Here is a 130831-nt window from a genome sequence, read left to right on the forward strand (position 1 = left end):
ATCCTTGGAGAGGCCTGCAGGATCCTGGGGACTCAGGACAGGAAAGGACTCTGAAACTCTTGCCCAAAATAGGAAATAGGTAACTTAATCCTCCTTTTATTCCACACGAACCTGAGGATGAATGGGTGTGCCCAGCAACTCTGACAGCATTAGAAAGTCCCATGGAGGAGGATGCTGAAAGGGAAGAATGGGCAGAGAGGCCAGGACTTTGCTTTATACATCTCCTTGGCATGCAGAAGGACAGGCAAAGGCAAGGAATGGCACTGAGACCCTCTTGCATTGGCCAGACGGTATGGTTGGACAGTGAGATAAGTCAGTCCCACCACCATCATTTCCCCAAGCAGATGAGGACCTGGGGAGGAAGTCTCACTGCCAGTATGTCCCAGTGCTCCTCCTGGCCTGGGGCAGCTGAGTGCAGAGGCCTCCTGAGACCTTGGAGCAGGCAGAAGGGCCCGGCTAGTAAAGCAAAGTGGCAAATGTGTATGGGCATTTCTCATAAACTTAGCAAGGTTTTCAAAGTCTATGTCATGAGATTTTATGCCTTGCATAGATTTTCTTGGTGAGTCAAACACCTTGTACAGGCAAATTATTAGCTGCTGCAGTGAACGAAACTTGTCTTTAATTAAAACTTCCTCCAAACACCTGAGACATCTGAATCTGTGACCCTTATATTTATTAAACCAAACTTTCCATACATCTGTTGGATTGAAGTGTTATTGGAGCTTATGTTTTCAGGCACTGACACCAGACAAATAGGAGCTTAATAAATGTCTGAAGACGGTGATGAAATTGTGGTAGAGAAGAATTTGGCCCATTCTCTTCAGAATCAGGAAATATATAGCCAGGTATAATAACCCTACTTCATATTTGCACGGATAGATGCACATGAGTTTCTCATAAATTCAATTACTTCATTCTTGTTGATCATATGTGACAGCTTTTACCTATACTTGTCCACTTAATAGCTTCCCAATACATTTGACAAAGAATAAAATGTAAAGTTGCTGATAAGCTGAATTGCATGTTTCCACTTAAATCTGCATTCCTTGTTGGGTTCTTTTGTTGGTTTTCTTTAGAAATGTCCCAGCAATTTGCCTACTGTATTTGCAGTATACCTGTACTTAATGCTCTTTCATTTCCTTTGTCTAGCACAAGATGCTGTTATTCCACAAAGTCCCAGGGAGAGTAAAAATAAAGGAAAAAAAAAGTTAATTTAGGAAGTAAATCTGCTCAGTGTTTTATCCCAGCATCCTGTCCTCCTGCTGCTTTTTATATGACCTTTTGCACTGCACAGAATTCATTACTATTGTAAAAACCATGGTTTCATTCCTTACAAAATTTCAAGAAACCCATGCCCTGTTTTAAAGTAGACAGGATTCACAAATGGCAAAAACATGCCTTCATCCAAATCCTATTCATTCAGTAGTGATTCCCCAAGTTTGCTAATTAGACCCACTAAGCAAAAACACCCCAGGAATCACACCATGCAGAAGGAAAGGAGAAAACATCGTTATTGCTATTTTATTTACCATTTCACTGCAGGACAGTGCAGGAACCCTAACCAGGTCAAGACTGCATTGTGTCAGGTACTGTACAAGTAAATAGCAGTTCCTGCTTCAGGAAACATGAAATTTGTGCATATATTTATAGCCAGGTTTGTGGCCCCATGGTAACTCATGTCATGATTACCTCTACAAATGCTAGTGTAGGCACCCAGAAATGTTTGTTGCAGGACACAAACACCTGTGGTTTTCCCTGGGCTGAAGCCCAGTATAGTTTCACCTCCATAGAAGGGTAATAGCGCCTTAGTGTAAATGGGGTGGAATAAGGCCCAAAACACTTCACGTTCTTTAAATGAAAGACACTTTATACACATATATGTTTACTGAAAGGCCTTTCAAAGAGGCATAATTACACAGGCATCTCTGTGTAATTTGCCTGGGTCAATGCTAATATTAGTAAGTACTTATTCTGCGGGTCAGATGTATTGCTGCAGTGTGCAGTCCCTGGCCTGCGTGTCCGTAATAAATCACTCTTCAGAAGAACTAGACTAACATCTATCTGTCTCAGCTTTTTTAATTGCAGACCACAAACACTGATAGAACCTAAAATGTTTGCTCAGTCTAGACTGAGTGGAGAAATGGAGGCGCACATTGAATTTGCTCTTTGGGGAGTACCTTCTGCTCCTTTTAAGGAGGCAAAGTCTACACATGACACCAGAAATGTCAGACTGTATACCAAAGCAACAAATGCGAATAGTCCCAGGCAGTTCCTTAAAAATTGTTTACATTAATAGAAAACAATCAGGTTTGCATGTGGACTTTTAGAGTTTGGGAGTGCATTTATTGTCTCTGGAAAAATGCTGTGTCTATTGTCCAGCCACAAATAGCAGCAGCAGGTGGGACACTGCCACTTTCCCGGTCCTGTCCTACAGAGGACTGGTCCTTTGCTGGCTGAAATGAGCAGGGGAGCTGCAAAGGCTGGCATCAGAGTCATGCCAAGCTGTGCCTGGCAGCATCCTGGCCCTGATATCCCTTCCTGCACCCCTGGCTCCTGCAAGGACAGGCATGCAGGAAAAGCCACCCCGGCTGGCTGGCCAGCCGACAGGGATGAGCCTGTGACCTGAAACAGCAGCTGATGATCACACCGTATCTGAGAGGTCTCTTCCTGCAGACAGGCAGCTATGGGGAGGGACGCGAGCCCACTCCTCCAGAAGACGGGCGAACAGGTGAGGCCCTGCAGGCTGTGGTGTGAGCAGAGCTCCTGCAGCTGCTGCCTCCCCTCTGCTGGGAAGCTGGGCGCCCCGTTTTACTGGAGCTACCTTAAAAATGGCAGCCAAGGCCAAATGCTGGAGTATTTGCCAATTGAAAGCCCCATGGCACCCAAGAGCGCTTGGCTTTGAGTGGCGGGAAGGGGCACGGTGGGCTGTGAGTCAGCTTCGCACTCCTCAGCAAGCCCATAGCTGCCATTTGGGTGGTCCCTGGGCCATGGTCGGTGTGCGGATCATGCTTCTGGTTTTACTGCCTGCCTGCCCCTGGTGTGTTTGTCACAGTGCCTCAGCACTTCTTGGTGGAAATCATGCCTTCCATTGAAAATAAAAAGTCACTTTCTAGGTCTGATGGGAGCAGAGGAAAGTCCAGTGCAACTAAAAGGCTCAGGAGCCAGAAGGCAAATAAAAACAACTCCAAATGCCATTGTTTTTTTTGTCTTTTCTTAAGAAATCTCCAGCCCAAATAAGCCTGATTCATAATTTCTCCAAAGGTGGGGTGGGCCATGGAGGCGCTCCTCTGGCTGACTGTCCCTTTTCCTGTGATTTCCACCCAGAGGTCCCTGAAGGCTTTGCTAAGGGTCCCCAAAGCCGTTTTTAAAGGGCAGTGCCAGTAACTGTGGGGAAGTGCCTTAATGGGAGAGATCCACCCAGACTGGGACCCCTGAAACTGTGTCCTCACAGCCCTTATGCTCCTGTCCGTGCCAGCCACCAGCATGGGCCACGATGCCACCAGCTGCCATGGGGGCCCCTCACAACGCAGCAGAGCTGGAAACCAAAGGCAGGAATTCCTGACTCGGCTGACCTGAATCCAAATATCTGAGATTAAGCATGAAAAAAAGAAATAAATAAAAAAGCAGTTAACTCTTTTCAACTGAGTTAATAATTGATGCATTTTCCAGGCTTGCCTCTTGTCTGTCTGGGAGCAGGAAGCAATGCCCCTGAACACCCTCTGAGACACCATTTTCATGTGTTGCCTTGGCACATGAAGGTCACAGAAACATCCTACCGTCTAGGATGCTCAAGGTGGCTCAGCATGTAAAAACAAGCATCCAACGCCCCTGCATCCCTCCTTGGAGCCCTGGATCGATAGGCATCAATCTGGAGAAGGTTTTAAAGGGTTAGCGGTCTGTGATAGGGAAGGGTGGGGAGCGGAAGGCAAGGGGGAACCGCGGTTCTCTTACAATCGTCAGATCAAGTCACAGGGTGGAGGAGGATTTTCCAGATCCTCTGACCTTAAGGTTGGGGAGTGAAAGGAAGAGGAAGCACATTTGCACAGATGCTCTGTCAGAGCTTCCTCAGGGAGGGGCTCAGTCCTTCTGGCCCTTTGCTACATGCAGGGCCATGCACACACATATGCACAGCTAAATAAACACAGGAATGAAGTTCAAAGTAGACCCACAGGAGAAAATCTAATCTATGGGAACCTGTTATTAACACTTGTGTTCACCAGCCCCTCATATCTTAAACATTAAGTGTTTAACCAGCCATAAAAGAAAACATTTGCTGGGTACCAGGAATACCTTGCAGTCCTGGAGCACTTTCTGAGATTTTTCAATCACCTTATGAGGCATTCAGCCTGATCATACCTTTGGGTAGACACTCTAGAAGACTCAGAAAAGTAAGGAGAATGAGGCATAAAACATAAATTAGTTGGTAGGGTTATTTGAGAACCCTGTGGTAGAGCTGGGCAGGGAGCAGAGACCCCATAGTTCCCCATCACTCACTTCGTGCCTGATCCAATTGCCATTGAAAAAAACAGGAGTATTTTATTGACTTTAATAGGCTTTGGCTTAACCTCTTCTCCCACAAAGACATCATCTTTGTATTTTATAGAACATCTGTACTGCAGAACAGCTGTCTGAATCCTCAGCATAGGTTTCTAAGACAGTAAGATGTATTAGAAATAAGCATGAGAGAATCTCTCGCATTTCCCCTTTTTACTTTTTTCTCAAGAAGTGATCATCAAAAATGGCAATTCAAAGGTTCGTTAACAATACAACCAGGTATCTCCCATGTTTTTCTCCTTCTCCCTTGTTTGTCTTCTTGGCCTGTATTTTTTTTCCCTCCTCATTTTGTTTTCAAGCTACAGGAAATGTTAGCACAGGCCATTTTAGATTAGGCACAGCATTTGGTGGGTGACACTCTCCCTACAGTGGATTTCAAAGAAGAGTTAGCACATTAGAACTGTGAAGAGGCACTCAGACCTGCAAAAGTTCTCAGCAGTTTATGTTTCCTAATCCTAAATAATTCACCTCCTGCAGAACATTAAAATAATAACCTAGCATGCAAGAAATTAATCTCCTTACAGTAGCAGAACAACTGCCTCAGCCCACATGTCAAATTCAGTAAGTGCTCTTTTCAACAAGCATTTTTTTCTGTTCCACGCGTTATAATTGTGTATGTGAGTGCCTGCGGCAGTGTAGCCTCCTGGCAGGTGAGCCAGCTGAAGGTAACTGGAACTTTTTCTTGAGTCACTAAGCTAATTTGGTGAGGGTAGAAGCCATGTTAGCATATCCATCAGCCCTGTGGCTGGATCCTCATCTCAAGTGGGAAACCAGTTCAGTCTCCTCAACTGTTGGTCTGATAATTTCTTAGCATTTGCCCATTGTTGGTTTTTCAGTCAGTTTTTAACAAATCCAAGTCATTCTGCTGCATTTTCTTGTCTACCCACCTGTACTCCTACCTCATATTTTTTATTCCTTTTATTGCTCCTATGATGCTGATACACAGAAATTATATAGCTCTTCAAGTGACTGCGTATTTAATCTTTTGACATGAGGTGATGTTTACACAAAGTTCTGTTCATCACAGCATGGAAGAAACAGCCCCTTTAAACAATGATTTACAGACCCTTCAATCTGACATTTTCACATATCAGAGAACCACGGGTACTCACAAAAGGGCCAATGCAGCTGAACATTGGTATGCTCTGTCTTTTCAATATTTCTCTGCCCCCAGTCATCAGCTTTGGTTTAGCCCATGTATTTCTTCCTCTTACTTTTGAGTACTTTATTCCTGTGAAAGAGATAATGATATTTATTGGCTATTACCTTCTGGAGGTCTACATTTTATTCCAACAGGATAACAAATACAGCAATAGGCCATTTCTGATTATATTTTATCTCTACCCATTGGAAAAAACAGCCCAATTTGCACAGATAAGACCTAGACAGAATGAGAGCATTAAATGCCCTCTCCTTCAGAGACAACTGAAATCTGTGGCCTTTCTGGTTTACAACTGCCTGTGAAAGGTCTTTGCCATCAGGAGGTCTGCCAGTAGCGAAAGCCAGCCTCCAGCACATCCTGCTCACTGATGGATTTCTACCAGCCAGATCATGGTGCAGAGGCAGGACTTGTTGTGTCAGTGAGTGACCTCTTCCAGGTCACCTCCATCCTGCAGAAAGTCTCCAGGGTGTTTGGTATAGCCCTTCTTCAAGATGCTCCAGGGTGAGGGGAAATGGCAGGAACCGGCCATCCTCTTAGACTGAACTTGATGCATGAGCGCTGGCAATCACTCAACCTCTCTGGAATAAGCAGCACAAAAAATCAGCCTCATCTCCCAATTCTTGATAATGTCTGCCTGCACCAATGGCATCTTAATAGATACGGTGCATATAACCCAGGTATTTACTGACTTTTGACCTGTTTCTTGAGTTTTGACCTATTAGGCTCCTGAAATCTTCTGAATAACCCTAATATTCAAGACTGCTAAAAGTTCATCTTCACTTTGTAGCTGCTGAGAAAATTGCAACCCTGAAAATAGCCTGCAGGCTGGACTTCTGGACACAGTGTCAGGGCACCTCTAGCATCAGCAATTCATCCAGTAGCTGCAATTTGTTGTAGGTGCACCTGTACTTGGATGCTGGGAAGAAGTTCCCTTCAATACAAATTTCACTTGCTCAGTTCTCTGTTTGCTGAGCAAGGCAGCACAGCCGCATTACACTGACACTTTTCTTAGCACAGATCACCAACAAATGCAAAGTCCAGCTCCAGGTCTCCAGATAGGAAAGTCCTTCCTGAGACAGGCAGCTCCTTTCCACGACAGTACCTTCCTTTAACGTTTGCATTCTCTTGGAGCAGCGATGTTTTTACCGTTAGGAGGAAATCCACAGGAATGGATTAAACCATACCCCTTACTCACACAGGAGACAGGAATGGCTGCAGGTTTTGTGAATGGAAACCAAAGGCAAATCTCATTTCTTCAACTCAGCATTTCTTAAGCAGCTCTTCGCACATGTACAGGGAGTCTTAAGCAGTAATATCTCATTGCCCATTCCAAAGTTTAGTGATGTGGGTGTGGAGAGGAGAAAAACAGTCAGGCTTTCTTTGGAGGCTGCTATTCCTCTTGCCCAATTCTGGGGAGGCTCTCCTGGACCTGGTGTCAAAGGCTCTTCCATCACCAGCCTCTGCAGTGATGCTGGTGACTGCTTCCTCTCCCCTCTTGGGGTTCCCGCAGGAGGACTTTGTGATGTGAACAACCTTACCTGTGAAAACTGAAAACCAGCACAAAGTTAAAAGGAGCTTGGTGCTTCCTCCTCGAGGTCAGGAAGAACTGCTTCCAACTTTTCAGTCGCATGTTTTCGCTCTACCTTGTATGGACAGAGTAGTCGTATTTGTCTTGTTTCAAGGCTCCCAAGAGACGCCAAAAATAAGTTACAACAGGTTTTTTACATTTCAACAATTACATATTGTGGTCTTTCAAGCAAAAGAAAAAATGTCCTTGCTGTTCACAACTCGAGCTACCGCTGGAGCAACACGGCAATGTCCTTTTCATAAACCAGCCTGTTGTTACTTGCTAACTGTCCAGTGCTCTCCCATGAAATCAGACAGCTTGTGCATTGTGCCCTGTGAAGCTTGCACACCTACCCCATCTTGCCACCTGCAGCAAGCACTCCACCAGCTTTGGTTATGGTTCCTCTGTGTGGGGTCCTCTATTTTCTGACATTTTATGAGACTTTTAATGTTATGCAGGCAGAAACTTGAGGCAAAATCCCAGATCAGGTTTTAGAAACTCCAGGACCTGCCACCTACAGCTACCTGAGTGTTTTGAGTTACAAAAAGTAGTGGACATTGTTTACAGGGCTTATGTCCTTTAACAATTCACAAAAATTATTATAACGTTGAATTAATTTTTGCAGTGTTTTCTGTTTTCCTCCTGATTCACTTGTGGCTACTCTTACAAGGGTTAAGAGGTAACATTTGGGAAGCTCATGCAGCAGTGTGCAGTACAGAGCTGTGCAGTGAATTACCCTGTTCTCTAAATCCCCTAATGTGACTTCTCCCAGGTAGTGACATTGATGGGATGGAGCCCGAAAGAACCACATGCTGCAAAGCAGCAAGTCTCATCCCCATCAGCAGATGGTGGGACTGCTCCTTGCTACAGTATGGTCAAATCTTCTAATAGTGGGGGCCAAGTCCCAGTTCTGACACAGTGCTGTACAATCAGTTATAGCTATCAAATATCTGGAAATCTGAGATAAGCACGAAAAACCCTCAAAATTTGTTTGGACATAATTCTGAGTAAAAGAGTGTTGTAGTTTAGCCCCAGTCAGCAACCAAGCACCACACAGCCACTCGCTCACTCCCCCCTGGTGGGACGGGGGAGAGAATCGGAAGAGTAAAAGTGAGGCAACTCATGGGTTGAGATAAAGACAGTTTAATAGGTAAAGGAAAAGCTGCGTGCAGAAGCAAAGCAAAACAAGGGATTCATTCACTGCTTCCCATCGGCAGGCAGGTGTTCAGCCATCCCCAGGAAAGCAGGGCTCCATCACGCGTAACGGTTACTTGGGAATTCAAACACCATTACTCCAAGTGTGTCCCCCCTTCCTTCTTCTTCCCCAGCTTTATATACCGAGCATGATGTTGTATGGTATGGAATATCCCGTTGGTCAGTTGGGGTCAGCTGTCCCGGCTGTGTCCCCTCCCAGCTTCTTGTGTGCCCGGCAGAGCACGGGGAGCTGAAAAAGTCCTTGACCAGTGTAAGCGCTACTTAGCAACAACTAAAACACCTCCGCATTATCACCTCTGTTTCCAGCAAAAATCCAAAACATAGCCCCATACTAGCTACTACGAAGAAGTTTAACTCTATCCTAGCTGAAACCAGGACAAAAAGGAAAGTGGAGAAATCCAGCTGTATGAATCCTCACTCCTTCTAACTTTTCTGGTCTTTTAATAAAAAAATATTGTCAACCGGGCTTTGCTAAAATTTTAATTTTCAAATTTCAAGTCCTGGAGTAGAGCACCTAGTTAGGTGCTGACTTCTCAGGAGCAGGTTGGAGGAGTTTAAAGCTGCCCCCTGGCACCCATGAGCATGGGTAGAAGCGGCTCGAGGTGTGCCAGCAGGAGCATAGAGGTGGGATGCAGGCCGGCACCGCGGCTCGGGCACACTGCCGAGTGGGGTTGCACCTAGGCAAGAGAAGGCGGCAACAGCCCTGCACTGGGAGCGTGCTGGCAGGCTGCCTTCCTCCCTAGCTGCTGGGAAGGTGGATGTGATTAAGCCAACTGACCTGGCCATTAAAACCACTGGAACAGTAATTGCAGAACGAAGGTGAGCCTGAGCTCTGAGTGCAGGGATGCTCGGATACAATGGATTTGTTTAGGTTGTCACAGAAAAGGAGACTAATGTGAAAATATGAAGTGTACTCGTCTCTGCAAGTGTTATGGTTTTTCACTTGTGATTTCCTTCAAAAAGCCTCTCTCTCACCCTCTTATTATTTTTTTTCAACCAGATAAGGACACTTGGATACTGGCACTGGAAAGGAGAGCAAATTATTCTGCAGCAGGAGCCAATAATGAATGAATCAATCAATTTTCCGTTCAGAGAGGAGGGTACAGAGGGTAGGGAGACAGGGGAGGAAGTGCTAAATGTTCAATTAACCAAGTGAACTGACAGGCTAAACTTTGGGGAATGCTTCATATGATATATTACCATGCAATTAAATGGCAGTATGGTATTATGGTGTTACATTAAATTCCATTTAATTTCCTGTAAGCTCTCATGATGAAAATGAAGGCGAAAGCTGATTCTATTGATCTGTCTTGCTCTAACCTACTGAACAGCTCTTTAGCAGACAAGTGACTATTTTCCTCAGGTTAGTTACATGAGCTTCATCTGGACTTATACACCGTGAGGTAATGATTTGCTCCTGTAAATGGCTTCACTGAGGCAACTTCACGTTTGCCTGCCTCCCTCCTGGGGCCTATTTGGGATGTCATCTTAGCAGATGTAGAGTGTGGATAGCTTCCTATGTGACGCTAAATTTTTGTTGTTCTTTTCTTTCAGTATTGCCAAAATCCATGATGATGACTAATGTTTTTCCCAGTGCAGAAGTGAGTCACTTTCTAAAGTGGTTAAAAAACAAAGATTGGTGTGATTTATGTGTGTGTGAAATTAGTACTGCAGGTTTAAATAGCATCATTTTCTCACCTTGTGTCAGTCTTCAATCGCTAACGCTCTCTTCAGCTAAGGACCAAATCTTACAATCACAATCAAGAGCAACTATTCACTTAAAGCATAAACAAAAGCAACCAATAGGTTTGTGCAAAGGAGAGAGGTTAAACTAAGAGAGGGATGCATTGCAAAGTAGGGATGTAGCTAAGTACATTCTTAAATGCTCAGGGCTTTAAGGAAAATCTTGGTTGTTGGTCAGTCACTACAGCACTGAAATATTATTATTTCATATTCCTCTCCTTATGGGGAACTTGACTGGCTTTCATGTTAGTCTTAAATTACATAAAGTTTGTTGTTCTCCTTCGATTCTCTTAGCATCTGTAGTTCCTGTGATGCACCGCCAGCGTCAGTCTTGAGAGGAGTGTAACCTGGAGAAGGGAAGAAGGGCAACAGGTCAGGACTGAGCTGAACAAAAGAGCTATGGTAAAGATTACCCGCGATGCACTGGGACCATGTCAGCTCCTACTTACTGATGTTAATTTGTAATTTTCATGAGCGCCATGATCAAATAAACTTACAAAAACATAATCCAGATTGCTGAGGCAGAGAAACACTGCACACAGGGCTGCTCTAACATCCTGTGTATTATTGGCACAGAGCCACTGCCAGCTGCAACATTTTTCTGTTAGAGAGATGAAAATGCTGCTCCTGAATGCACACAAATATTTAAGCAACCGACAGAATATAAAGCAATGGATATAAGGACATAAGAAATAAAACAGCCTTTTGGCAATAAATCTTGTTGAGAGAGCAATAGCCTAGTAAATCCCATCTAACATTTAGCAGAACCTTAGGCCTAACACTGACCTTTGCCAATACATTTGTGTGCAGATTCGATAGGAATCCCGACAGTTTGGGGTCTTGGTTTTCCTTTCACCCCTGTTACTAACACAGCGCATGTTGACATGACTGTTCCACTTCATCTGAGACTTGCTGAATAAATATTCTATTTTATTTACATGAGTAATAGCTACTAATAATTTGCATTTACAGCACACTGCGCCTCCTCTTGAAAACTCAAAGCATCTCATAAATATGAGGAACAGAGCTTTTTAATACTTCTGAGAGGTGGTGTATTATTTTCCCTATTCAAAACTACAGAAGCTATAGCAGAGAAAGTGTCACATTCAGTGTTATGGATGAAAGAGAAAGGCAGAGCCTTGAGGAGAGTGCGAGCCCCTTGAGTGCTTTTGCCACAAAACCACCCAGCAGTAAATGAGAAAACTGCATGCACCATAAAAAGGCTAGTCACACTGAATGAAGTCAGGAGCAGTGCCTATGAAATACTAAGCCATTTTAGAGTCAAAGAATTTTTATGAAACCTGTTCATTTGAAGTGTTTCCCGTGGGGCATTTTGAGTCAGAGTCAACCTGCTAAATAGAGGGAGAAAGTGCTGCCTTGCAGTAAGGGAAAGGTCAAAGCTACACTGATTAGCAAACGTGGGAAATAACCAGGCTGCCTGTGGTTCAACCCGAGGGATGCTGATAACTGGAGATCTCAGTCCTCCCACCCCGTGCGCCTCAGCAAACTCCTGCTGACTTGATGTTCCTCATGGTGGCAAAGATCATCTTACACAAGGGCACTTCATGACACTGAAGTGCTCCCTCTTCTGCACCGTGAGGGTGGAGGAAGCTCAGCCAATATGAAGCTGGGTCTGTACCGTCTCAGCGCCTTCTGATGGGAACTACAGCAATATGTTGCCTAGTAATGATCTTTCTAGGGACTCAAAAGACAATAAATTTTTAATGCTCCAAATTCATTTTCTGATAGCCTTAATACAGGGTTACGATTTCAGTCTGTGAAACAATAGCTGGTGCAAGTTCCCAGTTATTAAGGTCCTACTATATTTTTTTTTGTTTAATTTTTAGTAGTATCCCTGTTTTGTTTGAGATCACTTTTTAACAACAGCCATGGCAACAGCTTTATCAATCTCAGCTCACTATTCTGGGTTGGGCACAAGATGGGGTCATGCAGGTCTTGTGCAAATCCATTCTAGAGTGGGTTTACCTCCCTGAGCACCCCGTGGAGCTGCTCCCCCTTTACACCAGGGTAAGTGCAGGATCAGGGTCAGGCTACTGGCATTTGGAACTTGTCTTCCCAAGGATTCACGCAGCAGAGTCTGCCTCAGCGATATGGGTAGTGAATATATGCATTCTGCTCCACTTTCAGGCATTCATTTCCTATAACATAATTTTTAAGGAGTCTCTGGCAGTCCAGTGGAAAAAGATTACTTTTTTTCTTTTTAATCTCTCTTAAAGCCCTGTTACCACTTTTAACTACAGCTGTTTAATTTTTAAAGACGAAAAATCCAGCAGACTTGTTGAGCTGCTTAAGTCTCTCACTAATCACTCCTCATTAGCATGGCTGCTGTGTCAGCTGCAAGCCAAATGAAGGAGAGAGCAGCAGAGGCAGGGACCGTGCATCTACCCACTTGTGTCCCTTCATGGAATGTTTATACCTGTGCTTCCCTGCTTTTTTGTCTTTTTAGTCCTCCAATTGCATCATGGACACATTGGCACCGTAAAGCCTGCAGGACCAAGACAGTCCTTGCCTCTGCTAGTGGCATGCTGATGCTGAGACCCCCAGCCCCCACCATGGCCATCTGTGGTGCCCCTTGCTACTTGTGATCCTTACACCGCCACAGTCACCAGCACAGCTCAGAGCCACCCTTGCTGCCCTCCTGGGCGGTCAAGGACCCAGCGTGTCTCCTCTCCCACCTCCAAGAGGTGCTGGTGCTGCTGGGGATGCCCAGCCTGGGCACCAGGGCTGACCCAGTCCAGGCTACAGATATCCCAGCCATCTCATGTCCCCAGTGGATGGTGACATCAAGTGAGCAAAGTTAAACATGGTGCAAGAGGAGACAGAAGGGAAAAGAGGTCTTGTTTTCACATCGCCCAGCTGCAGCAAGCTGTGAAGCAGGTAAGAACATTGGGAGATCATGTGCTCAGTGCTGCATGTCTGCAATACAGCAGGTTTGCTCCTGCCTCCTACACAAATCCTATGTGATGACAGTTCACCTGCTGTCACCAACAGACAGCCTATGGTCACCATGGATATAAATAACCTCCTTTCATTCCCCAAGATAGGGCAGGATGAATACCCTGACACGGGCAGCAAAGTGCTCGTGGAGACAGTTGGTGCATGGTGTATTCTGCTCTCTGAAGGGCACTGCTTGGGGTCCTCTGTCTGCAGCTTTCCTCATGGTTTACGCTTCTTCCTCTCTCCTCTTAAGAAAACTTCATGGAGGGAAATTTCTGTTTCAGGCAATAGCTTACTTCTATCAGTGCTTCTTGAAGAGCTCATGATTCCTGGTTATTTATCAGATGTGCATAAATAAGAATTTGTCAATTGGGTTGTGTTCAAATGGAGAGAACAAAATAAGTAATGGCACAATAAGTTAGGCAGCTTTTCCCCTTGAAGACATAATGAGGCTGTTTACTGCTGGATCATTGACTTCTGCAAAATCTCTTGTAAAATCTCCTACTGCCACCATCAGGACATCAAAATCTAAAATACTTTTTTATACAGAACCCAGCATCAAAGCCAAATAAGTCAGTATATCCAATAAAAACGTGGCTAGGATACAAATCTTTTGGATGTACACAACGATGTGTAGTGAATTGGAAATTATAATAGTATGTTGCTCCAGAGAGACGTCCATAAGGATGAGTACGGGGTGGAGGGGGTGCAGTTCTGTAACTTGTGCAATAGTCATGCAGTAAATAAAAAAGCTGAATAAAATAACTTGCATCGCCCGTATTCCTGAACATGAATTAAATGGGCATCTATGAAGAGATTAAGAATATTTTTGCTTCAGTAAAAGATGTATGGCTTCAGTAAAAGATGTATGGCTTATTGAAGACTGTCTTCCTCCCACACAGATGCTGACTGTATTTCTGAATTCTCAGTCAGCTTTTGCGTGTAACCTGGAAACCTAAATTCTTAAAAAGTTCTTTCTGATACTTTACAAATGCAGTCACAATTTTCTATGAAACATTTGACTATCTAACACCAAAAATAGCCAGAAAGCACCACATCTACCTGGTATCACTCAGCTGTCATCAGTAAGTCTTGGTTGAGGTTGGACTGGACAGGGTGTCAGCAGATGGAAAAGATCTTCTTCTAACATGATTTATATTAACAGAGAATTTGTTCTTCTCTGTATAGTTTTGTGTAGTAGCTTTGTGTAGTCCAAATAAAGGATCACTGATAAACAATAAATAATAAAGACATTTCTGAGTACATTGTGATGCAATACACCAGATTGCTTTTACGACCAAGCATGCCGGGAAAGCATGTGCTCTACTGCCTCAGCTGCATTGTTATTGTTTACTTTTATTCACTAATAAATAATGTCCTATTCCAGGTGAATGTTTTTTATATTTTAGATTAAAATTATAACAGCCTTAAATCGAATTCTTTTCCTTGAAGAAGGTAAGCTACCCTCCTTTAGTATTAGTAACTCTCTACCTACTGTGCAGTTGCTCCAACCCACTGCTTTGTTGTCGCTGCCATGGCTAAGCACCCCAGGACCCCTGGTGGGTGTGTGGGCAAACCAAATAAGTACATCTTTTTAAGGCACGCTAACAGTAAGCAGACATTTACTGTCAGCAATTATGTGCATATCTGGGTCCTCATTGTCTGATGACATCATATATGATCTAAGGAAAGCACCTGTGACTTTACTGTTTGAACCCAAATTTCCGTGTAACCAAGCACTGGAAAATTTCTAGGAAGAACCATCGCTGCCCCAAATAAAGAGGGCCTGGTCTTTGACAGCAAGTTGTTTTGGGACATGTTTGTCCTTTGCTGGTTGTATGAAAAAGAACTTTCCATAATTCCCAGTAATTAATTGAAAAGGAGAGCTTCATTACAGTGGAAAGCAACGGGATTGTGTGTGCCAGGGGACAGGGTAGCCATTAGTTATGGTCATTTATGGGAACAGTTTTCAGAATAGGTGGGGGTTTCTCCACAGCTCAGTAAAGGGAAGCATTTGGCCCCACTGGGGTTACAGAAAAAAATCACAGGGAAATCTGTGGAGGAAGAGGCCGTGGGAAATGAAAAGAGGTGCGGAGTGACAGCAAGCAGCCTGCAGTTCTGCGCCGCACAGACTGCAGTCTGTTGTAGGAAGGATGGGGATTTCTTCTGGACTACATTTCTTGAAGTGCTGGGGAAATACCCGGGTTCAGCAAGGAGGCTGGAAGGGCAGGAGAGTACAGCGTACAGGAAGCCTGACAGGTCTCAGGTCTAGGTCTGAGGCTGGCAGAGGCCTTTCAGCCCTGGGAATGGGGCAGGAAGGTTCCCAGGAGGGGAACTCCCTGTAATCAAATTTCAACTTTGGAAGAGCTTTAGACCAAAGGATGAAAAAGCACAGCAGCAGCTTCCCAGCCTGCTTAGGGCAGCTGATTCAGATGGGGAATCAAGGCATGGTATCAGCTATGTAAGTATTACCGCAATTCAGTAAGGCCCAGCAGGCTGCTGGGAGGAGGGTGCTGCACAGCTGAGGTCCTTCTGCTGAAAATGTCTCATGTCCTGGGCACACATTTACAGGCTTTCAGGAAAAATGCTGCCAATTATCTAAGTTTCCATGGAGGTCCACGGAGGGAGACGTGGTCCTTCAGGACCAGCCTCTAAACCATTTACCATCCAGTTTTACATAGCGCTAACAGCTCAGATTACATCCAGATGGGAAAATGTTGTGGCTGTGTCATTCCTTCAGCCAGCTCTCCCCACTGTGGAAACAGCCTGCCCATGCTCTGCTAGCTGGAACAGACGACTGGCTTAATTGCATTGCCGTATTGCCGTTTGCACTTGCAATAGCCATGGTCGGTTAAGTAACTATAAGCAGGAGGAGTAGTTTTGTGTGAGGTGGAACTAGGAAGGCCTGGTAGTGTCTCATGTTTGAACTATCTGGCATCTAAGGAGGTGTGAACTCTAGCAGATTATTTTCCTCTTGTTGAGAAGAAATATTTCATAATGGCTCTCCTCCATGATGCTTGAAGAGGGTGAAATGTCACATCCTTCCCCTCAACACAGGCACTAGTAGGATTTTTCTTCCCTTCCCTGTTACTTATTTTCATTTTATTTTCAGGAGCATGAATGGCTCCCTCTGCTCTCTTTCCACATTTCAGCTACATTTGCATATTGTACTACAATTATCTACAAACAGGTTTCATAGGGACAGATTCCAATCCTGAACATTTAAATAGTCAGACTGGATTGCTGTATCTCACTGTATGGAGACAAGATTCTCTTAATTTCCATACAAAGGCGTGGGAGGGCGGTGGGGGGAGGCAAAGGGGCATGTGGGGAAGGTGTGGAAAGATGAGGAAAAAGCCACCTGGAAAGGGCAAAGGGAAATGGCGAGCGCTCCACGCACAAGCCTACTTTGGCTCATGAATTTAACATGTGTGTAATGTTTCTTACGAGAAGTCATGTGAGCAATTTAAACTAGCCCCTAGGCAAGTCTAATCTGAACAAGCTGCTCTGGGACAAGCTACAAATTGCAGGGTTTAATAAAAATGGTTGGCCAGAGTCAACAGAGCAGAGGATAATAACACAGGAGTGAGAAAGGGCTAGTATAATATCAGAACTTGAAATGAAGTCTCCATGAGCAGAACTTAATAACACATTACATTGAGATAGCGAAGTCTGAAAAGGAGACATTGCATTAAAATTCTGCACAGTTGGGGGGATAAGTCCTATAAGATATCCTGACAGTTACTTTGTATCCATGAAGAATTACATAGTTCTATTAGCTCATTTGCACCCCTCCTGTATCCCTGTCTTGCATTGTGTCCCTACCGTTAGGTGTCACCACTCCACAGCAGCAGATATCTGAGGAGATAAGTCTAGGAAGTTTGGTCTAATGTTGCAAATGCAGTCTTTCTTTCCTAAGGGTTCCCAGGCTACTCCTGCAAAAGGATTTTCCTGGGTAACAAGCTAAGCTACTGCACCAGACAGCAACAGTGCCACTGGATGAGACTGAGCAGATCCCAAAATCCCTTGGCATTATTGGAACAGTTTGGTTTCAGGCTCTTAATATTGAAGTTCAACTTGTGGGTATGTTCAGCCTCAACACTGCAAAGCAAGGCTTCAGCCTGGCCTTCAGAGTGCCTCACTTGCCTTGCTCCTTGGCTTATCCTCCACTCGTGGCTGGGTCTGAGCCTTTGCCACCGCCCCCGATGGGCGATCAGCCTGCATGTGGTGCAACTTGGCTTTGCATCATCTGCGCTTGTCCAACAGACCACTAGTCTAACTGTGGATTCATGGGGCCCAAAGTGACAGTGGGGTTAGCAGGGCTAGTTTTGTTCTGTGAGGAAGACACAGCTCGAAATGCATTCTCTCTTCTCTGTCTCATGTACCATAATGTTCTACAGCTTCCCCATGAGAAGAGACTGTACTACAGGGAGTTAAACACTGCCAGTACAAAACTACTCTTGGGAAGAACAAGTGTCACCTGCTTGGCAAAACAAATTTTGGAAATCGCAGCAATATTTATTAACTGGTCACCATTACAAGGATGGCCAGGAATCCTCGCTGCAATTTTCATGGAGTTAAATAACTCTTTGCACATAAGTTTTCATCATACACTGGAAACAATGGCCGAAACATTTAGATCAACCCTATTAGGTCTGCGCAAGCTTGGCTTCCTAACAAAACCTCAAGCAAACCCACTAAATTGTTGGCTCCTCGTGCCGCTGACTGACCCCACTCCCTGAAGCCTGGGAAAGCTCCAGCCCCCTGCGCGCAGTGGCCAGGGCAGAGGCATGAATTGCCAGACTGCAATCAGCAACGTCTTTCCAATTAACCCAATGCCTTCAAAAAACAAGAATTCTTTGGAAATTCAAGGTAAAAATTTCCTCTTGTAACCGGTATTCACTTAGCAACGTAAACAAGTGACTGAAGGACAGAACGTGAGTCACAATGTGGAATTAAAAATATTTGTAAACTTTGCTGATGGGTGAGTCTGTCACACTAACTGTTGCCAACGAGCTCATTTTGGCCTGAAACTGAGAAGACTCGTTTCTCTGATGTGGCAATATCTTCTGTACTGTTGGAAAAGAAATGACATAACCAAGTGTTAGGACCTGGTGGTAACACTCTTCTCTTCCCACCTTCCACTGTCCTCCCAACAGGGGAGGAAGCTAGAGTGATTTCTTTCCTTTCAATGTTCTCTTCCTTCTTAAATTAGTTGTATCCAAAGAGGCTGCAGAGGCCCCACAATGCAAGGTTCTGCGTATAGTTCATACACCTTCCCCACAAAGCTCTGTGGTCAAAATCACAAGACAGACAAAGGGGAAATTACTCTCATTTAGCAAAAATTTTGAAATGAGCCACACAAGGAGTTTGTGGGAGAGCCTGGACGTGCACAATATTCTCCAGAATCCCAGTCAATGTCTGACAAGGCCCACACTGAGCAGCCCTGCATCCTTCTAGCTAGACACTACACTTCTGAGTCTGAGAGAGCACTTCGTAGGATGAGTGGCCTGAAGGGACGAAACTAGTATACCTAATTAAGAACTTAATTGATTAAGAGCCTCCAGAAGCAGACCAAACCAAGGCCCCACCTCCCTCAGTATCTTTGCCCTGTTTAAGGAGAACAGCATAAGAAAGATGAAGTATGGAGTGATTTTTTTCCCCTGGTAAAATCTCCCAGGTTATAGAAATCTGCTCTTTATAGATTTCAGAAGTTGGAAGCTGCATCCACTCAGAAGTGTTTTAAAGGCACTGTTAGGTCTAGGCTTCACAACTCTTTAACTCTTTTGAACCTGTTTTATCTCCCAGTGTCCTCGACACCCTGTTGCAATGAGTTCCATAGTTTACATGGCTGCATTTAACTCATTTAACTGCATGAAAAAGTGCTTTCTTTTGCTTGCCTGCTGTCATGGTTTTAGCTGGGATAGAGTTAATTTTCCTTCACTGTAGCTGGTACAGTGCTGTGTTTTGGACTTAGTATGAAAACAATGTTGAGATAACACACTGATGTTTTAGTTGTTGCTGGGTAGTGCTTGTACTAGTCAAGGACTTTTCCAGCCTCCCATGCTCTGCCAGCTGCAAAAGAAGCCGGGAGGGGAGGGGGCACAGCCCAGAGAGCAGATCCAAACTGGCCAAAGGGATATTCCATATCATATGATGCCATGCTCAGTATATCAATTGGGGGCAGCTGGCTGGGGGAAGCAGCGATTGCAGCTCAGGGATGGGCAACATCGGTTGGTGGGTGGTGAGTGGTTGCATCACTTGTGGGTTTTTTTCCTTTTTTTCCCAAGCTTCATTTCTTTTTCTTGTTATTTTCCTTTTTATTATATTATCATTATCAATATAATAATCATTATTATTATCATTACCATTATTACTATCTCTATTTTATTTTAATTATTAAACTGTTCTTATCTCAATCCACAAGTTTTCTTGCTTTTGCTCTTCTGATTCTCTCCCCTGTCCCACAAGGGTGGGGGGAGTGAGCGAGCGGCTGCGTGGAGTTTAGTTGCTGACTGGGGCTAAACCACAACACCTGCTTGCCAAAAATTTCATTGGGTGCCACCTAGTTCTCTTTTCATGAAGAACAATAAATAACCATTCCCAGATCATCTTCTCCAGACCACTTGTGATTTTATAGACATCTATTTTAAAAAATATTTAAAAATACATTCCCTGAGCTTTTATCAATGTCTTCACATAAACATGCAACCTGTTTCATATTACTTGGGTTGAAGCCTGCCATGGCTATTGTCCAGCTACATATTTTAGCAAAAAAAAAAAAAAAGTAAATATGTCCAGCTGAGCCTCTTGCATTGTTTTATTTGTCTGGCAATATTTGTTCCTACTTTTTAGGGTTTGGTAGGAAGTATTTATTTAAAAGAAAATCTGGATGAATACTTCCCTCACTGAACTGTCTTAGACACTCAGTGTGCCCCAGAGCTTAACTGGAGGAAAATTTGGGGGGGCAGGATCCTGATGAATATTAACAGCATAAGATGGGCAAGCACTGCCTGCCCCATGAGGTGGACTGATGGCTGGAAAACCTCACCTGCTGGTGGGCACAAGTCCCAGAAAGACAATTTAACTTCCAGCACCTCTGTGTGTGCATGGGGATTTGTCTCATGATTTGAGGTTTGTTGCCAGCTGGGAGTAGGCATGGGGTGCAATTGTACATTAAATGCAAGCTGAAGTTAAAACTGGGTGTAGCTGCTTGCTTCTAAGAAATTTTGGGAGTGACCTGAACAGTGTGAAAGGTCATACACAGGATTTCCTTTTGATAAGACATATCTTTTTGCCCCAGAGGAAGCAAGTTGCCCAGCATGTCTGTGCCTGCTTGTTTGTTCATTTCTTTTAGGTGTTTGGTAGGCTTTCAGCCTCCCTCTGGCAGCCTATACATTGGTGTAAAATCTATCCTGCCAGGAGGTGCTGGTAAGCTAATGAGGGGAATCAGCCAGAAAAAAAAAAAAAAAAAAAGGAAAAGAAAATAAAAACCACTGAAAAGAGAAATCAAAGAGAAATCTATTGACTCTCAGTAGAAATATTCATTTTTATATGTAATGACATTGAGAAGGCTTTGTGCTGTGCTTTGTAAAAAGCAGGTGGGGAGGGATGCTGGGGAGGCTTTAAGGGTTATACCTGGTTTTGGTACAAGACCACCCATGGTCTGACTGCACTGCTCTTGAGACCCACCTCAGTGGGGATGGCCAATGCTCAGCAGGGCTGTGGCCTCTTTGGAGGGTGGCTGGGGTAACCCCTGCCAGCCCTGCATGGTGCTCCCTGCAGTCCAGCCCTGGCTAACAGGGGGCAGGTGGGTAAAAAGTGCTGGTCTGGGGGGCTAGGGCACACGTACCATATTCCTCACAAAAGCCCAAATCCTTCATTGCTGACTGTTTGCTTTCCTGGCTCACAGAGGGCATGGGTGAAGGAAGGTCTCGCCACTTGTCCTGACACATCCCAAGTCCCATGGCCCTCCCAAAGCTACTGAAAGGATGCAGCCCCCTCAGCCACCCTGGAGTGCCTGAAACCAGATCCCACACAGTCAGACAGGCTGCCCAGGACTTCGGCCAGAGACCTGTAAGTGCCAGTCAGGCACTTACAAAATAAATGTATTTGAGTATGTCTTCTGAAGAGGTCTCTCAAACTTATTATTTCCCCTTAGTGAGACCATATGATCCAAAATGACACCACCCTCTGCTAAAGAGAGCCATTTATGCTATTTCTTCAGTCCAGGCTGTGCGGTGTCTGCCCAGGCATCTCGGTGAGTGCCCAGGATGAGAGGATCCCACTATGCAGAGAAGGCCCACCAGTTACAAGCAGTATTTCTTAACACACCTGAGGGCCTGCCTGTACCTCAATGCTATGCTCTGGTCTCTTGGGCTTTCTTGAACCTTTTTCTCTGCTGAAGGTATTACCAGACAACTCAGCAAAGACCTTCCTTCAGGTCGTATGCTGAGTACAATATAGAAACAGCTCAGTTAACCCTCGGTCATCTGAACTCAACCAGTGTCAGGCAATAAGGATGTAGCCCCAAGGTTTTCCCTTGGCCTGGGGATGTGTCCAACTATTTCAGCAGGGGAACTGAGGGAGAGAGGAGGAAAGGCCTGCAGATTATGGCCAGAATGGCACTGCACAAACCTGAAGATGACCCCTTCCTCTGCATGCATGACCTTTCCCCAAGAAGGTCCTGCTTCACAGTTTTGGAGCTATCCCTGCACAGAAAGGGCAGGGCTACAGGCATCCTGATATAGCAACATCTCTTGGCTGAGGTTATGCATGGGGGGCAAGAGAAGATCAATCCCTCTGCTGAGAGCACCAGAGGTGTGGAGACTTGGATGGATGGGGTGATCCATAGGTTTTTTAGTGAAGAGGGTGCCACCTGAATAGCAGACTTAATGAGTTTGCATGTTATGTTGCATGTTATGCAAGAAGCAGGCGGGTGGGGGAGAGGCAGGAAGGCACTTCTGCCTTATGAAATAGCCATGATGGAAAACAACTTTGACAGAAACATGAAAGTTACTGCCTGTGTTGTGAAAAGCTGACTATGCCTGTGGTAATCACCTCCAGTTGTTCTCAGATTTGGGACAAAGGGAGTTCCCTAGTACATCCATTTAGGAAGTCTTCCCTTTATGGCAATCACACTGTGTAGGCTTTGTGGTTATTCCTGCAAAGCAGCTGAGATCTCTGGGGCAAAGGAATAGCAAAGATGACTAATGAAAAGGACTGCTGGGAGCAGCTCATCACTGCAGAGTAAATGGTCAGACTTGTTAACCAGTAGCCTAAATGATGGTAACTGAAGATACACCTGGGTTTAAGAAATAAAGAGGACAACAAAATGTGAACAAGCAGTTGCTTTTCACACCCTCACAGCCCTTCACTAAGAAGTGATGAAGACTCACATTATCATCCAGTGACTTTGCAGAAAGCATTTGTCTTTGGCTCTTTAGATAATACTTTTGCTTCCTTCCTCTTTTCTTGCTCCTTGATAACCAAATATTATTTGATTAAACTTCTTTCATTGCTTATTGTGAAAAAGCAGAGTTTGTTAAGTACTGGCATGGAATAACTCCATTTTCCCAGCTTGACCTCTACAAGTTGAAGCCAATGCTGCTGCCAGGCAAAGTCTAGCAGAAGGGTCACAGAGGAAAATTCCAATTTAAAAATATGAGATTCTTCTGTGCCAGACACAAAGCCTTTGAAATTTGGAGGAACTGGCAACACCACGTAAGCATGTGCAGTCATATAAACATTGCTCTAATGCCAAGTCTTCGGATCACACTCCAAGTCTACACATAAGAGGGGGCAGAAGTATAAAGTAAAATGGTGTGTGAAAATTTCCATTTGTTGGTGCTGCGTTAACAGCAGAATGCTACAGATGATGTGAATGCAGATGTAGCAAACCAGGCAGAAGAAATAAGCAAGCCCTCTTCAACCTCAAAAATGGTAGACAGAGATACTATCGAAGTGACTGAAAAGAGGAAAGCACGTGGCTATTTTTTTCTTCCAAAAGTGTCATAGAAGCTTTTGCTGTTTAGTAAATATTTCTTCACTGCTCCCATTCTTGAGTAAAGACATCTGTAGATGAGATGTATGAGATTTCTGGTTTTTGCTGAAGCCTTTGGGTAGTATGGCATTTTCCTGCACAATTGGTTTCTACTTTTGTTCTTGCCTTGGTTTGCATTCCTGCTCTGCACTTGGATATGAGGGACAAATATCCAGATAATTACATGCAAAAGTTCTGCACCATCTCCCTGAAGAATCAAAAAAAGGCTCAAAGAAGCAAATCTAACTAAAAAAAAAATACCAAGCCTAGCTAAGGGAAATCCAACCTACTGATCTACAGATGTAGACTCTTGGCCCAACAATGAGCTCAAAAGCAGCCTAATTACTGCATGTTACACTGACCAGAAGCCATTGCCTTGTGTGGAAGCGGAAGGAGATGGATGTATTTTCTGTGCATCTGTTGGTGAAAGACAGCACCAGATCTAGGTGCAATTCGATAGCACCCCTACCCCTAAAAAAATAACCCAAGTTTATCCAGTCTGTACCGATCTCTGGGAAAAAGGTCACTTAAAGATGAACCCTATGAAAACAAACATGAAACCTGATCTTGGAAATCTTTAGATATTAAACAACAAAGACAAAAATCCCTTTTGTGATCATAGAGCTTGTTCTGCAAGAAAATGAGCATCCGTGTCCTATTCAAGAAAAGTGCTTATGAACATGCTTTGTGTGAAACATATATACCATCCCTTTTGTTTCAATGCTGATTCTTGGATGCTTAAAATTTAGTATGAGCTTGTTTGGTACCTCATGGGACAGAAAGGACCCAATCATCCAGAAGCAGATGTTTTTAAAATCGGTAACTGAGAAGATTATGAAGGTAAAAATAGCTACAGATACATAGAAAACATAGGTGATTTCTTCATATACTGCAGTTCTGCCTGTATAATAAAGTTTTGTGTGCTAAGGTTCTCCGATGAAGAAGGATGCTGCAATCCACTGTTGGTAAATGTTAATAACATGAACAGAAAGAGGAAGTGTTGCCATCAAGGAGATTTCAAAAGCTTTAACAAAGAAAATATCTAAGAAAACCCAAAATGCTGAGCAGGCTAAGTGGTGTAACAGATGTTTAACATAAAATTAAAAGAAGCGTTAACTGTGCATCATCTGGATTTTTGTTTTTGAGTCAGGAATTGTCCTTACCTGAGCCTGTCGTGGTGACACCCTGAGGCTGCCAGATCTCTGTGTACAGTTAAATAACATCCTCTGGAGAAGAAAACACACTGCACACCTTGAAGTGGCAAAAAGGAATCGTGTCATAACTGTGCAGAAATGCAAATATGGGCAGTTCAAGTGGCAATTTTAAAGTTAGTTACTTAATAGTGTATCCCAAAGTTGTAGGTTAACATTTTCAAATGTATAATGTGATCTTTGGGTTCTTTACTTTTGAAATCATGTTAGTGACTCTGAATGTCAGGTCTCTATGGTACCTTCAACACAGCTCCTAAAAGCTGAGGCTAACCGTTCTGGTGGCGTAAGCTGCATGCATGTCTAGCAACATGGAAGTTAAAAAAAACAAAAGAAGGCTGCTCATGCAAAAGTATTTTAAAAATCAGAAGAAAGGAGGAACTGAAAAAATTACAAAACAGACACCCTCCAAATGAAAAGAAGGATTATGGAAACTGTATTTAACAGATCATCTGACATGTAGAAATACAGCTGTATGAAATGGTTGTTGGCTTCTGCAGGGCAAACAGGACTGAGAAACTGTCTTTCTCAGAAAAATGGAAATAGAATAGGTGCTCTAAAGCTGCTCAAAAATAAATGCAGAGTAAACTACTAATACTATATTGCTTTAAAATATTTTCCACCCTATCTGTCCCAGGAAACTGGATCCGTTACTGGTCATTCATGTACAAAACCAAACAGTTCCCAGTAAATCATTATGCTCAAGTATTAGGTGCTCAATATGTTAAGAGTTACTGGAAAAAAATTGGACATCTAATTTACCCTTATTATAAGCTAGTGTGGAAATATGATGGGCAAGTCTGGAGTCATAAAACCACAGCATGCATTGGGATTGAATGCCTGATGATGGCCTGGGTGTTTTTTAATTGATGGGTAGGTCAGTGTCCCATCTGGCTCAGATTAGTGTTGCTCCACTGATCCAAGTGGGACTGCAGCAACGTGCAGCACCTGAAGACCCAGACCTGTGTAAAGACATGGGAAATTTTCAATAAAAGGACTCATTTGCTGTGCCAGGGAGCCAGGGGAGCAGGCTGCTCCTCAGGGGCTGGCAGGGCCATGCTGCCATGGACAAGGGCACAGCCCCGCAGCACCCACACAAGGCGAGCAGGACAAGGACAGTGGCAGTGACAGGGTCAGTCTGGCTGTCATCCTCACATGCAGCCCTTTTCCCAGGAGCTGGTACCATCACAGGGCTGGTCAGGGGCACCAGCAGCCAGACTCCTCAGTGCAGTGAGAAGACTGCAGAGCTCGCTGGGGTCCTTGGGGCCACCAGTTAGCGGACACTAATGATGACCAGCTAAAACCTCTCGAATTAAGACTAAATTCTTCCAGGATGCTTTCTGTAATTTATATGATCAGCTGGTTCACCATGTGTGGGGATCAGAAGCCTATAGCAGCTATTGATGCAAATTGTTTCAGCACCTTCTGAGGGGCAACCATGCTCCCCTCTCCTCTAACCAGTCAAAAGGTTTAGTGCCAGGAGTCTCTGTGGGAGATCAAGGTGGAGTAGAGGGCTTGTATCCTCCTAAACGGTCAGTTCATCGTGCTTACATTGGATGTCCTGACCTGCAAGAAGGTTTGTGAACAATTTGCCATCGTCTGTTCCTGCTGTTAGACCTTGCTGAGCACTTACAGCGACGTTTTTTACTATGCTCTACCTGATCACCCTATTTATTGATTAGTTTCCTTCTAAGTGAGAACACAATTAGCATATTTGCAGTAGCTGGTTCTGTTTAAGTTTCCCCACTGGAACTGCCTAGAACAACTGCCGAGAATTTATTTTTAACTAGGCTTAAAACATTACTTTATTGCTATAGCTGTTAAGTTTAAGGGGATCCTCTCTTCTTTTCCTTGCCCTTAGAGTAACCAGCAACATAAAAGCTCCAAGATTCACAGTGCTCATAACTTTGTGTTTCATCATTACTAATGACATAAAGCAGTTTCCAACGTTTGCAAGCAATCTTTTGCCTTCCAAAAATCTTCTTGACAAAGGTTAATTAAAACATTTGGCAGAGTTCAGCATACGTAAAACACACTTAGTTAAATACACATATGGATATGACACAGAGACCAGAATACATAGTTACACAGTATGCAGGGCTTGAATGTGCTTAAACAAGGTGCTTTAACAAGATGCTGTTAACACGCTCAGGCTGAACCTCCAGCCTGGATCTCCACTAGGTGCTGCTTTGCTACCATGCTGTGTGACCAGCAAGGCTGCTAGCGGTAGTTTATTTTCCAGCCCACTCCTGTCTTGCTGGTTTGGCCACAGCCTTCTCTCCCAGCCATCAGGCTGATGCCAGCTCTCCCTGAGATTTTGATAAGGTGAGGATAATAAGACGCACACCTGGTGGCAAGCCGAGTGGGGTGACTAGAAACATCAAAAAAGATGTGGACATACAGGACAACCAGAGGTCCAGGCTGAGTCAGCATGGGTTTATGAAAGGCAGGTCCTGCTTGACTAACTTGATCTCCTTCTATGACCAGGTGACCTGCTTAGCGGATGAGGAAAAGGCTGTGGATGTTGCTTACCAGGACTTCAGTAAAGCCTTTGACACTGTTACCCACAGTATCCTCATAAAGAAACTGGCTGCTCACGGCTTGGACAGGTGTACTCTTCACTAGGTAAAAAACTGGCTGAATGGCCAGACCCATAGAGTTGTGGTGAATGGAATTAAATCCAGGTGGCAGCTGGTCATAAGTATGGTTCCTCAGGGCTCAGTACTGGAGCCAGTTCTTACTGATATCTTTATCAGTGACCTGGATGAGGGGATTGAGTGCACCCTCAGTAAGTTTGCAGACAACACCAAGTTGGGCGGGAGTGTTGATCCGCTTGAGATTAGGAAGGCTGTGCAGAGGGACCTGGACAGGCTGGATCGATGGGCCGAGGCCAACTGTAAAAGGTTTAACAAGGCTAAGTGCCGGGTCCTGCACTTTGGTCACAACAACCCCATGCAATGGTACAGGATTAGGGAAGAGTGGCTGGAAAGCTGCCTGGCAAAGAAAGACCTGGGTGTGTTGGTTGACAGCCGGCTGAACATGAGCCAGCAGCGTGCCCAGATGGCCAAGAAGGCCAATAGCATTCTGGCCTGTATCAAGAATAGCGTGACCAGCAGGAGTAGGGAAGTGATTGTGCCCCTGTACTCAGCACTGGTGAGGCCGCACCTTGAATGCTATGTTCAGTTGTGGGCCCCTCACTGCAAGAAAGACATTCAGGTTCTGGAGTGCATCCAAAGGAGAACAATGAAGCTGGTGAAGGGTCTGGAGAGCAAGTCTTATGAGGAGCAGCTGAAGGAACCGGGGTTGTGTTAGCCTGGAGAAAGGAGGCTGAGGGTAGACCTTATTGTTCCCTACACCTACCTGAAAGGAGGTTGTGGTGAGGGGGGTGTTGATCTCTTCTCCCAAGTAACAAGTAGTAGGATGAGAGGAAACATCTTCAGCTGGCACCAGGGGAGGTTTAGATAGAATATTGGGAAAATATTCTTCACCAAAAGCATTGGAACAGGCTGCCCAGGGAAGTGGTTGAGTCACCATCTCTGGAGGTATTTAAAATATGTGTAGATGTGGCACTTATGGACAGTTGTGGACTTGGCAGTGTTAGGTTAATGGTTGGATTCCGTGATCTTAAGGGTGTTTTCCAAAATGATTCTATGATTCTATGAAAGCTGTATGTGGATAATGTGACAGGCATTTGAAAAACAAATCAGGGCAAGATTTCTGCTAGCAAAAATGGCAGTATTTGCTCCTCCAGATTTCATTAGTAAGGGCCCTTATTCAAACTGTCCTTCTGCAAACACTGCAGAAGGCTTCCTGCCAGGGCTCCCTCTCCTTGTGGACTTTGCCCACAGGGAAGCCAGCCTGACTGCACCAGAATTCTTGCAGTGGTCCGAGGCGGTGCAGGCAGCCTGGGCTTGCCAGCATTGCCGCTGGCGTTCCAGCAGTGCTGGCTCCATGCTGCCAGGTGGGGTGCCACACCACTGTGGGGGTGCGTGGGAAAGATTTGGTACTGCAGGCGAGGGGAAAAGAGGCGAGAACAAAGCACCCTGCAGGGGCAGAACGGTTAGCCCTCTAAAACCCTGCTCAACACCCTGAGCTCCTTGCTCCTCTTCCTTTTACCTTTGCCCACACACAAATGAGAATGACTTCCTGGGATTCTAGAAGCTGCACGTGTATAGCAAAACTTTGCCTCTAGGGTAGTTTGCTTGTGCAATGTGAAAGCTTAATCTGAAAACAGAAACCACGACTAAGCAGGTATGGAGTTGCTTGCAAGACTTTTTTTATACCTGCAAAGCACTGTCAGCCTATTTCTGCTTTGAATTAATTGCTTTTCTAATCTCTTATTCTTTTATGACAGCTGAAATTGCCTGACTGGATGCCAACACAAATGAACTACTAAATGGTTCTTACATCTTATTTTATGGTCCATCTTCTGTTTTGAGATAAACTGGCTACTAAACAAAATCAGTTTCCATGTGTTTCTGATGACACATGTGGATTTTGAGAAAGGGAAGTGGCATGGGAGGAAATTCTGAAATTGCAAAAGGAAAAATGTTGGGGCTGTTTTTTCTTCTTTCTGTAATACACACAGCAATAGACCAACTGATATTCCCTTCCTCTCCTCTCTGGGTTTATCTGGGCTTGTCTGAATGTGGCTCTAGTCCAGCTAGCTGGCTTATACAAAGCTCCAGGGTGTCACTGTGAACAATGCTCCATGTCCCATTCCCTCTTCTTCCTGTGCTTCTCACATTCCCATCTCAGGGTCACATCCAGATGGGACATCTGGGGCAGTGAGATGCTCCCAGGAGGCCCATGGGCTTTGCCACCAGCTGGTGAGCCAATGGAAAACACCAGTACCTCAAGCCTTGCACCCCTTCTGTGCCTGCAGCTCCCCGCAGCTCCTGGTGCACTGCTCCTGTGGCTATGTGCACACAGGCTGAAGACATGTTGTTTTGGGAACTGATTTCTAAGGGTGAAAAGGTTAGGTTCTGCATTCAGCATTACATGTGCATGGCTTCCAGAAATGTTTTGTCAAGAGCAATCGCCCTTTGTTGCCAAATTTTGCTGTCAAATTGGATCTTGGCTCTTTTTTCTTGTGTATGTCTCATTTGAGTGCATGCTGCTGTGCTTGTCTGGTTGACATGTACCATGAAGTCACTCATGGTACAGAATAATTTCCTTTCAATGCTCAGGTGAGGGCATCAAATTAATCTTATCCGAACTGCCCGAGTGCACAAAGCCAGGGCCAGAGCAAGGCCCTCCAGGCCTCCCACACCAAACACCAGGCACACTCAGCCCGCACCCCTCGCAGCTGGGTGCCTTGGCCTCTTGTCTCGGGGTCCTAATACCTTACCCCTTCTACGTGTGATCGGCCATGGTGTGCTTTCCTGACTTGGAGAAAGAGAAATTTGGGTGATCGCTTTTATTGCTCGGCATCTGCTGACCTCCCACAGAAGGGAGGAGAACTCTTTCAGTATCCTTGTGCTGACATACTAATAAATAAACATATAAATAAATACAGCCTTTTGGCAGGAGGGGTAACAAAAAAGGGGTGAGCGCCTAAAAAAGTGTTTTGGACTATACTAAGTGCAGGCAGGGATGCTGGAGATTGACGGTTGTTTTGCAGTGTACTGTTAGCTAGTGCAGCAGGCGGCAGTGACCTGCTGGCTGGAAGCACAGGCTCAGGCGGGATTGGGCACAGCCTTAAGGCTTCCCACTCTCCAAAGATCTTGCTTTGAGGATTAAAACGAGGGGCTGTATTACTGCACTCCAGAACATGGCCTTCGGCTTTCCACCTTCCCTCTTCGGCCATGACCTCTCCCTCTTCCCATCCCTTCTACCTCACAGGTCTTGGTGAGGTTGGGTTTTTTTTCCCCTCTTGGTTTAAGAAAAGAAGTCAATGTTTTTGGAAGGCTTACTTAACTGCTCTGTTCAGCTGCTTGAGCCATTTAAACTTGAAAATACTTTCCGCACACATTCTTTCAGTTAAGCAGCTGAGCTGGTACCACCCTGCCACTGCCCCACGCCCCAAGCAGGTAGGTGGATGGGCCCTGCCGTGTTCTTATTCTCCGCTTTCTGTTTTAAAGCCGCGGTACTCCAGCGCCTGTCTGGCAGCAGCTTTGATTTCACAAAGAATAACTTTGTCTCTCGGAAAAAAGGGTACATCGTGGATTGAGGAGGAAAAAGTATCTGTACCTCCCCGTCGGGGAATCGAACCCCGGTCTCCCGCGTGACAGGCGGGGATACTTACCACTATACTAACGAGGAACTGTACAAATAACGGTCCCCCGACAGCCAGCAGATGCTTCCGACACGCTCGCGCCCCAACGCCGCCCCGCCCCTCGCCCCCGGCGGCCAATCAGGTTTCCCGGCGCGCCCCGCGCGGTGGGCGGGGCGCGGGCGATACCTTGGCCGCGGGCGCGCGGTGGAGGGCAGAAGCCGCGTGAGTCATGGCGGACGTGAGCTCCTTCGCCTCCCCAGCGTGCTGCCTCACGCGGCACCTCTACCTGCGCTGCCGCGCTGACTTCGGCGCGCAGGCGCTGCGGGGCACGGCGGCCCTCACCGCGCGCGCCGAGCGCGAGGCGCTGCGTTGCCTGGTAACGGCAGGGCGCGCGGGCGGGAGGGGTCGAGAGGGGTCTGTGTTTGTGTGTGCAGGCGCGATCCCCCGCGGCTGTGAGGGGCGGCCCACGCCGCCCACCCGGTTCTCCCTTCCCTTCTGCCGCCCGAGGTGCTCGAGCGCCTCGCCGCCCCTGGGCCGCCCAGCTGTCCCGCCTGCTGCGGTTTGGGCGAGGGAAGGGGAGAAACATGTCTTTTTCCCGTTAAAATGGCGAAGAGCGTGTTGCTGAAGAGATGGGAATAAACTATGGGTAGACTATTCTTGTGGCTTTTCAGCGTGTGTGTGCTTTGTTACGCCAGCTCCTTTCTCGGTTAGCTATGCGGATAAACGTATAAACCTCGTTAGCTTTGCTTTACATGCAAAGTGGGGTTTGGGGTTTGTGGGCTTTTTTTTCATTCTGGCTCCATAAAATCCTTTTGTGATTGGTGCTCATTTTTTTACAAAATCCATAGTGTTAAAAAGTAAAACTTCACTCGTGTAGCATTGCTTAACTCATCTTCTGTTATATGAAAGTCTTGATTTATAGCAGCTATTTCCACCGTGGAAACCTTGGCAGGGTCTTTTCTATCGTTCTCATTTCATAGCAGCACTGTGAAGTTTTTTAGAGTTTACTTGGTAAACTCCTGTTTCAACTTTCATGGACAGAAGATGGCTTTCTTCCTCTCGTGCTTAAAATTTGATGAGTGCTATGTCACTTATTTGTTATCTAATAAGTATGTGATATTTGCTTCATTACAGGTGTTGGATACAAAAGACCTACAGGTATTTAAAGTGACTGTAAATGGCCAGGATGCAAAATTTGCTTTTGGAGAAAAGCACAGTTTCAAGGGGACCCCCTTGGAAATCACGCTTCCCTTTGAACTGAGAAGGTACACACTCTTGCTTGTTCCTTTAGGTTGTTTCCAGAATGCACTGTATAAGCTGCTTGTCCGCCTGTAGGGTGGTTGGGTAAAGCTTGCAAAGGGACCTATACATTAGGGTGTTGCATTTATTTAGCGTTATCTTAAGATTTAAATTAATAGTTGGTCTTCATTAGGCTGCCAAAACTTTGGCAGCCTTTATACCCATCCCCAGGTCTTATATCGCGTACAAAATGACTTTCTAATGTAACTAGTGAAGTGACGGGTAATGTATCATGATTTTTTCCAGTGATTCTCATCAATAATATTCATTCTGCTTCAACTACCTGAATTTTGTCATGTTGAGAATTGCCACGGTATGGCACATATGGAGTTACAGACCCCGTTTGCCTTTTTTTTTATACAAGGGCTGATCCTGCATTTCTGTAAGAACTGCAGGTTGTCACTACAGTTAGATAAAACTTCTATTATTTGAAAGCATAGTTCTAGTGTATTGAGTACACTATGCCCAAGTTCCTAAAAACTGGCACCTGAGTTTTGGCAGCATGACGGAGAATGAACCTAACTATAATCTACCTCTTAAGTTGAATTAAATGAATTCAACTTAATGAACGAATTGAAAAGTTGCTGATAAATTACAATACTACTTTGACTGTTTGCTTTGTATGTTGTAACTCCATGGTGTCTCACGTGCCAAAGCTGAAAGTTATGATTGTATAAGGAGGCTCCCTTGTTTGAATAAAACTCTATACTATGTTGCTTCATATTGTTTTGTTTTCAAAACTAATTACTACCTTTACAAACCCAAATTTTTATTTGTTTGGTTTTTGTTTGTTCTCTGAATTAGTGAAACTTAGAAACACTTAATGTGGAAGAGAAAGGAATGTTATACAATAACTGTCCCTTCTGGGGAAACACCTATGACCTGAAATGAAATGGAACAAAGTACTTGAACATGCCACAGCAGAAACATAGGCCTGTTTGTTTTGTTTGCCTTTTAGCTCTTTTTTTATTGCAGTCTCCTATGTAAATATCAGTAAAACAGTGATAGGAAAGGATAGGAGTTAGACCTGAAAGTCTGACTGTTCAGTAAGCAATGTACTTATGGTGATACAAATTATTTTCTCTTTTCTCATCAAATATGTACTTTGGAATACTGGTTATAAACCAGATATGTATCCCCAGTCAGCTTATCTAGTGTCCAACTCCTCTGATTAGCTGAAGTTTTTTCTGATTTATGGTTGGAGTGTTAATTCCAGAGAGTTGCACGTATAACCTGGGACTTTCTGATAACAGCAGCAAGTACTTCTGTGTGTTTTTGGTGTCAGTGATGGTTATGATGTGTTTTTAAAGAATAAGAGTATAAATGTGTCAGGTTTGCATGTGTTCTCTTGTTAGCAAGCTAGTACCTGTCTTGCACAGGTTAGTTTTTACTTTACACCAGTTCTGAAACCCTGAATAGAACTTGAACATCTTTTATTTTTCTTGCTAAGCCTACTGTTAATAGGGTTTTCCAGTAATTACTGCTTTCGGGGAGGGGTAATGGGGTGGGTGTGGTAGTGGTTCTACTTAAGGATCATACTTACAGAACATAACATCAGCTGTAAAATCTACTTCTTTTATTACAAAATAACAAATCCTATGTTATTAATGTACGTATGTTCTCATCTAGGCTTTATACCCTTTTTGTTTGCTTACTGCAGTGGGGTTTTTACACTTACGTATACAATGTTAAATAGTTGTGACAAAACTGTATGTAGCTGGTCCAAATGGTTTAAAGAAGTTTGTCTTCTCCTTGAAGAGGGGAGAGGAAAAGTTTCTGGTTAGTAAAAACAGTAATAAAAGTGCCTTGGGGCATTAAAATTGAAATAAACCAGCTAACTTTTGCTATCATAATTGAAAGGGAGAAGTTGTGTTTGATATGCTACTTGTTCTTATTTTTAATGCTTTTGAGACAGTGCTGCAGACCTATTTGCTAGAAGGCTTTGTAAGGGAAGTTAAGTAGTGATTGGGAGTTGTGTCAAAACGGTCTGACTATATTCTTTATTGCACAGGGGACAAGAAGCAATTGTCGAAATTGCTTTTGAAAGTTCTCCAAAGTCTTCAGCTCTCCAGTGGTTTACTCCGGAGCAAACTTCTGGGAAGAAATACCCATTTCTCTTCAGCCAGTGTCAGGTTGAGTAGATTAGTGGTTTTGGTTTTGTTTGTTTTTTGTTTGTTTTATTTTTTTTAAAACTTGTTGTTTACATACAACATGTAATTCCCCCTGGTTTCTTAAGAGTCAGAAAGGAAGGCTAGTAGTACAGTAGCCCATAATTTCTAATTGTGTTTATCAAAGGTCCCAAATAACACTTAGCAATGTCCTGACTTACTGAGATTTTGTTGTATGTTTACAATTGAATAAATCCAGAACTGCTTTACCCTCTCCAGTGTTCTCGTTGAAGAATGTGCAGTCCTTTGCAGTCAATATATGTGGCTATTGATCTGTCTTACCTACCATTATTTCATTTAGAAAACCCTTACTATGAAAACTACTATAAGCCATAAGTGATACAAGTATTGGTTTGTAGATAACAAATTGTCTGGAGGAGCTCTATAGATTTCCAATAAAATATATTAATTTTATTTATATATAGTCCTCTGCATTAGAAAGATTGTTATGTTTTAGCTTGGTTTTTTTTCCCCTCACCCCACCCCTCTCCAGGCTACCCACTGCAGAGCCATCTTTCCATGCCAAGACACGCCTGCTGTGAAACTAACCTACTATGCGGAGGTACATAAATATAAGTCATGAGTGTCCAACTAAAGACAACTACTACAATGGGGACTTTTTTTTTGTAGCTGCCAGCATATGGTCTAAAATAAAAACAGAGATAAGAGCCAAAAACTACTTATGTTCCCTGTGGCACTTCTCTAGCTTTACCTTTTATATATATCTCTCATCCCTTTTCATTCATGTATCTTTAATTCCAGAAGAAAAAAAAGTGCTGTAGTAGGAAAGAAATATGTTCTTAAATCAGGAAAAGCTGACAGTAAGACAATGAAGAGTGCTGTAAAGTAAAAATACTTGAAATGACTCTCATATATGCCCTAAGTAATATATTCTGGTACATAGGGGATCTTTGCAGTCCTAACATAAATAGTCCGGTTGTTTTAGGGAAGCAAAAAGCAAGACGTACAATGTGACATTACAATTCAGTAGTGTGAAGAACATGAACCTTTTAACTTCTGTCAGAGGTAATCCATCTGGTTAATTAAATATTGCCAGCTTTTAAGACAAAATTTTCTATGTGCCTTATATTCTACCTCATAGAGAGGACTTAAAAACAGAACAAATTTGGGCTAGTCTTTTTGCTGTTGCTGCTTCTAGTATGTTGTATAATCCTGTATGCCAATTGAGTTCCTCACAGTCGGGTAACCTTTCAGATATCTGTTCCGAAAGAGTTGGTGGCTCTTATGAGTGCTAATCGTGATGGGGAGATGCCTGACCCAGAGGACAGCAGTCGGAAGATATACCGTTTCAGTCAGAATGTAAGTGCTCCAGGCTAGTAAACAGATGCCTAAGGCCTTATTCCTAACTCTTGCAGTTCAGTCACTTCAGATGTGGTTTTGATGTCGTCAACAAACTTATGTAACTTACAATGGGTCTTTGCCACTATAGAAATAGGAGGTATTGTGAATCTCCAACTCTGAAAAGTCAACCAGTAGGTGCTGGTGATGTTTACTGGTCATTTTGGCATTCCCAGAAAAGCTAAATTTGAGTTTTGAAAAAGTTTAGTGTACTCAAAGCTAGCACTGTCAAAACCCTTTTCTGTCTGCACTGATTCTGGGGAAATAATGCTTGGAATTGAATAACATGGGAATGACTTTTGGAAAACAGATCCTGCAAATTTTAAGCGTACCAAGATGTTAGCAGTGAAGCTGAGTGTTGGAACCAATTTTTAACTTAAGTTATGCAAATTCTGACAACACAGGTTTTTTGGTTTTTTTAAAGATGAAAACTTTTATGGAAGGTATCTCCAGCTAATTAAAGATTCCATTCTTAGGGTGAAGTTTTATGAAGTGGTGCAGCTAGTTTAATGATTCCCCTGCTTCTAAAGTGGCAGTCTCAATTTACTCTTCTGGCTTTTTTTGTTCTCATAGCTTATTGGGTCACAGTTCTGATGTTTATGGGATCTCTTGGTGAGCCTAGGTAATTTTGCTGAACAAGCAGATAAAGTTAACACAAGTTTAAAAAAGAAATTGTTTTAGTAAGCTGACCTGGGCTGCTGAGGGACTGAGTCACTGCAAGGAGGGGTGGAATTGTGTGACTGGAGGAGAGGAGGGGAACCTACTCTGAAGTGCAGCAGCTGTTGGGCTGATTTGGCTGCTATGTGAAATCTGAGAGAGGCAAGAGGGGAGCAAGAGAAAGAAAATTGTTACTTTATCTGTAAGCTCTTCAATATAGTGTTCTGCCACCTCTGTGGAGCCAAAAGCATTCGCCATTCTTGGTCTAGTGCATAAGGCTTCGATGTTTTATGTTATCCAGAGCTGTACATTATCTAGAAATACCCTGTAAAGTTTGGTGGACCTGTACAAGGAATAACATTTAGTCCAATTGAAATAAACTACACTTTCTAATATAGAAAACCATTAGATTAATTTGTTAGAAAAGGCATGCCTTTTGTTAAACAAAAAAGCCAAACACAATCACAAAATATATACATTAAAAAGGCAAATGCATTAAGGAAGACATTCGCATCATCTAACATACAAAACCATGAGACCGATTTGTTAGGAAAGGCATGTGTTTCCTTAGACGGAAAGGGGAGACGCATCAAACTCTTTGATATGTACGCATACTGAGCTTACCTAAAACTACTTCTTTTGCTCCTGCATGGCCAGGCTGGTAAGAAGCGTGGTAGAGAGCAGCCTCTGTAAAAAGGAATTTATAGCCTAACAGCCATTGAGATCTGAAGTAATTTCAGAGCTTCAGATTAGCAAATTGGGCATCAAAATGCAGGGTTATATTGGCAGTCTTTTAATAACTTGTCCATAAAACAAGTCAATGGACTTAAATCTTCTCAAGAATATATTCTGTGGGTTAATACGTAAAATTAAAGCACGCATGATGTAGGCATTTTAGTAAATTATATTGAAATGGTTTGGGGATAATGGTAGAATAAAATTTTCTGAAATGTTGTCTCCAGGTAATTATGATTTCAAGTCTGTCTTATTTAATATTGTTTAGTCAAATAAAATCAAACTTCTACAGGGATGTCTGTATTGACCCCTTTTGTTTCAAAAGCACCAGGAGAAAGCTTTTATCTATAAAGATACTGTAGCTTTGGAATGTCTTTCATTAAAATAACAAATATTGAGAATTTATTTTAATTCAAAACATAGAAATCAGATACATATATTTTGATTTTGCTGAATCTTTTGGTCCATAAATATTCTGTTTACTTGAATTCTTCAAAGCTCTTCCTGCATCTTCCTGTATGACACAACTGCCCTTTCTCTGAGCAGTATCTCTTAACTTCTCCTTCCATAAAACTTGATGGAACAGGAATTAATATGGAAAACTGACTTTCTTTTGAACAGTAACCAAACCAGTGGCATTTTTGTATGCTCTTATATATGCAAATTTTTTTCAAGCAGAGATGATACTTATAATTTTGTGGCCTTTGCATGAAACATCTGTGAAACAAGTACTTCGTGTAGATAAAGAAATACCATTTGGGGAGAAAGAAAACAATGGCTTTATTATAACATAAGGCAGGAAACTATGGAGGAAATGGGCAGACTTCTTTATTTACATACCTTTGTTTTTTCTTTGCATCAGTGGTGTTGATAGCTCACGTTACAAATAAGATTTCTTTTTTCTCGTGTTCTCTGCTAGGTTCCCATACCTTGCTACTTGATTGCTTTAGTGGTTGGAGCTTTAGAAAGCAGGTGAGTGAATCTGCACAAAGTATAAATATTAATAATAAATCTTCAGAGTTATATTTTTGTTTCTTGGTCTTGTTTCTAGTTTTAAAAGGTCTTAGAGGTTCGATGAACCTGTTAATTTGTATCAAACTGCATGTATCTTGATTCACTCTTGCATAATTTTCTCTATAGAATAAGCTTTGTTCTAAGTTAAAGAAATACCATAAAGAGTTTGGAATTGATTGGAACCACTAAGGGCTTTTTCTAGCTCAGGAAATAGTATATTTTTCCACAGGTAACCAATAAGCCTTGTCATGTACCAAAGGCAGAAAATTATAGCTTCAGCCTCATTGCTCATCTGCACAAGGATGTGTTAATCCAGCCCATAAGAGTGCTTTTATATTAGGGCTTTACATTTTAAAATCTGTAAATGTGTTTCCTATATATTTGTCCAAAACAGTGGATGTATGTGGTTTGTCTTGTTTTCTAAAGCTTTACTTTAGCAGTGAAGGGGAAAAAGAGACAAAGACTCTCTAATGAGTTTCTTCAGTGACATGGGTTACTCATGAGCACAGTGAAACATATGCTCTCTGTATTAGTTTCCCACAGAATTATTTCTAGTTTACAGTGTTATTGTGGCATTTTTACTTTCAACAGAAAGATTGGCCCAAGGACACTGGTGTGGGCTGAAAAGGAGCTGGTGGATAAATCAGCCTTTGAATTTGCTGAGGTGGGTAATTAACAAAAAAATGTTTTGTAAGCAACTGCTTCACATGGTGTTGGGAAAGGAACAGACTGTAGTTCAGTGTTTTGTTCATCTGTAGCTCTCCTTTCTCTGCTTCCCGCCCCCAAAAATGCTGCTGTTGTATCGCAACACAAAAGAACTACTAAAAATAAATATTGATAGTCTTGTACTCATTTTGCATGTGGGGCATGCCAAGGTGAAAGAAAGAAGTATGGGATAAATGGTTTATTTCTTGTTCAGTGTTTGCCGTCAGGAGTCACATCAGAGACTAATGTGAATTCTTATTTCAGACTGAAGCTATGCTGAAAATAGCGGAAGATTTAGCGGGACCCTATGTATGGGGACAGTATGATCTGTTAGTCTTACCACCTTCTTTTCCTTATGGTGGCATGGAGAATCCTTGTCTTACTTTTGTAACGCCAACACTATTGGTAAGTGTAACACTGATAAAAGTCAGCTTTCCCTTAGGGCTTGCTTATCCATCATGTGGTGGATGTTAATCCATAAATGGGATTAATCTTCCCCCTAGAAACAACTGTAAATGTTCCTGCCTCCTTTGGAGTTAGGGAGCATACATAAAGCTGCATTGAGTGGTATATTTTGAGTCTTACTTGAACTGACAACTGCCTTGTCTTTTTTTCTTTTTTTTTTTTAGGCAGGTGATCGATCTCTATCAAGTGTAAGTACAAGACAGAACACAACTTGAAGTTGTATCTTAACTTCTGCTGTAGTAGATACCTGAAAACTTGGTCTTTTTTTATTATTGGGGGAATTAAGTTAAGGCAGTAACTCAAGAAGTCTTACCAAGTGAGTTTTAGTGCTACATAAACTCCAGAAAACTGGAGACATATCTATTTTATATAAGGAACAGATGAAAATAACATGGGTGCCTGTATGCATAGGGGGCTGACTGAAGTTAGCTGCTCAGTAGCTCTTTTCCTGTCCTGTGTAAAGATATGTTTAAAAGCCACAACTGAATTGATCTCATTGAAATTGTTTGTAGGGAACTTCTTCCTCTACATGTCTGCATATGCCCTAGAACTCACTTTGTGTGCAGTTTTATCATGTTGTGTGCTGTTCTATCTCATATGTCTCTCTACTAGACTGATATACTGCTCAAAAAAAGATTTTCATATCCCAAGAATACTGAAATATTTGACATGGATACTTTATAATGTATCATATGTCATTATCCTTCTAGGGGTGACTGTTTTCTTCCTGTTTGGTACTTTAGAACATCCCAGCACTGCAGAAGTTGCTTAGGTGGGAAAGTAGTACTAGTCTGTCACTTGGCATGGATCCAGTATTCTGGAATGTGATTTCATAAACCAGTACTTGCACTGTGCTTCCAGAGGAATTATTTTTGTTGATCAGTGTGGCTCTGACTTGCAGGCTGGACATTCAAAATTATTTCTGGAGAAGGTTCGGTAGGGTAGTGTTAGTCCTCTAAATAAAATTTATATGGCTAAGTTTACAGAACTGTGAATGCTAATGGCTTTGGGAATGTAGTACAGTAAATGAAATCCCATCAGGATTTTTTCCTTTCTGGGATTTGATGTTTGTTTTCCAGAGGAGTCTATGATATGGAGATATGTCATTGTTTTCTGTGTTTCAGGTGATTGCTCATGAAATATCTCACAGCTGGACAGGAAACTTAGTAACAAACAAAACATGGGAGCATTTTTGGTAGGTGTGATGTTTAATGCCATGCAAATCATATTTTAGAATTAATCTGTAAAGAGACCACCTTAATTCATTTTGCCCTCCTACCAGTGCTGACTTTATCAATGTATTTCCAGGCTGAATGAGGGACATACTGTATACCTGGAACGCAGGATTATTGGTCGGCTGTTTGGTGAGCAGTTCAGGCAGTTCAAAGCCCTAGGAGGTTGGAGGGAACTGCAGAATACGGTAAATATTTTTAAAGTTATGATAACTTTGTGTTTAAGCATATATCTAAATAAAATAAAGCTGATTTAATGTTTCCCACAAATAAGACTTATCTAGTCAGCTTTCCTAACACTTTCTTAATAGAGGGTGAACAACTTCAATTCCAAGGTACACGATCTCTTCAAAAGGTAATAGCTTAATATACTCAGATTAGATGAAGCTTTTTGAACTGGTTTAATCTGTTTTGTAAGGATGAGCATTTTTAGACACTCTTGTTCTGGGTAAATCGCAGTATTACCTGTTAGCATATTCATGAGCAGCTGAAAGCCTGTCAAAATTATGTGCAAGCACAGCCATCACAATTTTCAGTGCCTAATGCAAGTAGCCAATTTCTTTTTTTTCCTGTGTACTGTGTTACAATTGAGACTATTCCTAATCTGTTACTGTCTAGGAGGGTGTAGAGTAGGCTTATCAACATAAACTAATCACATAGTATACTTCAGTGAAATTTGTTTCAAGTAAGGTCAATTCAGTGCTCCAATGAACATCAATTAATCACAGGTTCAGGATGCCAGGCGGGAACTGTCACTGCACAGCCAACTTAAGAATTCTTAGGGTTTTTAGAATGAGGATCCAAAATGTGCACTCACCTAAGAAGATGAGGGCTCTCAACCTCGAGGAGCTACCTTGGGCAGCATCCTGACCCAAGGCGGGAGTCCCCGACTGCAGACCCGCTTCCCCTAGGAGGACCAGCTCTACGCCCCCCCCTCCCCCCCCTCGGGCAGGGCTCCATTTATACCCTGGCTGAATCTGATCTGTGGTCACAGCTGGTCGCAGCTGGTTCCTATTGGAGCCCGAGGGCTCCATCTGCCGGTGCAGCAAGGGCATGAAAAGCAGCAGTGGCTGCTCTGCTTAAGCAGTCGGAAAGCCCCAGTTGCTATGAGGGCAGGTTGCACCTGCCACAGAGGGTTGCTTAGTTTTGTGTTTAGGTAGCATAGTTAAACTTTATTTCTTATATTTCCAGCCTGTGATTATTTCTAGCCCTCTTGTTCAGTTTGGTGATGCAGTTTATTTGGTTTACTACGAATATTTCATGTTGCATTTTATTCTTTATATCACCCTTTTAAATGAAGTAGTTTAAATAGTTTGTTAATAAAGGGATAAATATAGATAGTTCATTAGGTGCTCGTGATTATGACAGACATGACAGTAATTAACTGCTTTGAGACAGCTGGAGCACAGTGTGGTTGATCCTCACATTTTTTTGTTTGATCCACAATCAGACACTGATAAAACAAATTAAAAAAAGTTCAGTAAACTGTTTTGTACATATGATTCAGAACTTCATGAAAAAGAACACTTTGAAATGAGGCCACCTTAGTTTTGGGTGGGTTATACTTTTATAAATAGGAATAGTAGTGCTTGACTTCCTAGACGAATAGACTTTCTTGCATCTCTGTCACAGATAAATACTCTTGGAGATAACAATCCTGTAACTAACCTCATCCCTAATCTGCATGAAGTGGATCCTGATGTTGCCTACTCATCTGTTCCATATGAGAAAGGCTTTGCTTTGCTTTTTTACCTTGAACAACTTCTTGGAGGACCAGGTAAGTGCTAGTCAGGCTTCACATATTATTGTTTCCCGTTTAATTTCAGATACTAAACCTGTTCGTTGTTTTAACTGTTAGATGTCTTCATTGGCTTCTTGAAGGCTTACATTCAGCAGTTTGCTTATAAGAGCATAATAACGGAGGACTGGAAGAACTTCTTGTACTCCTACTTCAAGGATAAGGTTGGGTAGTATTTAAAACTAATTGCTTTGAACCTTTAAATTGTGTGAAACTACGGTTTAGCTCAGGACCAGTTCTTTAAGGATCAGTTTTTTGTCTTTTTCTTTGTATCAAGATTTTAATATGATGTAGTCTGGCATCTTACAAAGATGGGTTTGCATTATGATGCTTTTTTTCTTCTAGAAGGGGAATATTTTGGTTTTAAGTAATCTGTGTAGGATTCTCCAGGGTAGTTGGAGGGATCTTAAAGAAACAAAACAAGCCCGATTGAAACTAGTTTTCGTATTGTATGCTTTTCTCTAAAAATAACATCTAAAATTGAATACGAATTTGCATTGCTTTGTAGGTAGATGTTCTTGATAAAGTGGATTGGAACTCATGGTTTAATGCTCCAGGAATGCCACCAGTGAAGCCTACGTAAGCTGCATTCTTTTGTAGTTCATCTTTTCCTTCTCCAGAAAGCACCTGGTTTTTCCAAACAGTCATAAACAAGTTTGTAAACAGGGTGAAAGTCTTCCCACAAATATCAACTTCCACATAGTACTAGGACATATGTGTATATAAGAGGAAAAATGTTGCTAATAGAATTTTCAAGATTTTATTCTAGTGGAAACTCACTTTGCTCTGAAAGTTGCCAGGAGAGATTCTTTTTTCTGACAGTTTGTTACAACAATATTTTCTTTCCAACTGTAAGCTATAACACATGCATGAGCATATATATGCTCAGAAGTATTGATCATTTTCAGAGTGTATGGGATCAAGGGATAGTGCCATCAATGCACAAAGTGCTTCTAACAAAAACCAAAATGTATTCCATTATAATAGACCTCTCGTAAATTGTGTTGCAGTATTGCATTGGAGCCTACAATGAACAAATGTGGAGCCATTTGAAAATAATTTCTAAGCATTCTCATGAAAATATTACAAGAGCTTTTTGTGTTTCCAAAGTGTGATCCTTTGTTTTTAATATTTGACAGGTATGATATGACACTAACAAATGCTTGTGTTGCCTTGAGCCAAAGATGGATCAAAGTGAGTGGTTAAAGAGCACTGATGTGTCTGTGTATTGAAAAGCTAGTTCTCAGAGTGAGCTGTCCTCTTCTAAAACCTATTGTTTGCTGAGAGAAAACATATTTATGGTGATGGTATGGCTGCCAGGAATTTTGCATTTCGTAGACTAGCCTTTCATCATAGAGTCTGTGGATTTGCTGTGACTTCTGTACATGAAGTGCTAAGCATACTTTAACGAGGCACACAGCCAGCTTTTTGCTGTATGTATGTAGTAACCAAACTGAGAATATTCTTTTTGAAACCCTGACATTATGGCTTGATTTAAAAACAAATGGCAAGGTATCTCTACTGATTATATTGTATTAGCAATAATTCCCCTACATTATACTGGAGCTAGTATGTGTTTCTCATCAAAAACTGAAATACATAAATCATAATCAGTAACTAATAACATAAAATTTTCTTAAAATTTTAACCATGACTCATACAACTCACAGAATTCAGCATACCTTCCGTTTGTTAGCTCTGTGGCTTTTCACAATATGTATGCTATCTTTAACTTTCTTAAGAGAGAAGATACCTTCCTTATATCCAGTCTAAATCTATTACAATGAGGGTGGTGAAGCCCTGGAACAGGTTGCCCAGAGAGGTGGTAGATGCCCCACCCCTAGAAACATTCAAGGTCAGGCTGGACGGGGCTCTGAGCAACCTGATCTAGTGGAAGATGTCCCTGCTCACTGCAGGGGGATTGGACTAGCTGATCTCTAAATGTCCCTTCGAACCAAACTATTCTATGATTCTTCTTCCCAATATTACTTTTTCTAGAAGAAGTATTTGATTTTTCACTTATCTCCACTGTTTTTCTGTTAAAGTTAAAAAGATCACTGGAGAGAAAACAATTGAAAATTGCAGTGAAGAATACCAAACATGAGACAGTTGCTTAAGTCCCTCCCTTTTCCCTCATGTAACATCCTGCACAAATACAAATTAGTATCTCTCTTATGTGGAATGGCTCAATAGTAAATGTAGGTGTCCAAACACTGTACTTTGAAATACCTATTTAAAACTTCAGTAACCATTCTCTTTTAGGCAAAAGAGACCGATTTGAACTCATTCAGCTCAGCAGACCTGAAGGAAATGTCATCTCATCAGTTGATTGAGTTCCTAGCACTGTTGCTTGCAGAGGTAAATGCATGCCTGGGGTAACTTGACTCTAGTATCACAAAAGCAGACACAGAAGCCCAAGTGTGCTTTGGAATTCAGTTGCCCGTTTTCTTTTAAGTTTTGCTAAAATAACCCACTCTTACCATACATAGTTACTAAAACCTTCAGCTGTGACTCCTTGATGGTGTCTGGCTCTTCAGTTAATGAGCAACATACAGAGTATTTTAGATTGAAAGGTGAAAACGAAACTATAAGGCACTTGAGTTTGTCTGTACTTGATGCTAGAGCGAATAAGCTGTAAATAAAACAGAATGGAAGTACTTCAAGTTTTGAATGTTTCGGTAGTACTGGATGTGGGAATTTTGCTAACACTTATTCCTTGTCCCTTCCCTAATACTATGAGAAGGTGAAAGAAACAAATACAAATATTAGTCATGGTAAGCTTTTTAATTCCTTTGTAGCATCAATCTTCTTACAATGAACGTGTTTATTTTTGGAGTATGTGGCTTGAAGGGTGCCTCTGCCTTACTCTGACTATGCAGTTTCCTTTTTCAGGCTCCTCTGCCATTGTCACATGTCAAACGAATGCAGCAAGTGTATGACTTCAATGCTATAAATAATTCTGAAATAAGATTCAGGTTGGTTCTAGTATGGACGTTTTTCTAACCTTAAATGCTTTTATAAAACTGTCGTGCTGCTTAAGTATGTAGGTTGTCTTCAACTGGTGCAGGGTTGGGGGGTGTTGGTGGTGGTGTGCATTTTTTTCTGTAAGCACACGTGCAGGTGTGCTTAGCCAGAGTGGTGTTCTGTTCCTTATGAGTCTGGGAAGTACAGTCTAGTATTAAAACTGGAAGTGATTGGTTGATTAGCTGTGCTTTATTTTCATCTGTCATGCTAGCAAAGGAACCTGCTGACCTGGTAACTTTTATTTTGGGGGTGGTATCAGATAATAAAATAGTGAGCCTCTCTGTGACCAAACATGCCTGAAAAACCTTTCAGGTAATTTAGGCAGGAGCAGGTCTTCTGGACTTACTTAATCAGTTCTTCTGCTGATGTGCCAGTGGTTTGGTTTTTTTTTTTTTAATAAACACAACTTGGAAATGTTTTTGTCACATTTCAATGCTATCACAAAGTTTTGTGCATCCTAATTTCTTCTATTTTGTATTTATACATTGTGTTCACACACATGACTTGTTAAAGGTATTGTTGAGGATGTAAGTAATCTTCACAAGTAGCTTTAAGTATTGCATATGTTGCTACTGTTTGTATTTGGATGCTCTTGCAATAGTGGCGGTTATTCCATCTTAGAAACTATACTGTATGTTACTTCTTGTAACAATCAATTTCTTCTAATTTTTAAAACAAAACAAGCACATGCCAGTTGCTGGTGATGTTTTGGGGGATTTTTTGGGTTTGGTTATTTTTTTAATCACTTGGTCAAATGTGACAAGTGCTATATAATTCAGCTCTAATTCTAAGTGATGCAACTGGACACTACAGTAATATAAAAGAAATACGTAGCTGCAGAAAATAATCAGACCATTTTGGAGAAACTCTGAAAAAATGGTTTCCTATTTTATAGAGAAGTCCACTTGCATAATGTGCTAGTCAGACAGGAAATATTTTATGTTGACCTTAGCTAGAATCTCATTCCCCTGATAGCATAGCACTGCTCAGAGTGTTTATGGGAACAGAATCATAAGCTAACTAACCACTTCAAATTAAAAGTGTAAATTTTCTTTCCCTCCCAGATGGCTGCGCCTCTGCATCCAGTCCAAGTGGGAAGAAGCTATTCCTCTGGCTCTAAAAATGGCAGCAGACCAGGGCAGGATGAAGTTTACTCGACCCTTGTTTAGGTAAAAGTAATCTCCAAATTGTAGGAGCTCATGCTGTTGGCATTTTTAGTATAATGGAATGTATAATAGTTGACATTGTGCGTGTATTTATGTTATGCTTTGAAGTGATATAATACAGAATTATCTTATCTTCAGGGTCGCTTTCCACTTGCTGACTATTTTTAATAGAAGAAATCTTAGTCTCCCAGTATGCACCTTAATGTGAGGCTTTCAGGGGAAAAGGAAAACATCAAGAAAATCCCCATTGTACTATTTTCATAGATTTTTGTAATGGAGCTTCCCCTCCCTCCCCCGCTTTTTCTTTTGCAGGGATCTTTACAGTTTTGACAAGTCTCGAGATCTGGCTGTCAAGACATTTCTGGAGCATAGAGCCTCGATGCACCCAGTCACTTCAATGCTTGTGGGCAAAGACTTGAAACTGGATCAGTGACAAATCTACTGATTTCTTTGAAATTTTCTTGTTGCTGAAAGAAGAGACTGATTCCACAAACCGCTGATACACGTGCTTGACTGCCATAAAATGCTCTGCTGCTTTGGTACTAATTTAGCTTAAAATTAATTTTCCAAAACAAGTTCAGTACATTCTGTTTTGCACCTTCAAGTAAACCAGCAAAACTGCTAAATCGCTGGAATCGGGGGAATGGTTTTGTTACAAGCAATTTTTAGAACATGCAGAAAAGCTGTTCTGAGGTGTAGTCATCTGTCAGTCATGGAATGTAAAAACATGGACAATTAATTGCTGGATGGTATGGCTCTTTGTGCACAGCTTTCTTTTTCATAGCAATCTGGTTGAAACTTTATCTGAAGACTAAAAAATAAATCTTTTCATTGTCTACTTGTCTGTGTATTGATCTGTATGAAAAGTTTTGAACTAAGTTTCATTTACTCTTCTTTGTTGTGGGAGAAATTTTTATTATGGGTCCAAGAGGACTATGAAGACCTGACCGGATCACAGCATTCTCCTGTTGGAGCAGAATTTCCACCTAGCCCTATTTGTCATGGCTTTGTTACGTTAGTCAACTCTTGAAGTTAATCGCAATGGGGTGGTTTTACTTAGTTAATTCCTTTTGGGTCCTATGCTGTGCACTCATAGTTGTCTGAAATACTTCCTTGTTGTTTGTTTTTTTTTTTAAGCAAACCTGAGGTTTTGACGAAATTTCAGACTTAATATCTTGCTATGCTTTCAGTAACTTACTCATTTCAACCCCCTGTATTTTCAAAACTTCTAATTACTGCAAGGGGGACTAAAGCCCAAGTCTTCCTTTCCCCCTTTTTAATTTTGTAGTATTTCCCTTTTTTAACCAGTTCTGGGCACTACCACTTTATGCTAGTAAAACAGCTTCGAAACAAGGTAAAAAAACAATCGGAGGGCCGTGTTTCCTTTAATTGCTACAGCACTTCGGTTCAAGTTGGTGTTTCAGGTGAAACTGTTGTGAGCACTGCCATCTACGGGTGGCTTTTTGAAGTGAGTTCGAGGAGAACGGGAAATGAGCGGTTAGCACGAATTAAATCTTGTCACAGAGGTATCCCCGTATGGCAGAGTAACGAGGGGGGGGGGAAGTGCAGTTTCAGAGGAGGAAGGTACCCAATATAGGTAATGGCAAAAGGTTTGGATTTTAAAAATAGCACATAGAGTGGGAGTGGAGAGCCTGTCAGTCAATTTATTTCTGATCTGAGTTTTGATCAGCGTAAGCTTTCATGTGGGCTCAGTTATGTACTTCACCAGAAGGTTCATCTTTTCATGCTTGCAGCTCTAATGTGAATTGAGGCACGAAATTATCCTGGTGTATTTTATTGATTCAAGGCATCCCAAGCTTTTCCATTCAACTTTAACCTACCTCTGTCTAAGTAGTTGAAATAAAAATTATAGAAAAACTAACTCTGAGGTGACTGAGGCTCAGTTTACATTCTTTCTATGCATGTTGTGTCATTCAGCTTTTACTAAACACAATACTGGCTTTTTTGGAACCAAAATCAGTGTAATTTCCCTGTGTGTAAGGAACTTGGAGGCTTTCTTGGATTAAGGACCGAATGAGCCATTCATTCTCTTCTTGCTACTTCTCTAAAGGAGTGATAACTTCTGCTGGAAGCAAAAGACTTCACCAAAGGCTTCCGCTACAGCATCACATAAATGAAAAGGGATTCTCTCAGCAAGGCGCTGGTGGGAGGAGGAGGTATCTGACGGTAACAGGTTCTGGTTCGAGCTCTCAGATTGCAATGAAAACTCCTTTGTTTTAGAAATGTTTTATGCCACTAGTTTTGGGGTAATATTTTGTCATAAAAGCCTACATATCATATACTGTGATTTGGCAGCTGGAGTTCATGCTGCCAACTAATCCTGATTTCTTGCTGTCAGAGCTAGGGAAAAATAGTGGCAGGCATGGCTTCTGCTAGCGTTGCCCTGCTCCCCAGGGGCAAGGTCTCCCACACGATGGGTCTTCCACTAACAGGTCTTAAGTTAAAATTCGCTGTGATAATTCACCCCAGGTAAGTGCACTTCATAGCAGTGCCTTTGTCTGAGAACAGTACTGTGAGCAGCATGGACTACAAGCGGTGTTATGCGTTTGTCTTCAAAAGCAAAGGTATTTTCAGCCTCTGTGTCGACATGGTCATTGCTAAACTTTATTTTAGCACCATCTTACCAGGTATTTCTCTGCATCTTCTCAGCTTTGCATCTGCCTGCAATAGAGGTGTGGTACAGCAGCACCAGTCTCTGTAGCGGCAGGTGTGGCCTAACATTTGTGCTACCTGTTCTAGCAACATCTTACAGAGCATAGGTGAAAGGGTAATGGAGGGAAACTCATTAATCTTCTCCTTTTCTATGATACAAAAATCATGTTTTCTCACTTTGGCTTGGGCTGAGCAAAGAAGGCTTACTTCCTACGCTGCCTGCTCTCATCATAGAGGTGTATGGGTCCAGTCATCTTTCAATCCTAGCAGCCACAACCAACCCATAGCGGGGTGGCTGTCCTCCAGCCCTGTCCCTCGTGGAGGTTTTCATCAGTGCAATCTAGTGCCAGGTGACAACTCCATTAACTTTTGTTAAACCCTTACGTTTTTAGAACAGTTGCATTCCAGCTTATTCCGATTTATTTATCCATTCTTGCTACATAAACCCAGCTCCTAGATTTTCATTTCTATATTCCTGGTGTGATCTTTGGGAAAAAAATTCCTGTGGTAATAGTGGGGGGACGGGAGGTTTGCCTTTCCATGAAAAGGGTGTGTTCCCCAGGTTTGGTTTGATTGGATGAAGTCAGCCGGATACATCGATCTCGCTTATTTACAAAGGTGGGGATTTCGGGGGCGGATTTTTGCCTCTCTCAGATTGTGACACGGGACTCCAGCTAAATGCTGCTCTTCAGGCTGTTGCGTGGCTGCTGCACATTGCAGCCCTTCTCAGTCAAGGGACAAGTTTGGTGAGAAAGCATGCCGAGATACACGGTGCACGTCCGGGGAGAATGGCTGGCAGTGCCGTGCCTCAACTGCAGAAGCACAGTTGGATGGCTGGGAAAGGAAGCGGTGAGACGGTACATGAAAAACAAACCTGACAATGGGGGATTTGCCTCAGTGGAAGAAGTAAAGTTTTACATTCGAAGGTGCAAGGGACTTGGCTTGCTGGATCTTGATGATACAGTGGAGGATGCTCTAGAGGACAACGAATTTGTTGAAGTTGGTAAGCAAAACCTTAAGCAATGCATTGCAGAGCGACCACGTTGGCTTCTGAGTCACCAAACTGCTGTTTAGTTTATCTAAACTATCTAAACAGTGTCCATGATTTTTATGGAAAAATACCAAAATGTGCCCTTAGTTTTGAAGTATAGGACTATATAAGGTATAGAAGCCACAGGATTCTATATATATAAAATTTGTATATGATACCATATACGCTATATATTTGGATGGGATATGGAGCATGTGTCCAAGGGTTGGGCAGCTCTTTTGCCTTCAGAGTACACTAAATGAACTACATAATCCCTTGTTATTTTCCTAGAAGCATACAAATATATTTGGGGCTGATAGCTGCAAACTAGAATTCTTACTGGTGTGTATCTCAATGAATAACAAGTTTATTTATATGTAGAATACAATTTAATCCTATTCATGTTTATTTGCATATTTCTTCTAGTTATAGAAGGAGATGTAGTATCTCCAGATTTCATACCATCTCAGCCAGAAGGAGTTCATTTGTATCCTTTTTCGAACATTTTGTGAATTTTTTATGATTCCAGATTTATAATTTCCTAGATTTTGCTGTTCTTTTAGTGTTCCTTCATTCTTAAAACACTTTTCCAGCTGTAATTGAATGGTCACTACCTGTGAAATCCTGTCTGCCCTTTATTTTCCTTTACAGAACTTTCAGATACAGCAAATACCGAGAACCAGAACAGGTAGGAACCGCCAATGATTTTACAACTGGGTAATGAATGCTGCTATTCACCAGAACGTGCTGAGAGTTCAGCCACTGCAGCATTCATGAAAGCAGGGGCTGTTAGATTGGCTGGGCCTAGGAATCTAAATTATAATGTGCATATTACATTTCTGTTAGCGAGTTTCTGTCTTATGAATGAGCGTGAGTGAGCTTCCTTGTTGAATTTTGACTGTTTGTTTTTTTTTTTTCTCTGATTATTAAGCAACCTTATAACCATACATATCCCAAACTAAAAGGTGGTTCTTTGGTGTAGTATATTTCTTTAGATGGCAACAGCTTAACAACGGAGGACTTGGTCAATTTAGGAAAGGGGCTCTACAAGATAAAGGTAAAGATCCTGAACAAACACAGCTAAAAATTACATGTTTATCTTTCTACAATTAAACTTAAATAATGAAAGATAAACTCATATTTAAACTGTGTTGTAGCTCACACCTGAAGCTGAAGCTAAAGTCAAACAATCACGAGAAGTGATAGAAAGGATTGTAAAGGAACAGACGGGTAAATACTTTTACCTCTATTAATTGTTTAGAAACCTTTATTGGGTTCCCTCCTTAACCAGCAGTACACGTTTTTTGCAGTTGTTTATGGAATCACCACAGGGTTTGGGAAGTTCGCCAGGACTGTCATCCCAAACAGTAAGCTGAGGTAAGTTGTATGTGTGGCGCTCTCCATCCTTTCTTTTCAGAAAAGGAAGAGGTGGGAGCAGTTCGACCCTGTACATTTAAACTCCGTGGTTAGATGAGAGAGCTGCTTCAGTATTTCCCTTTGCTTTGTGCAAAATAAAACCTGACAAGACTTATTTGGCTTTTTACATTTTTTTTCCCATAGTGAGCTTCAAGTGAACTTGGTTCGTTCGCATTCTGCAGGTAATAAGAAATCACTTGGTATATTCCCTTTTCTGCTAGTGGGTTAGTAACTGAGAGTGTTACTGTTTTTTTCAGGTGTGGGGAAACCTTTGAGCCCAGAGAGATCTCGCATGCTGTTGGCGCTGAGGATCAATGTCCTAGCAAAAGGACACAGTGGAATATCCCTAGAAACGCTCCAGCAAGTTATTGAAGCATTTAATGGTAAAAAGATGTTTAAAGAAAATCCCCCTTTCCCTTTCTTTTTTATTTTTTTAACTGTTTTGTTAAAGGGTGTAGCTATGGATGTTGGTCTTTTGACTTGTTAGTTGTGAGAGATCAGGACCAAAGCTTGGCTGTGACTGGTCCTGGAGAAGATCATGGCTAGAGACCATTCCTCTGTTGAAGAGAACAAGGAGTGTGAGCAGAAGTGACAGGAAAGGCTGAGAGAAGCGGATGAAACAGGTAGAAGTTTGGGAAATGAGCCTTTGAGAAGTCAAGTAATTAGTTCAAGACTTAGCTTGACTGAGAGCATGACTCTGACTCTGGGCGAGCTCCTCTACAAAGGCTCAAGTCTCTAACTTTTGTCCTGTTGCACATGCCACCATCTTTTGGGACGCCAGGATTTTTGGGTGGGGCTATTACCACGTAGAAGACTGCACATGTTGGTGTTTGTCAAGCAGACCCACCTGAGCAGCACCTGTTTTCATGAGTAGACCCACCTGAGACCTACACAAGGGTTCATGAGTGGGCTACAAGACAGACGTGCAGAATCACACAGCTGGTGAGCAGCTCACGTGGCCATGGCTGTCAAAGCAGTTAAAGCTGGGTGGCCTTGCTGGACACTGTGGCAGGGAAACCAAAGGGGTGGCTGTGCTGTTCATTAGCTGATGTCCATTAAGAGTCCTTCTGGTGAGGCATGCCAGTGTGGCTGTGATGAGCAAAGACCACCTTCTCTTTCTGTGCAGCACTGCCCTCTGTTGCACCCTCCTCCTCCTCCTACAGTGGGTGAAGAAGCTGCAATTCGGTGTTTAATTCTGTAAAAGAAAAGAAACAGGCTGAGCCCTTCCCTGCTTTTTCTGCAGTTCCCTGCGTTCCATTTCTTCAATTCCACACATCCAGTGCTCAGAGGGCTGGGGAGGGGGGAAGAGAGCTCAAAGATGGTTTGTAGGAGTTACCATAAGGGAGTGAGAAATTAAGCGGTAGCTTTGTCCACACTATGTGGTCACCCTGCGATGGAAAGCTGAGAGGAATGATGTACTACCCACCTGGCTATGTAGCTGTAGATGCAATCACCCTGGGCTGTGGTCCCCCCACTCCAAAACTGAATGCAGAACTAAATGCAGAAGGCAACTGATTTCTTTATACACTGCAGCTAGCCTGCAAGCAGGGGCAAATCCCAGTCTGCAACGAGAATGGTCCCGTTGGTGCCATTGACCATGATTGCAGGATGTTACTGTGGCCACATGCACGTGCTGGCTTCTCTGTTTCCCAAGGATTGTATTGAGGTGAAGCTCTAACAGGAGTGATTTTTGTTTTCTTTCTAGTGTCCTGCCTTCCTTATATTCCTGAGAAAGGGACAGTTGGAGCCAGCGGAGACTTGGCCCCCCTCTCTCATCTTGCTCTGGGATTAATTGGAGAGGGAAAGATGTGGTCCCCAAAGAGTGGCTGGGCTGATGCTAAATATGTAAGACTCATGCAGCTGATAGTTTGTTTGGGTTTTTTTCTGCTTGCTGGGTCATTTGCCAAATTGCATGTAGGAGAGAGAGGGACGTTTTGCTCAGATTAATAACAGATTAAAAAATCTTTGGACTTTTTGTACCAGTTTGAATTGGGACTAGGTTGCCTTTAGCAACTCATCCTCTACCTTGAGGAAGGTGGATCCATGAGGGTGGAATAACTGACCCACATGTTACTGGAGCAGATATGAATATGCAGCATGTTATTAAGCCCAAAAGAAATATCATGCCATAGTATTGGAATTCAAGATACTGCAATGACACCGGTTAGGACCTGGAGAGAGGGACAGGGTGTGATAGGATGTGGAGTCTCCTTCCCTGGTGACATTCAAAACCCGCCTGGGTGCAGTCCTGTGCCCCCTGCTTTAGGTGTCCCTGCTCAAGCAGGGTGGGTTGGACAAGATGATCACCAGAGGTCCCTTCCAACCCCTACCATTCCGTGATTCTGTGATCAGCTTTGAAAGAACTGTTCCTGTATCTTCAGCTCCATAAACCTCAACACTGTTCCAACAAACCTAAGATCACCTCTCAAATTCAAAACTCCAAATGCTGAGAGTAACTGGAGATTTATCGGAGGCAAGAACTTATCAGCAAAATTTCTACTGATTTTGTAACGGCTTTAAGTGAATACACAGGTTTGGACATTTCATTTTTTATAGATTAACTAGAGTTACAGGGAACATTTATAGCATCCTCCTTTACCAGATGGAAGCTTTACAATGGAATTAATTTTTAATTAATTGTTATTCTGTCACTAATACATCAGCAGATTGATCTAGTGTTGAGTATCTCCAAGTCTGGCCCCTCCAGAGTCTTTCATGGTAGTTTGTCCTGCTACACCCATCACTCCTATCCATGAATATTTGAACACCAGATTTATTCATGGATGGATAGCTGTACCATCACTGTAGGCTGGAGAAGTACCGAGAACTACACAGGAAGAAGAGTAGGGAAGAAGCAGGCCAGTGTGTCATGGACCTTCAGGACCAGAAGTTACAGCTGTACACCTCTGAGATGTGTTACCTCTTCAGCTGGAAAGGTTGAGAGGACTATAATCAGAATCAAGGTTATGCCTTTCCTCCATTTCTCACAAGAGCGATTGCCCTATGGAATAGACATGTATAGAATAAACTGAGTAGGACTCTTCCTGTCACTGGAGATTTCCTATAGAAAGGGTTAGGGAATGATTTATGAAGGAATAGTTTATGCCAGGACAAACCTGCTATGAGACAGGATGTAGGCAGAACTACCTTCCCAAGATGTTTCCGGCCATCTCTCCTGTTACTCTCTCCCATCAGGTAATACATGGTAGATGTTAATGGTCTGTGACAGTATCTCACTTCAGTGCTCCTACTACCTTCTTTTACTGGCACTGGGAAATGAAGTGCTAGTTCAGAAGCCTAAAAATGTTGTCCTTTATTTAGCCCAGCAGAAAAATATATTTTAAATGTTTGTTATATAAAGCTCTTTTTGTCCCTTCTCTTAAGGAATTTGTTAATTTTTTTTTTTAAATGGAAACATTTAAGATTTAAAAGTTTCAGTGGTTGAATTACCAAAAGACATTTTTCATTAATTACCTTGTCATTAAACTCCATCACAGGTCCTGGAAGCCCATGGTCTGAAACCAATTATCTTGAAGCCAAAAGAGGTAATAAAGTATAATTAATCCTGCTGATGAAATACAAGCATAGTCAATCACTAGATGCTTTATACTTAACAATTTAGGCCTGAAGTGAATTAAAGATCATTTTAAATCAAGCTCCAGAATGATATTAATGCAGCATTATCAGGGGTGGGGTTCAATTCTCCTAGTGTCACCTTATTTGACTTGAAACGTCAGACCCAAACTTGATGTTCAGATTGGCTCTGTGGTCAATGGAAAGAGATGGGCATCTTCAGAAAAAACTTTACATCATCCTGAAACACCTGCCTAAGAAGCCCTCCCAAGGTACCTATTTGCCCTTTGACAGCAGCTCAGATGACTGTCTTGAACCAGGTATCTGACCACTGGACCATTAAAACTAGGTGAAATGAATCTCATTCCAAGTATTCAAGTTTACAACAGATGTGGGGGCTGTGCAGCTCCCTCATAAGGGGCCTCAGTAGCTGCAAAACAGCACCAGGAGCAAGAAGCCAAATCCAGTATCTCCTGAAGGCAAATGGAAGGTTCCCATGGGCCTCATGTTTGTTTACAACAAACATGAAGCTAGTTTTAACTGAACTCAGCAAATCTTTTAAAGCAGTTATAACTTCTAATGCTGTTTTAATTCTCCACTTCCTCATTATGATTGGTTTTTTCACCCCCCCATGATCATAACTTCTTTGGTTTAACTAATAACTTAAGAAGAAATTAATCAAAATAGCATTCCACTTCCAAAGAACAGGAAAAGAATACAGACTTCCTGTACTTTTTTTGCTTAAGCTTGAAATAGCATGAAATAAACCTCTTGCTTGGAACTACTGGCGCTCCAAGGGTGCTTATAATGACCTAGCAGGGTCATGACCATTGATAATTTATGCAGCAAAGATGTCCAGTCAAGCTGTGCATTTTATGATTTCAGGATGACCCAGGAAGCTGAGCAAAGGTCTTTAAATCATTCATATGAGAAGAATTATCACAGAGATGGGGAATTATCACACTGCGTGGAATAGCTGCAATGAATTTGCTTAACATCTGCTCTCTCTTTGAAGGGTCTGGCTCTCATCAATGGGACACAAATGATCACCTCGCTGGGATGCGAAGCAGTTGAAAGAGCCAGTGCTGTTGCTAAACAAGCTGACATAATTGCTGCCCTTACACTTGAAGTCTTGAAGGGTACAACAAGAGCCTTTGACACTGGTGGGTACTGGGCCTTTCCTGTCTCTCTGCTTAACAGCCATTGACAAGAGAAACACAACCTAACAATCTAACTTGTTTTACTAGATATCCATTCAGTGCGCCCACATCGAGGGCAGGCTGAAGTGGCATTTCGATTCAGATCCCTTCTAGATTCAGACCATCATCCATCAGAAATAGCAGGTGAACAATCTTAATCTTCACCCTTTCAGGTTACAGAGGTCCAGCTGGGTCTTTCAGCAGTAGCCCGTATGTTTTTATGTGAGGAATATGTGTTTTTTTCCTCCCTTGTTCCTTCTAGAGAGCCATAGATTCTGTGACCGAGTTCAGGATGCATACACATTGCGCTGTTGCCCTCAGGTAAAAGCTGACTTTTATTTCTTTTCATACCGCTAGATAGATGATGATGAAGTTCCTACATCAGAAATACTGGAAACTAGGCACTGTCTGACTCTATTAGAGGAAGCGGTTTTATTTTGCTTCTCCCTCACTTTAAAGTTAGTATGAATGGAGACATATCATAGAATGTCCTGAGTTGGAAGGGACCCATAACGATCAACAAGTCCAACTCCTGTCCCTGCACAGGACAACCCCAAATTCATACCATGTCTCTGAGGGTGTTGTCCAAGTGCTTCCTGAATAGCGTCAGGCTTGGCGCCATGACTGCCTCCTTGGGGAGCCTATTCCAGTGTTCCAGCTCCTCTGGGTGAAGAGTCTTTTCCTAATATCCAACCTAACCCTTCCCTAGCACATCTTCCTGCCATTCCCTTGGGTCCTATCATTGGTCACCAAAGAGAAGAGATCAGTGCCTGCCCCTCCTCCTCCCCTTGTGAGGAAGCTGTAGACCACAATAAGGTCTCCCCTCAGTCTCCTCTTCTCCAGGCTGAATAAACCAAGTAACTTTAGCTGCTCCTCATATAGTTTCTCCTCTAAACCCTTCATCAACTTCATGGCCCTCCTCTGGACACTCTCTAGTAGCTTTGTACCCTTAATGTACTGTGGCGCCCAAACCTGCACACAGCACTCGAGGTGAGGCCGCACCAGCGCAGAGCAGAGCGGGACAATCCCCTCCATTGACTGGCTGCAATGCAGTGCTTGGTGCACCCCAGGACACAGTGGGCCCTCTTGGCTGCCAGGGCACACTGTTGGCTCATGTTCAACTTGCTGCCAACCAGAACCCCCAGGTCCCTCTCTGCAGAGCTGCTCTCCGGCCTCTTGTTCCCCAGTCTGTATGTACATCCAGGGTTGCAAAATACAGCACTTGCCCTTGTTAAACTTCATACAGTTGGTGACTGCCCAGCTCTCCAGTCTGTCCAGATCTCTCTGCAGGGCCTCTCTGCCTTCAAGAGCGTCAACAGCTCCTCCCAGTTTTATGTTGTCAGCAAACTTAATTAGTATTCCTAATGACTTTAATTCATTGATCCCATGCACAAACCCATCAGGCAGTGTCTAACAAAGCTGTGTTCAGATCTGAAAGAGGCTAAGTGTTGGAAGCAGGGGGAAGGTGCTGGTTTCTACTCTTGCAGGCTTTACAGGGCATTTATGCTGCGTTGCTGCTAAGATCAGGAACTGGGGAAAGGTCTTTCCAGGAGAACCCAGGGTGATAGGTTGTTCTTCTACCTGTAGTATCTCTAACATACTGGAAGAACTCAACACAGTGAGTTTTAACATAAGCAAAGCTATTAAATTAGTGGAATTAATGAAAGTTAATCAACAGAAGTTTTTGTTTTCTGTGGGGGTTTTGTAAGGTTACTTCTCTCCTAACAACTCTTCTGCCACTGAATAAGCATCTTATCTTCCATTTAGGGTAAACCAACCCAAGCAAGTAAAGAATGACATATTTGGATTGCCCTTTTAGCAATACTGTCACAATAATAGTAAATATGGTCTTCCAGGTGTCTAGGATGGGCATTGTCCCATAGTGATGCTCCTGATTTTAAGAGCAAATACAAGACCATCTTCATGTGTGGATGCAGAGACTGGGGTGATGGGAAAGAGGGTGCCTGCAGCTCTGTCAACATCCTGAAGATGAACTAAGTGTTGATACTAAGCTCAGGTGCTAATGTCTTTTGTTCTAGGTCCACGGAGTTGTAAATGATACAATTGCTTTTGTGAAGGACATCATAACTACTGAAATCAATAGTGCCACGGACAACCCTGTATCTTTTTAATGGCTTTATTTCCATTTAAAATTTTACTTGTCCTTTTTTATCCTTTTCTTCTATATAATTATTTGCATAGGAGACAAAAAAGTCGTAACTGGCTTCAGTCAATAACTATCGTTGCTTGCAACAGCAACCTCGCTTCCTTCCTCCGTGTCTGCACTGGTGCATGCAAGTGTGTGTCTGGGCAAGGAAACCACGTGCGCATGCAGTTTAGCACATGTTAAATGTTTCCTAGATGAGATTCCATACGCATATATTGAATACGTAGACAGATGGGACTTGGCAACCAAATCGATGTAGGCAGATGGTGCCTTGTCATATGAAACATCTGTTAGTGCAGCATGAGTGAAACCTGCACTATAGAGCAAGAATTGCACTCAGGGAAGGAGACAAAACGCCTGTGGCTGGTAAGCCTCACTGTGTCTCAGCCTGGTAAACTCTGTGCACAGTACTTGAATTAGTGCTGAGCAAAGCTGGATTTCCCTCAGCAGTATAATGATGCTATATGTATCACCACATCCATAGCCGATAAGCATTACTACTTGTATTCTGTCTAAAATTGTATCTGCCATGGAAAGAATCTACCAAGGAAATGAGAAACTATGCTAGGATCCAAACACATGTGTTTCTTTGCATCCTTCCCCACCCCCAATCAAAGACCTCATTTTATGCAGTCTGTTTGAAAAACTAGAACAGAGGTTGGGTCTTCATTTTCTGAAAAGTGAAGATGCAGGTATAATATAATGTGCTTGCAAATAGAAGCCTATTAGCACAAACATTCCTTCAGTTAAGATATTCTGATCACTGACAGATATCTGTCATGTAAACTGTATTTCACTCAGGTTTGTGCCTTAACTTCTCCTTAAAGATGGTGTTTGCTGAAAGGGCAGAGACCATTTCTGGAGGAAATTTTCATGGTGAATATCCTGCAAAGGTAATCAAGCATTTGGAGAAAGAAAAAAAAAAAAATTTTTTTGTTTCTGTTTCGGGCTTTTTGTTTGTTTCTGTCATCAGGTTTAAGGAGATCTTCTTTTATAGGCTCTAGACTATTTGGCAATTGGTGTGCACGAACTCGCAGCAATCAGTGAAAGAAGAATTGAGAGGCTCTGCAACCCCTCGCTCAGCGAACTGCCTGCATTTTTAGTCACTGAAGGAGGTCTGAACTCTGGCTTCATGATTGCACACTGCACAGCAGCTGCCCTGGGTGAGTGCTTGAGCAACATCATCAAGAGAGCAAGCTAGAAAGACTAATTTACATCAAGGCAGTTGTAATTTGTTAGTAGATACAAAGGGATCTCACTCCTGTTTTCCATCTATTCTCCATGTGCGTTGTGCTGTCTGCGTGCAGTTTGAGCCTTGAGTGCAGCTGCAATTATTTCAGCTTGGGATTCTTTATTCTGCACTGATCCATGGGCATGTTTAGCACTCTAAGCATGCAAAATCTTAGGTGGACTTTAGTGGGAATGCTTGCCTGCTTGCATCTAAGGGATTGGGAGGGAGCGATCTGATTTGCAGAGTCACCAACACAAGAACTCCAGCTGAAATCAGTAACAGCTCTGTACCCAGAAGCCTGCAAATCAACTCAGATAGGGCTGTAATTAACAGCAAACAGTTGCAGGCAATAAGCATGCATCCGTCTGAGGCACTTTGCTGAACCTAGAGCCTCTGCTTGAATGGTTATGGTCTGTAAGCAGGGGATACCTCTGTTCACTTCTCACTAGCACAGGGACACCACTTGTCTCTGTTTTCCTCTAGCACTCATCACTGAGACAACAAGAAGCCTGCTGGCCGCTGGGATATTACAGTTCATAGGTTCAGGAAAGCACGAGCCAACATAAAGATAAACATGCTATGAGTAGAGGGTAAATCATAAGAGATGCAAACAGAAAAAGGAACAGAGGATGTCAGATAAATGTGCAGATAAACATCCTGCAGAAAAAAAAACAGTCAATGAACTAAATCAATGTAATAAAGGAATCCAGCCCGGAGGCCGTTTTGGGAAGTGGGGCTGCAAAAGGAGCTGAAGTGCTTGTCCCCCTGTTCGAAGGCTGGAAACTTTTCATTTTGGTTGGGCAGAGTTTAGGATGGCTCCAGGCTTTAGCTGTTGCTTGGCTTCAGGTTTCACAGCTCTCTCATGGAGCAATCAGGAGTGAGAGATTCTGGGGTGTTCGTGGTCTCTGCTAAGGGGAATGAAAATTACAGCCCTGCTGCTAACTCATTGCTGTGCTGACACCAGGAGTCCATGGGTTAAAATCATCTTTCCCTAGTCAAAATAGCCAGGAATTTATCTAAAAGTGAAGTTTGAGCTGGTTTTCTTCTTCTTTTTTTTTTTTTTTTATAAAATATTACTAATATTTTTAGGGTCACTCTGCCAGTTTCTAAGGTGTTTGTGTACCAGCTAATGTTGTTCACTCCTAGGGTTAAGAGATAAAGCTGCAAAAACTTTGCAGATGTTTTGCAATGCCATTGGATGCATCTCTCCCTTCCTCTCTGGTAGCGCTGTGCCTGCCAGAGCAAACTGTTTGTGGCAGCCACATGCAGCCTCTCTGGGACCTGCTGTTGCCTGCCTGAATATGCCAGCTGGGCTCCAGCCATGGACTGTGTCACTCCAGCCTATTTGCAATTGGTGTCACCACCGCTCTGTTGCTCTTGTTTTTCTGAAGCCCCTAATTTGGCAGGGGCATTACGCAGCACCCTGCTGCGCTTCAGAAAGAAAAGGTCTGCGTACAGCCAAAGCACTGCGAATGCAGCCTTCATTTCTTCTCTTCTAAGAGCAATTCTCAACCTCAGATTGTTGTCAGGTGGTGCCTGCAGCCCTTCCTGCAGCCAAATTCGTCTAGCTTTTAGGTGCAGCTTGAGAGACTTACTCCAGGTCTTGCACCCAGCTTTCAAAGCCAGAGCTCTCCCACCCTCAGGGGTGTGTGTGCCTGGAGGAGGGACATGGGCAGCCTTGGCGCAAGGCGAGGAGGATGGAGGAGGATTTGTATCACACTTCAGCATCTTCCTGGAACATGTTCTGCAAGCGCCTCAGCTCTGATGAGGAAAGACCAGATGCTGATCTTTAGCCTTCCTCTTGAAACCGGGGAGGGGAAGCGCCTGTGACCAAAACCAGAGGGAACCAATGCTCTTTACAAAGAGTCAACTTGGAGTTACAGGCAAGACCGGGCTTGTATTTCAGATATGCTGTCCGCTCTTTTTCTTCAGTTTCCATCAGGCCTTTGAGCCAGAGCAACCCAACCCCAGAGAATGGGGGGAAGTGAGCAGTCTTTCTATAATTGGTTAATATTTGCACCTAAAGACTGATATTGGTTACTGTTTTCGGAGGCAATGGTTGTTTTCAAGATGTTTATTACGAATTAGTCAGTCCAGGTGAAACGTCGATGCGTTCTCGAAAGAGGAGCAATAGCTGGAGCTGAGGTGGTGGACAGGCTCTTTCCTCCAGGTTGGCCATTGTTTCTGCTGTCTCATGGCCATTCTGTCCTACATTCATTGCACTGGATTTTTGCAGTTTCTGAGAACAAAGCCTTGTGCCACCCCTCTTCTGTGGATTCTCTCTCAACCAGTGCTGCTACAGAGGATCACGTGTCCATGGGAGGATGGGCTGCAAGAAAAGCTTTGAGAGTTATTGAACATGTGGAACAAGGTAAAATTAAAATGCTGATTTCCAGACAGACCTTATGTATGCAACCAGATTAAGATATTAGTGCCATTTTTTAGATATATTTTAAGAAAAAAGAGTTAATGCATCTGAAAGGATTATCTAAAAATATTATATTAAACACATATTTTACAAGCATTTGGATCTTTCTAACAGAAATTAGGTAAATCCAGCACCAAGTGTTTCCTGTGAAACAAAACTGCTTACTGCAGGACACTCAGAAAAACTTTCCTCTCTTGCTTACAATGACAGATTGCTCTCTTGCTTTTTATTTATTTATTTGGCAGATGGTGTGCTTAGATACAGATATCAGCTGTTAGTGGAAGAGCAGAGCAATACACAGCACACAAATACTGAACTCACTTGCCCAATTAAGTTTATACATTTGAGTGCTCCGAAGATTTATTTTCATAGAAATACATTTTCCCTGTGCAGAGAGATGAGTTTGAGCAACTGTGTGTTCCATCAGCATGTTGAGAAACAGTGGGTCCAGTGGGTTCTCCCAATTCCTTGGGTGAATTGGCTTGTGAAAATGAAGAACTAGTGCCAATACTGATCAGGTGTGAGGTGAGAAATTGTGGTGCAAACTTCTTAAGACAGAAGACTCTCTTCCAAAACTCTGTAATTTTAGTGGTGCTTTCATGTGGGCTCTTGCAAGCTTCACAGGCAGAACTTTCTTTTAGAGCTCGGGCCCCTTTCTTTTTCTCAGTCCTAAAGAAGTTTTCTGATTTATGGTACTGATTACTTTGGGTATTCAAGATGCCTTGGAATAGATTTTTATGGATTTAAGACTGTGATAACTAGGAGTTCCTTGCACACTGAAAAGTCTGTATGGCAAACTACCTAAAAGCTGCTTGCTAAAATGCTAGGTGCTACCCCCAGCTGCCACTCTGGGGTGTGTGGATCCACTGGTGTTTTTACATTACCTGAAACCATACTATGTTAGCCAGAACAAACACCAAGGATAGACTTATTGGTTGGATGGTCACATCCAGAGGGTAGTGGTCAATGGCTCGATGTCCAGATGGAGACCGGTGATGAGTGGTGTCCCTCATGGGTCCGTACTGGGACCAGTAATATTTAATATCTTCATCAATAACATAGACAGTGGGATCAAGCGCACCCTCAGCAAGTTTGCAGATGACACCAAGCTGGGCGGTGCAGTTGACACACCAGAAGGATGGGATGTCACCCAGAGAGACCTAGACAAGCTGGAGAGGTGGGCCTGTGAGAACCTCATGAGGTTCAGCAAAGCCAAGTGCAAGGTCCTCAGGCTGGGGGATGAGGAGATTGAGAGCAACCCTGTGGAGAAGGATTTGGGGCTACTGATGGATGAAAAGCTGGACATGAGCCAACAATGTGCACTTGCAGCCCAGGTGGCCAGCTGTATCCCGGGCTGCATCAAAAGAAGGGTGGCCAGGAGGTCAAGGGAGGTGATTCTTCCCCTCTACTCTGCTCTGGTGAGACTCCGCCTGGAGTACTGCATCCAGCTCTGGGGTCACCAGCACAGGAAGGACATGGGCCTGTTGGGGCGGGTCCAGAGGAGGGCCACAAAAATGATCTGAGAGCTAGAGCACCTCTCCTACGAGGACAGGCTGAGAGAGTTGGGGTTGTTCAGCCTGGGGGATGAGAAGGCTGTGGGGAGACCTTATTGTGGCCTTTCCGTACTTAAAGGGGGACTATAGAAAAGATGGGGACTATAGAAAAGATGGGGACAATCTCTTTAGCAAGCCTGTTGTGACAGAACAAGGGGCAATGGTTTAAATCTAAAGGAGGGTAGATTTAGACTAGATATAAGGAAAACTTTTTTTACAATGAGGGTGGTGAAACACTGGAACAGGTTGCCCAGAGAGGCGGTAGATGCCCCATCCCTGGAAACATTCAAGGTCAGGTTGGAGTGGGCTCTGAGCAACCTGATCTAGTTGGAGATGTCCCTGCTCACTGCAGGGGGGTTGGACTAGATGACCTCTAAAGGTGCCTTCCTACCCACACCATTCTAAGATTCTATGATTTATAAGGGAAATGTCGCCTTGAGCTGCTGAATATCCCTTTCACTGTTTTGATTTCCTAGTTCTGGCTATTGAGCTGCTCGCAGCCTGCCAGGGTATTGAATTCCTACGCCCTCTGAGAACAACCACCCCATTGGAGAAGGTCTATGACCTTGTGCGCTCTGTTGTGAGGTAAGATCAGATAACTGTCCCCCTCAGAGGTTACCTGTTTGGAGACTGGCTGCCCGCAGTGGTGGTTAATGTTTGGCCAATGTTCGCAATGTGTCTTGTTACAGGCCTTGGATGAAGGATCGCTTCATGGCCCCAGACATTGAAGCAGCTCACAGGCTACTCATGGAGCAGGAGGCAAGTGTTGACTTTCAGTATGTGCCATAGGACTGTCCCAAAGGAACACACTGCAGCTCTGCTCTAGAAATACGCACCATGCATTCATGGGCTGGCCTCGCTAAAAGCGCTTCTCTGCCTGGGGCGAACCCAACAGATTTTCTGAGATTTGGTTTTAGTGGGGTAGATTTAGAAATCAATTCCTAAAGTTGCCTTGTGTAATAAATAGCTTATATTATTAATTCTGGCAGGGGGTTCACAGACATACATCCAGCTTTGAATAATTTGAGGGCAGGGTCCTATACCCCCGCAGATCTCCAGAGAAACCAGTGGTCTCTCCAGACAGTGTTCCTCATTCCCGGGGCAGTGAGTGCTTCCCAGCCTTGAAGCCCTTGGGCCTGGTGGACCACAGGAAGAAATAAGGGGATGTGGATGAGGGAATAGCAGCGGCAAAATACGTCAACCTGGGCCAAGTGATCCATCTAATTTATTTGTTTGCAAAATATAAGTAACAGAAGAATTGTAGAGAGTAAGCAACTGGGAGAAGAAAATCCCAGTCCATCTTCTGCAAGGCTGTTTGCCCTGCAGCCCTTACAGGAGGAGAGACAAAGATACCTGTAGAACATTTTCCTTTTCTGCTTCAAATCCCAGCCACCACCCCTTCCCTTTTTCTTTGTCCATGCCAGCTGCCATTTTCTCCCCCAGCCCCTTTGTGACCAAGTGATTTTGTAGCAAGTGGCAGTGATCCTCTCCCAACTGTTGTATACAGAGCATTAACCTGGTAACAAGACAAAACGCAACGTTTTCACCTTGAACTCTTTCACTTTGTCCCCCTGCATCTGTATCTCTCTCATCCCCTGTCAACTCCGTCTACATGCTCTTCCCTAAACATCACTCTGGCTACCTCTCTGGTTCTGCTGGTCACATACAGCTTATCTATGTAGGTCTGTCACTCTCACCTCCATCCCAGTAACTCTTCCATGGAGTTTCCTGAACTTGTGCATTGATGTAGGACTTCACCTTTTGTTTTGCTTCTGACTCTGCTGTTCCACCTTCTCATTTTGCAGGTGTGGGAAGTGGCTAAACCTTACATTGAAAAGTACAGGAGGGAACACATCCCTGAATCGAGACCCATTTCACCAACAGCCTTCTCCCTGGGATTGCTGGAAATGGGTGCAGGTGTTGGTCACGACCATCGGCATCAGGATGAAGTTTAGAGTGTGGTCCTCTGATACAGAGCAGATCCTTTCCAGGACCTTGCCTAAGGGTGGCTGTTCTACTAGAAATCAACACGGTTTCTCCAAGTGACCCAAAGGACCTGACTGTGTATCTCAGGAGCACGTACAGATAGCAGAGAAATGGCTCACTATTTTCCTCACATGTGAAAGACAGCTTTGCCACAATAGTCTGGTTTTATCTGAATTTCCTGAGCTTCCCAACACAAAACATTCAGACTCCTGCTGAAACCAGTGGATGTTTTATACATGGCCTCCTGTATTTGTATTATTAGCTCTTCCTTGGTTTCTCTTAATCTCTGCTGGTGATACTGAACAGCTTAGGTTTGTTATTCTCACTTTTTTTTTCCTTTGGGTAACTGCTGTGGTCCCCTTCATTCTGCCACAACCAAAATTATCTTTACACTTCATTGTCCTCTGTTTTGCGGATCATATGTGAGGCACAGGTTCTTGTATAACAAGAGCATTTTCAGAGCAGGCCCTTCACAAATCTGAAAATCTGTGTGCATAAAAATGTGCTATGGAGATCATTGCTAGAGAACAAATATATTCTGGTGATAGACTACGCTTAATGCAGCTTTGTAAGAGCTCTGGGCTTACACAGGCAATAAATAAACTGGGGCTTCACGTACAGCTGTAGCAATCTCTTTTCCTGTCATGTGTGATGATGAAAATGTAAAGCAAAAGCTTGGTTTGGAAATAAGGAGGACAGGTGAAACAGGAGCCAGGAAAGGGGGAGGAGGAGAAGATGTAAGGGTGGTAGATATGAAGCAGTGCAAGATCTGCACTCCCATGGCTTACCAGGCACCTGCCTGGCTACCAAGCGCCCCGTCCCCACCGAGTGACTCATGCTGTAGTGCACTCTGTGTTACAACATTGACCTCTGGCACAGGCTTTATTCTGCAAGGAAAAGTCAGGACTTAGACTTCACATCATGGTGCAGTGCTGAGATGTAAAGGCTGGTTAACAACCACGAGCCTTGGCACTACTGCCCCGATACCTACAGCTGCAGGGGGTTCAGCATGGGCTGGAAATCTTCCCGGGCTATGGGCTGTGCTGCAAGGGGCAGCCAAAGTGCTAGTGTGGACCTATCCTCGTGTGTCTGAGACCTGCTGTGTTAAATGTGCCCCAAGGGGAGGACTCATGCCTGTTGGCAAGCTGGCAAGTCAACACCTAACCTGGCCAGAAGACCTGGGAACTAGGGTACCCACCCATGGCATGTGAGCTCCCGCTTCAGATCCTTGCTTCTGCACCTGTTTTGCAGCATCTCCAGCCTCCATCTCTCCCTCACATTCCCTTTCAGCTTGAGGCTGCCTGTAGCAGGCGTATTTCAATCTCCCCCTGAAGGTATTCCCTTTTGTATAAAATCAGGTATTAATTCAAGTGTGAGAATGAACAGCCAGGCTTATATCTTGTAGGGTCAACCATTGTCCTTCAGCCTCATGTTACGGCTAAACAATACTGTTCCTTCAGTAGCAAAGCTGGCACAAGTTCCTATCCACGGCACTGTTACCCATGTCCTGCTCCCAGCCTCTGTGGGAGCGAGCACGGTGAACGGCATTGCTGAAGTGAGCCACGTTGAAAACAAGCAAACAAAATCTTCCTACATTTCAGTGGGGCGTGCCTTCCCTGGCAAGGACCATGTAGCTGACCATCAGGAACCACTTAAGCCAGCTGCGCCACTGAATTATAACCACACCCTCTAACTGCAAACCTGCCACTAATTATAGCCTTGGGGCATACTCCCAAATGGCTACTGGATTCAGCTGAGCTGACTGGGCAAGCACATGGTTTGATGTTCCCGTCAGAGCTCGTTCGTGAAAGCAGAATCCCCTCACGTCAGTAGTTTCAGGCCATGAATGCCTATTCCTGTCCAGCAAGAGAACATTTGAGGTTTTCCTTACACAATCCTGGGTTCTCAAATGCCGTAGGCACTTCAGAGAGGAGGTGCTGGGCGCTGCTTCCCACTCACCTCCACTTTTGGCTGCCTGCGACCAAGGGACCAGGAGCACACACTGCAGCACAGTCGCCTCAGCTTCGCGCCACACCTACACTAAGCCGAGAGACACCACACTGGCCATACACTGCATTTCAGAAATGCCTGCCTTCATACCCTGACAGCTTTCCCCAATGGCCTGCATAAACATTATTTATGAGTGCTGTCTTGGGCAGAATGGACCACGTGATCACATATTTCAGCTATTCTTCCAAGCTCTATAAAAACAAAGGTCCACACCCACATCTGGTGCAACATCTGCTTGCAGAAAAATGTGTCTAGTGGCAGGAATGCCATTAAATTGTTTTAAAAACTGATTTAGTTGGCTAGCCTGGATCAAATAAAGCATGAACAAAGATACTCCATGGCGTGGCTTACATATTTTGGATGTTAACAGATATGCCCAAGGCTCAGGGAGATCAGAAGGTCATAATAAAGCTCATAAATATTTGTGATGGTTTTCAAGTATCTGTTAATCAGAATGAGACTGTTGTCCTTCCTCAGGGATCTGATTCATTAAAGCACTGAGTTTCAAGCCTGCAGAAATCAGGAGACTTGGTATTTCAGAGAGGTAAGATACTGTGCCTCCTACCACGGCTGTGGTTCCTGCTATCTGCCAAGTTTGAGACTCAGCAGACCAGGAACTATGAATGTTTCCTTGGGATGCTGTGGCCTCCCAGCACCACCAAGCACCATTCCAAATGTACATGCCTGAGCCCCTGGCCCTCCACCACAGGTTACCTAGCATCACTCTTCCCAGTAAATCTTACCTGGATTCAAACTTCTTCATTTGTTGGTGTTTTTTTGTTTGTTTGGGGTTTTTTTCCCCAAGTATAATAATTTTATACATTAAAATTGTATAGGAAAACATTTTTTGAAACTGTCTTATCTGAAATAGACACAATTCAAAATTATTTTTCATGCGGTGGACAGAAGGACAACAGACATCAAGATGCACCAGATAGGTAATGCTTGCTAAAGTTTATTTGATTAAGAGGGCTGGTAAGGTGAGCAGGCAAGCAATTTACCAGTAAATGCAAATCTGATTTGTCTCTTGCTTTGAAATATTCCATGCTCATTTGATTATGGTAGCTTCCTAAATTACTGTCTTCTCTCAGTAACTGCTCATTGTCCCACACCTGTTGTTTTGATAGACAACTTTTCCTTTAACGATAACATAGTCGATCAACGCTTCATGTCCCCCAAACTGGTAAATCAAGTGCTCCCACCTAAAAAGACAACGAGATGTTTAAGAATATCCAGACTTCCATAAAAGCAGGTCACATACCAACTAGGTATGTGGTACCTGGCAATTACAAAAGATTTGCTTGAACCATCAGAAAACACTGTTCCATGTTTACATGTTGATCTCATGTTGCATGAATACAGTGAGTTAATGTACAAATTTACAAATCAGTGGAAATCCTTCCACAAATTAAACAGGTATTATCTTGAGATAATTAGTAATTAGCATTATTTGTAATATTAGCCCCAAAAGTTTTAGGCTTTATTCTCCACTGGAGTGATTAAGGTGAATGAAAGTAGGTCTAGAATGCTAGCAGTGTCCATTTTTTCAGATGAAAATAACTTCTAAAGCACAAAGAATTCACTAACCTCTCCACAATCCACAATATGGTGAAAACCAAAGTCCCTTATGCTAAACTGCACTTCAAATGACAATGGAAGAACAAACCTTGATGAATTTATGATAACGAGATCCCCCTGCTTGCCAGTCTCTATGGAGCCATGCGTGTCTGATTTTCCCAGAGCATAAGCTGCATTAATGGTGGCAGCTGCTAGTGCTTCATTCATTGACATCTTCATGTTTACACAGGCCAGATGCATCACCATAGGCTAGTAGGCAAGTTAAGTGGACAATGAGAGTTACCAGTAACACAAAAAAAGCTGTTCATGCCTCAAATCCCTAAGCACTCTCCTCCCTCCTTGTGCAATAGAAGGAGTTGTCCAGCATGATGCAAATCTTGCCAACTCCAAAATGAGAACTCTCAAAATCAGGAACTTTGAGAGGCTTTTTTATAAGCCTTTCAGTATATATGAAGAATAGAAGCCCTTCTGGTTTCAAGAATTTCTGGCAAAAACTAAGAACCCAAGTAAATAAGCATGAGCAATGCTCTAAGCTGGGCATACAGCTCTCTCTGCAAATACGAACACTGTTTTAAGTACGTGCACAAGATCTATACACAAGTTGTACTGGTAGGAGATTTCATAACTTTGTGGCGTCATAAGTATTAGGAGTAGCTTACCATCGAAAAACAGTACGCGTTAGGATTAAAGTCACTGCCAAGAGCAACTATAACTCCTTCTTCTAACATTTTTCTAGCTTGAGGTTGCTTCAGTCTAGTAGGAAAAAGACACTTGTCAGTACAATTCACTTAGCTATTACATGATGAATTACAAGAGCAGAAGTCATCACTCGGTTTGGCTACATTCATGCCTTCACTTACACTAATCCTTTTGGAGACAAAAGGCTAAATTCTCCTCTTGGCTCCCTATCTATCACCCTGTGTACAGCATAAATGGGAAGTATGAGCCACTGCTTTTGCAGTAACAGCATGTGGCAGCGGCCAGTACCAAGCATCAGGCTCCAGGCCACTGGAATTCTGGTATTTACCCAGACCTCAGCCACTTAAGGATTTACAAGGTGAAAATCTTCATTGCTCAAAAAAGTAATTTTCTAGTCCTTACGGCTTCAAAGGCAGGCTCCCAAATATGAGCAGTGGCATAAGCAATGCAATAGTCCCTTCCCAATTCTGTTGGCAATTCAAAATACTAAGTTGAGGCTGTGAATTTAATCTGTGCACATTATAGGATTTTCTCACTTAGCAACGTTAATGCAAAAGATGTCTTCAATAGCTTCAATATCTGGAATAGCCATTTCAAAATTGTTCAGCCACTGGGTTAATCTGGGTAGGTGTTTGCAAGGGTGGGCACTGGGAAATACACTCTCTAAGAAGTTTTAGCCATAGCTGCTGTAAAGCAAATAGCACCAAACATCGTGTCCAAACCAGCATAACAATAAAAATGAAACATTAGAGCGTCTGCTACTCAAAAAGTAGTTTTAAAAGCACTGCAGTTAACAGAAAAGAACAATAAATGACAGCTCAATGAAGTGCATACATTTGGTATAAGAAAACCCTCTCCCTATAGAAGCCTCTTAGCAGATTTATGAGGTAACACCACCTGCTCCTGCACAACATGATGCTCTGGGAGTTAACCATGTTTAAAAAGATTTGTCTGAAAAGCCTTTCCCCATCATCACATGCCCTTCCGGCCTTTGCCTCCCCTGCTGTGCTCTGCTCCCAGATGCCTTAGGAGTACTGCACACAACGGTTAGCAAAGTCTAACAGTCAAGCAATTCTCCAGCTGCTCTCTTTGGCCCACTTCTGGCCATCAGGGGAAGCCCTGGCCACAGCTGCTTTTCTTAAAACCAGGGGACAGTATAGGGGCAGGACCTCCCAAGGCCTGAGCTCTCATAAGTGGTACGGAAGACGCTGAGGGAGGCCAGCAAAGGATGTACTACATCACCTCACAGGAACTCCTCATACATTGCAGAGCTTTCGGTCCTCTAATACTCTTTTAACTAGTTATCTGTTATACCTCTTCTTCATTTTTAGTGTTTTACACTGGGAGGCCTATGTTCAGTAAATAGTGCACCAGACACTGGAACAAATGAGGCCTCGTTTCCTATGGCTCATTATTATCCCCCTCTTAGACTTATCTTGAGGTTATAAACTTCCCACCACATGGAATCTCTGGAGTAACACACGAGTTACAGCACAGCCTTTTCCAGAGGTGGCTGATTCTCTGTTGTCTCCTTTACCTCCCCACTCAGGGTCAGTCTGCAGAACCACATGTCCTCCCTGAGATCTGTATTGTGGCAGGGCATGTAGTTGCAATCAGCCAGTGGTTCAAAAGCACTTGTGCAGGATATGGACAGCTAACTACAAATAGAAACACAAGAACGAACATAGATGTGAACACAGGTGGCAATGGCACAAGCCTTGATGCCTCAGAAAGTGGGCTGCTGAAAATAAACCAAAATCAGCTCAAGGATCTTCTCTTCATAGGAGGGAAGGTATTATTGGGTCATGGTCCTCATCATCTAGTTGGCTTATTTTTGGCATTAGGGATAAGCAGGTGAGCCATCTATGCTTATCTGGAATATCTGCGTATGGAAAATAGTGTTCTTAAGGTGATTCTCCTCAGTGCTGCCTGGATAATATCAGATGAGATTTTAAAAATGCTACCCACAGCCTTCCAGCGCTTTAGATAAACAAAGGATTCATCTCCCTGCAAAACCTTCTGCAAGGGAGTAAACACATATATTGCAGATACTATTTGCCTGAAAAGAAGCCAATTCAGTTTTCAAAGGCTAAGTGGATTAAAGAAAACCCGTCTAGTTTTCTTCTTAAATGAATGCCTGATTATCACCTTAGCCTGTCATAAGGGTTAAATTCCAATGTTGACTGAACCACTCGAAATCCACTGTGAGACTTCTCAGAAGTAGGGTATTGCTTCATATTTGAGGATCTCCACCAAACCCAAGATGAATAGGCTCATTCAGCTCTTTGTGTTTGTGACTGTCTTCACTCATCCAGCCTGATCCTTAAGGCATAGATAAAAGCTTACATTTTTATATTAAAAGAACCTAAAGCCACAAATCTGGCTTTCCTGTTACACAAGTTTTCCTCCAGTCTAGTGGCCTCACCTTAGTATGTAGGCAGTTGTTGGCAAAAGGACAGCGGCACACTTAGCTCTTGCCATCGCCGTGATACCTTCATCACTAACTTCTTCCAGGTGGCTGATAGCCAGGGCTCCTAGTTCAGCTCCAAGCTATGCAAATTTTCAAGAAAATTACTCACCGTTCTCAATTAATTCAGTAAAGCAGTGTTGTTATCAAATGACTGGAGGAAACAATTCACTATTAATATAAAATTAACGAAAAGGAAAAAATAAATGCTTGGAAGAACAAGCAATACGCTGAGACAAAATATTTGCTAACTTACTGCAGGAAAAGTTGATCACAAAAAGGTATTAACTATCCACTGAGTGGAAGTGCGCCTTCAGTGGTGTTTTTAACAGCGTAACATGCGAACTATGGGACAGATATGGATAAAACCGTTATCCATTCCTGTTCACAAAGTATCCTGCAGAAAGGGTTGACAAAACCGACACTGGTTGCAAAACCAGCAGTGCAGCTGCTGCCTTCAATGGTAAAGCACCAAAAGGGCTTCTGTGATCAATCAAGTTTTTGGTTTTGGTTTGTTTGGGTTTTTTTTTAAACACAGCAGAGAATAACTTGAGCAGACTCCACAGGAAGGAAGCAATGTTTAAATGACGGTGAAACATGACCTCAGAATGACTTTTTTATAGAGGTATTTGGGAGCCTATTCTTGACTAAACCATCCCTCTGAGTGTGTTCACTGCATATCTGACTTGTTCCTGCTAACAGGACATTTAAGGAAAAATGATTTTTCAAGCTGCAAAGAAACCATGTTTTTGTCATTCTTGGGTTCATGGATATCCACCTTCTCCATCTGCATCCCATGTGGAAGATAAGCAAAGTCAATGTTTGATTAGGCAGTGCATGTTAGTCCCAGAGGTCAAGGCTTCCTCCCATGTCCTTAACTACAAAGCTGCACAAGGGCTGCGCTTTCTATCATCTGATAGAGACAGATGTTGATGAATGGTTTATTTTACAAAGTCTGAGAAAATAAAACCTTGGTTTTGAAAACTGCAATTCTTCCAAAGATTCAGCTCTCACAAAAGCAAAGCAAAAAGCAAAAATGGCTTAACAGAATGTTAAGAAAGACGTACCTCAGCAGATTTCATTGGATGGAGTTCGTCACCATGGAAGTTAATCTGTAACCCTATGTCTTTTCCAGCTTGAAGAATTCTCCTAGTAGAATCCAGATCAAAGACTCCCTTCTCACAGAACACATCGATATTGTTAACATGTATTTCACCACTTAGTTTGAGTTCTTTCAGTTTAGGGAGATGGTTATTGATAATGTCATCTGTTGCTTCAGTAGCTGTTTTCCCTCTAATGAAAGAAAATGTTACAGACCTATAAGAATAATATCCTTGAAGTCTGGCAAACATTTAAATTGTGTGTGCAGTTAGTGGATTACTTAGAAAATGATGCAAATTGAAATGACTCAGAAAACCTTCAGATTAAAAAATTTAAAGCTACTGTAATTCATGTACTCTCAAACACTAATTACTTTCCATTCAAAGAACAGTAGATTGTATTACTGGATGTTTTTATCAGGTTACCTTCTTGGATGCTAACCAGACATGGGAATTTTAAAACGAATTCTTCTGCTTTCCTATTCATATATTCTGACCTACTTATACTGTATTCTAAAATACAACTATTTAAAATATGTAAATGATTATTTAAATATTTAAATTATATTCATGCAGTATTTTAATGCAAGTATCAAAGCTCAAAGGGGACATGCAGCACAAGCCATTATTTTGAATTCACCTCTCCTCCTTTTATATCATTCAGAGTGATACCTAGATAACTCTTTCTAAATCAGAGGGGCCTCCCAAGGTTCAATTTGCCAAAGTCAAAAGCATTTATGAACCCCCTATTACACAAAGATAACCCAAGAGAGATCAGTAAATACCTCTGAAAGAGCAAACAATCCCAAAACCTGCAGTTCAGTTAATATTTTGCAATTTTAAGATCTAAAGATAAGTGACGTACTGCAGCTAAATGCCTGTGACATTTCAATCCTCATTTCAGGCACTGGAAAGCATGCACAGTCCAACATTATAGAAGTGCCACAGGCAGGCAAGTTGGGAGTTTTACAGTGGCAGTAAATTCAAGAAGCCAAATTCCACTGGGATTTATAAACAAGGTTCCGCAGTTATAAGGCAGAGCAGAACCCGGCTTATGGGCCTTCTTTTGTTCACCTCTCACTCAGTTGTTGGGTATGCTCAAGCTTTTACAATGCCAAGCTTCTCCCTTTTCTTTCACTCTGCAGCCTTTGGAGGGATTTGGATTGAAAGATTAGGACCAGAGCCAAGAAAAAACAAAGGGAAACATAACTTTTGATTTCATTTGGGGGGGACACACATAATGACCAAGAATTCAAAACTGCTGTTTTCTAATGCAAGAGACTTCTGCTCAGGAAATAACTTTGAAAATTTCTTCCTAAAGATGAAAAGGGCCCAGTGAAGCTTTGCCAATCAAAAAAAAAAAAAAAAAAAAAAAAAAATTAGAATCAGACATCCTCAAAATCATTAATTTGAGTCAAAATGATGACTGGAGAGATGACAGAGCAGCTATTTCTTTGCCCCTCTGCTGTGAGCTTTTTAGGTTCATTTCCTAAAGAACTGGAAGTTCTGAGGCTGGAAACATTTTTAAAAGTGATGGACAAGAACAAGGATCACTATAAACAGAGCAGGCTTATTTTTCTCTAGGATAGCTCAGACTAAAGTAGCCTGCACTGTTTGGCACATACTTCCGTAAGTACTGCCTACTACCAATGCGCTGTACCATTGTCCCACAGAATAACTGTTTCTAAGGACCTCTGGAGCTCATCTGATCCAACCCCTGGTGCAGAGCAAGGTCAATTTGAATCATGTGTCAATGGTGCCTTCTAGAAGCTGAAAATCAGCTTGAATTACTGTATACCTAGAAATCATGAACAGAAATACACAGCAAGTTCTGAACACTTGCTCCAGCTAATTTCCATGTGGGAAAAAGGAATAACCAGTGTTGGCAAGTCTGGAGGTAGGCTCCTCTTAAGACTCCAAATATTGAAGCTTAACCAGATGAGCCATGTATTGCAAGACTTGGTGAAATGGAAGAGCTGGCATCTTTATCAATTAAATGAACTTTCTGGTGATGCTTCTGCTGTAAGAGGCCAGACTTGCAACAGTAAATTAAGCCAAGTGTAAGAAGCAAGCAAGCAAATGGCTTAGCAAGAACTTAACAAAGGTCCTCAGCAGCAGCCCCGCAGGGGTCTAAGCAGCATTTTTCATAAGCAAGTATAATATTGCTCTCTTGTTTCACATTTAATAGAATTATTTTTAAATTGATTCAATGTTAGCAGATTGGCAGTAACAAATTTGCACAACTATGATCATTCCAAAATCATCAGAAAATTATTAGACTTTTAATGGCTATCTAGTCAGGAATTGCCATTAAGTACATAGCACAAAAAAGGGTATTACATTTTAAGACCTACATAAATCAAGAAGATTTAAATAAAAACAGTTAAATCAATCTTACTCTTTGGTTTGATGATTTACGCATAACTGAACTACACGGCAGTTTTATGGAATATAATGATGAAAGAAAATTGGCATGATCTTAAGTGACTTGGAAGATGTCTGTTTAACAGCTTCTAGAATCCACAAGATCATAATCTCATTTGCAAAAATAATACCAAGGAGCAATTCCCCGCCCCAAGCCTGCGGGCAACATGCTTCCCTTGCGATTCTCCACTGTTACGGAAGCTGCAGGGAACTCAGAGTTTAAAACTGGAGCTCAACAAAGTGGGATACTTCCTTCAGCATGTTACTGGCCTAGATGTTCAGGAGCCAGCCAAAGGCTGAGCACCATGGCTCTGAACACTGGGCCTTGGATGAGGGAAGAGCTACAGAATTCCTCCTGGTCAAAATAAAAACCTGAGGCAGAGACTAAGTTTGAAGGGCAGCAGAAAACTCAAGCAAAATACTCTAGACATGAACATATGAATGAAAAGCAAAGAGGATTTAAGAAGACCCAAACTGGAAAATACAAAAAATTCAGTATTTCCTTCAGGAGATTTCCTCAAGTCCCCAGCTACCTTTTCTCCTCACTTACAATATCCTCACTAACTATATTTTGTTATGCTTGATGTGCATCAATGGGGACGGAACTGTGCAGAGAGTGAGATGTTACACCTGTCATTCTAACACGTAAGGTTTGATATATTTGTAAAAACACTGGAATTTATTTCCTTAGTTTATAGAAATGCTTGAAATATTTTGGTGGAAAAGACTTTATCAGGATATTGGCTGAAATCCTCCTAAGGCTTTTTAGGGGAGGAGGAAAGGAAGGGCTAAGGAATATATATAGCTTGGGGTAAAACCTCAATTATATTTTACCATTAAGTCCTCCAAATTTCAGTAGAACTTCTTGAAAGAAATATTTGGTGGTTTTGGCAGATTTTAATTACTTTATTCTTAACCATCTTCTAGTTACTGAAGATGTTACAGGACTCCTTTTGAATAGTTACATTAGCAAAAGATAATTTGCCATCCTGCCTCAGATACACAATAATTAGATTGCAAATAATTTTTTTAGGTCATGTTTTCCTGAATGTCAAAAGAGGTATACTTTTTCTTGGAGTATGCTTGTTCTTTTAAATGAACATCTAGATATTGGCACACTATGCCTGTGATGCTAGGCCTGCCTCCATCTTCATGCCTTGTTCTGCAGCAACTTACCTCTTAGCCTGTTAAAATATACGTTTGAATATGTGTCACCTACACCTACCTAGATAAAACTCATTAATTCTTTCATACAATGAAATCTGGTAACCTGAAGATGTTATTTCCATCATGGAGAAAAAAATTACAAAGCGAGAAAGGCCTGTTATGGTGTATCTACTTGAGCCATCAAAACAGTTGTGATTAAGCACATTTACTTTAATCTTCTACTCATCTCATACCTATAAGATGTATGCAGTTCTTCATTGCATGGAAGCATAATAAAGCTTTGTTTACTGAGGTGTATAAGGATTCAACACAGTATTTTTTTTTTTGCTAGCTGGTCAAAATAAAAGCTCATGGAAGAGACTAAGCTCAATGGGTAGCAGCAAACCCAAGCAGAAGAACTTTCTGTACAGGAAACCCTGTAATCCACATTATGTTCAGTGTGAGCATCAGCTGGAGGCAGGAATTCTGTGCTAAGCTTATGTTGGCATTTAGTAGCCATTAAATAATGCTTCCCTGTCTTCCTTCAAATTAAAATTTAGGAGAGCCTTCTGTAAATACTGGGTATTGTTTCAAATATGTTGTATTTTAGGAGGCTGGGAAGAAGAAACCTTTCTGAAAATTACAGCCAATTTTCAACGCAAAGTAGTAATACTTAACAAGAGCAAGAAAAATCAAGTCATATTACTTTGGCACAGAATGAGCTCCACAGTACGTTGAAGAAATACCAATATCCATGGATTGCTTAGCGCGTTCGATCACCCTGAGCATTTTAAGCTCTGTTTCCAAGTTTAAACCATATCCACTCTTGCATTCAACCAACGTAGATCCTGCTCTGCGCATGCGTTCGAGTCGGTGTTTGAAAGTATTGAACAGCTCTTCTTCTGTGGCCTTCCGAGTGTGTTCCACAGTAAAATGTATTCCTCCCCCAGCCTGGTGGATCTCCATATAGGATGCACCTGCCAGCTTGGGGAAAAAAAGAGAAAACAAAACCCAAGGCCCCCATACAATTAGCTATTAAACATGCATTTTCTATCCAAGGGATTCTGGAAAGTGCCTTGAGGTCTCTCTGCAGTGAGAGAGAAGAAGAGGAGGGGAAAAAGGCCCTATTAATTCTTCCTCCCTCCCCCCTCCTCTTCTCTCTCCACTCCCCTTAAGTGAAGAAATGATGTAAGAAGCATCCTAAAGAGAATTACTCTGAAGATTTCCTTCCCTGAGCCCAAGGGGAAAACCCCTCTCTAGCTCAAAAATTCATTTATGTGGGAAAAATGAAAAACAAACAAACAAAGATTTAGATGGTAATAGAAGGCAGCACTCCTGTATTGCTTCACTTAATGCAAAAGCATATCAAGGCTAGCTGCAAAGGCTACAGCTACACTCCTCTCTCAGCCTACCAGTATTCAAAAATCATCTTTCCTCCCTCAGTGAGATTATCTGACAAAAATTATATCTTTCTCTACAAATTAAAGACAGGAGTCACTAGATAGAAATAGTTATACATTAAAAAAGAGGAAGAAAAATCCAGCTGTGTAATTTTATGTCATTACCTTCATTGCAAACTCATGAACCCTATCACCAGCCCACACTGGGTGTGTATGTGCATCTACCAGGCCTAAAGAAAACAAAGTAAATATACACTCAGGTTATTTCACTGGGTAAGAAATAAGCTTATGAACATGCAAGCAAATGAAAAGGATAGCAGAAGCTCTCCTGAAAAGCCTCTATTGGTTAGAGAAAAAGAAAAATCCAACCAGCCAAAAATCTAGGATTTTCTTCATAGGCTATTAATTTTCTTTCAAATTTTTTAGGCGTACTGGCTGACACCTTATGCAAAATGTCTCTAAGTAAATGCATAAGTTGCTCAGTTTCTCATGTTTTGATGACATTTTCAAACTGTGGAAGAAGTGATAAATTACAGACTTTGAAATAGTTCATTAGACTTTAAGCCTGTGCTCTTTAAAAACAGCAAAATGCTCAGGCTGGGCTTAGTACACTAGCACTTATTCTAGCAATAGTCCACTTACTCCAGCAGGAGCTTTTTCTACGAGCTGTGAAACCAACACTACTGAATGCCCAAGCCCACTGAAAATGAAACATAGGTCTAACAGCTTGTGTGTTAATACCACTTGCAAAGTGCAACATGCAATAGACTTGCCCAGGTTTATTTTTTTATCAAGTGAAATTGCAAAGTATGTGACTTAAAATCCCATGCTGCCCTTTTGCCTCCAACCAGCTCCAGGCAGGATGGAGAGACTGAGCTCCATGGCTGAATGGCTTACGGACAGAAAGTGTAGAGAAAATAGACGTGAATCTGAAAAGTCACTCAGTGGGCCAGCTATGTTCCCGTTGTGATCTATGATATGGAGGAACAGACATACGACAAACCAAGAGGAGACAGAGCTCCACCACAAAGCCCAAAAACCATCCCGAGTAATGCGATTTTCTCCTTGCCGCACTCCTGATGGGGAAGCTTTGATACTCTGCCCCTCAATACACGATATTATCAAACCAGTGCTCAATATAGAGGAAAAAGGATGGAGGAATGTTTAATACACATTTACTCTGTCTCTAAGCAAGTGCTGCCTTTCAGCATTGTATCATTATGAAAAAATACACCTACCTGGTAACACACACTTCCCGGAGCAGTCAATTATTCTTTCAAATGTTGCTCCTGAAAACTGATTGCGAATTACGTCTGCCTGGCCCACAGCCTTGATACAACCATCTCTGCAAACAACAGACAACGAACACAGAAAGCATGAGTCTGTTGAAGTCAAGTGCTCACTGACAGCTCCTGGAGCAACAACTCTCTGAAAGCAGGGGTAGGGGATCTTCAGCAGGACTGAAGAAGCATGCAGAAGGTGGCTTGCTAATCTTACAGATGCACAGAAAATGATGGGGTGATGCCATGCATTTAAGTTGTTTGCCATAACACTTGTCATATCCTCTCCTTAGATCCCTCAGGATGATACCGTGGTACTCTTCTGTTGTAATTTCTGCTAGACAACCATTATTTTTCTCTTGTGGATTGGCAAATATACAGCATTCCTCCAGCAAGTATCTGCAGGGCACTCTTCCTCTCACTGAAATTGAGCTGTCATGGCCAGCCTCCACTGCCTGAATCAGACCCTTGGTGCCCTCGGAAGACATAGGGATAAATCTCTTGGGACCTTATCTTCAGTTCAACAGCAATTTTCTCCCGGTGGAGCTCAAGGATGGTACTGGGAACCCCTACACTGCACTTGATGGATCCTCTCAGCCACGCATGGAGCTCCACATCACCTGCACGACAGCAGCTTCCCGGGGCACAAGCAGCACCTCTGTCCTTTAAGCCTTGTCTTTCTCCAGCTGTTTTCAAGCCACTGGAATAGTAACTGGGAGTCCTCACGGGTTCCTCACTGAAGGTACCCTCTACACTACACGGCTGAAGTGTTAAGAGGCAAATAGCAGTTAGAGCATTTAGAAATGGGAGAAATGTAATTATATACATTAATTATTAACTATAATTTCCTCAATTACACAAATCATTTCTAGGATTGCTATTAGATCCTGTCGGTTCACCTAGAAACAAAGCAGAAGCAGAAGAGGGTAATGGTTATGATCAACACCAGGCTAGAAGTTATTTTTACGAGGCTGGAAGAGCAAACATTATAAAGGAAGTTCTCAGGATACGGATTGAAATCATCAAAATTATGATGGCACATTCCAATACAGGCAGGTCACTGCAGTTCCACCGCCACTGGGCAGAGGCAACCACCACGCAGAGGCAACCACCGCACAGAGGCAACCACCATGCAGAGAGGTGGCCACCGGGCAGAGGTGGCCTGGCAGCCGGCGGCCAGGCTGTCGGGTGAGGGGCTGCTGGCAGCGTCCTGCTCCGGAGCAAGCCTCGCCGCCCCAGTCCCAGCCCCATCCCCGCGGCCGCCCGCACTCACAGCCCCACCACCAGGCTGGCGTCCCGCAGCACGGCCAGGCTGGCAGCGCCCTCCCGCAGCAGGTACTCCTCGCCCCGGCCGCAGACCAGCACCAGCTGCTGGGCGCTCTCCAGCAGCAGCCGGTGCCGGCCCGCCATGGCGGCGAGCAGCGCGGGAAATGGCGGCCGGCGCGGGGGGCGGCTGCCGCTCGGCTCAAAGTCCCCCGGGCCGGCGAGGGAGAGGCCGTCTCCTGCCCCGCCGGCCTGCCCCTGTCTCGGGCCGGCCCTGCGCCTGGCCCTGAGCCTGGCCCTGACCCTCAGCCCGCCTGGGTTGGCCTTTGCTAACCAACCTCCCAACAAGAGGGTGGACACACGGAGGTGAGAAGCAAAGAGGGATGATTCCTCCGGGACGCGGGTGAGGCAGGTGGCAGTGGCCATCCTCACCCATGCCACATTCGGCACTTGACAGGAATGTGGGCTGCTTTAAGAGTGAATTTGGCAGCAGCCTGCTGCCAAATGGTGTTGTTGCTGTGGTCCAGGGCAACGTGGCAATATCTGTACATCGTCCTGGTTTATGATAAGCTCCGAAGCATGGGTTTTGCCAGCTGGGGATTCCCAGAGCCCTCTGCCCACACTGCACCACCTGGAGATTTCTCTTTGCCAAGAAAACAGGAGCTTCTGAATTGGGAGCAGTTGTCTGCCTGTGCGCCACCTCCCCGCCATCGATCACCTCGCCATCCGTCACCTCACCAATGTCCATCACTCTGCCAGCATCCCTGCACCAGCCCCGAGGGACAATAGCACCTCTCACCTCACCAGATATTCAGGCAGACATTAATTTATCCAGGCAGATATTAATTTATCCAATTCCAGTATCAAAAGGTTTGTGCGATTCTGCTGCCCCCTACAGAATTAGGGATGGGAGAGTTGGGGAGCAAATCTTTACTCTCCGTGGATATTTTTCATTTTCTTCTCTTTTCAAACATTCATAGCATGTGTAGGGCTCCAGCAGTTCCCAGATGGAAAATTGAGTGTTTTTCTAAATAAGGGGTCCCTCAGACACCTTTCTGGAGGTGGTAATCTTCTTTAGACACCTTCTTTTCTTTTAGTAAGAAGATCGATTGAAAATGCTTGTAACACACCTATGTGCATATACATATTCCTGTACAGCAGAAACAGATGGATATGTTCGCTCTTTGAATGAGCCTTTCTGCTCAAGTCTTGTTTTCAAATGAGGCCAGGTATGCAGCTAAAACACAGTATTTTGCATTTCTTAACAAACCTGAAAAGTGAGTAAAACTATGATAGCGTCAAGTGTTATCTTGTGACGCTACTCCACTGCACCACAATATAATCTTCATCTTCCTCCTAAACATTCTTTCTCACTAGGTGTGCAGAAGATTGATAGGAGAGGTGGTAGGTTGTGCTTTACTGCTTCCAGGAGTTCCTGCTGCTGACTTTGGCTTTCCCCGGCAGTATCACAGTATGTTTAAAAGCAGAAATTAAAGAGGAACCTTGCAACAGAGTCATAGCAAGGGCAGGACACTCCATTGGGGGGGTATGCTTAAGCAGCAGTGGTGGGATGAGAGCTTGTGTGTCAGGAATGAAATGCAGCATGCAGTGGCAGAGCCCAGCACTCAGCGGATCAGTCCTGCCCGTACTACAGCAGCAGGGAGAAGATGATTCAGCTAGATCAGAAGGGAGCACCTCCCCACCCACACGCATCTCACTTCTCTGTATGTGGTGGGGTGGCGGGCAAATAAAGAGATCTAGAATGGGGACTGGACAGCTTCACTCCAGCGCTGTCTTATGGCAGTGTAAGTACTGCAAAATCATCTTCCTCATAGTCACAAATACTTTAGGGTATATATTCAATGACCTGCTTTTTCTGCCCTTGAGAGGACCATCAGTGAACATGAAATTCCCACCCATATTTGCACATCCCCATGTTTAACTGGATGCCTGGCCATCTGGTGCTTCTGTGAGCCAGGGCTAGAAGTTAAACAAAAACTGGGCTGAATGCTTCTTACATTTATGTTTCTCACATCTACACATTTTTTTGCCTTTCAGCAATTCCAGAGAGAATTTTGACAAGCAAAGGTGACATCTGCAGCTGTATTTCTGGTGATCCAGTCTCAGACTCCAGCCACTCATAACATTAGTTTTGATAAAGGAGGGGGAAAAGGAAAGATCAGTTCTGTGTAAAGCTTTACAGCTGCGAGAGGTGTGTTGTTATACTCTAAAAGACAAAATTCAGTTCTGCACAGTAGGCTTTTCCAAGATCTAAGGGCAGATCCTGATTTAAATCCTTAGAATAGGTGAAGATTTTGTGCTTACTAAGATAGGAGTGTATTTCATTCTCAGACTTATGTTCTGCTTGCAGAAAAGTTACAGCTGTGCTTGTGTATTTGTATATGCCCTGGTTCTTGTCTGTTGAAGGATTTTCTCTTTAATTGTAAAGGTAAAGGTTGATCCATTGCAAAGTCAGTGGTTTCTGACATGCTATGCCCGATGTATTTTTAAAAGTACTGCCCAGAAAGGTAGATGCAGGAGTGGTTTCTTGCTTGCATCCTCAGAATATTCTTGAGTTTAATACAAAAAGTACAGGTTCTAACAGTTGTGCTGTATTTTTAAAATTTTTAAAATGTTGTCAGAATTCATTGGATGTAAACAGAGGATGGTAGGACACCAGAGGAACCCTGCCTAAATTCCTTTAACTTAGAGCCTTTAAATCACAACCTTAATGTTCCAGTGAAAGTGCTTTAATTTTAAAATGTGCTATCTTCAATAGTTTCCACTAATAATTTATTTTCCCACAAAATTGTATAGGTGTTGATAAAAGCAATCAAAAGAAGATAACTCCTTCCACAGTAAAAGATGGAAAGCCAGTTCTTTACAGAGCCAGTGGATTTTTGCCTGCTGAAAAGATATGTGTTCCTAAAACAGCTTGAAAGATAATATCGTGTGGTCATTTTACCTTTATTATTATTATTGGCTGTCTTAAGTTCCTTGAGTTTGCCAGTTTGGGTTGGAAAATAACTCATTTCACCAAAAAATCAAATTAAGTAAGGTAGGAGAAAGAAAAAAACAGTAAAAGTAAAGTTAAGTTAAAAAGTCAATTGAATATCAGGTTATTGATTTAAGAGATTTCATCTCTTCTTGCTGGTGCTTTGTGTAAGCATATGACACATTTGTTCCTCAAGTAACATCTTTTCAAATACACTGCCAGAGTTACTTTAGAATTTTTATTCTTGTAAACAACATGTAATTAAATACAGAAGGCCCAAGGTTGGATATGGCTCTTAGTCCAAATAGTGGCTAAATTTTCCTTAAATTTGTGTGTTAGGGCTTTTCATCTGCTAAACAGACCTTTGCAATAGTACACATAGCATGATAAAATGTCCTTAAAGGAGCATATTGTGCATGTCTTAAGAAAAAAAATTGTTATTGAAATTTACAGAATTGGTATTTCCCTGCTTACAAAAGCAGCTGAGGTTACTGGACTCTCAGGATCAAACACAGAAATAGCATCACATGGATGAAACTGACTTTCAGATGTGGAACTGACCCAGACTAAGCTGCAAATTCATTATGTACTCTTGGCTTCCTTCATATCAGACCGAGTTTTACATCACATTTACAAATATATATTGCACAGCTTTGCAAAAGTAAAAATTAAGTAATTCTGCATTTTCTTTTTCCTATTTAGAAAAACTTTGCATCTCTCAAACCATAGCGACATTGCATTTGCTCAGACAAGCTTTCTGAATCCTCCCTCTGCTCCCAGGTTGTCTCAGTAACTGCTTTGGCTAAGTTCATCACTCCGTAGTGATGGGGGGACCTTTGGGCATCTGCCCCAGGGCACATAATTTGCAGGAATGGTTCTCTCTGAGCATAGTGTAACCTTTCTGACCTATATGTCTAGGTTTCCTTTTCACAAAAACTACAGCGAAGGGGAAAAGGAGAGCTTGTGTGCACCTGTGTCCTGTCAGGAGTGAGGATGTGGGCACATCCAGGCATAGGAACTGGTATCATTCCAGCATCCAGCCTTATGGCCAAATGTCATCATTCTTTGCAGTGATCTGTGCCAGACAGAATTAGAGTTTGCAGCATTTGGTCTCTTAGCAACAATAAGAATTTAGGGTCTTCTCAGCTAGGTTGTATACTCTTTTTTTGGCTACTCCTGGGAATCCGAAGGTTTCCAAGTCAAAAATAAACAGCAAACTACCTGTACTTAAATGAGTAACACAAAAAATAATCTCAAAACTATGTGTTGTCTGTCTTGTGTCTTGCTAGATATCTTTATGGGCTTTTTTTGGCTACATAATTTCTTACCTTATTTAGTAAGTAGTCTTGCACGGTATAATCTTTTGCTGATGAAACACCCTACTACTTCCTCTGATTTCTTCTATCCTATAAACGATTTGAACAACTTAAACACATGAAAGCATTTTATTTTTAGTTACTTTTCATACCTTATATTTCAAAAGTAAAATCACAAGCCCTTTTATTTGTATTTTTAATACACACATAAGGGAATATTTGCAATTCTTCTGCCTTTTGGATGTGATCCAGAAGAACAGAAAAGTCTGTTTGTGTTCATGACACTTACTCCGTACCAGCTAAGGACCGGCTCCAATTACATTGATGTATCCAGGGCACCTGACCTTCTTCTGCACTGCAATTCTTTCACACCATTTAGGACCAAAATCTGAATTCAGCACACGTGTAAGTCTTTGTCTAACTGTTCCTGCATGGGTTCTCCCATTGAAATGAATGGAACACTTCACAGGGGCAAAGATAAACACCTGCACGCATCTTTGCAGCGTGTGGGCACAAGAACTAAGATTGGTTACGAAGTTATATGGCAACATATTACTTAGGCGCTGTGTTTGACACCTGGTGCTCTTCAAAAATAAAAGCGTCTTTCTGAGTTTGAAGTCTAATGGATGTACCTCTCAAAAACCCTGTAGATGCATAACAAAAAACCTGAAAAGAATTTGTAGGTACGTGAAAGAAGCACACTTTCACTGAGAACGAAAATTCAAGACTCTAAAGCAGGTGATCTCACCCTTTGAACAAGGGAGACAGCTTATGGGAGAAAAATACATTTGTTTTCTTAATTCTGACTGAGCCCTTGGTTTTGCAAAATATGAGTCCACTCGTCCTTCCTTTTGTGTTATTCATCTTTGCATAGATTTTTGTAGAATTTTTACCCTTTTCATCCAGATATGGGTTTGAAGGCAAAGGTCTTTGTTTAGAATGCTGTCCCTCCACAAAAAGCTGATTTTAACAGGCCTTTAGAAACACAGCAGTCCGCACAGATTTCTTTCTTTCCACAGTTTGTCCTTCCGGGGCTAGTGAAAAAAAAAATTGGTACTGTATCCACCTTTAAATGACTGCTAGGCTTTGTGACAAACTATCATTTTTCTTCCTATCTGTAGACCACAGCTACTACAGCCTGCTACTAAAGAAACATAGAATTTTAGCATGAAAACAAATTAATAAAAGCCAGAGCACTTGCAGGGTTCTGCCACATTTGGCGACCAGGTGGCAGAGCTGAGATCTATGTGCAGTGACTTCCGTGGGGTCATTTACTGGTAAATAACCAGCACTAGCTGAGTTTTTGTGGAAGTAGGCTCATAGCTGACTCATCTGAGACTTTCACTTTAAATAGCTCAGAACACCAATGGTTTTCTATAGGTTACAAATAATAGTGTTTAGCCTGAAAGATAAACTCATTTGCGAATATGCTGAGGTATGAGATCGAGCTTATCGATGTTATTCATGTTGATACCTGATTTCAGAAGACTCTGCATTGAACTGCCGGTCACAATGCACAGAGTGGGGCTGGTGCTGAGCTCCCCACAGTGCCTCCAGGACACAGGTGGCAGGACCCCAGCCACCCTCCACTTCAAGTGGTTTACTGAAAGCTCATACCCAATGCTTTGTGGAGGCCTTTAAACCCAAGATGGGAAGCTGGCCGTAACACTGGTTTTAGTCCCTAATTAGCTTTCCATCACATAGCTCTTCTCCTTAGGCAAACCAAGTAAGCTAATGGCACAACCTGCGGCACGTGGAATGTTTCTGTAAAACCTCTTTTCCATATCATCTCAGGCTTCACTGCAATATGCCCGTGCAAGTCCTGTCAGGGAAGTGGCTGGAGTCTTCAAAGAGCAGAAAAGGGTTCCTTCCTCTCCCTTTTCCACCCTGTGACCGTGTCTAAGGAAGGCCAGGGCCACAAGAGAGAACCAAAGGAACTTTTATCTTTTGTGAAGCTCTGCTGTTGACATCACAGATGGATGAAGGAGGAATTGTTTTCCCCAAGTGCAAAAGCAGGATAATACTTCTGTATTTCACAGCAGCATTACAGTAAGCAATCACTGATGAGAGCAAGGCCAAAGTAATACCATGGTTGTCATTTACATTCACGGAGTGTACCCCTAGCTGTCTGGGCTCTGGTTTGCAGAGGGCCTCTCCAAACCGCTTCTTACAGGGAGCAATTCTCAGCTCTATCACAGCCTCAAACAGGGAGCCTCAGACTGGCAGCACTGGCAAAGGAACAGCCTTTCATTAAGCAATGCTGACAGGTAGGGGAGATTCAATTGCCCTCAGTGTTTATCCCTGACATTTGAAAACATAGTCATTGTGTTCCTGCCAAAACTTTAACATTCTGGTAATAAAGACTTTCTTTTTATGACAGAGGCTGGGAAAGCACACTCCCGTCTTGCAGTGTGCTATCTCTGTTAATGCCATTAAAGTCTATGGGCCTTTATGACTGCCAAGAGGCTTTTGTTTGTGTGGATATTAGCTACAAAGTCAGTACAAATTCATCCTTCCTTAACAACAATTGTACAGCCACACTTCAAACTTTGTGACTCAAAGCAATAGGATATTTCTCAGAGACACTGGGATATTATGGATCTCCACATCTCACCTGCAGTGAAGACTTCACAGCTATATCCAAATAGTTTATAAACAGGTTTAAAGACCAAGTGTATTTAAGTATTTAACTACATACATACTATAAACTACATAGACTGCCATATCTTCCCATCTGAAACACAGGAAAATAACTGGTATTTTGTTCACAGCCTGAAGCCATTAGAACAGAGGTGACAGCTAACAATTTGCTCCTGCAAACACTCAAGGTGACAGTTTTTCACTTAGCGGTGAAACTCAGTTTCTACCAAAACAAGGCTACAAAGCATCCTCTGCGTCCTCTTAATTAACCAATGCAGAGCTGAAGGAATCATTACCAAATCATCAGTAACCTGCAGTAGGCACATCAGGGTATTTCTGGAAAGATTTCCGTTGCTCATTCTACAGCCTCTATTATCATCATCACCAAAAAGGACATCCCTGCAGCTCCTTCGATCTACTTGGTGAGTCAGCTTAGCCTGATAGTAGGAGAAAGTCACATATACATGATGGAAAGTTCTTTACCTTCTATATGCTAGTCTGCATTCAGTATGACTACCTGACAGCTGAGTACTGACACTCATGCTAAACTGAGCTGAGACATGAATTAGCCATCTGTTTTCTTTTGGAGTACCCAAGTTTGAAGATTTAATTTATTCCAGAAATCATTTAAATTCAGCTATTTCCCTTGACAGTAATTGCATTTGTTGACACTTGTAATACTTAAGAGTTGGGGGGTGGGTGGGGAGGTGCGTTTGCTTGTTTTTAAAGATTCACTTTTCATCCAGTATTTTCAGTTTCAGAATGAAATAATTGCCTATTCCTCCAGTGTTAGATTTTTGGACACTAATAAAAGATTGGAGACCTTTTTAAAAGTTAACTTTCCCCATATTAAAATACGATGGAAAAAAGTAAACACAGTATTACAAAATTATGGAAAAACAAAAAAAAGAAAAGTTTATTTCCAGGTATACAAAACACCTATTCTCTCATTTCTCCATCTTCTTCCTCTTCTTCCACTCCTCTGATGTACAAAACATTATTGCACCTGTAAACAGAAACAAAGAGTTCCCTTAACTGTAAGCATTTTAATTCTTCGCCCCTTATGTACACTGCTTTAAATATTTGCTTGCTTGAGCATCATCTGGCAACAGCCAAATTCCACATAACAAATTGCTACTGTCAACCTTGTACAGAGTTCGTAAGAACTGCAAAACCCCCGAGTTCATAAAAGCAGTGACTGTCTGACGATGCTCTACAAGAAGTCTTTACTCTTGGGTCAACGGTTGTGGTAATGTACAAACACCCAAGCATGCAAAGTGTTTTCAGCAGCAATACTACTAATGCCAAGGGAATAATGGATCTACAATAATCTGGAAACCTAAGGTATTTAGTTACGTGGAATAGGGATTGTAAATACTGATCTACAAATATTTCAAAATTAATTTTCCCTCCCTTCAGAAGGGACCTCATAGCCTTCCCACAGGAGTCATATTAACATTTAGCATCTTGGTTAGCAAAAAAATACTGCACCTAGCAATGCAAATTTTAACACAAACGATAAGAAGATTTAAAGAAGCCCTGCCTCTGCCATTAGGTGCCCCAATTACCTTATCAAAACTTCGCCCAGGTGTCCAGACAGCGCGCCGTCTATGTACTCCTCTGTGTTGGCAAGCTTGGAGAGAAAACCAGCAAAACTCAGAACGATGGTAACGGGCGGCGCCGGTCCCTCCGCCCCGCCCCACTTTGTGTCTTGTCCTCCCCCGCCCCGGGGCCGAGGCCCGGCGCCACCCCCGCCCCGCCGCTCACCTGCATGTTCATGTAGCCGTCGACGGAGACGAGGTAGCCCTTGTACTCCATCCCCCACTTCAGCTTCACCATCACGGGCTTCCCCGTCAGCCCGTTCAGGAAAGGCTTGGGGTTGAGGGGCAGGCTCTGCCGGGGAGAACAGCCCGTCACGTACCTCCCTCCGGACCCGGGACCGCTACCGGGACCGCTACCGGGACCGCTACCGGCCGCAGCTCCCGCCCCCGACCCCCCCCCGACCCCCTCACCATGGCAGCGCGACGCGCGGCGGCGGCCCGGGAAGCGCAGGCCCACGCGGGAACCCCTCGTGCGCGCCGCGGGACGAGAAAGAATGGGAGGCAGCGCCGCTTCGGCTTCCACTTCCGGGGGCGCCGCCAGCACCCCTGACCCCTCACCTTTACGGAGACGCGCTTTCAATAGGCTGAGGCGCCCCCACGCGCGAAGGAAAAGCGAGGTTGCCCATTGGCTCGGCGTCGCCGCCTGTCTATCTCATTGGCCAGGTTGGCTGCCCACCCCCTTCCCCAACCAATCGCTGGGGGCGACGCTGGCGGGCTCGGGGGGCCGCCGTCCCGGGGCGGGGCCGCCGTCCCGGGGCGGGGCCGCCGTCCCGGGGCGGGGCCGCCGTCCCGGGGCGGGGCCGCCGTCCCGGGGCGGGGCCGCCGTCCCGGGGCGGGGCCGCCGTCCCGGGGCGGGGCCGCCGTCCCGGGGCGGGGCGGGACACCCAGGTGCTGAGCAACCGAGTGTATGTGTCAGTCAGTCCGTCCGTCCCGGCGGGCTGCTGCTGGCTTCTCACGAACCCCGAGGCCCTCGGTAGCGGTTAGCGCGCCCGCGGGCCCGTCCCTGCCCGTACAGGTGTACCTCCGCGGGGCGGCAGTGCTTCACTGGCAGGGCGGCTGCGGCGCGTAACGGCACAAACTCTGACAGAACTTGAGACAACCCCGGCCGGCGTTACCTGCCAGCCCGGCAGGCGGGGGGAGCCTGGCGGCATCCGCTCGCCTTTAAAAATGAATCTGCGGGCCACTACGTGTTCGTCACTCCACACGCGCGGGTGGAAAACCTCAGCGTTTGTAAGGCGCAGGAGCCACGTCCTCGCCAACGTGCGAGCGCTCTACTCGGCCTCGTTTGACTCCCAGGCGAGGAAGTTGCCCGAGCTTTTCTTGGCTGTAGGGAGCATCAGCTTATTGACGCTCGTGAGACGCCAGGCCTGCTCCAGCTGTAATTTGTGACTCTTAACCTTTGACAGGCAAATATGTTGAGCCAACGCTTGTACTGTTTACTAATTTGTCACGTCTACACTAATGCATTCCACTACTCTACGTCTAAAGTCATCAGATGCCGCAATGCGTATTTATGTTCCTGCATAGAGCACATTCCCTTCATCTTTAATGTATTGGTCGCTGAATGTGGGAACCATACACTCAGGAACTAACCTTTCTGTAACAGAGATATTACACATTTTGCGTGCTTTACCTTCCAAGGGTCAGTCTAGTGCCTTAGCGTTGAAAGCAAAACCCATCATCACCTGCTAAAATCTGAGTGTTGGCTGCTGTTGGCTCAGCCAGCTATCTTCTCCAGATCCAGACGTCCTCATGCACAGCGGTTGTGATACCTTCGTGGATGGGTGGGAGCGAATAAGAGCAGGAATTGTAATTCTTTTTAACTAGCGTGTATTAAAAGTGCACTCAGATGCTTGTTTCCATGATCATTAGAAATGAGAGTGATTTTCTTTTAGGGTGTTTTGGATGGGCAACAGGGGCATCAGCTTTAGGCTAATAGTCTCTCTGGTAGCGAGACTTGCTATGGGCCAGCTGAAAGAGTAACTAAGTTACAAGATTTCTGTAAGGAAGTCTGTGTTCAGACTATATAGGAAAAGCATGAGCACAACAGGAAATGGTGTATACAACAAAATTTTTCATGCCACTCGGGCGTAAAGAATGGCTGATTTCAAGTGATAACACGCATAATGTGGCAGAACACAATGAGCTTAGAGTGAGCATCTTGGATAAAATCATACTGTGGGAGTAACTTTTGCACTTTTCTGACAATTGCCAAGGATAAATATGTATATCTGTAAATGGCAATATAACAGGTTTTGGCATGGTACCTGTAAGCAGCACTTCCTATTTTTATATATTGAACCTATTTTGATCACAATATCTCCTACTCGCGTTGGGAAACCTTTTTGTATACCAAGAAATACAGGAGCAATTACATTCAGATTTTAACACACTCTGTTCCTCTGACAGATGAGTCAATATTCCAGCCCTGCTGTTATAAAGCTATCAAAAACCAGAAGAATTTCCCAGGGTCATAGATACCAGCATAGAAGTCAGAGAGCAGGAGTGCTTGACTTCTAGTTTCATAATCAGTGCATGAATTCACGCATCAGTAACCTCATCAGCTGTAGGCTGGGTCTGCAGCAATTTTGTGTGGTGGTAGGGTAGGAAGGAGTACTGAAAGCACAGAATGCGTGACTACATCTGATGTTGTTAACTGGATAACTTGGTTAATCAGGAAACAACATAGCTTTTGCTCCCCCCCCCACCCCGAGGAATTTGCTGTTTACCTTATTGGCTGAATCATTCTGAGTCAGAGACGGTTTGCTTATGCGGGTCTTTTCCTGACCTTAAGTACAGGGGTGAAGTTCACCTTTTGTCTTCTTTGTATTTCCCCATGTAATAGGGGAAGTAATCATTTGCATTCTTTTCTGCTTTTGGGTCAGGGTATTTAGGCTGCTGCTCAACAGGAAATGAACAGGAAAGAGTCTTTGTCATAGATTAATCCAAACCTTAGGTCTTGGGTGGATAGATGGGATTTTCTCTTGCAGCTCAGGGCTGGGAATTTAGCACAACTGCCTACACTCTGTTCCTAAGGAAACACATTAAGCAGCTGGACATCTGACAGCAGCAGCATTTCTGGTGGAGAGACTCATTAAATGACATTATCTGTGTAAGTACAAATGCTCACTGACATTGCCAACACGACATGTCACCATAATGCCAGGCAGAGAGAGCCAGCCCTTGTTCCCTCACATCGCTGAGAGAAAGCTGAGCTGCCCAGAAATATTTCTTGATTGAGCTGAGTTTGCTGAGACAGGAACCCCCTGCAATAACCCCCATCTGCCTGCCATCAACACATTTCTTAAGGAAACTTTGAGAGCTGCCCCATGCTCCAGCTTCTGGGCTGCATGTTTAGTGACCAGTGAGCACCTTTTCCTAGCAGTATGCCACTCCAAATGGGGCTCTACTGCATTCTTCTCCCACATCAAGCGAGTTACTTCTGATACCACGCAGTTCATCTCCACCGGAGTCGTAGCACCAGCAGCTTTGCCATCACACCGAAGACACCATGAGATGGGAATCAGTTGCAATCAGAGAACTTAAAGCCACCATGAAGTCACAGCCCTGAATTCAGAGTGGGGAGAGCTGAGTTAACAAAAAGGAAGCTCCACCAGGAGACAATACCTTCGAAGGACAGGTTTGCATCAAAATCAGTCCAGTGCAGCAGCATGGGGTTAGCCCTGCTACACGGCAGATGAACCTCAGCTTCTGATTCTGTTGGGTTCAAAATTGACAAAGCCATGTAAGAGCCTGCCGCTCTCCCCATACGAACCTGTCCCAGGTGAAGATGTACCACTCTCCTTCCTGACTCCCAGACCGCTGTGTCTGGTTCTTGAAAATATTAGATGCCTTGGTCTAAGCTAGACAGTTCTTAAGTAGCCTTGTGCAGACCAGGAGTTAATTTCTGACAAGCTCTCTCTTCTATCTGCTTGGGGATGCAGTGGTTATGACTATTACGGACCTAGAAGGATTTTGAGGCTGTGTGCACCCTTGGAGAGTTTTGCTACTGTAGCAATGCTGCTAGAAAGAGAAGACGATCTAGGACTCTGGCCAAACCTTGCCATGAGATAGATTTATTTTTCCTTCAGCAATAGACATAATGGAAGATTTGCCATTGTCAATCATACTGTAACGGAAAATTTGCTCTTGCCCACAAATTTTATGTTGAAAGTATCTGATGAAATTTTGCCTAAAAGTCATTTTCAATAAGAAATACAAATTTTTTGTATGTTCAAAAAATCTATATGAGTTATCAGCGCTTGGTGATTTGGGAACTGCTGTGGCATTATGTGTGGATTGTCAACAGCCCTCACATGAGGTATAATCCTGACCTTCTGGGGCTTTGCCAGAATAAAATTTCTCTTCAGGCAGTATTTTCGCAGAGATCTCTACCAGTAAAACTTCCTTCCTCTATCTGTTGATGATTTGTCATTTTAATAACACCATCTTTGATCAGATCTCCATGAATGAGGAAATAACCATCCACCTTCACCACCGACGAGGACTGGGATCCCTGGAGGTATTTAAAAGATGTGTAGATGTGGTGCTTAGGGACATGGCTTAGCAGTGGACTTGGCAGTATTAGGTTAATGGTTAGACTCGATGATCTTAAGAGTCTTTTCCAAACTAAATGATTCTATGATTCTGTGATTTTATGACCCATTAGGTACTGATATCAGGCTCCAGAAGAAGAGAGGTCTTTAATTTCTCCCTGACATCCTAAGATCATCAGCCTTACCAAAGCTGAGCTGTGCTGCAGAGGTGGGTATACAGAATCCAAGTGCCAGGAGCCACAAAACTGGTTAACCTGTTTCAGGTCTGATCCAACTAACATGCCTCTTTTGCGTGCTGCCACATTCACGTCTTGGTGCAAGGCTGTAGCCTAGAATAGATGTTTGGTCTTGCCTCAACACTGGGAGCCAGCTGAAGGGAAGGACACAGGGGAGCCATAAAATCCAAGAGAGACTTGCCGTCCGCCCTGCGTGCCCGGCAGTGGCTGGTGTGCCAATGTGAGGAAACACGAGCAAGATGCAAATGTCCATTTGGCGCTGACTTGCCCAATGAGCAGAGATGGTGCTGCGAAGGACTCCCAGTGCAGGAGGCGGGGGTGAGCCTGGGAAGAAGGGAATGCTGTGTTTCTTCTCAAGTGGAGGATTTATTGTGCAGTTTCAGATCAACACAATGCCTTTTGCCCACAGAGCGATGTTGGTATGAAATGAGATTTGGGAGGTGGTAGGTATATGCTAACAAAAGCTCAGGTCTTGATGGAGTCGCAAAAATTTTTTGCTGCTCCCCAAGGAGGTTTGCTGGAGTGACTCTGCTGTGAACCTGTCACCGGGCTGGGCTGTGCCAGCAAGAAGGGGCATGGAATGGGTATTGTACAGAAATTGCAGGAACTTTAAAGCCTCCTTTTATGCATATTAAAAACCTTTATTTGCTTATGCAAATAGTATTCATGCAAATTATGCAGCTACACTAATGGGATGCCCTTTAAGAATGTGTCTCTGAAAACACCGGCTCCTTTGCCAAGAAATAATGGGACTTCCTTAATTATCAGCTGTTATCTTCTGGTTCTGGCAAACTTTTGTTGCTTTATGTGCTGTTGTTTCTTTTATGTTTTGACATGAACGAATTGGAATTGAAATTCTGTGCTGAGGAAAACAAAGTGATCTGTATAAATAATAAAATGGCATTCTTGTGTGTGTCAAAAAGGGCGGGGGGGATCAAGCATTGTGCAGAAGGAATTTGGAAACCGTGCTTTCACACAAACCTCTTCATGGAAACTAATAGCTGGCTCTGAATCATAAAAGTGGTTTGAGAGCTGGTGTTTTGAGAAATCTGAGCAGAGCTCAGAAAGTCTGGCTGGTGTTGGGGTCTCTCTGTGTCAGGTGGCAAGCTGTATTTCAACAGAGGAGCTCATCTGCTTCTTCTCTTGTCCTTCTGCTTCTAGCCATGGCTGAAATTCCAGTGGTGGTGGTACAAACCTAACAACAGTTTCTAAACCTTAATAATCCTTTATTTATGCTGAAGCCCTCTTGGACAAACAGTTACCCTGACAAACAGAGGAAAGTAATTTTAAACAGTGAATCTTGTATGGGGAGATGAGAAGAAGGAGTGTTTAGGCAACAGGGCAGTTGGGTGGGTACATGAGTCACCAGGGGATCACTGGTCAGGAGAGACTAGATGTTGTCCAAGAGGTTCCCTCACCATTTCAGAGGAAGAGCAGAAGGAAACCATCTGTAGAGGGGAAAGTAAGAGAGAGAAACACTGCTGGGTTAAAAGAAGGAGCTAAATCCAGGATTTCTGAACTTAGAAAACTCTGCCTGAGCCCAAGCAATATTCTGGAGAGATGAGGCAGAGAAATAGGAGCCCAGACCCCAAAGAAACCAGTGAGTCATCAGGCTGACTGGCAGCTGTAGGGACAAATATGTCCTGAACACCCTTCATTACATTCATTAGGCTCTGAATGTGCTGTGATTTTATTAATTTGGCCAGATAGCAGCTATTTTTGTAATAGCCAAAGGGAAGAACAATTTGGGGTTGAGGCCTCTCTGCAAAGTCTGCTGTGCGATTTGCTGTTTGCACCTCAGCCAGAGCTGATCCTGGGGCAGCTGGGCCAGAAAGTCTCATGTCAAGGAAGGGGCTGCAGACAGAAAACAATCCCCAACCCCCCATACTCTGAAAATGTTCCAGAGGCAACGTCTGCATTTTGTCTTTGACTTGAACCTGAGCCCAGGGCCCATGTCTCCGCTGGGAGGCAGTGATCAATGCCCTGCATCTGAGACCTCCCCAATAAACTGGTGGTCCTTTCGTGAGGGCCTCTCCAGGGCCAGGGAGTGTCAAAGGTCTGCTGTAAAGTCAAACGTATACGTACAAACCTTCCCCATAGAGCAGGCTGGAGGAGAAGCTTTCAGGCAGCCAGTTTCTAGTCAGCTACCAGAACCTCTGAGCATCTTCTTGTCTGCCTGAAACAAGCAGGAGTCCAAGCTTGCATAGGTGCACAAGCTTTTCTCAGACCCCACAAATGTGATAGGCTTAGCCTACCTCAGACAGGAAGGATTACAGGGACCAGGAACTAACTGTGGGGATGGTCAGTGAGTTAGGAACAGATGCACAAGACAGCACAAAAGACTGCAGCGTGCTCCAGGCAAAAGTAACTCGAAAGCCTGTGGTCCAACATGCATCATCTGATACAAATCCAGCAGAGAGAGCACGGCTGTGGATGTTTATGCTGGTTTTATGCCAACCATTCCCAAATTCCCAGTGCCCTGACTTTCGTCCTTTTTGGGGCAGTGCCCAGCTGTATGTGCTGGGTGCAGTGCGTCACCACAGAAATGCCTTTCTTCAAAATGCTTTAGGAGTTCAGTGAGTTGGAGTTTTGGCCGGCCAAGTTTCCAGTGTATTGTGTCAACGGCAATAGTGCTCGCTGAGAGCTGCTCTACCTGCTTCACTTCTAGCCAGGAGGCCATTGATACGCTGGTGTTTCCTCATCACAAGTGCTTTCTGTAATGCTTTAAGTTGCCATTAAGTTTGGCGTTTCTGCCTTCATTTTGCTGCTTACTCTGTTAGATCGCTTATACAAGTGTTATTTTTTTCCCAAAGCGCACAGAGGATGGGAGCTGGCTTCTCTTTGCCCAGCAGGTGTTTCTGAGGAGGCAGCTGATGTGCCCTGGGCTTCCCCGCTTGAGAACCAAGAGCTGGAGAGCCACAATGAGCTATTTCAGTGCTCCCGATGGTGCACTGACAATTCCTGATGCCCCTTGCATGCCCCAGGTGACCTGGCCCCACTGCCACGGTGCTCCCATTGCGTTCTTTTCTGTTCTTTACAGTCCTTTATAGCAGCCACTGTTGCTGTGTACACTTGGCATGGGCAGCCTCAGCATCGTAGCATAGTCTTAGAGGCATTTACGTCCATTTGGTGCCTTCCTTCTCCAGAGCAGTGTCTTCTCTGTGGCAATTTACACCACAGTAGGTAAGTGGAGGGTGTTCTTGCAATAGGACCTGGAGGTGGTCAATAGAGGACCCACTTTTCTGCCCAGGAATGCAGTGGCAAACACACTTGCGAGAGCAGGTACTGATCAGGTGACTGAAGGGAAAATCAGGGCTTGACCACATTGTTTAATGCAACACAGGATAGAAATATTTAAGCTAGTTTGGGTAAGAAAAACAATTGAAAAAAGCCTGCTTCTCTGGCAACAAACATATTCTGGTGTCTGAGCTGGCTCACTCCGACCAGCACGTGCAAACTGATAATTTGGAGGATTAGGGTATATTCAAGGGTTAGACTGCGACCACATTTCACAAACATAGCAAAAGGTGTACCCTTAACAAAGACCATTTATTGTGACACTCAAGTCTTTGCTCCAAAGTTCATTATCATGTTTCCAGAAGAAACTTTTTTTTTTTTAAATAGGGAAAAGGAACCTATTTTTTTCCAAGCACTATTCTTGCAAATTACCTTCTTGACTGAAATTTTCTTGAAAAGTATCAGCTCAGTGCAGATATTTCCTGCTTCCAGGAAAGCTTTTCTAGAGATCTGCCTCCTGTAAATATTTCTACAGTTAAACAGTAAAACAGTTAAAGGCTGCCAAAGTTATAAGCTGCTAAGAAAGAGGAGCTTAGAATGAAAAACAGTGAAACCTAAATAATAGCATTGCTAACTTCACTTAAAAAACAGGTGCATTTAGTATGGATTTTATATAATCCATAGCTTAGATACGAAACTATTGTACCATTTTTTTGCGATAAGATAAACAAAGATTTAGCATATCCATGCAGTGTTGAGTATTTTGTGGCAAATGTTACATTTCTAAAATTATCCTTAAGGTTGTTTGATCAGTTGTAGGTTTCAATGGACTGATATTGATGTTCCTTTCACATGATGCTTCACATAAGGCAAGTGACTACTTGCTTTGACAGATTGTAAAAGATATGTACTTAGAAGGGGAAAAGGGCTAGTTCATACCTGTGACACTTTATGGATTTAAATACGTCTGTGAATTGGACATAAAACACTTCAGTTCATCTGTGGTTTTGTGGGTTCTTGCTTTAAATGCTCAGGAAGAAACTCTTACCATTTTTTAGTTCTGGGAAAGGAGATCTAGAGGGCTAAATGATACAATTAAAGATTTATTTAACAACAGACATCAAATCCACAGCTAAACAGTCTTGTTTAATTTGCAGTACTATCATGTTGAGACCCCAAGAATTTTAATGGAGGTATGACTTTACATGAAGTAGTTGGTAAGATAATTCTCAACAGAGTCAAGGGGATGGCAATTCCCATGCCCCTCTGAACTGGGCTGTCCAAGGAGAGGCATGGGCGCAGGGGTGGGTGACAGTGCTCCTGTCCCAGCACTGGGACACCAGCTCCCACCGGAGGACCCTGGCAGATATGTGACCCATCCAGAAGGTAAGAATGGCTGAAAAACTGGCTGCCATGATACTTGTTCACCATTTAATAATTAACTGAATTTAGGTCTTTGGAGGGACTTTCCCACAGGCCCTGTTGATAATGACCTTTATAATACAGCTCTACTTTTTGTGGTGTTTGGGGAGCGACACTTACCAGACTTAAGAACCTATATTTTGTGAGGGATCTTTGAGGTTATCTATAACTGATCTCCATTCCTCTAATACACTAGCCATACAATAGGTTTTCTTCATGGGCCCATTACTTACAGTGCTAAACTTGGCAGAATTTCAGGGAGTTTATTCTGAAAATAAAAAGTTCATCTGCATAAAATTGATTTTTTTCCTCTGAATAGTCAACATCAGTAAATTAAGTGTAGATGGAAAATACTGCAGACCAGTGTTTCTGATGCTGAGCAAATATATGAGTATATAATAGCTGATGCAAATGAAAAATACAACCTTTATGATGTTGCCAAGATAATGGGCTAAAAGGTGCAAGCTAAGTACATCGATCGGAGCTGTAATGTCTTTAGCAAATGCGGGAAATTGAATACCCTTTGCCTACATAACCTTTGCCTTCACTGGTTTTGCTTTATTCACATTTGGAAGTACACATCATCTCCAGGTCTGTTTAAATAGCAGCAGGATGGAAGTAATGACTGCGCTTTCAAGGGCAGAATGCCCCTGAGTTCCATGGGAACTGGATGCTAAATTATACTAAAAATTCATAGAGCACACATGACTCAGACTTGAGTTGTACATCTGAAATGTTGTTGTGATGAAAAGCATAGTTTAATTTTTTTTATTATTTAGAGCAAAGGCAAATCCATTTTATACAGTTTTAAAATGTCTTACTTTCCATATTTTCTCTAGTATAATATTCATATGTGTATTTTATATAGATATGTGTGGTACTACAAAACAATGCAAACAATACCGTGCTTATTAATCTATATTTCTGTGTCACCTATATATATATAGACTCTATATTATTTACTAACAACCATTTTATTTCAGACATCAGAAAAATGTGGGATTCCACTGTGTCTGAGAGCACTGTTTACTTTCACAATGGTCAACAGATTAACCATTTAGTTGCAGGTATCAAGGTTGTCACTCAAACTGGCAGCACCTCAGAATAGCTAAAGCTTATCAAAAATTGTCTGGATTGGAAACGACAGCCATACATGCATGAATGCGTCTGTATGGCTGGAAGATTGTTGAAGTGTGAAGTGAAGAAGTTCACTTCAGTTTATTTTTTATCATAATTACTGTATTTCATGAGGGAACATTGACTTGCCGCATGAAAAATACAAGGGGAAACAGAAAGAAACTTCATTCTCTTATCATCTTTGTCTCCCAAAGGTCACCACATTTGAACAAAGCATATTTTATTTCATTCCTTATGCATTTATGTAGCCATTTACTGTACTCTGTATAAGTGAAGCAGAATAATTTTTTGCGAGACTAATTAAAAGTTGCATGGTAGAAAATGTTTTTGTGATCACACCACCGTAACGAAATTGAGCTGCCTTTACTGACGTGTGCTCCATTTACTGGGTTTTTAAAACATATTTCCCACACTACCAGCAGATCATTGTTTTTTAAGAGCAAAATTGTGATAAAGTTTTTCCTCCTAAGCAAAGTAATATCCTTAATGAACATGTTTAGAAAAAAAATTGGCAATTTGTCTTATCTTTGTTCTAGCTGTTGTGCAGCTTTATACCGCTTCCTAGCTCTAGAGCATCTTAGAAAACTTCCATGTCAAATCAAGAACAATAAATTCTCTCTGGGTTGAGAGGGTTGATGCATAAAGTTTGTTCGTCTCCATCCACATGATGTTACAGTCACCTTCAGTCCCAGCATAAAGTACCAACCAGACAATTTTACTGGGGTCTACATTTCCAATCCCATGTGGAATAATCATTTCGTCAATTGAAGAAGCCATTACTTTAGTTACATGATTTCATCATAGACTGTTAACGGAGTTGAGGGCTGCACTGAGAAAGCCTGGAGGTTTTGCCATGACAAACGGACAAAACCGAGCTTTTATTATTAAAAAAAAAATTCAAATCCCCCGAGTTAGCTCAAACCACAGACAATTCTTCCCAAAGACTGCCATAAAAGGGGACAGGACTTAGTTCTGTGGCCGACCTTTCTGAGGGCAAAATCATCTACCGAAGAAAGGGGAAGATCCAGTTTTAACTGACACAGCACTCCAAAGTGCCCATTTGGCTTCCACAGAGAATTTCAGAAGCTTTCTTTTTCAGGTGTTATGTGCCTAACTAAAGTGGAAGAATAAATACTGTCTGGCTATATACTCAAAGGCAACTGCTATATCTGAACAGCGGATAAAGTGTTGATAATAGCAAAAGTTCATGCTATGCCCAAAAGACTAAAACATGTGGCAGCTTTGATGCACTCTGTCATTGTAGGTGTGGGGTCAGGGAACAGTCTTACCCTCAACTACTGGTCCATCAAGTGGCCTTCAGCAAGTTGTGAAACTCCTGTTGGCAAAGCAGGGACATTTTTCATTATTCTGACCATCATCACATTATTTTATTGATGTTATGATAGCACCTAGAAGACATATGCAAGACTGAGGCTCTGCTCTGTGGGGCACCTGAAAAACATGAAGAAGGTACCCTGCAGAGATATCAAACCATGGGTGGGGAAAAGGAAGCATCATTTAAAAGGTGGAGAATGGAGGCTAAGAAAGATAACCTGTAATGCTCTACCTGCCATTCATGAAATGAAAAAGGCACTGCTAGGATATACTAGTTTTTTTGTTGCAAGGCTGTGACTGTCTGAAGTGTGAACCCATACGTATATTTTTCCCTTCTTGGTGGCTGACCGCAAGAGGGAAGACAAAATGCCTCCCTTTCCAAATGCGTGCAAATGGCCCTGAGATATGGATAGATATGGGATTGTCAACTCCAATTAGTTGGTGAAATGACCTACTGTACTTCTCTTCTATAGGTATTACAAAAGCCGTTCCGCCCATGAATTAGGCATCGGTGAGAAGCTGAATTTAAGCCCACTATTGTATGGGAATGTCCACTCCGCTTTGCCACACTAAAGACATTCAGGCAGGCAGAACACCGTCCGCCGACTCATTAGGGCATACATTAGAGGCAAACTCGCTGCGCTCGCCATGAACCCACAGTGCTCTCTTGAATGGTAGCCCTTGGTGGACTCTTGCAGGGCAGGCCGGTTCCCACAGCACCCCGCTGATCCCCTGTGAACAGATTCGCAGCTCCCCGCTGGCTGCAGAAATGGATTGCTTGCCCCATCGTCACCCGCCACTGACAGCCCTCATAATAATAACCTGCCCGGGAGGCGAGGGATGGGGACGGGTTTCTGACAACTCATTAGCCTGAGATACGGTCGGTTCCTGCCAGGGATAGCCACCACCACCACAGAGGGAGCGGGACAACGCTGGGCAACGCTAGTCAGACCCTTTTTAGGGCCATCCTTTCCCGAAAAAGTTACTTTTGTCCTCAGAAAGGAGCACCTGCAGTGGGTGGCTCTGTGAAGAATCCGAAGGGGGGAAAAACCAGAAAAAATTGGCAGTGCAAGAAGTGCTGAGGAAAAAAATGAGTCCAGCAGGGGGTTGTATGATACTACAATGAAGCCACAGCTGCTCAGAGGGATGGGAGGCTGCCCTCACTTAGGCACACACTCACACATCGTCTGCTCTTGAGGCAGCAGTTCAGTTCTGAGGTCCTGGGTCTGATTTCTGTAGTGCTGTCTCTCCTCCTTCTTTGTCTTCACCAGGACATCATGATCAAGGTGTCAATCTGGGAAAAGAAGTCAAGAAAAGAACTGTGAAGACTCTATTAGATATTTCTTTGCACTGTTCTCTGCAGTTTGTCTTTTAAAATCCAGGTGCACTGAACTACCCTGTGATTTTTTTGGCCCAGTCGAGAACTATGCGTGGAATCCTGCCCACTCCCCTGTGTTGGTGGAGTGGTAGACAGGGCACTTCTGAGTCTGGCAGAAATGCTCTTGGGGCATAACTAGTCTATGAAAACCACCAAGTAGAAGTTCCTCAGGCTGGTTCAGCAGGGGGGGATGTGGACAGATCTCCACGAAGATCTATTTTTTTCTGGCTGTCACGAAATGTTGTACCTTACCTGCAGCTTGGACAGCGATGCTTGCAAAGGAGAGATCTTCACTCAGAGCACCCAAGAAGAGCAATGTGAAGTAGATTGGTAACTACAGGCAAGAGATGCCCTTGCTTCTAATGGGATGGGAACAAGACATGGGGAATCTTAAAGGCGGTTACATATGGCACCTTTGCTACATATATCTTGTGTGATATCAGAGGCAGTTTTCTATGCAAATTGAAACCCTGGACTGCATGTCCTCTAACTGCTGTTTTCAAGTTTAATCATTAGACTCAGAGCAAAACAGTTCATTTGTAAGGTCTTTGTCTGGCTGCATACTGGCAGACAATGAAAATTTCATGAGTTTTCTACAAAGTTCAGTGCAGAAACAAGAAACAGCTTCACTAAAAGAAGTAATTTTCAGCACTACTGTGGTGAAATGCCATGTACCAGGAATGGAGGCAGTCACTTCAAAGCAAATGCCAGCAAGATGCAATTTGACAGCAAGAAAGTAAAACCCAATTCAGGCCATAAATAAGTAAATAAAAAGAATCATCACAGTGTGCTTTTCCCATAGCTCAGCTGCTTTGGAAATAAGAATGAAGACTTTCTGAGCCACAGCTCTCGAAGTACTTGAGCATTGTGGTCAGGGAAGGCAATGACTGTTGCTAAAGTTTTGGGGAGAATGTAAAATCACAAGGAAATACCTTATGTTTCAGAAGGGAGGGAAATGGAAAAGGAAGAATCCACATGCTGTGGTCTAAAACTGAGTTATTTTATTGTTTCTGTCTTCTAAGCAGTCTGTCTTGTAGGCAGGACATAAACTGTTGGAGATAAAGAGATATTCCAGGCACGCTGGAGAAGTTCCAGACCTGCTAATAGTCCCCCTTAATCATGGAAGCAGCAACACATAGTAAATCATATTGAAGGTCAGCAAAAGGTTTTTAACAACTTTATTAATGAACTGGAAAGGGAGGAGCATGTCAATGACATTAGTAGAAGATGTTAAATTTGGATGTGCTGCAGGTAGAAAAATTGCTCAAAGACACATGTGGAGATTAAAATGATCAGGCAGAATTGATACGAAGTAATTCAGTTTCAGGAACCATAACTGTTGAAAATGAAGCCAAATATATTCATCTAGGTTTTACATCGGTCCTCACAACAAACGCAGTGTGTCCAGAGAGCCAAGGGAACTGACCTCTTGTAAAAATAGAGGCCCAACAGGTGGACATCAAGGTGATATCACCTGGTGGCATGTGGTGGCTGGTACTGTCCCACTGGCCTAAAACATAGCTATTGATGGAAAAAAAAGTGAAAGGAGAGAAAAAGAAACAAAATTAATGCAAATGAAAAGGCTGGCTGACTTGGTCTAAGGCTGTGGTGAGATAATGCTAAGTAAATAAGGCACGTGTAGTTCCCAGACTGTCTTGAGAAAGATGTGAAAAAAAAAACCCTAGATGCAAACCCTTCATGGGAGACTCAAACAGGAGAGCAAAGAAACGGCTGTGGGTATGGATGTGTACTTTGTCAAAGGAAGGGAAAGTCAGAGTCTGCTGTTGGGATAAACCACAGAAGTATGTTGTACTTCCCACCAGGAAGGCTCAGTTGCTAGTGGGAGAAACTCTAACTTTGTGAAAAAGGAATTTTGATCAGTGATGTAGGCAGGATTGCAACTGGGGTTTTGTACGCAGTAAAATGGTCTTGGGAGGGAGGCAGCCACATACAGCTGAGAGGCTTTGCTTTGGAAGCCTTCCTCCAGAGGATTCAGTTACCAGTTTTCTGGAGCAGATTCATATTCCTGGATTGCCTTTAAGCACAGAGGACAAAGTGGAGAACAAGCTTTATTATCTATTTCCAGGCAACCGTGGCTTACCAAACTAATATCAAAAAAGCTTTTTTCAAGTACTAAAAACTTGCTTACACAGGAAAAAAAAAGTGTGACTCTGAAAATGCACATTCTGTTCAATTTTTTTATTTAAGTGTTTTGTTAATAATGATCTTCTTGGGTGTGGAAATTTCTTCTAGGATGGAAAATACTGATCTTCCTGGAGATGACTGTGTATTTTTGAATTGCCTTCAAATTTGTAAGTGGTTGCATTCTTTCTTGCTAAAGGCTTGTAGTGCACCTGCACATCGATGGACTCCAGCTGATGGTGCCACATCTTCCAACAGTACAGCCATAACTAGAAAAAAAGGTGCTTTACTTCCAAGTTCATTTTCAGCACTGAATTTGAAATGGGCTAAAAAAGACTAAGGAAAAAGGAAATACAAAACTTGACTGGGCCAAAACAGACAAAGTCCAAAGGAGCAAAGATTTCAGCATTGCATCTCAGAGCCACTAACAGAGCTGTGTTGGTTGCAGCCCCTCAGCGACACGCACATCTTAAAATCTCAAACAAAATATCAGCACCAACATTCTCCTGACCGTGATCCAGACCACAGGTTTGAAAGTGAGGCGGAGTCGAATGTTTGAAGCCAAAAGTGCCTGGTGAAACGCACAAGTCTGGAGGGAAGCGAGTCAGCAGGAATCCACAGAGGAGGATCCTTTAGAGGAGACTGATGCTAAGGGCCACCGCCTCTGTGAATGTAACAAACAGCAGCTGATCTGATATTTCTCGGGGCAAATGGAGGAGCTGATATTACTTTTCCTAGTGCATGAACAGCCCCACTTTCTGGGTGTGTGTTCATATGGAAGTATACAAGACAAGGAAAAAATTTTTTCAGGAGATGAGTATTCCCACTTTATGATATGGAGGCTACATATAAAATGTGTTTTAATAATGTTTGGAAAGCCTTCACAGTGAGCCATTTTGGTGTGTTCCACTGAAACTACTTTTCAATGGGAAAACAAACATGTAAAGAAAAAAGACGACGTTTTTCAAACACTCCATGAGATGTCTTTGGCTTTTGTATACTTCCTTCCAAGCTTGTTAAACACTTTCCCAAAGTGAAAGCACTTCTTTCACTGCAGCAGTCCAAAAGAGTGACCAGACCTAAGTTCTCAGTGCCATTTCTGACCTCTGTTATAATATTTTAGATACCTCAGATATTTCTCCATCAAGCTCTTTGAAGGCAAGAACCGTTAAATCACATCTGTAAACCAAAGCATGGAGAATTCTTTAAATGTGTAAAATTCCCTCTACTTGTATAGAAATAAATAGTTTACAGACTGCTTTAAGTACAAGGCAGTACTCATCAGAACAATAGGAATTGTATATACAAGCCTCTTAGCCTTGATGGTTTTGTTTGGCAACAAATGTCTGAATGGCTCCACTGGATTACTTGAAAGTAACTAAATTAAATACTGTCTTTTGTCCATCAGCTGGGAGATTTCTTCTAAGCACTCTACACCAGTCCTGAAACATCTGCAGATAAATGAGAAAAAGAAAAGGAGAAGAAAATAGCATGTAAAGGGGATTTAAATCTCTCTCAAACAGAAGTGCAAATGAAGGGATTCTGGCGAGCTTGGGAGATCCATGCTCAGGCAGATCGATGCTGGAGATTGGACAAAAGTGCTATGAACATACATTTCTAAGAGCATCCATGTCACCTAGAGCTGCAAAACTGGGAGGCATCTATGATTATATTCAGAAGACATGATCAATTATCATTTAGTATTTATATAGGGAAGTGTTAAAAGATCAGGTCAGAATCTCCATTCTCATGTGCTAGGCTGAATTCATGTGTATGAGGACACTCTCCACGAAAGCTACTGCCCTCCCGAAAGCTTGAATTTGTCTCATGAAACTATACTTGAGATATATGAAACATACTAAGCTGTGTACTCCATCAGTGGATGGGCTGGAGTGCTGTCTGACATATTTTCAGATTTATCGAGCTCCATGCATTCTTTGTGCACTCCTGCTGAGTCGGCAAATCCCTGGATAAATGCCTGCACCACACCACTGAGTGGAAGGCTCCCGTATTTTATTTTCTCCAGTGCCTCCTGCATCATGTCTGTACCCTGGTTAGAGGCAGTGCTGTTCTGAGCCCTGTGGTTGCCTGATTCATGGTATCTGAGGTCCAGAAACAGAAGATCTGGATCGAGAGCCCTGTATGGGGCCTGGCTTTCCTGACCTCCCTCTCAGCAGGGAGCTTGGACTGTGGTGCACCTTCCCAGGCTGCTTCATAGCACTGGCTGCTCCAGGAACCGCAAACGTGCAATGCCGTCGTATGGGCACATATTTCTGACCGGGACGGCCAGGCCTATTGCTCGGCGGGGGCTGTAGGCAGACTCCCTCCCCACTGCAGCTGAGTGCCACCACCCTCCCAGGCATGTCATCCCACCTGCAAGTGCTGACGCCCATCACAGGACCCCAGGCATACCATGTTTTTACATGCTCAGAGGTAAATGTTGAAAGGTGTGTTTTCAGAGTTACTAGCCATTTTTGTCTGAAGCATCTGCTCTGCTGTGTGCGTTCTTGCTGTCTCTTATTCCCTCAGACAAGGAAGAAGCCAAGGTTTTGCGAGCCAAGTATAATCCCGTTTACACGATGCTTTTAACTCCTGTATTACTAGTTCAAAGCATGTGTCCAAATTTAGAAGCAAGACTAATACAACCTCAGGCTTTGTACTCATCAGATCTCACTAACTAAACATGTTCAGGCCTGGTCAGTACTGGATGGAAAGCTGTCAAAAAATTATCTGCCTTAGCTAGGAGTGGTCTCAGAGGCTGCAGGTGATGTGCTTCTCTCAGTAATCAACGACTGTCCTGGCCATGATTAGCTTGTCAGTTTTGAATGTCTGGAGCAGAATTTCATTTAATTGCATGCATAGGACTTCACACTGATTTTTCCATGCAGAGAGGGAAAGCCAGCCTGATTCTGAAGATAAGTACAGAGCTACTTGGCATTTAAATCCCCAAATTCCTACCCAGAGAGAAGGACTTTGATGCTGCAGAACACATGCTGGCCATCTGCACAGCACCATCTCCTAGAGCGATCCCCTGAATACATAATGAAAATGCTGATGTTTCAGGGTGGGCTGGTGCAGATGCTCATTCATCATCAGTAAAATACTGAAATATGTTTTGCTAGAGGAAGGTTGTTGATTGAGGAGTCAAGCTCCAAAAAGGAAAACGATTCTCTTTTTTTCCTGTATTCCATCCTGCTTATCCATCTGATCCCTACTCACATCTGGCCATGCTGCAGTTAATACACTTCTCGCATTTGAGTGAAACTCAGCCTCTGTTTAAATGTTGAGCATGAGACCCACAAATGACCTGTATAAGGCTTCAATATGAACAAGACTTATCACTTCACAGCTGATAGCCGAGTTTAGCCCTAAAAAAGGTTTTGCAAACAGCTTAGGGATGGTCTTTACAACACAAGTGGTTGTAATAAACCACTTTACGTAGAAGACACTATTTTACCAGTGACAAATGCTCTACAATTCGAGAAAGGTTAGTACACATACATGTGAACTTTGCAGCAGAATTTCTGCTAAAAAGTTTTATCAACTCTAACTTCCTAGCTATGTTGGAAACACAAAGCTTGGCCCATCAGATGACAGAAATGGCCACAAGGGTATTGATACCAGGATTTCAGGAATAATCCCATACAAAGGATGTATGGAAACATCTTGACTGCTGCAGGAGAAGAAAATCTTGGCAGGGGCAGGTACTACCCACCTTCAGTCTTTCCAAACAGAGACATCATCATGTTTCTGGTGAGGTATCAAACTGTCACCCTTAAAGAGGGTTAGGCTTGTGGGTAACTTTTCCAGTGTGGACTCCTTCTTCTCTGCTTTGGCCATGTGCCCTTCAGTAGAAACTGCTTGATCTGATGAGCCTTGCTGTGAATCCTTGCTGTGTTGGGGAAGCAGGAGCCCATCACTGTGGGATGCCACCAGCACCAGCACTGTGGGATGCCCCAGCATCATTTCAAGCTGCAGGAGGGAGGTGCCCATGCGGGAGGGTTCCCACACCCCGGTCCCAGCTCCATCCCCTCGCCACTCAGGTGGACTCCCCCAGCCTCTCAGCCCGCCACACATGCTGTCTCCTTTTGTAGACCTGTCAGTCAGGATAACGTCCTTGACCAGGCAAATCACAGCCACTTTTCAGCTGGAAACAATGCTCAAGCCACAACACGGCATTGTGCTCAAAGTGGATTACACCAGCAAGGCTGTCTGCCTGGCATGATATTATTATATCAGTAAGACTTCTTTTTCTCCCGGAAAACGTAAGCTCTGTCATCTTTTCACAAAGAAACCCAATGCCAACCTGCTGCCAGCCGGCACTTTTAGCAAAACAGTGCTGCTTTTCTTGGAAAGTGCTAACAACTATGGCTTGTTCATGACAAAAGCAACAGGGGGTCCCATGGGGAGTGAGGGGAGAACTTCATCAGTGGTCCGGATTCCTCTTTCCAAAGCTGGTGGTGAGCAAACAAACAAAAAAGATGCGAGCAAAACTCTATCCTGATGCAAAGCACTGCCTTGATGCAAAATCCTGCCCTGATGCAAAACCTTGCCATGATGCAAAGCCCCTGTGTGTCGGTGGAAAGCCTCCAGCCAGCAGGTGCATGCAGCAGAGATGGTCCACGGACGGTGGGGTTCGTATCCCTGCAGCATCACTGGGGTCCGTGTCTGGCACTGATGGTAATGCAGGAGGAGGAGGAGGCCAGCAGCTGTAGCAGCAGAAAAAAAAGCATTTGCCAAGAAATACATTTTGCTATTTCAGGGCTGCGTTTCTTGCTGCTCCTGAATGCTGTGGAGGCCTTAGCTGCTGATGGGGAGGCAGCAGCAGCCAAAATGTCCCCCCAGGTCAGCCTATTTCTCTCAGTCCTTGGGTTTGTTATATTCAACAACTTCTAGATGCATTTTTCCCCCTGAAGCAATGTCGCACTGCCATTGCCTTGCATCCTCTGTTATCTCTGTCTCAATCTGGACTATTTATTTCTCGTGACATAATTCCAATCAAGTTTCAGAGCACTTGATTCCTGTAAAGCAGCATGAAAAGGCTGTCGCTGCTGTGCCTACTGATTGTGGATTAAAACAAACATGATTCCATCTGGCTACATCAATCTGTCATGTTCGCCCATCTGTGGCTTTGCCTGCCAGTTAAATTCATTTATCATTAGAGTAAATCCCTTCCAAAAAAAGGGAAAGGGAAAGTGAGGCCATTTGTTAGGTTGAATTTAGTTTAATTTGAGATGCCTGGCTGAATCTACCCAAGGAAATTTGTGAGCAGCCTTCTCAGCCCATGCTGGGAAATGCGCCTGTCTGCAGATACTGGATGTATCCACTTGCACTGGAGGGCTGGAAGACAAGCCAGCTATGTGCCCAGGTATTGCAGGAAGATGGTCCAAGGGACAGTCTGGTCATATCTGGTTTTGTGCGTGTCAAGAGAAACCCTATTGAAATCAGTGCAGGGCATTGATATAAATCTAGCATATGCCTCATCAGGAGGCAGTGTGTTAAAAAATGCTAAGTCACCCTAGGTCCCATTTTCAAAGGTGACTCAGTAGAAGAGGCCAAGGTTTACTGGTGCCTATCAGCATCTATATGATGATCTATGAACATATGTTCACAGTATAGAATCTATGCTCTTTAGTGTAGATTTCCCCCATCCTTCTCTATTGTTCATGTCTGGGTTGTATTTCCAGAAAATAATCCTCTTCCCAGTGAAATGAACTAATCCTAAATCTTGGACTCCCTGCTGGCCTGGCCATCTCTCCACCTCCTCCATCAACTTTAGTCTTCTCTAAACTGCTCCTTGTACGAAGCGAGGCCACTGACATTTGCTAATTTGATGTTCAAGTGCCACCTTCTGTGTGGTACCTACTCTTCCTGGGTCACTGTTTTGAAGCCACCTGCACACCTTCCCTTGCAGATAGGAAGGGGCTTGGTGCCTTCACACAAGCCAGAAGTCCTGGTTGCCTTGAGATGGAGCATATGCGTGATGCAGCTGAGCACCAGTGCTCCTGTGCGTCCTCGTCCTGCAGCAGTGCTTGTAGCATCCCCAGGCGCTCGCCACTTTCCAGATGTGAAGAGATGACCCAGAACTGGACCAGAGATGCTGGATATACACTGGAATAAACCACTGAGCCTCTGAACATGAATAAGCCAGTCAGCTGTAGTTCATTACCATCTTAGTCATTACTTTGCAAATATTTGGACTTCTGCCAGAATTCATCAACATATTTCTGGATTCCAGGAGTGTCAAGAATTCATACCAGCTGTTCATTAGTCACTGCTCACTGCTGAACTTGCTCATGCTAGGAAACGTCTGTGTTTGCTTAGGGAGTCAGAAACCACACTGGCTCACCCGCCAGGCACCCCGGTCACAAAGGTTCATTAGTGGAACATGGTAGCCAGCATTTTGTAGGACACTGATAGCTAGAAAATTATTTGCCCAGATAGTCAGCTAATGTTTTTAAAAAACCCAAATGCTTCAGACTCGTTTCCAAAAACAGCACACTCCTTGCTGCGTGACTGCCCTGAGTGGCTCTGACCAGGGGATCTGCACAGGGCTGGTGCTAGGCTCCTGCCTGTCACTTAATTGCTGTTCAAAGTCTTTTTGAGTGGCTACATGGCATTTCAGGGGTACTTCAGGGCCTAAAATCCACACTGACCAAGCCTGTGGAGCAGAGCCCCAGGATCAGCTCCTGCTTCATTGCATTGCTGCATCTGGCTCTGTCTCATGAAGTGACCTGACAGCCTTCCCTGGCTTCACTCGTCCCTCCTTGAAGATGAGGCTCATACGCTGAGGTGGCTCTGAGCAGAGGCCAGCTGCTTCTCAGCAAGGACTCACATTTGATCAGACCAGCCTCAAAGTTTACCATCACCCCACCAGTGATGGGGCCAGGGCTTTTAGAAAGGAGAAGGGAGAAGAGGTGAAGCAACATGATCGAAACAGAGTACCTGGTCCACTGCAGAAGCACATCAAAGTCCCCAGTATGGGACTCAAAGTGCAAGCCTTGCACAGACATATTCCCCAAAGACTTGCACACTCCTGCAAGGCTTTTTTTGAAACTGAAGAGGCTGCAGCAGCTGCTCCATTCATGTTTTGTTCCGAAACAAGTAAATGGCCACCTCCCAGTGACTGCTGTGTGCAGCTTTGCCAAAGCTGCTGCCTGCCTGAAGTCACCGCAGAGTGGTAACCTCAGCTGGGACACAGTCTCTCCAGTCAGCTGGTTCTGGACAGGTTCCCTCCTCAAAGACAGCTCTTTGCTGGCTTTGTTTGGTGCCAGCATCTCCTTTCCCCTCTTTCACATGCTCCTTCAGTGTTACAAGGTGCATGGCCCTGGCTTACCCCCTGAGAGCTGACCAGGGGAATAAACTTTTGCAAATGGACAGATGGCCCAGCTCAGCTTCCTCACCTTTGATATGGGCATCCCTGTGCCAGCGGGATGGCACCTTCTGCCCTGCGCCTCCTGAGGATATAGAAGAGGGAGGGTGTCTTCTAGGAGATCTCTTTATGTTAAGAGAATCTGCTCCAAAAGGCAGCATTACCTGGTTCTGGTATTTTGGGTTGGATGTTTGTAGATGTTGGTCATTCACAAGAGGAAGGTTTGGCTCTGGATGGAATGTCCCCAGCATCTAGAAGTTTCTTCCATAAGCTCACTCATGCCCATCTTTGCTAAAAGATCTCAAGTAGGAAATTACTGAGGAGAAACTAAATGATAAATGTGGAGTCCAGTGTACTAAATATTTGTGCAGATGAAGGAAATTGCCTCTATTACAGGGAGATAAAGAAGATACAAACATAGAACTTACTAAGTGGTTGATTTTCTCCAGTCAGTCAAAAGGAAAACTTTAATTTCCCTAGAAAGGACAAAAGAAAGAAAAAAGCACAGCCCAAGGGAAGGGAGGAAAGAAAGACATTAAAAAACATAAGACGGTGTTTCCCATTATGAAAGGGGCTTTTTGGAGACATAATGCTCAGAACTACATTATTACAAGATCTCTTGTGATTTATGGCAAATCTTATAGCTGACAGAAAATACTTGACATAATTCAGTTAATATTACAAAAGGTCTTTGGAACAAGCTAGCACAAGCTTTAAACTTTTAACTTAAGATAAATTAAAATTCTTACACCAAGAGCCCATAAAGACAGCGCATGTCCGAGCAACATCATGAATGTTACAGTTGTTATGCGGACATACACAAACCAGTTGCTTGGTTTGGGAGTTGTGCTTTAGTCTTTTTTAAAATAATCTTGAAAATTAACTAGGGAAAAGAAACACAAACTGTGTTTTATATCCATTCTTGCTTTTAAAAATACAAGCAATCATTGCTGCTCACTAAACACTAAAATCTGCTGTCAGACAGTTCAGTGTCAATCCCACCAGACATTGCTTTTCACAAAATACAGAGCTTCTGTGCGTAGGAGGCCACAGACAAACCCACATAATTACTCACTGAAAAAAACATTGTCCCAAGATAGAAAATGTAAATCACTGCACTGAAGACGAAGACTGGGGACTGACCCTTCACAATGCAATCTAATGCGCCACTGTTGACTTTTCTCCAGGCTCTGTTTTGAACCTGTGTTCTTGGTTCTGCCTCTGCCTTCCTTGGCAGGCTGAGATAATTTGATTACTTTCATTGTCTCTGCATTCTTGTTCATAAAATGTATAAAAATTTATGTGTTCCACATTTCCTTGCCTTTCAGAGAATAGTGATGTTTGCTCAGATTTAGTGATGTGTTGCTGCAACAACTGGGAACATTCTGTATGTTAAATAAAGCAGCAGATCAAAATAAGTATCACTTCCTGTTGGAACACTTTAGAACAGAATTTTTAGTGAAATGTCTTAAAAACATGGTTTCAGACACGTAAAAAACTTTACATATTTAAGCCCTTATAGAAAAAAACAAGTCACTCATTTCTGCTTCTTCCTTTTCTCTAGCCTTTCTACACTACAAAGGAGAAATAAAGACTACAGGGTAAGGGATATAATTCAGTTTAGATCGGCAAACATGAAGGCAATATCGCTTTATACATTGGAGAATGGGAGGAGAAAGAAAAATGAGCCCTATAATTCCCTTTAAACCATATCAAACCCCAAAACTTGTTCTGCTTCAGTCCAATCTGGAAAGGGAATTCATGGCCTGAAATGTGTTGACATATTTTCATTCAAAATTATTTTCTTATTAAAATCAGAGACATTTCAAACACATCAATATGTTTTTATTGAATGAGAAATCCTTTTTCATCTGACCTCATTAGACACTAGTGCTGACATGGCAGTCCTCTGCTAGATACGCATATTGAGCTTGTGGCTTCATGCTTTTTTCCATTCTCCCTTTCATCGCTGCCTTCTCTCCTTTGTTCTTCAATGGGTTTCTGAACAGCAGCTTGTTTTTCTTGGCTGCCGCTCAGGAACGTGAGTTGACATCGGATCACTGGATCTCATCTTCTTTGATTTCAGACCTATTTTAAACCCATTAAAAATCTGAACCATTTGTCCTGTGTTGTTCCTTCTCCTGCCTGGTTTCCAGAAGCTCAGACATATTTAGGCAAGGGCAGTAAGGTGCCAAAATACCTCCCAGTTTGTGGTCTGAGGTTTGTCCTGGCTGTCCCCTTCCTTGCAGAGCACAGTGCTGCGAGTGCTGCAGTTACACAAGGGTGCTGGAACCCATGGCTGGACCACAGCACAAAAAGGGACCCGGGGGCACCCTACGTTCCTGCTAGGGTTGTTAGAAACTCCCTCCCCAAAGCAGCAGGTTTCTGGGGCGTATCAGGGGTGGATGGGGTTCAGAGCTGTTGTTTCAGTCTGTAGACTCCTGTGGACATTTCTGTGCCAGGTACCTATAGCAGGGGTAGGATATCAGTGGCCTACAGGAGCAGCAGGAACTCATTCCCACCACCCAGAACTGCAGTGGTCCGTGCAAACATGGGGAGAATTTTGTTACCCCCTTGCACTTGGAAAATCCACCCTTTGCCAAAGACGATGTAAAGCCCTGGCCTCCAGCCTGGCTGCCAGACTGTTTCCCTGCTGAACTTCTCACAGCTTCCATCCATGGCTCTGCCTAAGTCTCACAGTCACTCCAGCTGTTAGAAATGTCTAAATTTATCCTTTATGAAATGTGAATAAGTAGTTCTTATCAGCTCATATGTCTCCAGATGTTTGGGGATCTCATCTGCCAGGAATGTATTTAGAATTTTGTCTGATGCCAAAATCACAAAGCTATAAAAAATATTCCCAGCCTTACTAACTCCTGGATCATTCTGAATTTTCCTCTTAAGCACTGCTTATCTCTCTTCATGCTTTTCCAGTGCTTTCTGGTTTTAAACCGAGGAAGAACATTATCTCAGTCATAACTGAGTCATTCAGTGTCCCATCTCTGAGAATGGCCAAGACCTGGTGAAGAGCCAAGTAAGCCCAGAATGGAAAGCTATGAAATTATTTGACCATAGTTAGAGATATTCCCCAGTGTTTAGTGTCTGTTCTGTGTCTTTAAAACATTCTTTATCCTGCCTATTGCTACAGACTGTTCATTCATATGCAACTATGTATGTGTTTATTTGCTTCCCTTGAAAGTCTTAGCTCTGCAGGTCAGCACATTCTGTTTTATGGTCTGTAAAGATACAGAAACTGGAAATGAGAAGAGGAGTCTCTCATGTGTCTCACTCTCTCAGTGCTGTGATATTCCTATATTATCCATTATTATGTTTTTTTTATGGAGCTGGAAATCCCCTAAACTTCTTTCATTTCTTCTTTCATTTCATTTTTCCTGGGATTCAGTTATGATTTTCTTCTGCTCAGCTGTGCTGTGCACTGTACTGCCTCAAACAACCACACTATGACTCATATACTGTCAGTATACCGTCAGTATTTCTCCCCAGTTGTTGTTCAGCCAGATCAGACTTAGTCCTCTGTTCGTCTAGCAGAGGTCTGTCCTCCCCCTTTGATTCCTCCTGCTCTTCTATGAAACCCTTCGGCATGTCAGCATCTTTCCAACAGTGGGGATCCCAAGGCTGCGAACAGCCCTCTAGATCTTGTCTAAGGAGTTTTTCTATTATAGAAAAGGTCTAGGGCTTAAGAAACGTTTGCCTGTGGTGTTGGTGGGCAGTGAGCCCCATCCCCCTGGCACCATAAAACTCAAGCTAAAGGACGAGGGTTTGAAAGGCTTAGCCATGCTTCCATGAGTAGGAATGCAATTTCCACTGGGACTGGGGCCTCAAATAGACAGAAGTGTTGCAAATCTGAGCATCCTGTCATCTGCTTTTTAGGCCTCTTGCCACTTTCTCCTCCGTATTGCCCTGAGTGAGCTGTCTGTGCTCCCTGTAAGGGGATGGAGAGCGCTAGGTGCCCAGGAGTGGGATTACAGGGGTCAGGGCATTATAGATCCAGGACATGAGCTGGTAATTCATCATGCTAGATGGATCAGTAGATCAAAGCAGCACCTACTCCACGCACATCCAAGGGTTTTTTCTTTCAACTGTGATGTCCCTATCATGCATATGGCTCACAGCTGCTTGAAGGACCGGTTGTTCATATGTGTCCCTGGGTGCTGGAGTGCTGCTGATGCTCACCTGGAGCAGCCCTCCAGTTTAGTAGCCTTCGAAAGAAATCTCATTCTCAAGTGCCGGAATTGCTCTGCAAATCCAACCAGTGAGCAATAAGTGGAAATTATCAGGGAATTTGTTTAGAAGCAGCAATACTACTCCTGCAGTGCCAATACAACTCCCATGTTTGTCTTTCAGAGGTTTTACGGGCGTGAAGGTGGAAACATACCACTGCATTGCTGGACTTCGTTGTTTTCAGATGCTAAGTACAACAGTTACTTTGTCACTGCAGTGCTGTGCTTGTCCTGTGAAGGAGGGGTTTCCAGGCTATCAATGGACACTTTCCAAGAGGTCTAGACTCATTTTATAAAGACAGCACAAAGAGTGATTGTCTCACATTTTTTAGTTCTGCATATCACTTGGCTTTTGGACTCATGCTTTATAGCACAAAGTAAGGAACGTTATAATGACCCAGAAAAGTACAGTCTGTCATGCTTGAGCATTTCCTTTATTATTTGATTGTCTAATATTCTTCAGAGGTAATTTCTTATACACGATCTTATAATAATTTGGTAAAAGAGATATCAGCAGAAGGAGAATGAGAGAAGAGAAAGAGATGGGATGCAGAGGGCAGGTATGAATGGCAGATCAGGGATGAAAAACAGACATCAAGTGTAGGCTACAGGGGTAGGATTGGTTTTGTGAACAGGAGGGATTAAAGACCATGATGGCAGGAAGCAAAGGATGGATCTAGGCTACAACAGGGAAAAGCAGAGAAAGTCTGAGAATCAAGAAGAACTGATAGTAAGGAAGAAAAGGTGATGAGATCAAGAAGAGACACAATAGAAATGAAAGGTCATTTATTTTTATTTTCCAGCCCAAACAGACCATTTTTTTTCACCTTAAAGTATATGGCATGTGTCAGCTGATCAGTTTAGGACAAGAAGAAAAAAAATGTCAAGGCTTTCATTCACTGAAAGATACAGTTTGGAGTAGCTGAAAATATTTGTGGATTAGGCACATAGATTTGGCTATAACAAGAAATAATGTTTCGAAAATGCTGGAATAAATATTTTCATAATATCCACAGCAACTTTTATTACTCATTTGTGATAAAGGCAAAAGTTTAAATTCAAGCAGTAATAGTATCAACAGTCTGCTACTGGTGTCATCACAGTGGAAACAGCAGTGCATCCAGGATGCATCCTTGGGGATACAGAAAACCTTGATTCAAGCCCTTCTTCTACCTGCAGGCATTTGCAACTCCTACCACACTGCTCTGGGTTTTGGTGGGTGTTTTGGGGTGTGCTGCTTTTGCTTGCTTCCACTGACACTGTGCCTTTTTGCGTATACATTTACTTTGCACTTGGATATATATCCTTGTAGAGACAGGTCGATCTTCCTGGTGTGGTGCCCAGTGCACCGGTTGATAAAGCCTTCCTCTCATTCACAACCTCTCAGCTGCAGCAGGCTGCAAAATTTGCTAAGGAAATAAGTGAGCAAGAAAAAACACTGAGAACTATTCAGCCTCCAATAGCTGGTTGGTTAGGATGCTTTCCTGAAAAGGGGGTTTAATTCTGCCCAGGACTCAAACCAATACTTTACTGTTCATGGGTGAGACCATCTTTCACTCCTTCAAGATGCTTTGGGAACTTGGCATTTCAGTACGCTAAAAATAGCAAATAACAAAACTTTCAGGGGTCATGGCCAGTAACATCTAAGCATATGAAGAAAGGTGCTCCAAAAGTCAATGATGTTCAGATTTTCATTTCAGGAGTAAGAAACTGGTACAATTCGTGTTGTTCCATTTGTTTAATGTGAGGTTGTCCAAGAAGAAAACCACCATATTTCTGATCAGAAGATGAACTGAAAAAACAGCTGCTGACTCAGTCTTAGGTAGTGGTTTTGATTTTCTGGAAAATGATGATTCCATGGCCTTGAGGGGCTACAGAAGCACTGTTACCCTCAGTGATTTCAGGGGCCTGCCATTCAGACAGCTTGGAAATCCATGAGGATTGATATTGTAATGTCTGCCAAGGACCTTCAGCAGTCTCAGTAAATGAATGAGCTGAATCTCCCCCACCTAAGCATCAAAAGCAATCATAGCTTAAAGGGTAGCTTTACCTAAGGCTTAACAGCAAACCTGGTGGGGAACAGAATCAAGAGCAAGAGCAAAAAGAGAGCAACCCCACCCTCCCCCACCCCCCAGCCATCTTTGGCATATCCCAGGCTATGTATACGTAGCAACTCAAACTCCTTCAAAAATACTCTAAAAATATCCCATTTCCCTGCTGAATTAGCATACCCTTGTGAGCAAGAATGTCAGGGATGTTTATAGAATGGTCTCATTTGTACAAACTAAGTAGTGTCTGGCTGGTATCTGTCCCTTTTTGTGTGCTTTTTCCTTCCCTTCCAAGTACAGTCACAGTATCAAGTAGTGGTACTTGAAGGAGGTGCCAGTTGCCCAGCAAAAGTGGTCTTCAGCCACCAGCTTTCAAATTTACCCTGCAAATTTCAGGCAGAATTTAAAGCAATCACTTAAAAAAGGCTTGCCTCTTGAAATGTCTTTATAGAGAGAGTCCACAGGTCCTTGTTGAAAGACCTAGATGAACTATTGCACCTGGCTGCATGCAGATGTGGCAGCCCCTCCTGTTCTTACATAGGACCCAGGCAAAATGGGTGACGTCTCAGTAGTGCCCAAAGCCCATTTGCAGAAGTGACTTAGGTATTTAAGGCCTCCCAGCCCTATAGCAGCTATACTCTCTGTTCCTCCTGTGAATTTATCAGATCACCCTGAGCGAGAAGAGGCTGTGCAGAGTTAAGCTGGCTCAACTTCTCTGAGAGCTCCTCCTAAACCTCTTGGGTAAAGGCACGTGGCCAGCCTGTCCTCTGGCAACAATCTGTCATTTTACTAGTACATACTGCAAAATGCCTCCAGATCCCCGTGTTCCTGCTGGATGTTGTGGAATCAGAGGGCCTCAAATCTGAACTGCTTTGAGGAGGATGGAGATCCCCCAGAGGACTCTCTCAGAGATCGGGCTTCTTTCTGGCCATGCTGATATTTCATGTCTTCACTGCTGCCTGCAGCATGGTTTAGAGGTACCAAAAGTAGCTGTAAACAAGAACTTAATAGAGGCTAATTTAGCTTAATTGCTCAATTTTCATCCAGAGCAAAAGTCATGAGGCCCCTGGCATCTTCAACATATGTCAGGATAAGGCAGCTGGGAATAGTGTTACTTAGGCTGGTTCCCTGGCTGTCTTCCCACTCTGTACGTGTTCTACATCCACGGACACACTGAACAACCAGGGCTGTCATATTTAACTACCTATAAAAAATGATGTTTAAAAGCTCCCTAGTGATCCAAGCTTGAAAGCAGCCAAAGGGTGACTAGACTAAAAGCAGACTCATATGCACAAGTTACATGAAGCTGTAGCTCTGCTATATTTTGCTGCCACAACAGTACAGACACAGCATGTTTCACATTTAAAGAGCTAAGTGATCTTCAGTTTCCACTTACAAGAAGGTAATTAATTTGACTACATGGTGTACTCCAGATAATTTGCTAGATGCGTGTTAGACATACAGAAGAAGGAATTCCCTTTTTAAGGTGTTTTTTCCACTATAAATTATGCCAGCACTCCGTGATACTCACACCCAGTAACCTGTAGCATGAAGTACAACTGTAGTGAGTGCACCTAGACTAGCATGAGCTCTTTCTGGCACCAAGTCTTTCTACTGCGTCCCAATGTAATTAGTTTTACCATAAGTATTTTTCCTGCACATCAGTCTCCTATAGGTCAAGGAATCATAAATATGAAATGGCCTTGTCCTTTGCCTATCAAAAGAGAGGAGATTATTGTCAGAGACCAGAAATAGCCATGATGTCACTCTGTGTGTACATCCAGCAGAAAACAAAACAATGTCTAGAGTGGGTGGAAGGGCTGCCAAGACCCCATAGCAAAAGCAACATCTGAGTGGAGATTTTGATACTAAGGAAAGGAACATGGGGATAGACAAATTTCTCTGACATGCTGGAGGTCAAGATTTTAAAGACAGCCTTGTGGTTTGATCAAGAATGTAATCTCTCTGTCCCATATATTATTCACACTCTCCTTAGCATATACAAATTATCTCAGATGTTTAATTTTCTGGTGGGGATACTTAAGTCCCCTCAAATAAAAAGATCATAGTAAGCACTTAAGATGCCACTGTGTCACATGCATTACTTTTTACAATTTACCTGCACAGTTGTTAATAAGTTTGCACAGGGAGAAATAGAACTGTAGACCAGTTCAGTCCCAGTCTGTGCCGTAAGAGCTCTAGCTCTCAGATATATAGCATGACTTATCTGAGCCCAAAAAGAGGCATGAGCAGCACACCAGGACTTCTCTGTGCCTATGTGCCTGCATGGGTATCCTCTTCTGTGCCCGAGAGGTTCCAGCACATCCAGGCTGCATTTTTCTGTATGGTTCTGTATGGTTCCCCGTATGCCCACTCTGCCTTGCAAATCCATAAATGCTGGCTATAAAAGCAGCGTTTTGGACCCTGAGCCAACAGGACAAAAGGTGATGTTGAGCCAGCAGGACAAATTACACCTTTTTGCATCTTCCACCAGCACAAAAGGCATAGTCTGAGCCCACTGTCAGATCCAGTGCCTGGTGCTCCACCATATCTGTGCTGCCACATTCCCTTTCTCTTAGCAACACTATGTGACAGTGTCATGGTTTAACCCCAGTCATCAACTAAGCTGCTTGCTCACTGCCTACCAGTGGGATGGGGGAGAGAATTGGAAGAGTAAAAGTGAGAAAACTCATGGGTTGAGTTAAAGATGGTTTAATAGGTAAAGCAGAAGCCACGCACGCAAGCAAAACAAAACAAGGAATTCAATCACTGCTTCCCATGGTGTCGTGGTTTAGCCCCAGTCAGCAACCAAGCACCACACCCAGCCGCTCACTCACTCCCCCCTGGTGGGACGGGGGAGAGAACCGGAAGAGTAAAAGTGAGGTAACTCATGGTTTGAGATAAAAAGAGTTTAATAGGTAAAGCAAAAACTCCGCACAGAAGCAAAGCAAAACAAGGGATTCATTCACTACTTCCCATGGGCAGGCAGGTGTTCAGCCATCCCCAGGAAAGCAGGGCTCCATCACGTGTAACAGTTACTTGGGAAGACAGCCACCATCACTCCCAACGTCCCCCCTTCCTTCTTCTTCCCCAGCTTTATATACTGAGCATGACGTCATATGGTATGGAATATCCCATTGGTCAGTTGGGGTCAGCTGTCCCACTGTGTCCCCTCCCAGCTTCTTGTGTGCCCGGCAGAGCACGGGGAGCTGAAAAAGTCCTTGACCAGTGTAAGCGCTACTTAGCAACAACTAAAAAATCTCCACATTATCACCGCTGTTTCCAGCAAAAATCCAAAACATAGCCCCATACTAGCTACTACAAAGAAATGTAACTCTATCCCAGCTGAAACCGGGACACATGGGCAGGCAGGTGTTCAGCCATCTCCAGGAAAGCAGGGCTTCATCATGCATAACCGTTACTTGGGAAGACAAACACCATCACTCCAAATGTCCCTCCCTTCCTTCTTCTTCCCCCAGCTTTATATGCTGAGCATGACACCCTAGGGTATGGGATATCCCTTTGGTCAGCTGGGGTCAGCTGTCCTGGCTATGCCCCCTCCCAGCTTGTTGTGCACCCCCAGCCTACGCGCTGGTGGGGTGGGGTGAGAGGCAGAAAAGGCCTTGACTCTGTGTAAGTGCTGCTCAGCAGTAACTAAAACATCCCTGTATTATCAACACTGTTTTCAACACAAATCCAAAACACAGCACTATACCAGCTTCTAGGAAGAGAATTAGCTCTATCCCAGCTGAAACCAGGACAGTTACTTTCACTCGCAAGCGGACAAAAGGACCAAGCAGCACAACACTGACTTAAGACTTTGTGTGTCTGGGAATAATGCAGGGCTTTTTCTTAGAGCCTCATGGAAAGGAGCAGCATTAGCAGGAAGATATCTGGCAGTGGGCACCTTCCACCAGGCTGGAGCTCACCTGACTGCACAGGTAACAGACTAGGACTGGTAAAAGCAACTGTGTGAGCAAAGTGATGCTCCAAATAGAGATTCAAAAGCAAAGAAATCATCACACAATTATCGCTAGTAAAAAAGCAAAGGAGGCAAGGAGTGGGTAAGGACAAAGGCCAAGGGTTTCCAGCTCAGCTTGACTTTCAGTGCCTGGTTTTTTAATGTCCCAGCAGAGGCACCAGGAGGCTGCACACAAATTGTGGGTATTCACACTGCATGTGTTCATTTTGGGTACCTGAAAATAGTGACATTGCAGTGTGCCTGAAAGCCTTGGTGGCAAGGTGGCACCATCAATCACCATCAAACCTTTCTGCTGTTTCCAGCATGCTGAAATCAGCAATTCATGTGCAATAACTGCTGTCACAGTCATGCTCAAAGGAGTAGTTTTTAGGCTGTTCTATGTTGCATCCAGCACATGCCTAGTCCTCGATGATACTTGGAGACTTGAGTGGTGCGCACTGGTTGGGTTAACACTGTGAAGGATGGCCCGGAAGCTTCCTCTGAGTGAGATTAACCTGAAATCTGTGTTGTGAGCCTGAAGAACAGCCAGAGCAGGACACCCATGGGGCTCCACTTACCCAGTCATGCTCTGCATCTCCCAGGCAGCCACCAGGTGCATTCCCAGAGCATCCCTCCATGAAACAGCCAAAGGCAAAGATGGTGGCAGGATGCAAGGTCCACTGTGCTTATGGCTACTTAGAAGCCAGACTTTCATGCCAACATAGGTGCAATCGTTAGAAGAAAGGACCTTTGTGTGACAGAGCTAGTATCCTCCTCTGAGCCAGGGCTCTGCCTCCTTTGGGTTCTTCCTCATGTCCTAGCTGCAGATACTTTGTTTTCCAAAGAAAGGAGGGAAAATAGACCTTCCACAACACACTTTTCTGTCAGGAAAGCTTTCCCACCAGCACAGGACAGACATAATTTCTGTCATACTTTTGTGGAGTGTCTACTAGACAGAGGAGAAGGAGGAGGGCAGCTGGTCATGCCCCTACCCTATCTGGCCGTGCTGTCACGCTCAGGACCATGGCTCCTTCCATCTTTGCTGCTCATTCACTGGCACAAACTCCCCATCGCTTCTGTGTGGGGCTTTGCCCACCTTCAGAGGCTGCGCTGTATGCCCTTCAGCGAGTCTGCTGGGCCTGTAGGGTGAGAGCCCTTGCATTACTTTCCAGAGGGACTCAGGCTCAAGAAGGGACCAATGCTCAAGGTATCTTTTAGGCCTAGGGAGGAGCTTTCTATTTCAACAGCTCATTCAACCAAAGTGCAATCATTTAGTCAATGTTTTTCCACATGTCTGCCAGTCATTTCTGATTTTTTTTTTCAGTGGAGTCCAATGAGATCACGAAGCAATAACCTACTTTCTCTAAATGCTGCCTTTATTGCTGTGTTTGATAAAATGTCATTATTTAAATTGACCTGTAATGCCTGAAGTGGGTGATTTACAACTGCCTAACCCTCCCCAAGTTTGCCATGAAACCACTGCCAAATGCTTCTTTGGGCATTTCTAAACTCAATTTGTCAGATTTTCATTGCTCATCCTGTTATTCAAGCAGATGGAGGCACATTTTTCCGGTCTTGCTTTCTACTAATACCATCTTTCCTCCGCATGAATAGTGATTGTAACTGAAGGCTATTAAACCTCATTTAATTCAAATGTAATGTGGTTCTCAAATGGTCCTGCTGGGGAGGCAGGTTCAGCGGCAAGTCACTGGCCTGGAGGAAGCCCTGACTGCCCAGTGCCTACTCCTGACTTACAAAGTTACATTTTAAGCCCATTTTCTAAATTATTCTGCATTTCTGTCTGAGTGTCCCTGCAGCTGTCTCTGCTCAATTACCTTTCTGTAAGGTGTGCTGCAATAAGCTTGTGCATGTGCTTTGGCACCAAATTCCCATCGATGGGGTCACCATGGAAGAGCTGGATGCTGTGACAGTCCCCAGGGTGCCTGGCCTGCTCGGCAGCCCAGAGGTGAGGAGAATGATGGAAGGGTGATGCTCTGCCTCCACGCACATATTCATGCCAGCTGGCAGAGGACACCTCCTTCAGCTGCCCTGGACCCCAGCTTTGGGGGTTTGGCTCGCCTTGCACCAGTGGTGAGGCAGAGCAATGCTGAGCATTATTTTCCCATCTGAAGCTGAGAAACAGGATGCAGTACGCTGTGGCTGGCCTGGCATTTCTTAGAGATGAAAGATGTGCTGACCCTGATGCACTTGGTGGCTTTCCAGCACAAGGCAGCATCCGGACCAGCTCCCCATACATCTTGGAGGGCAGCAGGGAGGTGACAGCAGCTGTCCTTGCCTAACCCCTCTCCCTCTGCCCCCCAGCTCACTCCTCCCAGCCCCACATACCACTGCTGTGGCTGCTGCTGGCTGCTGGGCTGCCCTCTGGCACCTCACTCCCAGCTTTTGGGCCAGGCGCCAGGACTCAAACAAGAGCCAGCAAGGACCCGGGAGGTCTGTGCCTGGCCTCATCCCACTGCCAGCCCCAACGCCGCTGGCCATGGACGGCTGCCTCAGCACCCCTGCCGCCTCTCACTGCCCTGGCTGCTCTCCCTGGCTGCCGGGAGTGTTTCAGAGGCTTTATGCTGACTAGATGCTGAAGTTGGCAGGGGTGGCATTCAGGAAGCAGCTGGCAGGTTAATCCTCCTAATAATTTGTAGCATGCAGGATGGAGTGGAGAACTGATGTAGAAAGCGTTGGTGCTGTGGATTTCTATGGCATTTAAATTTCATCATTGTCTTGATATCTGCATATCAATTACCCAGGAACGGAGGGAAGGAGGAGGGTCAGAGGTTACAGGGGAGCTAAGAAAAAAGTGGCAGCAATAATCCGGCAAGCACAGGTCCTATTGCAAAAAAAATTACACCAACTGCCTACCAACATTTTTCTTTCTTTAGCAAGTCCTCCCCACCTCTTTCCCTCTTTTGCTTTGCTTTTTTCCCTCCTGAATCCCCTGTAAATGGAACATGGGCAGATTAGCTGGTTCCCCTTCATTCCTCCTTGTCCAAAATGGATGGTAAGAAGGGAGGGTGAGAGAGAGAGGGAAAAAACCCACAAAATGCCTGGAGCCATTGCTTGTGGATAAAAACCAGCTGCACATGAAAAATAATTGATGTGGCTTTTGAGCTACTACAGTTTGAAGACTAACACACCAACTCAACCTTTACTTCCAGAAAGACAGCAGAGCCTTTAAAAAGTATTGTTGAAAATAGAGGTTTGTGCTGGTTTTTTTTTAGCAGTGGATACACAGAATCCAATGCACCTGGATCCAGCCCTGTGTGCTGCCAGGCAATCCCCTGCGGTGCTGGGCTCGGGGGCTGACCTTCCTTCCTAAAACAAATCCCTGTCAGAAGGCATTTTGGTGCTGTTAGTCAGAGAATTGTAGCAGCTATCGACCTCCTGGACACCTGAATGAGCCTTAACCCTCTCGTCCCTCCCATGAATCCCAAGAGGGGATTGTAAGTGGAAGCGATACCTGATTTCACAACAAGGTGATGAACCCTTGCTGGAGCACAGGGTTCCTTTGAGTGGTGCAGGGAGACCCTTTCATGCACTAAAAGGACTGATGCTATAACTAAAGGGTAAAGGATTCAAATCTTTACCAGACTACATAGTAAATGGGTTTGTATGTGCTCAATAAAGGGATTTATTGTTACGTGCAATGTGCAGAAGTCTACCCAAAGGCTGTGATGGTCTCAGCTTTGCCCCCATATAAAATGAACCACAGTGAGTAATGCCAGGGTTTCTTCTTCATCCTTTTTCAGGTTCCCTACCAACCTTTTGCACTTTTCCCCATGGTGAACAGAAATAGGGTCCTTTCCATCCTCAATACAGACTTCCAAAGAACAGCGCTATCACTGCCATAATGCTTTTGTGACTTGACTTCTAATTACTAAATCCCATGAAAGTGCTCTCATTCTTGTATGCACACTGGCGCGGCATGCAAAATACTTGGCTCCAAAAAGTCAGTCAATGGCTACAGGGAAAAGTAGGGGCACTTGGGTTCCCTGATTTTCTCCAGTTGTCTGTAGGGTGATGCCTTATACCAGAACTCAGCTTTAACAGGAATTTAAACAAGGAAATACGAACCTTTAATCAGTAATTACTCCTCTGGATTATTCCTTGGTTTATTTTCGTACAGAAAACTTAGGAATCAAGCTGTTTCAAAATATGATGAGTCAGTGAAATGTTTTCATTGCTCATTTGGTAACGGTCGGAAGATGTTCAGTGATTAGTGAAAAAATGGAAAAGTGCAAGACGTAACAACAGGTTTTAATAGAAAGGATTAAAGATGTGGTACCAAAATAGACAAAAGGGAGGGGGCTTCATTCCCCATCCAAAATCCACTGATCAGGTGTCAACTTCCATTGACTTCACTGGACTTTGAATGAAGAACGTATTTTTTCTTGAGACAAAGAAATTTCTATTTCTTTCAACAAAGTTCCTGTAGCACATTTAAATGTGTATGCAGTACATTAACCTCTGTTCATGGCTGGAGGAGTGGATCATCTCTTGAAAACAGCAACAGCCACCATATCTGGATGAGTCAAATTTTCTCGCAAGTCAAAAGGACTGCTAATCCAGCAGGTCCCTTATAGAGACAGTAGCATCACCATCTCCCACAGGGCAGAGCAAAGGGCCAGTACCGTATCACTTGATACATTATGCTGGTCACCCAAAACATTGCGAAAAGGCAAAACAGATCAATGAAAACAATATGGAGCAAAGCGCAGCTGCCATGGGGAGGGACTCTGTACAGGAGTGTGGCAGGTCGTCTTGCATGACACACCACACTTTGCACCAGTGTGAGGGGGGATCCTTTCGTCCCCATCTCTCCCAACCTACTGGTGAGCGGTGTGTGAGCTACATCCAGTCCTGCCCGGAGGGCACCTGAAAGGGTCCCTCAATGAAAAATAACTATCAAACTAAAAATAAGCATCTCTAGAGCTAAAGCAAGTAGGTAATTGCTCAGCTGGAATTGCTGCCCTGCAGTTATGCTCCTTGGCAGAGAGTGCTCCCCTCTGGTCTCTCATCTTCCCACCGATGAGCGATGCTCCATTTGGGTATCACCTCTGTTCCCCGTACAGAACCAAGCAGGCCATGCCCAGTCTGTGGAGGAGCAGTGAGTTCAGGGGCAGCCATAAGATGGCACATGTGACACCACTTAAAATAGTCAGGCATGTCTGAAGGACTGCGTCAGCCCCAAGGGCCTCCTGTTAAACTGTAACAGGAGTCCTGCATACTTACATGGATGCCGATAGAGAAAATGGTGATCTTTGAACAAGCCTCTAGTTAAAAAGTAAATCTGATTTTTTGAATTTTTGAGATTTTTATGGCAAAAGTCTAAGCCAGATGACTCTGGCTTAGTCTGGTGGTAGGTGAGGTATTCCCTCCATGGCTTGCTTCTAAAATTAGCTTCACACACTGGCTTGAAAATATTAATCCCAGCTCATCCCTCCCTTGGCAGGGGGCTTGGGGGAAGAGATTTGCAGAGGATCGTCTCTCATCACCCAGTTCAAGGACCGGGACTTCACCCTGACAGAAAAGGCTGAAGGGATTCTGCTGCCTCTCCCCAAGGACAGCATCACATCCTTGGGGCCTCTGCCAAAGCAGCAGGCTCTGCTCCTTCCTCCAGGTGACCTCCTCAGCGTCTCTGAAGAGGCAGAGGCCATCCCCCAGGCCTGTCACCCCCGCTTATTCCCTCTAACTTACTCAGACACGTATATTCAGGGAACATCATCACTCTTTAAAGACTTCTTAAGTGTAATTGAGAAATGCAAACACCAGGCAAAGACAGGTGATCTTCATATTTCTGGGCCTTTTTATCTGCCTGGCTACCTACAACCACATTGCAGGAATGACAGCTCAAAACACCTCTTGCTCTTCCTTAACCAGCAGTACAGTATGATCTGAAAAGCGTATGATCCTGAAGAAAGTTTGAGGAGAGGTGAACACTCTCCTCCACGTAACTGTGCAATTTTCTCCTCCAGCACCTCAAGAAGCAACACTGACAGACAAAGAAAATAAAACTGTGCTGAAACATCTCTGTGCACTTCCTACCCTCTGCTGAACTCCCGCCGGCCCTGCAAAGCAGCTGGCAATCACGCCTGCCCAGGGAAGATGGCCACAGTTTGTGGCCATGCACAGCTCTGCAGGGGGCATTCACTGAGCCACTGGCTTGGGTGCACTCATGGATGCGTGCTTGCAAATGTCCCATGGGGTGACCAAGAGCCAGGGAGGTGGCGTCAGGATGATCTCAGCTGCCCACGGCCTGAGTTGCAGACTGTCTGGCCTCCAACAAGTAAAGCAAATTCATCTAGGAAGAGCAAACAATTTTTTTTTTCTGGTTGCAGAGCTGTTAGGCAGGAAAGAAAGTGCAACTCAATTATTTGGCTTATGAGGACCAAGGCATGGACCAGCCACGCCTTGACGGAGCAGGCTTCTGCTACCAAGGTGAGGGGAGTTCATCAGCTCTCGCAAATTTTTGGATACTCAAGCTGACTTTTGGATGTCCTACCTGTGGTTATCTGGAACTTGTCCTCTATTCTCTCCAGTCCTCTCTGCAATGGATTTGTTTAGGCGATATCAGACTTCCTGCCCCTGCCACTGCTGTACGCATGTCCTTACCACACACTCTTTCTCTCTCCTGTCCATGCAATTCCATACCCACCATGTAGCCTCTCTCCTCCCATTTTTCCTCACTGGCCACTGCTCTTCCCTCTCATTTCTAACTGAAGCCCAAGCCTGGTTGCACGCTCCCTCTCCAGCCATCTCCACCATCCACCTCCCTCAAGATTTTGTTCTGCAGTTTTTCCGTCCAGCTCATCTCCTTCCCTCCTGCCCCAGGGATTTCTCCAGAGCCACCCTCTGCCCTAGTCAGCCCCGTCTTCTCCTGTCAAGACAATTACCCCTCCTGCACATGGACCTCAACCTGCCCTGTGCTCCTGACGCCAAATGGGTTGACACAGTAGTGTGAGCTCTTGCTTAGGTCCGCCCAGACTTATCACCCTACGTCAGACTTACCACCTGGCAATTCTGACGCAGAGGGAACTATGAGTGATGAGTTACAATGGAGATAAATTCCTCCCCTGTGGCTTGCACTTTTCCTTTCCCAGCCATGCATGATGTGACTGCTGCAACCTGGCTGTAACAACACAAACCCTCGTGTGATTCCTCAGCAACACATCACCCTTAGGCAGAAACCCTCCAGAACATCCTCTCCCTCCACGGTCACCGCCATGAGGAGGCTCAGAAGCGTGGGTGCAGCCCACACTGCATGACGGGCGGGCTGCAGGACAAGCCCCTGAGTAGCTCGCAAGCGGCTGTGGGGGCTTGACGGATGCCCAGGGGCTGGAAGTCCCTGTCTAGACGCGCTTATCTGGAGGGCAGAGAAAATGACAGCGGCAACGGGAGCAAAATGTTTCTCTGTGGTATGTAAGTCAGCACTGAAAAACTAGCAAGATGACAAAGATCAGCCTACCTGTACCTTTTAAGGTATAGGTATAGAGGTAACACCGCCCTGTGAGTCAGACGGTTGACTGCTATCAGTAGGTTATGGACTAAATACCTCTCAGGGAGCATTTTGATGGTGGTATAACCCTGAGCAGCCCTGAACGTGTGGCATTTTTGAAATACATTGCAGAAGACATCATGGTGGTCTTCAGATACCATCGCGGTGGCTTTTAAAACTGAGCTGTTCTTAAGTTGTGCAAGTTCAAAGCACGGAGAAAACTGTAAAAAACATTTTCTAATGCTTACAACATTCTCACCTCCCAGGTTAAATTCAGGTAAGTGAAAAGAGTGGCTGCTCAGAAGCGCTCCACACGTGCTCTCCTCACGTCCGTCTGCTGAGACAGATCGAATGAGACAGAAAGGAATGGTCTGGCAGTGAAAAGTAGATGTAACTCCATCGTTTCCTATTTTCAGAGCCCAAAACTTCTGTTGAGGTATGGTGGCCAGTGCGATTGAATTGATCAGACTACGTGGGACCTCATGGCTCTTAAGAGTTGTGAGCTAAGCGGGGATCGCCGAGTCCCAGGAAGGGAGGGAAAACCTCTTACGTTTACGTGGCTCCATCGCACTGCGAGTCCTTCAGTTGCCAGAAAAGAGCCAAGAAAACCAGAGACGTCTTTGAAGTTTTGAGCAACCCGGGCTTAGTCAGCGTCTTAGTTATGTCGCTCTTTTAAAGCCGAGCCGGGCCGGAGGACGGCTGCCTTTCAATACTCACCTTCCAGCCTCTCCGCCCCGACGGCGCGGGAGCCGGCGCCTCCCGGGGGCTGCTGCGGGGCGGCCCCTGCCCCGGGGCG

General features: G+C 43.6%; 4 protein-coding genes and 1 non-coding gene across 6 annotated transcripts; 2 read left to right on the forward strand and 3 right to left on the reverse strand.

Annotated features, from left to right (window-relative positions):
* Positions 1-30641: 30641 nt before the first annotated feature.
* TRNAD-GUC (transfer RNA aspartic acid (anticodon GUC)) lies at positions 30642-30713 on the reverse strand. The gene has a single exon. It is a non-coding gene; the product is annotated as a tRNA-Asp (tRNA).
* A 93-nt stretch (positions 30714-30806) lies between these two features.
* LTA4H (leukotriene A4 hydrolase) lies at positions 30807-47126 on the forward strand. The gene is made up of 19 exons (XM_075080507.1): positions 30807-31042; positions 31801-31931; positions 33977-34097; positions 34627-34695; positions 35349-35453; positions 37804-37856; positions 38490-38562; positions 38868-39008; positions 39233-39256; positions 40193-40263; positions 40377-40488; positions 41933-42077; positions 42159-42262; positions 42607-42677; positions 43238-43292; positions 44361-44456; positions 44991-45073; positions 46187-46291; positions 46601-47126. The coding sequence occupies exons 1-19, from the start codon at positions 30896-30898 to the stop codon at positions 46719-46721; spliced, it is 1827 nt and encodes a 608-aa protein (XP_074936608.1). The 5' UTR covers positions 30807-30895; the 3' UTR covers positions 46722-47126.
* Positions 47127-49595: 2469 nt separating this feature from the next.
* HAL (histidine ammonia-lyase) lies at positions 49596-66162 on the forward strand. The gene is made up of 20 exons (XM_075080529.1): positions 49596-49964; positions 50418-50478; positions 50652-50679; positions 50974-51048; positions 51149-51221; positions 51302-51368; positions 51552-51589; positions 51665-51790; positions 53113-53252; positions 54905-54952; positions 55996-56143; positions 56228-56323; positions 56442-56500; positions 58219-58299; positions 59174-59239; positions 59344-59509; positions 61814-61948; positions 64035-64143; positions 64248-64317; positions 65364-66162. Exons 1-20 carry the CDS (start codon positions 49718-49720, stop codon positions 65511-65513), a joined length of 1983 nt encoding a protein of 660 aa, XP_074936630.1. The 5' UTR covers positions 49596-49717; the 3' UTR covers positions 65514-66162.
* A 2331-nt stretch (positions 66163-68493) lies between these two features.
* On the reverse strand, positions 68494-81189 carry AMDHD1 (amidohydrolase domain containing 1). Of its 2 annotated transcripts, XM_075080515.1 has the most exons (9): positions 80922-81183; positions 79607-79713; positions 78534-78598; positions 77675-77952; positions 73366-73591; positions 72257-72381; positions 69792-69885; positions 69221-69381; positions 68494-68756 (listed from the first exon to the last, which is right to left on the reverse strand). In XM_075080515.1, the coding sequence occupies exons 1-9, from the start codon at positions 81056-81058 to the stop codon at positions 68642-68644; spliced, it is 1308 nt and encodes a 435-aa protein (XP_074936616.1). In that variant the 5' UTR covers positions 81059-81183; the 3' UTR covers positions 68494-68641. The 2 variants fall into 2 exon arrangements, with proteins under 2 accessions (XP_074936616.1, XP_074936624.1); XM_075080523.1 differs by lacking the exon at positions 69221-69381 and having other exon boundaries at positions 80922-81189.
* A 7562-nt stretch (positions 81190-88751) lies between these two features.
* Positions 88752-90009, reverse strand: SNRPF (small nuclear ribonucleoprotein polypeptide F). Its single transcript, XM_075080534.1, has 4 exons — positions 89875-90009; positions 89630-89755; positions 89431-89495; positions 88752-88868 (listed from the first exon to the last, which is right to left on the reverse strand). Exons 1-4 carry the CDS (start codon positions 89875-89877, stop codon positions 88802-88804), a joined length of 261 nt encoding a protein of 86 aa, XP_074936635.1. The 5' UTR covers positions 89878-90009; the 3' UTR covers positions 88752-88801.
* Between the last annotated feature and the right edge of the window lie 40822 nt (positions 90010-130831).

The sequence above is a fragment of the Phalacrocorax aristotelis genome, chromosome 1 (genome assembly GCF_949628215.1).
Source record: "Phalacrocorax aristotelis chromosome 1, bGulAri2.1, whole genome shotgun sequence".
In the NCBI taxonomy this organism is placed as follows: Eukaryota; Metazoa; Chordata; class Aves; order Suliformes; family Phalacrocoracidae; genus Phalacrocorax; species Phalacrocorax aristotelis.

Excerpts from the sequence above, each read along its gene's own strand:
- LTA4H (XM_075080507.1), top strand. The coding sequence starts at position 30,896 with ATGGCGGACGTGAGCTCCTTCGCCTCCCCAGCGTGCTGCCTCACGCGG. Across the intron at positions 34,696-35,348 it reads AACTAACCTACTATGCGGAG|ATATCTGTTCCGAAAGAGTT; the intron begins GTACATAAATAT and ends GTAACCTTTCAG. Across the intron at positions 37,857-38,489 it reads GTTGGAGCTTTAGAAAGCAG|AAAGATTGGCCCAAGGACAC; the intron begins GTGAGTGAATCT and ends TACTTTCAACAG.
- HAL (XM_075080529.1), top strand. The coding sequence starts at position 49,718 with ATGCCGAGATACACGGTGCACGTCCGGGGAGAATGGCTGGCAGTGCCG. Across the intron at positions 56,324-56,441 it reads TCATCCATCAGAAATAGCAG|AGAGCCATAGATTCTGTGAC; the intron begins GTGAACAATCTT and ends TGTTCCTTCTAG. Across the intron at positions 59,240-59,343 it reads ATGGTGAATATCCTGCAAAG|GCTCTAGACTATTTGGCAAT; the intron begins GTAATCAAGCAT and ends CTTCTTTTATAG.
- AMDHD1 (XM_075080515.1), bottom strand. The coding sequence starts at position 81,058 with ATGGCGGGCCGGCACCGGCTGCTGCTGGAGAGCGCCCAGCAGCTGGTG. Across the intron at positions 73,592-77,674 it reads GGAGCTCATTCTGTGCCAAA|AGGGAAAACAGCTACTGAAG; the intron begins GTAATATGACTT and ends TTCTTTCATTAG. Across the intron at positions 69,886-72,256 it reads ACAACTGCCTACATACTAAG|ACTGAAGCAACCTCAAGCTA; the intron begins GTGAGGCCACTA and ends TTTTCCTACTAG.
- SNRPF (XM_075080534.1), bottom strand. Across the intron at positions 89,496-89,629 it reads ACGGCTACATGAACATGCAG|CTTGCCAACACAGAGGAGTA; the intron begins GTGAGCGGCGGG and ends TTTCTCTCCAAG. Across the intron at positions 88,869-89,430 it reads CTGGGCGAAGTTTTGATAAG|GTGCAATAATGTTTTGTACA; the intron begins GTAATTGGGGCA and ends TTCTGTTTACAG.